Source organism: Dromaius novaehollandiae, chromosome 13 (genome assembly GCF_036370855.1).
Source record: "Dromaius novaehollandiae isolate bDroNov1 chromosome 13, bDroNov1.hap1, whole genome shotgun sequence".
NCBI classification, from domain to species: Eukaryota; Metazoa; Chordata; class Aves; order Casuariiformes; family Dromaiidae; genus Dromaius; species Dromaius novaehollandiae.
In genome coordinates, this window is record NC_088110.1 from 8,474,668 (window position 1) to 8,618,846 (window position 144,179).

Below are 144,179 nucleotides of genomic sequence, written 5' to 3' on the forward strand. Positions count from 1 at the left end.
TATCTTCTCCCTTCCTAAATCTGCTGGCTCTCTCAAACTGCTTGTGCCAATTCAGCAGTTACTTTGCAGTATCAGACTTGGCAGCACATATAAAAACAAAATCTCTAATTTTTTAAATTGCTTTTATTTCTCCAGATCAAGAAGATGCATATAAATGATGAAAAAGGACAAAATGTAACTGCACACTTTCAGATAAGTGGATTTTAAACCCATGAAAGGGCACACCAGAGAGTCAATAGCAAAAATTGTCTTGTTCAAGTTCTTTTCACGGTGACATCTTTCCAAATGTTTCCTATCACTGACTAAAGGGACAGAAGAGCATTTCAGACTCTGATGCCTTACCGAATATGAACATTCACTTTTTTCCCATTTCCAAAGCATCCACAGAAACCCAGAGAAATAGCGTTTAAAAAAGTGGTTAGACAATAACGAGACGTTGCTGCCTCTCTTGAGGAAAAGGAATGGTTACTTGCCTCAGAATCACACTGGCTCTTCAATTTTCTCTGTTGGGGTCACAGATAGAGGGAATATGTCTCTTGCGTGCCTGGAAGCAGAATTTTCTGACCATTTCTTTGTAGACTGTCCTGTATATCACTAGGGAGGTGAGTAAAGGAACAAGCAGGATGCTCATGGTGAGTTTAGCTGTTCAGAGTCGTCTTTGGGGGAGGGCATTAAAAGCAGTATCTATATGAACAAAGACTAAGAAGTAAAATAAGGTTTATTAGCTATTGCTAGAAAGATCAGCAGATACAGACATAGTATCTGGTGAAGACTGCCTACCTAACTTATGATTCAGTTATAAGGAAACTGGGGTCGCAGTGATGATGCTTTTAGCAGAATAAGGAATGCAGGTCTTGCCCCACTCCTGGAAACACTATGACTTACCCCTTTAATTCATCATCACTAACTAAGATGACTACATATTTCAGACTTATAAGCTGTCAAGTTTGTAATCTTTAAATTAATTGATTTTAGCATCCATTTATTGGACCAGGAAAATTCTTCGAAAAATCTCTCCCATCCCAGTGCAAACTATGAGTGCCTCGGGGCTCTGATCCTAGGCTAGTGTAAATTGAAGTACCTCTGTTTACATCTGTTGATCCAGTTAAGCTGCACAAAGTTTCCATTGAAACCCATGGAAGTCACATGTGCAGAGCCATTGAAGGATATGGCCTTAACAGATGGCATACTCAAACAGCAAAAAGTTGTGATTAAAGACATCAAAAGTAAAAAATATTCCCCGAGAAGGCTGTAAAGAGACAGGAGGAATGTGAGGCCCACAGTGCTGCTTTTCCCTTCACTTCATACTTTTGCACTTACTGGAAACTCCGAGTCTCTCTAATTGAGCTTTTCCTCCCCTCCACCCCTTGCAGGGTGAGAGGGTTAATTGCTTCAGACTGAAACATTACAATTCTCATACTCCTGCTTCCTAACGAAATGTCGAGTGCGCAGGAATGCTCTGCGTGTGCACCATACAGGAGTCCATACAGCATTCAGAGCAAGGATGGAGTAAATAGGTCCAGATCCCATGGCCATGGGTATCTATAAAGCACTATATCTGCGACTTTAAAAATCAGCACTGGCCAAGTGAGACCCTAATGCTAATTGCCATGGCATTTCACTGTTTATCTTAGTTGAACTAGCATTACCAGTCCTGGTTGTTAACAACCTCAAGTGGCACTTTATTCGTCTATCAACAGTCTTATCCTGTGAACAAGCAAGTGAAGAACTATAAACACCCACTCCAAAGTCACTTTGTAGGGTTTAAGGTAAAGCCCATGGAAAAAGGCGATTCACAAAACTCCAGTGAGAACAGAGAAGATACAAGCTCCAAAACAGTGTTTTAATCTACAAAGTTTTATTTTTCTTTTTAAACTTGTAAACCATAAAAAGAGCTTATCAAATATCTGAAATTAGTACAAGAAAAAACGACAACTTGTATAGCAAACCGTATTTGAAGGCCCAAATTCAAAGACATGCATGGGGTTCTCCTGGCTCTACAGAATTCCACTTATGAAGCTGAAGACAAATTTGGCCCAGTTTGTTAGGTGTTTCGTTGGCAAATTCACAAAGCCTCACTGTGCTATACTTCATGAACAGGACAGAATGGGAACGATAAGTGCAAGGTAAAGCACTCAGCGCCAGAAGGATCTGAACCCCGTATCTTCATCCACAAAGTACAGGCTCACCAAAACAGTACATCTCTCGGCTGGTAGTAATTACAGGCTGTTTTGTCTATATGGACTAGGCACTCAAAGGAAGACATGAAGCCTACTTCATAAGCATGTTGTAAAAAAACAGAGAGCACAGTGCACATAATTATCAGTATGCCTGGTACTGTTAAATTAGTGTTCTCCCATTGCCAAATTTACAAAGTCCCTTAACATTATGTCTTCAACATTCTTAAAAACTTCTGGAACTTCTTACTCCCAGACCCAGAATACCAGACTGACTAGGCAACCGATCCGGTCCAGTCTGACATTTCTTGTGATATCAAGGTTATATTCAGTGTCAGTAAATTTCCAAGGCATAGTTAGTGCTTAGCTTTTCAAACATCAGAATAGACATCTAAGCTTTGGGCAACACTTGGCCAACTGATGTGTGTTTGTAATCAAACAGAAGAGAAACTCACGCTACCCTTCAAAGCATATTCTACAGACTATTAAAAACATCTGTAGAAACACCTCAGCTTCTGAAAAAAAATTCCCTGAGATTGGACTCAGGAAACCTAGGCATCCTTTTTCATTCCACCACAGCTCTACTGGTGATTTTCTGCACCTTTCTTTCCTTGTGCCTCCACTTCTCCAGCTGCACACTAGGTGTTGACCTCTTTTAGAAAGTCTTTCAAGCTCTCCCAGAGAAAAACATTTTATGAACTATTGTTACAGTTTTATGAGTGATAAATGTGCCATAAAAGATTCAAAAAAGTACTATGAATACAGCTTCTTCTCCATACAGTATGTTCTTGTCTTCTGACTGTCTTTTCCCCCCTCAGGTAAACAGTTCTTTGCTACCCCTCCTCTTCTCAAATCTTTCTATCTCTCCCTTGCCAGTCTTTGTTCATAGCCCTAGCCCTCACAATAACCCATCTGTGTAGTCCTCAACTCCTGCTATTTTAAAGCAAAGAAATTAAAAGACCTTATCATATAATTTCTATTATTTTAGCTCAGTAGGATTGTTTAGAATTATATAGAAATATAAAAGTGAATTATAGTGTCATTGAAACCTCATTATTTAATAACTGTGATCCAAACTGCAAATGAGATGGTAGTTCAATGTCTACTGAATAATTTCTATATAAAGTTATTTACTTTTCTAAGTCTTATCTTTTTAGCCCATTCTGAGCACATTTTAAATGTATACAAGGCAAAAAAATTCAAAGACATTCCTTCACAAGTCAAATCGACCAAACAGCTGTCAAATATCCAGAGAAAATAAATCATTATGCGCTAAATCAAGGCTGGCTTTGCTGCTAGGTGCATTAGAGAAGAAGAGAAATCTTCTCACAGAAGTTATTTAGAAAATATATTAAGTTCAATTTTTATTTCATGGATTTTCAAACATGTTTCTTCTTGGGTGTGTTTTAAAAGAAGAAGTCTGACAACTATCATGATGTGGAATATGACTTCGTTCCCAGTGAAACCGTGGATAAGTCATGTTTGAAAACATATTTTCAGTTTTTGATGAATTACATCAAGGTAATTAAAGGTGAGACTTGACTAGCTGACACACTTCCAAACACGAACATTCTTGTCTACACTTGAGGCAAAAATCATGTTGAATGTTTTGGCAAAGTTGTTTTCTAGCTTGATGAATTTTCTCAAGTGCAATCTAGGCCCCGAGGGAGTCACTCTCCTGCTAACTGGAACACAAATGAAACCTGTCATTCAGTAATTGAGGTACACAATGTCATGTGGAGAACAGCAAGCATTCATCATATCTATACACTTATGCAGCAACTTGTTGAGTTTACACAGCAGTTATCCCTCACAAAAGATCACCTCCATCAGAATCCATCTTGTGGCATTCGATACTTAACTTCTGGCAGAGGACACATTTTAGTACAACCATATGTTCCCTTCAGGGTACTTCTCCAACAACACTGCTGTTCTCTGCTCATGATGACTAGAGTAGGAAGGCAACAAGAGAGGTCAAAGTGGCTTTTTAATTTGGTTTTGCCCTACAGGGTGGCCTGCCAATATGCCAGGAGAACCTCTGCTTCAGCATCCGAGGGCAGAACTGGGTCCTCCTTTTCAGTAATGACTATATGGCGTTTCAAAGACGTGGAAGTGCCTTGAAATCCTCCAAAATGAAGCAAGTATAAAGCCCAGTAATTGCTGTTGATCTTAATTAACTTACCAGCTTGATCTCTTATAAACTTCTACGTAATTTTAGCTACTACAAAACCATCAACATTAAGAGGCAGAAATATAAATACTGAAATCGCTGTCTGCACATTATGTAGACTTCAAACTCACTCTCCTGGAATGAAATTATAGGCACCCTGAAGCCAGTGGGAGTCTGGGAGTCTTGCCAGAGATTTCACTGGGACAAAGATTTTACTCTGCTATCCTTAGCTTTGTTTACTTCATGCTAGGTGGTCAAAAAGCTGTGAGAAAAGTTTAGACGTCCTTGTTTTCAAGACCCTGGCTTTCCAAATATTGTAGCTGTAGAGCTGAGCAAAATTTTTCAGCTGAAATTTTCTTCAGAAAAAAGTGCAAGTTTTGGGATCAACTTAATTTTGCTGAATTGCTTGTACAAGGCCAGGAAAAAAAAGTGAAAAGGCTGGGTTTTTTATTTGAAATGACTTCATGCCATTCCATTTTATTTTTAAATAGTAATAATATGCTCAACTCCAAAAAAAAATTTTTTTTCTGGGAAATGAAATGTTTTGTTTAACCAGAAACTAATCTATTTTATACAGCTACATTTTTGAACAGCCTGAAACAAATTTTATTTTTTTTTAGGTTTTCAGAATTAGCACCAAGCTGAAAAATTGGTAACTCAACATGGCTCTAAGAATAGGGGACAAGAAATATAACTTAGAAACTTGACAGTTTAAATATACAACCAAAGCACACCCAGTCCATACCTTATGGCCTGATCCTGTTCCCCAAAACATTAATGCAAGCTGTTTCATCAGTGGGATCTGTAAGCACTGACAGCAATTGCAATATGCCCCTGATATCCACAACAAGGAGAAGGAAATATACTTTCTGAACTAGTAAAACTTTAATTAACAGGGGGTTCTCTTGGCACAGTTTTTGCTGTTAAATAAATAGAGCATTTAGTCAAAACCATCTATATTTACTATACAAAATACTGAAAAGCAAACATTTTTAAAAGATACAGAAACTTAGGGTTCTGTGAAAAGAAACTGTGCTACATGTTATTCACACTAAATGCACGTAACACAAATGCAACACAGTATTTAAATACTGTATGTTCATACATGGCTGGTGTAAAGTTTTAGTATGGGGATGCCACGATATTAAAATTCATTTGCATTCCACAGAATCTAAGCAAGGTAGACTTTGTCTGTTGAATCTCCAAATACAATAAAACAAAACAAATCAACGCAAAGTTGTAACCAACGCTCAGCTGCGTTGTATTTCAAAGCTCACTTGCACAGCTAGTACTGCACACTTCTCAGGCAGGTGGGATGTTGTTACTGGTGCTGTTATCTTTTCTAGCAAAATATCTTTGGGTCAGAGACGATCTATGCCCCTTTGCTGCCCTTTCTTAGAAAAGTCCACGCTATTGAAAGCATTCTAGTTTTGCAGAACGTTTTCTAGTTTTCAGCAATGATCTGCATTAAAAAATGGACTAAGAAAGAAGCCCCACCTCTCGGCCTTTCTGGCATATGCTCTACTGAAAAGAGAACAGCTTTAATTTCATCTTCAGAACAAATAGCATGGCATCCCGTCGCAGGTGGAATGTACACTCGTGTGTTTGCATGCGGTATAATGTAAGTCACTTGAATACATCAGACTTTGTTAACACTATAATATAAATAAGCTTATTCCTTCTACCAGACATATAAATGCCTTTTTTTTTTTTTTTTGCAGTCCATAATTATATATACATTGAAAAGAATGATACACAAGCAGCAAAAAAAGGCTTAGACTAGAACAACTCAGTGGTAACTAACCAAATTTGTGGCTTTTTCATATTTTCAATACAGAAAATTCTGAATATAAATATTTTTGGACTTTAGGAATTTAAAAAATAAACAGAACAGTATAGTTGTCACACAGATCAAACACATTTTAAAAACATTATGTAAGATTTAACAGAACACACTGCTGACAGCTAAAAAAAAAAATAAAATAAACCAGATTTTTTAAAGAAGACAATAAGTCTAAACAACTGCTGATTTGGAGAGACAAGAGATGGACCTAATTACCAAGAAGCAGTGATTCTATTCCAATTCCACAAGAAGGCAAGGCTTTCAAATTTATTTTCTTTAGAAGTCGATGTCTCCATGTCCTTAGAAAGGACAACATCCTTCTAAAAGTTTCAACTGTTCAGCAGTAGGGTAATATCCCATTTCAAACTGATCAAAACTCTAGTCAGAAAAAAACCCTAGTCATAAATGTCTTATAATAATGTGGGATAGTTACATTTTACAATATATACTATAGACAAAATACCACAACATTTAAAAGAAATTGAAACCAAAAGCAAATATGTTTGATAGCACAATTATGCTTTTATGTGAGGAGTTCTCTACTTTAAAGTTCCAAAAGCAACATGAGTGTTTTTAAGTTACTTTCTACCTGCAAAATGGTGATCTGTACAAAACCCAACTGAATGTATTATAAATCTGGGCCCCACAAAAAGTAAAACTTGAATGTACTGACCCTTCCTTTTCACTTTTCCAGTTTCCTTCAAATTTCTCAGCAGCCACTAAGGGCTGGCAAGTATGGTCTCATTCTCCTTCATGGAATGGAAGCCCTTTAATAGGAAGAAAGTAGAAAAGGCCAGAATGACTGTGAATGATATTTTTCACATGTTGAATTGTCTCTAAAATGGGAAAAGCATAAATTTGTAGGAACTGGGGAAATTTAAACTGGAGGCACCAAAGAAAATGCCATGGCATATGCCTATCATAACATACTTAAAAAGTCACCGTTGTGGAAAAAAATTATAATGTTAATATTCAAACCACAAATTTCTAAAACACAACAAAATGTACCTGAGAGTGTGCATATTTATATATATATATTTATATTTATATTTTTATATATATTTGCCAACATTTAAAGTGAGAAAGTATATTTTCCTCAATTCTTTCGCAAAACAAAGAACTGTGGATTTAAACAAAACAAAACCCCAAAACAAGCCCTCTCCTTCCCAACACCCCCAATGAATTATACTTATGGCCCAAGCACTAAATTCTAATGATGGTTCTGAAAACCCCATTTCACATCCTCCTCTTTTCAAATGGTTTTCCAAAACAGAACGGAGAGTAAGCAGTAAAATAAACAAAAGTAAAAGAAGTGTATTTAAATATTACCCAGTATATAACAGACTGTACTTATGTCAGTAAAGAATCTCAAAGAAAATAAAGTTTAAGTTGTACAAATGTAGCTCTGTTGACAAGTATAGCTAATATTTCCTTGTAATTATTAAGATAGTTTGAAAGGATGTGAACACAAACAGGCTACATGAATGCAGTATATTAAATCCCCCTGTAGCACATTACAATCAATAAAAAGAAAATAAAATCTGAATAATACTAGAGGTAGCAGCTGTTTGTTTTTCTGTTATTCTGAGTATCTCTGGAGTCCAAACCTTCGAACATTGCTCCCCTGATAAAAGGCTTGTGTGCGATCAGCCGACATACAGCAGACTGGTAAGCTAGATGTCTGCAATAGTGTTTGAAGTATCTTTTCTACTACAATGGAAGTAGTACTTGTAAAGAAGTGTGTTGACGACTTGCATTAAATCACAGCTCAAAAAGCTATGGCTGTTTGCTGTTTTACAAGCCACTTAAAAAAAATCAATCCACAAGTTGTTTAAGCAAGCTATGCAGTTCCACAACATATAAATAGGGTAAGTATCAAGAGTTCCGTATAACCTCTAAAATATATGCTAGCTGAATATTAATGGAGTATCAATAATATTAATCATAGTAATGCCTTAATTCTGGTGTCACGAGAAAGTGTTTCCTTCATATGGGATGATTCCTGGAGGATGTTGGTGGGATCTGTTTTATGTCTGGTAGAAGTGATGGTAGTGGTGGTGGTGCTCATGGTGGTGGTGGTGTTCATGTCTCTGTATCATTTGTCCAACTTGGCCTTCATATAAAATGACTGTGGGCAGGTCTCTCACATGCTCCTTTTCCACAACTGTCCCTGGAGACTGGAAAGTTTTGCACATTTGGTGACTCTCTTTTGCCCTCTGCTTGTGCTTCTTGTGAACCTGTTGAGACTGCAAGGGGAGGTAAGGAAGATTCTGGCCCACCCGTGCACTTGGGGAAGCCACTGGCATGGGCGCCCCTTGAAAAGGTTTATTTCTTACTGCCCTTCCAGGATGCACAGAAGCAACATTTTTGCCCTGGGCCTTGGGAGACCTCACAAAGTGCTTGTTTGAGTCCTGGTTCCGGAGCCTCTGTTGGATTTCTGCGATCTTGGCATAGGAACTCTCAGCCAGATTGATGTAGCTTGGATCCACCACTTGAGATTTCCTATGGTGAGCATGGAAGGTTTCAGGTTCATGAGAACGGGATCGAGTCTGATTCACAACTCTGCTTGGTGGATCTTGCTTCTGAGCTGCTGGAGGAGATCCTAGGAAATAACAAGCTGACTTAGTCATCTAGTATTTCAAAGTTTTAATTAGCAGCATGCAGTTGGCAGGGATAGCATCATTGGCAGAGTGAATTTTTCCTAAGGAAGTGAATGCAATTATAGCTGTCTAGTTTAATTACATTTAATAATTCTGATTAGTAAATAACATACACACACACACACACACACATATATAAGTCTTTAGATTATCTTTTCTTGGTTATCATCTATCTGAAATTCACCAAAATAACTGAGTGGAATAGTAAAACTTGGCAGAGGACAGGGAAAGGAAGGAAATCCAGATCCCTTGAATTTTGGGACAGATGTTAAATTTCCAGGTATAAACCCACATTCTCTGATTTCTGGGTCAGCAGTGGCTACTAAACCCAAAGTATGGGCCGGTTCAACTCAGGAATGACCCCTGCCATCCAAAAAATCAGTCCTAGCTTTACAAATAGGCTAAACTTCATGGATTAGATGTAAAGATTGGTCTCCTAGGCTCACCTCCAAGTTTAGCTACACAAACAAGTACTCCAAAGCACACTAACCACTCCATTGTGATTCCACCTTCACCAGTAATTACCTTGTAGTATTTGGTCCTACTGCTTCCAGTAAGTTGCTACAGACAAGTCACACAGATTCAAAATTCATTGCCCCTGATCTGGAACATGCAAGTGAAGAAAAAAAAGGCTAAAAGGTTGAACCATAAATTACCAAATTACCTGGCCCGAACTTTGATGTGTAGTTTTCTATTCCTGCAAGGTCCAAATAGTGGTTTCTCCTTTCAATGTTCTCATCAACACAGTGACGATAGCACCCACTTGGCTCTGCATTGTTCTCACTCTGGTGATATCTGTCAGAAGGAAGCAAAGTTACAATTCAGCAGAACTTCTTTAAAATTGTTATCACCATCTGCAAAACAACAACTAATGTGCCCTTTGAAGTGACAGGAGTTGCTCACAAAGAAACAACAAGCACTTGAAATTCTGGATGACCGGATTTGCTAAGTCGATAGGCCAGAACTGACTGTTCTTTCCCCTCGTATAAATTGACCCCGACATTGCAAAGCAAAGGATGCTTTCAAATTGCATCAATCATGCAAAAACAAATGAAAATGCTCCAAGGGTTTATTACATTCTGTCTTAGGGCCAAACCATTCAGCTGGCTCTCAGTCTAGACATGCCAAAGAAAACCTGCTGTTTGATACAACTGCTCCCACTGCTGTCAGGAAGCACTGGGGCAAGCTCATGTCAGAATAACATCCATATATATCTGCTTCAGAAGGACAAGCAACAGTACAGGTGTATAACTAGAGAGAACCTGAGGAGAAAAAGTGTCGGTAGAATAGCTGGAGGTAACTGCTGCTTTCCAAAATACAATTAAAAAGGTCAGATCAGCCCCTGGCTTCAGCAACTTGACTCCTTTTCCTGCTCAGCTTTGCAATTTTATTTATAGCAGAACTATTTCCTGAGAATGAATATCTGAAATACCATTCATTTGTGAGGCAGAAAAAAAATCAGCCAGAGGTTTACAAAATTGTAGCCAATAATTCTGAACATTTTAATTCAGCAATTTAAATGGATATCTGCAGATATTAGCGTCTTCAATGTAACAAAAGGGCTAAGGAGAAAACTCTTGATTAAATCACTGCCTGTCATTCAGATACTTCAATCTTCAAGACCACAAAGACTTTTGAAAGGCTTTGCTTTTATACGCTCTATGCAAATGCACTGAAAGACCAGAATTTGGCCTTGCATTTTACACCAGTTGCTAAACACAGGTTCCATTCCATAAAATGCCAGATATACTGTTTTTAGTCTATTAACACATTTGCAGATTTCCAGAGGCTGATAATCCCACTGAGTTTTGGCACAGACTGCTTTCCTGGTCTAGGGTCAGAGGGTTTAGGACATTACAGAACTGAGTCCCTAGTGTCTCTGTCAGCCATAGATCTACAGTTTCTTTGATAAAAGTCACAAGACTTAACCTACATGGAAGATCATGTTTGCTCCACTTTGATATGGGTAGATTTCCCTGAATGGAGGAGAGCCTGTCTGGAAAGCAGTGAAGCTTTAAAGACTCTGCAGTCAGCTTTGAACACCAGAAGTGACATGGGGTACTGTCAAAAAAGAGGGACTGTCCAGACATTTTTTATTTTTAAGTAGATAGCCAACTCTTGTACTTTCCTGCTTCAGACACACCTTTATAGGATCGTACACTTTAGCAAGTCAACTTAAAGATCTTAGGGCTGGAACCTAACTAACTGAAGGTTGCCATGCTTGAGTTGCCTACAGAAACCAGCGGGAGTTGCACACTTGTTAAAGACAATGCATAGCTAACCCAGAAAAAGCATCACTGGGTTTGATCTAGCACGATGAAGCAACACTGTATACAGTAGTATCTGTCGAAAACTGAGTTAAGAGGGATCCCGTTTTTCTTTGTTATTGTAATCAATTCCATCTCTCATCAAGACAGTGAAGAAAAACTACACAAGTACTGCCACAGCCCTGCGTGCTAATAACCTTCTTACACGCAAGATGACGTTCAACAATGCAAATATACACCGTGAAGCAATTACACACTGATGAGAGATGTGCTCTACTGTCAGAGAGAACTTAAAGTACTTTTGAGAAATGAGGCTTCCAGCATCCAGCTCCCAAATGCTTTTCTTGCATATACATGGGAATATACATTGTTGCTTGCTGGTTTCTTTCTTGTCTTTTTTCCAATAGAAAAGATACCTGCTTAAGTATTTGTGAAGTGTATGAAAGCCCTTTCTAAAATTCCCACACCATCCACAAAGTTGCCTGCCAGTGCTCTTCCACCATCAATTTTATAATACATATGCTGAGCAAGACAGCTATAAATCTGCTTACTTGATCTTGATACTTGTATTAGCCCTATGGATGAAAACTCTTTCCTGTAGCTTCCAGGGGATGAAAAATCCCACCCACCATCTATCTCCCACCTTAGGGATAAAACCATCTCTATCCATTTTATCTTGAATATTAATCACATCTTGCCTAGAATTCCTAAGTGACTGAATTTGCAAAGCATGTGCACTTCACACACGTCTTCGTGGCTGCTCTCAAGGGGAAGCCCCTGCATTAACACCTGGAGCTACTGCTGAGCCATAGGGAGCCTTGAAGGGGCTTGGCGGTTTGGCCAGAGTGCACAGACATCCAGACACATGCGCAGTGGCCCGGTTCCTTGTCCTGGCCACATTTAATGAGATATAGCAAAAACTGTCAGATGCTGACAGTTGCCTGATATTGATCTGCCCAGCTCAAGATTCAGGTTTGTCCTGCCTAGGAAGCCTAGGAAGGCTAGGAAGGGATGAGCCTAGGAAGGGATAAAGAGGGCAAATGGGGCCGAGCCAAGACTCTGCCTCAATGTTTGATGCATCTATGGCTGCAAATTTAAGTGGAAATGGCTAACATTCACAAAACAACCAGATTTACAAAAACATGGTTTTAAGGTGGATGGCGGAAGGACTTTGAACTGGAAGGGGATTTTTGCTATAAATTATCAAAAAAATCCCAGTCCATTAAATTCACAAAGTGCAAACCTTAGCTAATGGGCACAGGAAATCTGAGCACCACATTCAGGCCAGCAAGGAGAAACATAGAATATTCTTTAAGTAGGAAAACATTTTGCAAAGAGTTGTTAATAAAAGGTTAGAAGGCATTTTATAATCTGAAATTTGATCTTACTGGGATTCACTCACTAGGATAATTCACTGGCATTTTTACTCTGTCCAGGAAAGGGAGGCATAGCTTTTGTTGTCATTTTTAATAAAACTGAATGCTCCTCCTCCTGATAAATTTACTAAAATAAATACATTTGTTTGGACAAATTTTTCTAAATCCACAGAAGGCCTAAACTGGATTTTTTTAATTTGCAGCTGAAGAAACAAATACAACTAATGATTCAATGCCATTACTGTGTCATTTGTGCAAACATCTCCCTTTTCCTTAGCATGAAATCTTAGACTAAACCAAACCTATATACTCATACAGAGATAAACTGTGTAGACCAACTGATGTACATTGGAATGTAACAGAATTTCCAGCTTTTGTTTTGTTTTTCTACCCATTAAACCAACAAATTCAAAAAAGGAATAGCACACCTACACTCAACTGAGAGAGGAGCATTATTGTTAGCTGTAAAAATAAAAAAATACTTGAAAGATACATTGCAAATGACTACCACATATTCAGCAGAGGTAATATCTAAAATATAGATGGAACTCATGATAATAGGGTATTCTCAGGGTATGTGCTCTTGCTAACCTTGCAAATGGCACAATAACACACTTCAGAGCAATAAGGCCTATTCTGGATTGGCATCCAAAATAATGTTGGACATTCTGTTAGGGAAGACCTGAACTCCTTTTTTTTTTTAATCTAATCTCTAGATGGCTGCAAGTGTATCTGCATCTGTGCAAAAAAGTACTGGGCTTGTACTTGATGGGAAATAGATGCGTTCTGAGTCATACAGGCAGAATTCCATTACAGACAACAGATGTATTTTTTTCTAGTGGTGAAATATATTTGGAAACTTAAAAAAAAAAAAAAAGCAAAAACCAGGAATGATCCAAATTTTCCTTCAAGTTTACAATAAAGGTAGAAGTTCTAAACAAGCAGCTAATTTCTAGCTGGGTGTTACCTCATGACTAATCCCCTAAGGGTAAAGTTGTCCTAAAGACGCTGAGACAGTGGGGAAGCGGGCTTTCTGGCGATGGGGGTCAGCTGAGGTAACTGCTCTGCAAAGTCACTGTGAAGTAAGAAAGAGGTGAGTTTACTTCTCATACCAAGGAGACGAGCACACTCTGAAAGTGGACGTGAACTCCCCTACAGCTGCTCTGCACCGCAGCCGCCTCGGTGGGAGGCGAGCACGGCGCAGGCGGTGTGCTGAAGCTCTGCCCTCGCCTGCTCTGCGGGACGGACCCTACGCAGGGCACTTGCTGAGATGCTGATTCTGCCTGCTGCTCTGCCAAGAGCTGCCTTCCTCCTTCCTTTTGCTAGATATTGTAGCCAGCACCTTTAGGAGGAAGGGCAGCAGAAAAGAGGCAGGTCTGGTTAGGACTCAATAAAAAAGATGGAGAGGGTTAATAAAGCTTGGAGCTAATTGAGTTAATCAGTGAAGATGATGGGCTGAGAGGAGCACAGAGATGGGCAGGAACCAGTCTCTATGAAGATAAAAAGATTTTAGGACACTTCTAGCTGAAAGGTACACCATCCTGCATTAAACTCTGTTAATAGGTACAGTATTGCAGATGGCATCTAAAAGGATGGTGCGTGTCCTCCCAAAGAGCCAAAAGAAGAAGAAAAACTGTGAATAGTGGAAACTACAGATTAGATTTTTTTAAATCAAAAACCTAAATGCAATTAAAATGTTATTGTTGCCTTTTTTGTACAGAGCATCCACCCATGGAATCTGCTGCCTGTTGCACAGTGAAAAATCATATAATTCCTCTGTCCTAACATAATAATAAAAAAAGGAAAGTAAAGAAAAAACTCAGTAGGTGAGGTTTCATCAAAGCTAGCCCTGTCTCTCAGGAGACAGAGTTCTCTGCTCTTACCTGACAGAAGCCCTCTGCTTCTTTTCAGAGCTTCTTACTTCTTCATTGGCTTTGCTTTCAGCTCTGTGCCTGGCACTCTGCAAATCTGCCACCAAGAAAAACGACGTTATTCTCCCATGACTGTTGTTGTTAGTCTGTCTAACTAACATGCTACACTGTAAACACACCCTTTCTTGTCTGTAGGTCAGGATGTAATACATTATTAAGTTTAACCTCCTCAAAAGTGCTTTTGTCCACAGAACAGATTTTATGCAGACATAACCTTGGCTGTGGCATGTGAGTCAAGGTTAGGCTGAAAGCCATGTGGTAGGTTAGACTGGGCCACATTCACACTTGGGAGCCCTCGGGAGGGCTTGTTAGTTTGGAGCTCAATACCGTACTAATGCATCATGCAGCTTCCCAACAGTGCAAACTTGCTTGTAGCTGCACTGGACTGAGTGGATGCATATATTAAAACTCGGATACTGATGGTCTCCTTTTGGATAAGGTGCCCACATTTTTTCTACTAAAGTATTACTTTAGGTACTTTCACTATTTTAATTTAGCACTACTTTATCTACTGAAGTGATCATGCTGATACAACTATTATTAGAGTGAACACAAGGTGAATAAGCCATCATAGTATAAGCCACTTTATAACAGTATATATGGCAGACTCTGCAGTACTGAAAAACTGGTGCAATTTTTATGCATAGACCAACCTTGGTAATAGATGCATCATTGCTAACATATCACATTACAGACAGTTGCAGCCTACGACACCATCCAAATTCCTGTGTGTGTCTGGTAACAGTGCTCGGCCCAGTATTTCTACTTAAAATCGATCAGAATGCATTAGCCATGATCATTTCATTACCAGGTATTTGATACCTAACTGAAAGACCTGTCCAGATTCCACACATTGCAAAATTTGAAGTGAAGGGGCAAATGATTTTTCTCCTTCTCCTACTTGATTTCTTAAAAGTTCTAGCAGAGTGCAAGAATTTAAATCAGATGTATAAATTTTATGGTATTTTATCCTTACTGAGGTTCTAGCTTAGAAACAGCTACAGTGATAAACAGTTATTTACATTGAACTATTTACTCTTAGCCAGCAGTAGTGATAGCTATGCACATGCATAAAGCATTTTTATGCAATTATAACTGAAGGCTGTAACTACACCAGTAGACTTAAAGCAGTACAAATAGAAAAAAACTTTATTTGCCTTGCAGCATGCACACGCAATCACACAACACATGGGGTGTCACTGCTGCCAGGAAGAAACAGTCAGTCAGGATGGGGACCTTAATTCATTTAAGAGACACTGAAAGGAGGATAGGCAATTTTGCACCTGAGATCTTAAATAGGTTCATGGGGACTAAAAAGCCCACAGAATTACCTGCCTTGACTAACATATGTATTTATTTGTATTGACAAAATAAGGAGATGGATCTTTAAGGGCTCCTTAAAGATGTTCAAAATCTTTTTTCGAACAGCTGATTGCACATGCTTACCAGAATGATTTAACAAGATACTCTTTTTCTTCTGGCTGCTGTCTGGTGCCACAGTAAGTTTCACTCGCAGAGTTTTGCTGGAACTAGGAGAATGGTTTACTGATGCATCAACTACCTCATAGATGGTATGAAGCAAGCTGGTAATATCCTATAGGTGGATTGAAACACAAAAAGACACAATATTGTGAAAGCGGTATGAAACCTACAGCTTTGCTATGTAGAACTATTTTGGGCCTGGGACTATTAAATGCTGAAGTATCCTCAAAACTCATTGAATTTTAAAGGAGCAAAACTTGCTAGAACCTTAGATGAAAGAATCCGTTTCTCTCTTCAGTTAACCCCCATTCTTCCCAGTTTAGACTGTAATTTAGCCGACATAGTCACAAGGAATGGTTCAGGCAGATGCATATTCTACAGCATCAGATGATGTAAGATTTATGACATGGGGCAAACCAGATCAAAATAATAACAAATGCACAATTTATTCTTGCTCTCCAGACATACACTGTGAATTAGCCAAATTGTATTTCCTTCCTTTGGTTTCAACAGAACTGAGGAATAATTATTCATACTGCACTAAAAATTGAGTTCATATGACCAAGGCAAATACAGCAACTGAAGAAACATGACATCTTCAGGAAATCTTACTACTTCTTTTTATTTTCTTGGGATAGCTAAATGGTATATGCATAGAGGAAAACTACTCAGAGATGTGGCAGGACCATAAACATTAGGTGTGGAATTAGATTAGGTCTGAATGTCACTCTACCACACACGTACTGTGGTCTAGCCTACTTTGCAAAGTTCAGACCAGCTCTGAACTACATTTTGAACAACAGAGATTATCTACTCTGGCCTATTAGAGAATATTCTTTGTACACCTCCTTGAAGGCAATGGAACATGAACAAATGCTTAAGTGTTCAGCTATATCAGAAGGAACCGTAGCCAGTTTTGAAAGTCAGTTGTCTCCATTGGCCAGTAGGAGGAATACTACACTCCTCATGGCTTAGCAGCTGAAGATGCTGGAAGTTCTCTCAGGTTTAACTAGTCCAGCCAGGTTTCAGTAACGTACTACCTTAGCAAGGATGAACAGGAAATCTCTTGGCTCATTCTTTCTCCCCAAAGGGATTTCACCCAAATTTATCTCGGGAACCAGCCTAGGGCCAAAGCATACTGGTCATTGCAGGCTATAAATATGCCATTCAATGTATAACTGAAAAGTTCTCCATGCTGGTCTTCCTGTTCCTTGATCTGTCCTAGGACCTATGTTCTTTCCAGATGCCTGCGAGCACGAAGGAAACACCCAAATCATCCTTCGTTAAATATAACTGGTTCTGAGGAAGATTAGGTCAGTTCAATAAAGACTCAAAAACTCTAGGATTTTCCTTTGCTCAGGGGTCATGCTCTTAACAATGCCAGCCTCAAAATTTAGCAGGCCCTAAAGAGCCCTGGCAGCCGATAAGCCATACACTCCTCATTAGCTAACCAGCTTTAAAGGAGACACCGAAATACTAATCTCTGTTCACACAGAATATTTTGTCCTTAATAGACGTTTAGAGAAATACTGACCTTATGGTCAGCACAAACGATTTTATAGTAGATGATTTTCCAGCTCAAAAGGCAGAAAGACTAAATCCTAGAGAGCCCAGATTTTGTCTTAATAATACCCTCTGTAACTTTCCTAAACTCAGTGGAATTTCTTCAGATTTGTGAATTCAAGATCAAATATTCATAAAACAGAGAACAATTTGTAGTCTCGCCTTTCTTTCCCTACTGAAATATTTTTTCTACCATGACTGCAAGAGTCTCTGTACGTAGGCTGTCACTACCATGTCCGTAGCTGCTTTCCATCCTCCTGACAAGAACTACTGCCTACAGCCTGTATGAGGAGAGGCTGCTCAGTGACAACCTGGTGGTCACCTCACAGCTCTTTAACACGTCTCACTTCTCACGCTTCCACCCTAATTTGAAACCTAGCCAGACCTCTAAATAGACACAGCACTATCTGTCAGCCAGCTTCAAAGGCAGGATTCTCTTTGTAACTAAAAGAAATTCAGCCAAACAAGGGCATAAAAAGACAAGCAAACAAAACATCCATTGATGACACCTTCTCGGAGCCTTGTGCTATAATCCCACACCTTCATAAACCAAACCTTCCCTTTCAGCAGAATACTTACGCACCATGATTATATTTAACGGGACCTCAGGCACTCGGCACTTTGCGGAACAGGCGCTTCCCAGACAGCCCTTAGCAAGCGCTCTCCCCTCGCGCCCTGCTCTCCAAGCTGTGCTGGGCCAACGCTGCAGCTTTCTGCACGAGGCTACTGGCAGCTCCTGCCTCGGCAAGAATCTAACCTCCTCGCTTTCTTTCAGCTGCACCTCATGTTTATACAAGCTGATCATCCACTCTCTTTTTACTTCAACAGGCAAAGAGCAGAAGCCTTTACTCCCACTGTCCTTTCAAATGATTTTGTTTCTGGTGGTGAGGTCTAACTTGCTAACTTTACAGTCTTTCCCTGTATTTTCCTTTTGTTCTGTGTGGGTCTTTCTCAGCAAACCACTTGTCTCGGCAGTTTAACAAGTACTCCCCAATGCTGCCAAGGAAGGCCAGACGCAACACGTGCGTGACACACACTTTGCGAGTCAAAAATAAGTATGGACACCCATCACATCAGGATGATTTACATCTCGCAGCCAAAGAGGCCTGAATTAATGCAAATCAATGTCCAGGCACCAGGAAGCTTAGGAGACTGCACAAGGGGTGCAGAACATCTTATGGTTTTATAACTCTGCTGCTTTCGCATTTTGTTACGTTTTTAATACTCGGCTTCCTCCACAACAATCTGCTCTGCTGCGCGTTTTGGAACTGAACGAACGTGGTCGTCAGACTGGATATATACCAAGATCGAGGTCAGGAAGATACATAAGTAACCACTTAATGCTTATGCTGATCTTTTAAATACCAACAGCAACATTTTTATTATAGGATTCATTTACTTGTGGTCCTACGCTGCGGCTGGAAGTTCTAGCAAACTGACAGCCCTGATTTGGTCAAACAAGTCTTCTCAGGTCACTCACCACTTGCCCATCTATCACGCTTCCGGCCAAGGAGCTACCAGCTACTAGGCAGCTTGAACCTCCTGCTGCTTTCTAGTTATTTCTTCACAGTTATAACACCCAAATTCCTGAGGCACTGATCTGGTAGGAATCAAAACAGACATTCTTCAACAAGTTCTGAACTGTGATTGAAACTGCCTTCTCACAGCCCTTTTCTGGGCAGCTAATATGGTATCAACCTCTTGCCAAATTAGTAGCACTAGACAACTACAGTATATGTTACAAAATGTGTGTTTTATAGCTGTGCCTCTAATTACCCCCAAAGGAATTTTCATCTTCCAGCAGGCCTGCCGCAAGATTGGGGCAATTTATGCTTCCCTTGAAACCTGTCCGTTGAACATTATCTGAATTTAAATTCCTTAAAGAACTACCTACAACTGTTGACACAGCTTTGCTTTCCACCCAACAGCTTGTACACTAGTGGTTTCACCTCCCTCAAGAAATTCAGTGTCAAGAATCAAGAATAAAAACTATTTAACTTTTTCTCTCTCCTGGTACACCAATCAGCATGTCTCTTTTTTACCAAGGAAATCATCTTTTCTGCACGATGCACTACAGTTTTACTAGTCGCATGATTCTGCAGCTATGTTGCATAACTAAGACCGCTCAGCAGTTTCTGCACAAAAACTTTCATCTCACATTTCTCAAACTTCCTCCCTTTTTTCATGAAAAATAAACAAGAACATAATTTTCAGTTTCCCATTTTGCCAAAAAGTTTTTTACTGAAATATTTTAAATCAGTTTCAGTTAAAAATCATGGTGAATTTTAAAGAAAGTATTTTAAAGAGGGAAGAGAAATAATAATACAAAAGATATTCTCCTTTATAGCAAATTAATTATATTTAGTGGGGAAATAGCCTGTGTGAGTCCAAATGACTTCTGAAGGGCTTCTGGTGTGCAGAATTTCTACTGGAATAGCTATTTTAATCCAGTAAGAAAACTGAAACTGTGATATTTTTCTTCAAAGAGAAAAACAAAGGCTTTCTGGGTAGCATCCAAGCAGCCAGCATATGCCATACCAAGATTTGTTTGTGACTTGCTTACCCGAAGACTACAGTTGTTTTTTCTAGGGCTGAAGGATTTAACAGTGTTAATCTTCATGTTTTTCACGTCCTATTTTATCAAAGAGCTAATACAACAAAGTATATTAAAAAGAGCAACTTTAACAGATTGCCAGAAATATTTGCAGTAGAAATACTCAGAAACATGTGGTTAAGGCCACACATGTATGGTGCACACCAGAACACGTTACAGGTCTCCAGTGGGAGACTGGTGGGAATTCAGAACATCCAGAGACACTAATGGGCCCACAAAAAAGAGAAAGAACAGGTGACATTTAAGTATTCATCGCTCCTTACAGAACTCATGTTACTGAGAAAGTCCTCATTCCAGGTATTAATATTTTGCTTCTAAGAAATATTAATGGTAGAGGAACACCCCTTTTTTCCAGCCTGAGCACGGCTTCTCAGCAGAGGACTAGCTGTTAGCAAACCAGGGATTCTCCCGAGGAAACTAAGAGGCTTTTCCAGCTGAATTAATTTAACAGAACAGGACATTCGCACAGAGATAGATAATCAATGAGTTTAACACTGAGAAGAAACATTCAATTTGTTTTTTTGTAACAAAAAAGTTAGTAGGATTTTTTCTTAATATTTCTCTCTGGTGTAAATTCACCAGATCTAATGGCTTCCAATGATGGGCCCTCTGATACGGACAGGCGCCACTCCTCTATCTGTCGGTTCTGTTGCTGATCTTGAATTAACACAATAGTGTTAATTCAACACTAACACAGCAAAAAAACAAGTTTCGAGAGAAGGGCCAGGTTGATAAAGTATAGCCCCAGAAAAGCCAGTGCGCTTCCCCAAGTCAAAGACTTGGTGCTGAGTTTTGAATGCAGAAATAACCTCAAACCTTCTTGGTCATGAAAGGACATGAGCAAAAACAATCAAAAATAAAAAGAAAGAGGAAACGTAGGAGAGAAATTGGATATTTAAAGATACAAGGAACATCTTTAGCGTTAAAAATAGATGAAGAGAAACATCAATATGGGTTCATTATCTTTCTCTCAGAAAAAGAAAAGTACAAATGCCTCATTTAGAAGTTTGTTTGCAGTCTCATTTTTACATACAGCAGAATGCTTTTATTGAACCATCAGCTTGGTTTGATCACTTCCATTTTTGAATCATTCTTCTTTGGAATCTGAAAGCACCATCACTTGCTAACTACTCAACAACTAGTCCAGAAGAAATCCCCTTTCTTTTTACTCCTGACAAACAACTTTCTGGTGTGTCTATTCCTGCACAGCCACTCACCAAAGAAGCTAAATTTATCAAGAAAGAACTGATTGCCAAAAAATGGCTGGTGTTTCTAAAGCATAATTACATTCAGAGAGCTCAACATAAAACCTCATGGATGAAAACACATTAGCTCAATTATCCAAGTTTCAAGTCCGATTACAAATATCTGTGTGAAGATAATTACAGTGCAGCTGTCAGTTCTAAAAAGGCCTTACAGTACATAATGAATTGTACTCTTAACGGGCTATGGAATGAAGGGAAACATTGTTAGCCAACTTTTGCAATACATATATTAGAGCAGGAAAGTTATCTCCTGCTACACCAAAAGGACAATAAAATGGTCTTCTTACATGACAGTGAAAAGAGTATTTTAAAAACAGATGCTAAATGCTAATTTTATAATTTGCCATCCCAATAATTATGCTTTCATAACGGGTGTATCCCTTCAAGAAGCATGACTAGATCTGAATTTCTAATTATAAGCACTAGGGAGTAAGTCATACAGACTCTAGGAGGAAATCAAAGCAGTATTAAGTTCTGAAGATGTTGTTAAGATCCAGAAGAAATTTCACTAAGATGGAATTTGAATGTTCTTGCGGTGATCTGTCATTATGTAAAACCCAAGAGAAATTTTGTCCAGTAACTAAATCCACATCTCATTTACGATTTTCAAACATTTTAATGAAAAAAGCATTTAGTGCATTTGCAAAAATTCGCCCCACCTACATGTCTTTTATAAAGTTAATTTAACGCTGTGTATTCCTTTAGAAACTCTCTGGACATAAAGCCCAAGGTTTTAAACACACAGTGACTCTGAACCAAATGAAATGGATGGGGGCAAGTCCTTTCCTTTTTCAGCGTCTCACTTTTCCAGCACAAACAAGGACGGTAATGCTGACTTCCCCTTGTAAAGCACTTCAAGATCTACAGAGAGAAAACTGGTTTAAGAGCGTGACATCCAATTTTATCTCCAACTACAGTTGGAGATAACTGTAGTTAATCCAACTACAAATCCAGGAGACAGTCCAGTAAAACTTTCAAAGAAGGGGTAAAGTTTCACTCTAAGCTTTTCTCACCAGACTGCTGGACCTTTGCTCAGACCAGCTGGCTGGTTCTGAGTGCATTTTCACCAGCCCACTACTGCTTACAAATCAGCCCGGCTCCTCGGAGTGGGCTCCACAAACGAGCTGTCCCTTCCGCCCCTATCCCGCAATGTGCCTCACATACTTTTAACTCAAAGCACGTGTCCCGTTCATTTTAATTGAAACTGCTCATGTGTTTAACATTTCCCATTGCTGTGTCCTTTGCTGGATCAGAAGCAGCACCGCTTAACAGACTGCAGGATCAAGCCCACTATTTTGACAGTCACCTCTTGGGGGCTGACAAAATGAGAAATTCTACATCATATGATGAGACTGAGGCTCTTTTTTGTGGCCAGTTATCTATGAGCTGCTATCATTAGTCATCCTCGCACAAACAACTCTTAAATTGCATCTGGATTCAACCAAGGACAACCAGCGAGATGGGTTAGGCAAATGGCACTGGAACAGCTCGCAAAAGAAGTGTGTAACATAACTGGAAAACTCTGCAATGGTGCATACTATTTGTTTCTATCTTTGGTCACACGTAAAGAGCTGAAAATTATCAACCTATTTGGTCCCTTGGTTAAAAGAATTTTTTTTGGCATGGGTTCAAGCCTGAATATAGCAAGCTCCAGACCTCAGAGCAGTATAATTTTCAATCCCTGCACAGATTTGGTTTCACTTAAGCTGCAGTCTGCTCTTCTAGCAGGGAGAGGTAGAATTTGGCTGTAATATATTTTCTAAGTACAGTCAAATTAAACTCTTTGGTGTACCACATAATCACAAATAATTATTGTATACATACTTAAAAGCATATTCTTGTTATGTTCAGCACATGGAACTCCCACTGACATTAATAGGAATTCCATGCCTGAATGTAAAGGACACCCATGTGTGTGGGTTTGGGGTTTTTTGGTTTTTTTCCTATTCTTGAGAGTCAAGATAATCTTCTAAGTAAGGCTTAGCCTTGGGTCTCAAAAGATGGGAGTTCGATCTGCCACAAGGTTCTTGTGTGACTTTAGGCAAGTTACTTAATTTTTCTGGGCTCAGTTCCCCATACATTAACAAAGACAATATTTTTTTTTCCTCCTTCCTGAGCTCTCTCTATATTTCTCAATGATGTTCACAATATACATGTCAAAAATCCTGAACAACCATCACATTTGTCATTTTATTCATAAATGCCAAGAGAGACTTGCTTCAGTCTTCTAGGAAAAAAAAAACAAAAACCCTGCTGTCTAATTTGCATAGATCATAAGAGCCAGAGACAGAAACTGTCAATTTTCAGCTGATTATCTGAAGGCATGGGAGCCAGTAAATATGCTTCTCAAAAAATCAATGACAGTACAGTGCAGTAAATCTCAGTAAAAGACTCTTCTAGAAATACCATTCAATCTTGATAGAAATAGTTCTGAAAACGGACTCTATTCTAATCTATATATCTATACTGATATGGGCTTCTTATCTACACAGGAAATATAAGTTGAAGACAGCCCAACAATACAAGATAGACACATGTATTCTTTTGACAGCCATTCACTGTGGTCCTCCAGTAAGCATCCATAATGTTATTTATACTTGGAGAGAGAAGGCAGAGATCATGGCCTAATATCCATGAAAACAACAGGATAGTATAGTTAGTACTACTGGAAAGAATTTCAGAAAGCAAACTTGCTATTTGGTTAGCTTCTCTCTGAAAAGCAGGACAGGAGCCAGAACAATATACATTTGCAGGGGTTTATTTTGACAATGTGTTTAGTGGTTCAGTTGTTTCAGATATTTTTCCCCCTCGAATGCCAGTACTATTTTTTAAAGGCTAATCCCAGATATTAAACAGCAACAGGCTTAAAAAGTGGTACAGTACGTCTGAAAAGAGTAAACTACTGGTGGGATTGTTTCTAGGAGGGAAGGGTCCATGGAAACTGCTGTTTGAGTTGGCAGGATACCTTTATTTCATAGAAGAAAAAATGTTCCTGTTATAAAATGCTTCTCGTGTTAGCAACGCTGCACACAAAGGGGCAGCTGTACTTTGCTTACCTCGCGGGTGACTCTTCCGTTGTTATCAAAGTCATACAGTGTGAAGGTCCACTCTTGCCTGTTATCTTCCTCTACAGACACATCACATTGCAATTCCTAAGAAACATGCAAAGAGCAGCTGATTACCTAAAGCAAAAGGCCTGTTTGCAGAGGAGACGCTGTAGAGGGAGGCAGCTTCCTTCCTCGCTCCCTCGCGGGAGGAAGCCTCAGGATACGTCCCGGGAGGCCTCGGTCCACCACGCTGAAGGAGCCTCGCTGCAAGCACGTGACAGCCCTAATGCCCCCGGGCTAGACTCCCGGCAAGCTGCAAGATGCTTTCTACTTCATTGTAGGAAACACAAAAAGAGACAAGAAAACTACTCCCTGAAGCTGTTGGAATATAAGAAGATTTACCACTAAAAAGTGAGAAAAAAATTCCGCTTAACTCAGGAGGAGCAAGATAACAGAAAGAGACTCACGATATGAGGCAGCATAGCACAGAGCCAGGAGCAGTCATTAGCTCAAAGTGGACATGTGGCACAAGCCCCACCAGCGAGCCCTGTCCTTGACACAGATATTCGACACGCAGGGGTTGGCAGAGCTCACAGGGTCCGGCACCGTGCCGCTGCGGTTCCCGAAACGGAGCCTGGCCGGGAACTGGCAGGTAAGAATGACCTGGGCGTGGTGCCCGACTCCTATTTTAGCCGGGCTTCTGCTAGGGAGAGTGTGATCTGGGGAAAGCCTGGAAGAATCAATTTGTTAAAGGAAAAAAAATTCCAAAAACCAAACCCAAAACTTCAGCCAAGAACAAAGGATGCACTTTGCCTGACTCCAGTCACCTGGGTGCAAATTGTTTGCTTTCGCTCAAGACGGTGCAATCAGACTCACCCAGAGCCACAACAAGGCAACACAGAGAAGTTACAGTGCAATTAAAATGAAAGCCACTGTATGCAAGTAAAATAAACAGCTCCAAATAGCTTCAGCATGATAGAGCTCAAAATACCTGGTTGATCTTCTGACTTGAAACTAATTCCCTACAGCAGTCGCGGGCACCCCCCGTCCCCTGCCGAGTTCAAAGGCAGGCTTCGCCGCCGTAACAAGCCCGCCTGAAAGCTGCCAAGTGCCCCGCACTCCGCTGTGGAAACACAGTCTCGTATTACACAAACATTCCCAGCACCTTTAAGAGCCAAATCACATCCACCTCAGATTTAGACCTCTGGTCTCAACATTTGCATTTCTGATTCTTTTATACTTGGCCATAAAATGAAAATGTTTACCATTCTCTCAGCCCCTAGCTGACACAGTTGGAAAACTTTGATTTGTAGAACAAAGAAAAAATATCAATACTTGGTTTCTTGCCATTTATTAATAGCTCCCTGTCCCACGCTGCCTAAGATAACATCTTTACGTGAGGATGTGCTTTGCTTCGTTAAGAGCCACGGCAATCTTCCCCGCATTAGTCATGGAGCCTGGTACCAAGCGCTAACCTTTATGGCATGCCAAGGACTACTCGGGAACAAACGCGGGCTTTGCTGGGACGGTGCAGCTCCAGCTCCGCTGGCACCGACTGTGTGGACAGGTGCCCTTCAACAGTCAAATATCAGGGCACTTCTAATTGCAATTTATCATGCCTTTCCTGTGTGCAAATGTCTGCTCCTCAAGGCAGAATATAAAACGTGCCTAGAAAAAGAGATACCCCTGTGCAAAAAAGGCAGGAACAAGTCACCTCCCACCTAAGGCACAAAAGCACGTAGCAACACCTGAACTGCATATGGGAGAGCTACAGCCTCTTCATCAGCCTTAAAACAGTAAGGAGTAAATTGTACCAGATCACTAAACCTTCTCGAGAGAAGGAAATGAAGACTGCAGCCACGCTGCAAGGTGGCTGGATGGTCTTTTAAGCAGCACTGGAGGAACGCAAAGCTCGTTAATGTGACAGGCTGACAGCCCTGAAAGGTAGAAGTTTGCCATGTCTGCGAGTGCAGCGAGATGAAATTCTTGCTGTTGCTTGCTAGTACCAGAGTATCCTTCTGTTCACCAAGAGAGACAACCCTCTAGCTGGATGACAGCATGTCTCAATACTCGTATTTATTAAATCGCTCCCTATATAAACAAAACCTGCCAACTATGCACAATGTCTGGCAATTTTATGATGTTTGTAAGTCTACAAGGAAATAGACCATCCGACTCATTACCCCCCGGATCTTTTCCTCCCCCCCATCTGATCAGAGGCATTTCCGGCATGGTAGACCAAGGTTATTTCACTTTGGAGACCCAGGCACAGAAGACTGGTGCTTAAGTAAGCTCTCACTAACATCTTTTACACGAGGAAGAATTAATCAAGTGCAATCGTCCATGAAAGCCAATCTAAGGATTTGATAACTCTGTGGGTGGCATAATAAATTACTTCTGAAAGGATCACAGGTAGAGGATGAACACAAACACCTTTCCTTACTCCACATTTCAGAACCTGCTGAGGGATCATCATCATTTGATCCTATCTGAACTTGGAAATAAAACTCAGTAATCACCCCATGAGGAACGATTCCACTGACAGTAGGTCACAGGCTTGTGCCAGTTCCACTCCCTCAGGTACCCGTTACAATCAACAGGAGCTACACACATGCATCAGAGGGCACTATCGGGGCCACAGGTTATTTTTCTACCTTAATTATGTCAGTACAGTGAAACTTGAAAATACAGAGGACTTACTTCAAATTTTAGTTGCTTCTTGGAACCTGTGCGTGTGTCACTTTCTTTTTCCACTTTCTTTTCATCTCCACTGCAAACTCCATCTGTCTTCTCTGGAGGCAAAGCCACTGCAAAAAATATATTTAAGAAAAAAACACTTATAAGGGAATGTCAAAATAGTCTTCTATTTGCAAATCTGTCTTCCTATTTAGTGCGAAAGTGATTTCAACAAACTTGTATGAGAGGGTCATTAAACTTGGTTTGCCTTTGTGTGCACTGCACATCTGGGATTATTTCAGCAGAAAATCTACCACGAGCTTTTGGTATCCAGCCTCTCCTACTAACCTCGGAAGAGTAAGAGGAGGTTCAAAGACAGTATTATGAGAATATAAATTAGCAGAACTATTACTGTAAATAAGTTGAACAATTCTGCAAAACACTGAAAGTTTTTGACATACTGCAAAAACACACTGCATTCACTAAAAGGTTAAGAAGTTTTTTTTCAAATACACCTGAAAATATACATTTCACCTATGCACTTACATAATTCAATAGCACTCAGAAACAGTATCAACACTAACATATATCCAGCTCTTGTTGAGGAACTTAATAACTCAGCCATATACCTATGCCTTTGGCTCATAAAGAGGCGCTCAGCCCTGCAGGTAATGAAGCACAATAGCTGAGGAAAAGGAATTCTATATTCTATATTCATTAGACCTATGAAAATACACAGAGATTTTCAACCCTGCTCTCAATTTTTTTAGATATGTATTTTTCATGTCCAAGTGCTTCTGCCAATAACGTTATGCCCATATTCCACTAGGCATATCAGTAATCCTGCCTGCCTCCATAAAATAGAAGATAGATTACAAGAATGTAGGCCTGAAAGTCTGCATTCTTCTCTTGCAATGTGGCATTTGCATTTACCCAATATATTTATCCTAATGCTATGTAGGAACTATTTCTTGGGGATGCCTTTGTAAGTAAGATCTCCCATAAGTGCCAATTCAGTAAAGTCAGACTCCTTACAGAAAGGGAAACATGCTCCCTTTCACTCCAGAATAAGTCATTTCAAACAGGGTTTACTCTCTGGCTCTGCTGGTGCTCAGCACTGCTGAGGTGCCTCCCAAGCACTCTGACAGGAAAGTAAGGCACTACCACACCAGACAAGGCAGTTGTATTTCCCATTTTTCAACATTTTCTTGCAGAAATTGGAAAAAGCAGTTTAAAAAATCTCCCCTTACCATAGCTTTATACTCTCAGAAATTCCAAAAGCTAAGGTTTCTGCCATAACACTCAGGCTGCCACATTGCAATGTATCACATTTTCTAGTCTTACTTCTTTGTTTAAATTTAACGCTATTGTATTATTATTATTTTTTTTAATCTGTGGTATACTGCAAAGACCCCGGATATGCAGTAAAGGCAAGGGAGCAATGAGGTAGAAGCCTTAACCTCGGGAATTTCCTGACTTTGATACTCATGGGCAGTTTTGAAGTTATACCAATGCCAGCTGCAACAGACAGACGCACAATGTACTGTACAAATGCAAATAATCATGCAGGTTAAGATATACGTACTCACACACTGATACACTTTGATTTCTACTACGAGCCCTGCTTGGATTCCCTACACCACACACAAGCTAAGGAGGAAGGTCAGCTCAAGCAAGAGACAGTTCACCTCATGACAGTGCCTTTTCTTGTCCATCTAACTGGGTGTTATTGGACAAGCAGGGACTGTTTATTAGGAGGTTTTTGTACAGTGCTCACCGTAATGAATACACATAACACATACTACTTATGATACAGAATTTCGAAGTATATCTGAAGAACAGCCATATACCTTATACTCCCTTTGTCCATAAATACAGTCCCATGTTCTTGGAAATTCAAAGCTAAGACCAAAAAAAGACCCCCATAAAACAAACAAAAAAGACCACATCTGGAAACAGTTGATCTACCTTTATCCAGCCTTGCAACTTCATTCTAAAAGCAACTAGAAATGAAAAGGTAACAAGGGCCTTCATAAGAAGGACAGTTGGATTGTCAGAGGTTCTTTGCAGCTATTAAATACGTCCCTAGATTTTGAGTGGCTCATTTGTATCAGTGAGCAGTTTCTCACAGGAATGGATCTGACCAAGCTAATAGAAATACTTCTTGTGAGGGCCTTTTGCAGCTTCACAATCAATCTCTAGGGACTGTGAGCTCTGTGACTGGTGAAAGCTAGGCTAGCATTACCCTTAGCTCTTTGGAATAATGGATGACCAACTGAAAACAACTTCTACATCTATTATCACACATACTTTTCAACATATAAAGGTACATAATGGCCAAAAGACTTCTACGCTGTTCTTTTGTCCATTAAGGCTGTAGCTCAGCATCCCAGACAACATTAGGCTGAGAGAATTGAGGAGCAGATCCCGTAAAAGGCAAATATTCCCTGCCCCAATGCTCTTTGCTGGGTTTTTCTGTCCAAGGGTCTTATCAAGTGTTCTCTGAATTTCACTTCTGTGCTTTTCCGCTGTAAATTACTTGCTTGTGCAAAGAGCACCCTTAGCTGGGTGGTTCAGCGAGAACAGAGCCACCAGCACCAAGTCACCTTTGGGCTTCAAGAACTGCACTTCCACTGGCACGTTCAATAACCTTTCCGGGCGGAGAGTACGCGTGTTCAGATAGGAAGCTTTCACTTTAATGTATTATTTATGTAACAGAGGAAAAAACGTGCTCTGACAAATTAGCCTTCTCAAAAAACAAGAGTTCAACTATTGGGGAAGGAGGGGATACATCTTGCAGTACACTCCTTCAGAGAGTTTAAATACTGTATGCCAGAAATTATCCTCTTTGAGCTTCGCTGACCTTTGATCTGAAGAACTCACTGGCCTTGCTGCTCCAGGGAATTATCCTTTGAAATCAGTTACTCATTTCTGAGCTCAGATGAAATGGGGAAATATGGTGATCTCATCTTGATGTCAGGTTTCATTCAGCAAAAAAAAAAAAAAAAAAAAAAAAAGAAGTCTAAATGAAGTAACTTTAAACAGGAATATGGATATATTAAAATAATACTTATGGGTGATATGGGTGATCAAAAAATGTGCCTGCGCATATATCCTTGTGTGCCTTATACAAACTCAATGAACATTAAAAAATACATACTGGAATACGACTGTTTTTGTCTGAATAGAGAAGTAAATATGTTTGGTATCTTGTTTCTATACTTAGTTTTGACTATTGACACACTGCTCAACTTCATGAAGGCTACAAACACATGCTGAAGCTACTTATAAATAAAATGAGAATGTCTGCTTGGGACGGTTAGAACTGGCAGCCTGTAAACAGAGATCCACGAGCGAGTTGCATGCCAAGGTTCAGATATATTCACAATGTGAACTTCCTTTCAGCTCTGCCAATGACATTAAACTAGACCAGACAAGATTGCTATCTCAAAGGACTGTTGGAGAATTAATAGACTTGTGTTTCCAAAGTCTAGGCCATCAGAAATAGGTCCGTGTACAATATATCATCTGTACAAAAATACTTAGTTACCTCCCCACTCAGATAACAAGTCCTGACAAAGAGAATGTACTATATAGACAAATACACAGAGAAAGCTACCCTTGTTGTTGTGGGAATCCACAACTGGAAAAAAATGTATATTTATTACTTCTCATGGGAATAACCATATGCTCTCAAAAACAATGTTCCATAGCAAAATGTTTCATGAATTGAAATACTGCATATGTTTTCTTTATGATGTTCTCTTTTCTTGTTCATTATTAATGGTCTTGTATTCACTTCTATAACCTTAAGACACTATAAAAATGCGTCTGGACAATATTTGAAATTGGAAAGACAATAAAGGAAAAATATTAACTTGGAAAAATTGTGAAATACCATTCTTTCATGAAAAACAAACTGACTGGCTTAAGTGTACTAGCAGATGTTTCTCTCTAAAGATTGTTAATTACTACCACCCAATTGCTCATAATTGAGGTGGGGGAGGAAGAGAAGGAGAGAATGGACACCATTTTAAAGGTATTAAGACTCATCCCTGAAGAATTAGGTCTTTTTTCAAAGGTTTATTCATCCTTAAGAAAAGGAGTGGGTAATAATTCTAACTGCTCCTTAGGAATAACCAAAAAATCACGGAAAGGAGGTAAAATTGATTGCTGTGCTGAGCGTACTGAGTCAGTATAGAATATTACGCTTCAGACAGCCAGAGCATTCTTCACTCACCTCTGTCTTACGTCTTGGAATAAGGGGAAAAAATCAAAAAGCCAAAATAGAGCTGCAGTCAAGATGAAAAGTGAGTGTTTCATTTTCACTGTCATTCTGGTGCCTTGTCATTTCAGGTTTCTTAAAGCCCATTCAAGCAAAGCACTATACTTTAGAGCAAATGATCTTCCTTCTCAAAATACGGACACAGTTTCACCTTTTTTCACTTCAGCAGCACCGAACATTTTAGTTGGCGGGATTAAGAGGATCTCGTAGCCAGAAAACAAAAAAGGATGCAATTCTAATGGATGCTCAGGTCTAAGTTACAGCGACCTAGTCAAAATTTGCACTGTAGTTATGAGAATTCAGGCTAAAGATGAACTACTTCAGATCCTGCTTGGTATGGCAGCCATTTAGAAAGGTATCAGATGGATCACAGTGCCCTAGCTCAGAAAGCAGAACTACGGGAGAGGCTATGAAATTAATGTCAGGGTCATTACTATGTAATTTTTGAGAGAAAGAAGAATAAAGGTAAAATTGGAGAACTGACAAAAATGTCATCTATGAAATTCAGCATCTGGCATACATGAAACAAAATCCTTTGAAGTGGAATATTATTAGTTTTCCCCTAAAATTGGATAGACTGGATTCCATAGCAATGCTTTAAAAGCACTAGCAGAAGCAACGGGACAACTGAATTACATCTATGTGGGCAAAAGCAACAAACCACACATTAGAATCTGGGACTCGTGGGGGAGTAGGATAAAAGGAAAAGTAAAAATTGAATAGAAATAACAAGACAGAGAGATGAAGACATGAGCACTTCTGTAAAAGCTCAAACTGAACTTCAGTAGCAACATTCAGCCGGCGGAATTGAGCATCGAAGAGCTGGTCCAGCCGAGCTCAGTAGTAAAATTCCTATTGATGTCAACAGGGTAATGGTTTCACTTCAAATTTACAGACCTAGCAGACACAGCAGAATGTAAAGTCAGAGACTATGATGACAGAAGGGATAGAAAAAGAACTCTGCTTCTTTTCCTGAAGTCTGATGTCTAAATTATCTGGTTCTGTCAACATTTTTTCATTGCAAATCAGGTTTGACAAACATGACTGACATTCTTTGCTGACTGCACAATGACAAACAGAGCAATAATAACTATGCTTGAAAGTCCAAATTGAGAAGAAGTCCTTTAATCAAACAATTGCATTCACATTCAGATTTCACTTTCAAGTTCTCCTGGAGGCCATGAATACAGAAACATCACCCCCATTAGGCACACATTTCATCTTTATTTCAGGGTTGAATGAAATACATCTCTGAGGGACACAGCTTTGCTTCTGTGAAGGTCCTGTTCTCCAGCGCCAACTAAACACATGCAGAGCAGGACCAACAGGCAAGTTACGCTCCCGCTCCGCAGCCACAAGAGGAAGCACATAGAAAACCAGGCTCATCCTGGGTCCGTGCCAAAAGCATGTATTCAGCTTTCTCTGGCTGAAAGCTGAAGCTGATGGATTAGACACACCCTTCAGAAGGACAAGGCTCAAGCTGCCTTCTCTGAAACTTACTGCGGGGAAATTAATTGTTCTTTTTAAGTGCAGTGGGAGAAGGCAAAACCCATTTAGCGAGAGCTGTACCAGTGGTGCTTCACACTAGCCTGGGTTAGATGTTTCAACCTGAAAACATGGAGACAATTCATCTTGTTCTATTTCACTGCTTCCTGATGGTGATAACACAAATTAAAGGTTCAATTATAGACCACAGAATGGAAGGAAAAAAAGGATTCATGGTGTCACAAGACCTATTGCCAGCTCCCTACCAAGGGGAGCTGGTTAAGCACAGAGCACCACGCGGCAGGGCTGTGACTCAGGCCGTGTGACGGCTCACAGCAAATAAAAATAGACAACCAAAATATGTTTGAATCATTCAGGCATCAGATAATGATTCTGACAGACTAGTCATCACTAGGACATTTGGGAATTGCTAAATTGAAGTTCACTCAAATGCAATCAGACAACAAATTCTCCTCTGAATAAATAATACTCAGACTCACAGGTCTGTGCAGCAAAACCACCCTCAAGCTTCGATTCCTATTGCCAGCCCCAATAATTTGACACATACAAACAGAAGTATTTCCCAACTTTGATACAGAAGCACAGCAAATTTCTGCTTAGGCTTGGTTTCTTGTTTTGGTCATTGCTTTGGGGTAGTGGTGGGTTTTTTGGTTTTTGTTTTCCAAGGAAATATTTCTAATATCTCTCTACCGAAAAAAGGACTGTAGTAAGGGTGCGCATACAAAGGACCATACAGTCTGCCTTGGCTAGCTAGCTGATATCTCATACGCATTTAAACACTAAACCTGGACTTCCCACACACTCCTTTTAACAAGGGAGTTGCTGAATTTTGCCAGATTACAATTCTCTTTCCCAATTAGTTCCCCAACTGGCTGTATTTCATCAACAGCAACTGCCAGATTAAGTGCCTTACTTGACCATCTTCACCCAATACACTTTGATGTTCAGTTCTCAAGCTTCAAAATACCTTTTGGATGAAGATCAGACAGCACTAAACAGAATTACTAATTAATTAAGCAAAGTTAAATTTTAAACACTGTTTGTTGTGTTAGCCAAAAGCCTGAACAGAACAGCCTTTTTTTTCCCTTTCTCATCAGAGATCAAAGGAAATCATTTCTCCCTCCCCTCCCCTATCTGAAAGGGGAGGGGGGAATCTCCATAAGTTTTGGTCAGAATAGTTCAGGATGATACCTGTAGTAGCAAGGTTTGTGTTTGATCAGTGGGCATATCAAAAGCTACATTATCAGAATGCAATCTGCTGTAACAATCTATATCATTTAATACAGGAAAATGCTTCTTAAGTCAAAACTGTCACTTTCATATGGACCACTTACCACTTTCTAATAGCATTATGTGTCCCTGGGGCTCTAAATGGGACTGCAAAGTGCTTAATTCTTTCACTGCAAAGTAACAGATGGAGACACCAAGTGATAATTTATAACTTAAAGGAAAAGAAGAAAGACCTTTCTTCTCTAAAGATGGCCATACACTGATTTTGGTTAGTAACAGGTAACAACTCTGTTGTTTAAAATCCCTTCTCAGTATAAATTGCAGATATGCGCATTCATATAGAATTTTTTGTCTTTAATTTTCCTTGTCTCTTTGGATTTTTTTCTCCTGAGATTCACAAGGGAAGGGGGTGTGGGGAACAGAGGCTACATAATCCTTTATTTAAATGAAGATGGAGTAGGTAATGTTATTAATAATGTAGACTTTGATATCAAACTCGCTCCTATCTGACTTAGATATTCAATGGGAAAATCGTGTTTCCACCACCTTTGCTATGATAATGGGGCCTCTGAAGATATCTGAACTGTAAAAGATTCATTTCATCAAAATTGCTTTCCGTGAGAAAGAATGTCCCTGTGACCCTCACAAAGCTGGCCCAATACAGAAAGCAGTGTTGTGGACCTATATTGTAACATTATTTTAAGTGTTACGACTCAGTTGCACATCTGACAACTCTGGTCAACTCAGGGGCTCCACGGGGCTCTCGGGTCCCACAAGGGCGCTGACAGCAGCGACCTTCAAACTCAGCTTTGCTGAGGACATCCTTCCCCACCTGGATGACTCCACCCTCCAAAAAGGCTCATTAAAACACCAGCAACCAGAAAGGGTCTGCAATACCAGAGTTTAGCTTCCTGCCTACAACTCCTTAAGAGGGAATATAACTTGCCCCTAAACCAATCTTCTGCATGCACAGTCCAGGCTGCCCGGACTGGCCTCGCCAGTGTCCCGCCAGCACCGCATGGCCACGCTCCCCGGCTCCTCCGCCGCCCCGCAAAAATTCCTCGGGCAGCAGCTCTTCTGCCTCTGGGTACTTTGTTTTACAACCACTATTCCTTCTCTCTCTTTTTGTTACCTTCGGGGCTTTCAGTCATTTTCAGTACAAAGTTGGGCACTTCATATGACGTCTTGCATTGGTAAAAGGACCTGGATTGCTGGATCAGATTTATAAAGCAAGAAAAATCTGATTACTGGGTTTTTTTTGTTTTTTCTTTTTGGTAGGCTGGGGGTTGGGACTTTCCATCTAATAAGAACAGCTGGACTCCAAGCTCTTTCAAGAGCAGAAATGTTGCTTCAGGTTCATTTCCACAACCCCATAGTGCTGCATTTATTATTTGCTTTTACTCACAAACTAGTTGTGGTTACAAAAAAACCCTCTTCCAAACAAATGACATTTTATCTTTTTCTCCACAGGAGAATAAGGTTGACTGCTACTTGTGCTTTGAGGTTTGGATATGATTGAGATGAAACATCTGTTAAGAAAAAAGGTGTAGGGGGGACTTTTTTCTGCTAAAAATATCATGTCTTTTTTTTTTTTCCACCAAACTTGAAACATGTGATGAAATTCAACTTTTAAAATATAACCCTGGAGCTACTTGAAACTATAAAAGTCTCCTCAGTATCTGAGGCAAGTCAGAATTTCCACTGTTCAAGCTGGGCTTTTATGAAGAGCAGACTTTAGAGAAAGCTGTAATCTGTCTAGGTAACAAAGGGCACTTGTTCTGCCTGGTGAGGTAAAACTTTGGGTTTCTGTAGCTACTGCAGCAGAAGTGGAGTCGAAGCACACAAAAGCACCCTGACTGATACACACTTTGAATTTGCAATTGCAACTGGCAAAAGCAATCTGCTTTTCACTGCAATTGCCTCTGTGTGTCTGGATGTACATGCTTGTGCATTTGTTGGGTTCGGCAAGATGACAGGTTGTTGCGTCTAGAATATGCAGCCCCAAGGTTCAGGCATCCATCGCTCTAGCTTTACAAACTGCATAAAACGATGGCTCCTGAATTCAAGCCTGGCTAGATGGTTTCTGCTTCTGAATGCATGGTAGAAAAGCAAGAAATACTTAATCTTGCCATAAACTGTATCATCACATGAGATACTCAGAGAGGTGAAACTTCTACAGGTAGGAGAGAAAGGACTTACAGGAGCATGCACGGGGGATCTAAATAAAAGGCCACTGCAGAAAGTTGTCACAAACCCAACAATATGGGCACTCCAAAAACTTGGTTGCCTGGCTGTGTCAAGATCAAGTCAAACACAGGAGAACTGGGAACTTTAGGAATATGTGGAAGTCACAGCAGGACATATTGTCTATTAATTGCAGCCACTATTCAAGGTTCCTAAAATGAATTTAATGTTTCATGTAAAGGCAATGAATCTGAAACAAATATATTGTCCTCTGAAATAGCAAGGGCCAAAACTTCTTTCAATTACAAGAGCATAAAACTGGAATGATTCCATGAACACCAGCATGAGAGTATTATCTGGCCCCAAATCTTTGCCTGGAAATATGCTCTAGTTTCACATGGGTAAAAAAAAGAGAGAGTCACAAGAGAGTCAGAGAAGAATGGCATTTTGACTCACTTTTCAAAAACATGTTTAATAAAACCTCCACGAACTGTGGTCAAAGCTACAGGAAAAATAACTGGTAATAATCGTTGCTGGGAAATTAAAAGTAGAAAAGGACCTTTGTTCTTCAAGTAGAATAAATGAAACCACTGGTATTCATCATGCTTCCAGAGAGATTGTTTTCAAACTCCTGACTGACTTGTTCCCATATTTCAGTCTTTGTTCTTGGTGATGGATGTCTTGGGGCAAAGCTCAAGTACTTTTTTATACTGCTGCACATGTATAGTGATGTATCTTTATCTCTATACCTTACACATTATATCAGTGGTCTCTCCCAGATGCTCCTGAGCCCCTCAGTATGCCAAGGCGTAACCAGTGGTAGATCCTGCCTTCAAACTTCGTTGCCGCTGCAGAGGCAGGAGAGCAGGACACGGAGGCAAACACGGCTGGTCACATCCAGCCAGCCTGGATGATGATACAGGTTTGACAGCAAGTCTATCCACAGTGAGCAACCAGTTAGGTATTGCGATTGCTACCCAAGCTAGACTAGATGAACCTCTTGCTTGGATACATCCCCACTTGCTACAGATCCTCCTCTGATGTTGACAGCCCAAGAGAAATGTCAGCAGCCCAGACTGATACAGCGAGTCCTGATTACTCAGTGCCAAATTAGGCACAAGACTCATGTCACTGGCTCCCATTTCTCTCCACTCCAGCCCAGGCCCTGGCTCAGCCCCGCTGCTTCCCGCCGGCTCCACTCGCGGGTGTGCACAGCCAGCCGGGCCCGTGAGCTGCTGAGCAAGCGCGGAGGCACCCGGCGACACCAGGGAGACCCGTGGTACCTCTGGGGTGAGCAAGGCAAACGGATGAGATCTCCCTATGCTGCTTCCTTCTGCCCTTCGTTTCTCCTGCTCCCCACAGGTGCCTGAATGGTCTGGGTCTCCCGTGGGGAGAAGGGAGCAACCAGAGAGATTGCGAGACCTTGGTTTTCAACCGATATCCACCAGAGCCTTTTTGCCCTCCAGCAAAGTGGCTCACACCTGGCTGAGGGTAAATGAATATTCTTAGTATCAATGGATCCTTTTTTAAAGGCAACTCAGACCCTTAGTTTCTCTGTGAAAGCAGGAAAAGTTGCCAGTCTTGGGTAGAAGTAAACAGTATGGAAAAACAAGTTGTTATAAATACCTGAACATGCTTATAATATTATTTTAAAAGCTTTACATGTTTTGAAGTGTTCACTAAGGATCTACTCTTTGCTTTCTGAAGTGCTTGTTCACGTCCCTTTTCAGTTTTCTATTGAAATCTTATTGTATACATTACACAAAACTAGTATTTTTAATATTATTATCTGGCATTCTTCAGCCACCATAAGGAATAGATGGGCTTTTAGGATTGGAAAGGCTAGTTGTGTGCTATACCTTCAAACCCTCTGCTCATCACAGTGCAAGAGACAGAACAGACCCAGATTCAGGAGACTCCAGGCTGCGTTCTCAACTCTGCTGTTCTGTCCTTGAACCAAACATTCAGCTTCCTTGTGTGTGTTCATAACATCTTTCCAGCACTGTAGAATGAGCTGAATATGGAGATTAACATGAAATTGTTACTTAAAGCAGTTAGGATCTTCCCAGCCTAATGCAGAGGATAAATAACGCAGAACAAAACTCTCCAACCATAGACAAAATACACCATTTATCAAAAATTATCATTCAGCACATGTAGGAGATGGTGAGTTGTCAGCTAGAGAGGGTGATATCCTACGTGCAGAGAACAGGCACGGCACAAGCAGTGAACTGCACACCCCATGCGCAGCAGCGGTCAGCACGGACAGGGAGAGCTCACCCTCCGCGGCAACCAGAGAGCTCGCTTTTCACCTCCGCTCCACCATGGTGCCCTGTGCGCTGCTTGCCAGCATGGGTGGGAGCTGTTAGGCACCAGAAAGGTCCATTTGGAAACACCTGGAGACCACTAACTCCTTCCACACGGGCTATGGACAGCCATGGGATGGCAACGGCCTTTCATCACTACGAAGCTGGCCGGACTTGAAACGGCAGCTCTGCAAGCAAAAGCTTCTGATCCAAATACCAACCCCCCTCAACTGGAACAGCTAATGTTAAGAAACACTTGTACTTTTTTCTCTCTCTCTCTTTAAAAAAAAAAAAAAAGTGCCTTATGCTATAAGATTTTCCTCCCACTCATGGCACACAGCCTACCTGCTTATTATAATTTCCTGGATCTGTGTATGACCACAGGAAAACTTCTGCTAATCCTACCAGTCTCATGTTCTTTGGCGACTTTTATTCTAACTGCCAAACTAAGCAGTTTTCTCTTGGCACTTTCCACTGCTCCTTTTCCCCCCCCATGTTCTCTGGTCCCCCTTGCAGTTCGCGGGAACCAGCGATCGGCTCCCCGTGCAGGTAGGGGCCAGCTGCTGGCCAGATAACGGGGGCTGCTGGCGGTGGGTCAGGCCTGAAGCTGAACGTATGTCTCAGAGTTGGCTCCATTTCATTGCGAGTAGTAGGAAAGGGAAGATCAGAAACCTCTTGACAGCCAAAAAAATGCAGCAAATGATCACCAGTTAGAGGTGACCACATACCAGAAATTTGCTTTAGATGAGTATATGCTAAGTGTATAGGATTATCAACAACTCCTTAAAACGCAGAGTTCCCACACGATATCCCAGAAGACCAACCACAAGAGCACTTTTAAGGCAGAATTATTAGCTCTGCCTTTGCAGTATCGGTGATGAACAGGTATTTGGTTTAAGAGCACAGAGAAGGAACCTTCAAGTTCTGCTAGGCACCATGCCTACCACGTCCATAATAACTGTAACAGCGGTGAGACAAAACAACTTGTTTTCAAGACACAATCTCTGTATTTTCTGTAAGTACACTGAAGTTTCATGTAAATAATACTTAGAAAATTACTTAAGCTTTAGAACATAAAAGCAATAACAACCATCACAACTGAAGGCATTAACTAGAAAGGTGCAGGTAGTTTGAAGTAATTGCCTTTGGTAACACATTCGTAATTCAGCCTAGTACAGTACTTGAAGTATTATCGCCAAGAGATGAATATACCAAAGTATGGTAGAAAATGTCTCACAGGCATGTAGTATTTCCATGACACATACTTCAGAAAGTCAGCTAAAGTTTGTTAAAATATCTGCTCAAGTTTTCCTGTGCTGACAAACTTACAATCTATTTGGGCCCAAGGACCATACCTTGCCATCCTTTCTCCAAGTCGATAACCCAACAGATAATCTTCCAATTACCAACCTTGTAAACAACTGTTTTACCATGAACCAAAGTCTTTACTGAGTTTTTACCTGACAAAAAGGGGAGAGGAAATTATCTCGCAATACAAGAGAGCACTCACTGCAGTGCGTTGTGCCCCGGCTCGTCTGGGACAGGGATGGCAGGGGAAGCACGTGCTGCTGTGTGCACGTCTGGGAAGGTGGCAGCACTGGGCATAATTTCAGCAGCCGTAAACCACTAGTGCATTCTATACTATCGGTTTCCTATTTGCTTGCTTATTAAAAGCCAAAAATATCTACGCTGCTCTTGACAGTGAAACTCCGTTAACCATGCCTCTATCCCCACCTGACCACAGAGTCCCTGGATGCTGGACTCTAAGAAAGAAGAGATGAAGGACCAACTGGACATACTGGTAAAACCTTGAAAAACAAATAATAACAAAGAATATAATGAATTACGAGTAAATTAATCCTGTTTCTATGATTGCGCACATGCTGTCAAAAGTGACTCCAAAGCACAGAACAGTCCATTTGAAAGTTGACCAAAACCCTGGTGTATCAGTGAGTGAAATTCTGCTTTGTTGAATACAACATGCCTTACTTGAAGGTTTAGAAATTCCACAATGTCTTGTAAATGTACAAAAAGAGCTTTGAGTAGCACTTTTACAGAGATCCGAGATAGATTCTTTTCAGCAGCAATATGTGCTTTGAGCTCTGTTGGAGGGCTCTCTAATATTTACGGGCAAAGAGATGACCTGAATAATTTTGTCCTTTCTGATACCAGACTAAGGAATGTCTTATATCCAGGGCGTGGAAGGCCGACAGTAATCTGAACGCATGTGGTCTGGGAAGAATATCAGAAAATGGGTTTGTTGAGTCAGGTGAAGCTGTGTCAACCACCTTTGGCAAGACCTCTGGATATCTTGTTTAGATAAGGCACCAGGAAGACTTGGATCTTCTCCAGTCCTCTGCTGAGAGAATAATAACCAAGACATTGCCCTCAGCTGACAAGTGAAACAGGGAACAGATTGTTACCAGCACAAGAGGCAGCTCCGGCAGGTACAGCACTAGACTGATCTCACTTTGAGGTGTAAGATTCCTCGTTAGCAGAAACACTTAAGTCAAATTTTCAGAAGAACAGTGACATGAGATATCACATTATCACAGGTACCAACTGGGGAGTGAACTAAGTGTCTCCTGAGCTTAAGGACTTCACCTTCAATTCCAAACAGTGGCTGAGGCAAGCGGACAGCTCGGTCACCCGGGGCTCCAGAGAGGGGGTAATGCAGCACGTCAGGAATCGCCTCCCTTTCCTTGGGCCAGTCTGTGTCAGTGGGAGACTTTCCTGCCACTGGTTTGGATGTCACAAGTGGAGAGAAAACAGGCTGCACTGAATGGATCTTCTATATATGCAAGCAATAAGAGGGAGATCCCCAGGTCACTTCAGCCCACAGACTTGGAGTGGTCAGCTAAGAAAGCCCTCCTGGCTTGCAGGTTTTACCCATGGGAAGCTCCCAAAAGTAAACTCAGGGGAAAGGTGAAAAAAGTTCTACAAAAACAAGAGCAGGTCTCTTGAATGATTCCTTAGAAAGCTTGCTTATGCCTTGAAGAGCAGAGGGATAACATGGATGTCAGTACTGAACACACTAATTTGATACCACAAACACTTTCTGCCTGCCATTCTGGCTTCCTCGCTGAGACAAAACGAAAAATATCTTCCAATGTCTGTGCTGTTTCAGGCGTATTCCAGGACTGCCTCTAGTCATTCAGTTCTGGTGAGCTACTCTTCCATCCAGGGACAAGGAAGAGGAAATTCAAGCTCGTTCATTCTAGGCGTGAGGAGTGATGAGGCACACGCCTCATCACATGTGCAGGTACTGCTGGACCAGAAAGTTTCTGCGTTCAAGCACAAAAAGAGTGTACACAGCCACGGGGGACTGCCGGTGCGTGGCACAAGTGCTACACAGTAGGCCAGTGGAAGTCTCTGAAACGAACAAGGAAAGCACTGCCAAACTTGGAGGAAAACTTGCAAAAGAATCCACTGTAGAAATTCTACTCAGTATATCCAATTTTTGAATTATTAGTGAAAGAAGAAGGTAAATAGAATAAGAGTGGGTAGTATAATAACAGAGCGAGGTTTCCATTGGTCTCTCTTTTATCTAAGGAGGTCAGTGACCATATAAGAGAAAATCTCAAAATTTCAATTTACAGTGACTCATCCAGCAGGGAAATCAAAGGCAGGTGCTGGATATAATAGACAATGCTGGTCAAACTGTTTCTTTCTGCACAGCACTCGGTAAACAGAGTAGCCACTATTGAGTCCTAACCTCTTGTCATGCAGCAACATTGAGTCAACAATCCGCTCTCATGGCTTAATGCTTTTGATGTTTACTTTGTTCTTTCTATAGTTCAAAAGAAAGCACTAATGCACCAGTCCTCTTACCAAATACAATCTTAATCCCAGAATCCCGAGCCTTTTGCTGTTGGCCAGTTAAGTCTGTTAAGACGAAAGGATTTGATCAAGCTTTACATAACAACACAGAAGTTAAATCCAGCAAAGAGAGTTCTTTTTATCTGTACTGCTCAGACAGCTTGGGGGGGGGGGGGGAAGAGAAAAAAAGAAGGTAATGAACTTGGCTATGTAAAACAAAATAAGGAATTCAATTATTTCTCTTATTGCCACTTTGTCTTTTCAGGGAGAGTCTTCTAAAGAACTCAGATTTATTCTCCAATCAAGTCTCTGAGTGTGAATGCCATAATTCTCCCCTAACCCAGAAGAACTGTGGCACCTGCTGTGCTTTTCTGCAAATCTGAGAAATGTTTCTTTTTCATCAGGCATTTTCCCGATTAAAAAAAGGAAAAACCCAACAACAAAACCCCCAAAAGCCTGAACTAAACTAAGCATTGTAGGTCAAAGGAACATGAGGGGAGAGGAGAACAAGCATGTACTTTGGAAACAGATGGGCAGTTCAGAGGAAAGGTAAGTGAAAAACAACTTCAAATAATTAATACTGTATGACACTTAAATCAAGAACTTTCCTGCCCCCCTCTCCTTTTTTAGGCTCATTTTTCCCATCCTTACTTTGTATTTATAAAGAGAGAAAACAGTCCAATGATTAGATGGTTGCCTGGTGCTTGGTAGTTCTGGGTCTTTGTTTTGCCCCCAATGTCCTTTATGGTCTTAGTCCAATCAACCATGTTTCGGTGTGTCACTACTCTCTATTTGTAAACTCAATTTATCACATCTTCTGGATGACATACGAATGTAGACACTTTGAACATATATGTTACACATGTACATATGGAAAGAGAGAGATACAGAAAAGAGCCATGACATGGTCATCATAGACCTAAGCTACCCACAATTCAAGCTGTGCCTCAACAAGGGTCTCCAGTCATGTTTCAGCTTGACTAGGACGTACCTTTTATGCTAATACTCCTGCAAGTATTACCACAATCACCTAACAATAATATGCCAACAAGGAGGAGAAAGTTATACAAGAAAAGTGAAGGCATCCTGCTCTAGCACAATGCTTCTGGTACCCTGTGTTAATTATAAGCTGATTCTCATCACCCCATTCGAGAGGTGGTTCTGGAAAGCAGCGGAGGCCGCCCCAGCGGGGAGAGCGGAGCGAGGAGGGAAGGGCTGCTCTCCCGCGCCCAGGCCCCGCTGGCGGCGGTCTCCGGGCTCCCAACGGGAAGGACGCCCCGGCACAGCTCTCCCCTGCCAGCAGCACACAAGGCAGGGGCCACCCGCTGCTATCTGCATCTTGGGTTTGCTACTCGGCTTCTTCAGAAAAAGTGAGGCACATCAGAAGTAATAACGTGAAACTGCTCTTACTGGCACTGAAAGACTGAAATTACAGTAGCCTAAAAGGTTTTACACCTCAGTGTTAACAATCCTGCTGCTGACTAGCCTGAAAACATCATGTATTGTACCGTTTGCTGTGCAAGACAACGCTACGCAATAAAGCAAAAAAGTAGAGACAAGTAAAAGGTAGAATGAGACATGGAGAAACAAAATTATTCACCTCACTAGCATGTAATTTCCTTCCTCTGTTAAGTAGTTTCTACTATAATTCTGACAATTAAAAAAAGCTACCCACTATTACAGGTCTGTCCCATTACGAGCTGAAAGGAAACCTGTGGCAAAGTTAAATACTGAAACACGTTGGTCACTGTTAACAAACACTGACCCCATCATACAAGTACTTCTTGCTTTTGTATTAACAGGAGCCTACAGGCACCAGGTGAAACGGAGCTCCTGCACACACACACACACACACACACACTAGCGCGTATTCTTTGGAAACTAAAGACATCACCAAAACACGAGGTCCAAGAAATACAGTATATTAACGCACGTCACAGGTGAGGAGTTGGAATGCAGCCATGGAGAATATTTCAGGATCTATTCCAGCATCCTGACTACAAAAACCTCTAGTTTTCTTATTTCCCCACACTCTAAGCTCACATACGTGTTTCATCTGGCATGAGCAACATATTATAAATACACGTTTCATCTGGCATGAGCAATATACTATAAATACATACAAGCACTAAGCAATGCTAAGTGCTGTAGCAACAACGTTGTTGATGCAGCCACAATTCATTGAAACATTTTTCAGTTCAAAATGAAAAGTTACTTTTACAGTGGCTGATGCTTAAAATCAAGTTTCTTTCCAGTAGTTCTTTAGGCTTGCTTAGCTCAGTCTCAGCAACTCCCAGAGAACAAGACAGCAGCAATTTTGATTCAGCAGTGGTGCAATTTTGCAGCCTTTTTAAAGTCCGGATAACAGATCCACAAATGGAGAGAAATTGCTTAAGACTCCTGTGCTACAAATCAATGAGTAGTCCCTGAGCAGAATTTGATAGCAGCATTCATTCCAATACGGGTAAAGAGGTGCCAAGAAAAGTGCATTTTCAGCTTCTAGAAGAGAGCAAGCAGCAGCCAAACACACAGACTGACCACTCAGAAAAAAGAAAAGGGAGATATTAGATGTTTAGTCAGTACATTAAATAAAAAAAGTAGTAACAGTAATAAAAATAAGGTCAGAATACCATATTATAGGCATGAGAAAAGTATTTTTGGTATCCACAGTTCACTAACATACAAAATTCCCTTAACATACAAGCAGATAGTGAGTGGAAAGTTATTGATGCAAAAAGTTACATCCTTGCCTATACCTTGAGCCTAAATTCACAATTCAATTCTGGCAATTGGATTTTGCCAATATACAAAAGGGATAATAATTTTTATATTATAATATTATTATAATATTTATACTCTCTAAATATATTCAGTACAACAAACTGTTACAGCAAGTAGGCACTGAACAATAGCCTAAGCTGCTGCTAAAGGATATGCAGCTAGTAATTCCACATTAAGTCTTCATGACCTCTGTAAGCACCACCTCTGTCCCTCTTTTTGCAGGGCAAGAGGCTTTTTTTTCTAGGCAAAATTATTTAAATTGAAAACCAGAAAAAAATTGGTTTGAAGTCTGCTAGAATCCTGGTCATCTTCTAGACAGCAGTGTCTACCCCCAGAAACAAAGAACTGGAATATAAAAGGGCAGAACTTCCCAAGTAAAACTTGACATGATTCTTTGCTCTAAATAAACTAGGCAAATTGCTTCCATTCCCCTCTAATATAGATCTAGCACAGTCCACACAACCACTTGGTCAGCCAGAGAAACTCCCAAAGACTTTCTGAAGCCTCATTTCTTTGCTTGTTCACAAGAATGGTGGACAACATCCTCAATTCGATGTCCTCTGTTCATCAACCCCCAGGTGCCCCACTCAAGTTCAACGTGCCTCAGGCAGCATCCATGCTCGAGGTCCCAAAATCTTGTTCCCACCTCAACAGTGATTCCCTTTCCATTGCAACGAGAGTCCTGACCACAGAGGAAGAGATGAGCTTAGCCTCCGGAAGAAATTATCTGAGGCAATAAGGATTCCTGTCATTTTCACCAGAAATGAACTGAGTAACATTCTCTGATCTGTATTAGAAATGAATGCAGGAGTTTAAGCCTGGTACGTGTGCCTCAGAAGGGCCTACCACGAAATCCGGTGCTACCATCTCCAGTGACCACTGCTGTTGGTGACAGTGAGAGTCACCACTGCTACCATTGCCGATGGAAGTATCTGGGGAAAAAAATTGTAAGTCCCTGAATTAATACACTTGATCTCTATGATACAACCGGGCAACTTTTTTTCAATACTCAGAGGACGGTGGTGAGAGATGCAGAAATATCCTACTCCTGCCTGTTCAGCAGACAAAAGCAGCAGACAAGAATCACGCTGCCCAGGGCGCCTGCTCGGGCTGACTTTTTGCTGACTTGTTCCAACATCCCTTAATATTAACCAAGAAGTTTTGTTCTTTAAATACCTTCTAGATGAAAGTGTTCATCACCAATTGTGTCTCGGTAGCCTTCCCCAGACAGATCCTGTAAAAGTAAAAGAATAAGAAAATAAAATTTTAAAGGAAGAAAGAAAAATGGATGCAAATTTACTATATACAAAGTGTTGAGACATTAAGAAGACACATATAATATCACCAGAATTAATTGTAAACATTATTTTTTTTTTTCCAGGAAAGAAGTCAATCACTTTATTACAGGCAGTCAATGGATTTGCTGCTATTTCAGAATGCGTTGGACATACATTAGGACAAAATTTAATGGAGATTAGTAGATTGCACTGGGAGAAAGAAAAAAAAGTGGTGATATTCAAATCCTTTTTCAAGGTAGATTAATATTTAGCATTTCAATGTTCTGTCAATCAAGCAAGATAAAAACTCCAAATGGAAATGATAAAGGAGAAATAAGCCCTTCCTACCCACAGAGGAATGTTATCACTTGGTTCCACCAACAAACAGAAAACTTTCATATGCCAGAGGTCACCCAAGAAAATCAGATACCAGACTCTGAAGAGCTGCCTGATCCTTCAGTCCTGAAATTAATGAAATTTTGTCAGCCCCAGTACGTCTAGAGCAATACAGGAGCAGAGGCCATACATACGCAGATGATCTTATCTCGGACCCAAGAAACATTTCTCTAATGGTGCTGAAGTAGTAATAAAGGGCATCAGGGGGATTTGGAGCTAATCCTACTTATGAAGAGCCTGAAGAGCATTCTCACTCTTATTAGCAGGTCCTTCCAGCTGCCCCCCGCCAAGCAAGACGCAGCCACACCTCTCCTGTGCTCCCCCTCCTCCCGCCCAGCCCAAGTGCCCTGGCACTGCTGCAGGGCCACCGCTCTGACGTGACAGCCGCTCGCCCCAGAGCCCCCACCGACACTCTCTGCCTCTGATAACTATTTACGGTGGTGATAAAGGAGGATGGGGTCCTGAACAGCTCAAATGCTACGCTCATGGCCGTTTCAGCTTCCCTGCAAAAACACAGTACGAACACAGAACCAGTATTCGCAGCATTAACCTGTGAACGGGAAGTAGACAGTAGGGAGCTTTTGGCATGAAGTAAAAATAAAAGACTAGCCTGTGAAAAAGAATGTGTGGTTGTATTCATTAGCTTTACTTTTAAGCAATTTAATCATGATAAATGCATTTCCTCTTTTTCTTGGAGAAGCTGACAGGGGTTCTTTTCTAATTTCCATGTCCCTACATGTTATTCTTTGAGATTAGTTAGCAGAAAGCAACTAAACCACAAAAGCAAGTCTGAGGAATTCTTCGGCATCAGCTTCAGCAATGGCCTTTTCAAAATTAGATTCCACAAACTCTGTTGGTTACCTATCCCAAAGACCCTGAAAATACCATTCTTTTCATTAGCAGATACACTGAAATAAAGTTTTAACTCATGGGCCATCTGTCACTGAGAAACGCTGTCACCCTGGTCCAGAGAGCTATGATTTTACGTAAGACAATATTGCTGTAAGGGCTGTCAGTCTGGATTTAGCTTTTCAAGGAGCAAATCACAAAAACTTTTTTTTTCCCCCTTGAGTTTTTGTTTTAGCAGAAAAGGTCCCTTTTTTGAACAAGTGCTGATTAATATCAATCATTATCTCAAAAATTATGGAAGAAAGGGACATAATAAAAGAAAAGAAGCTATTACACGCTGGCCTAAGTTACCACATTTCTACAAGATGACGGTGTTTTTCCAGGGGCTTGTAAAGTTTAGTATATTTTTGTTTCATCAAATTCCCCCATGTCATCATTTTGTATGAAGCTCTGAGAAAATACCCCCGACTGCTCTCCAAAGACAAGGAGATGCTGGAAGTGACTGTACAGGCATACATGGCACCTCTGCTCTCCACCACGATGCTGGGTACCAGACAACTGCTTTTTACTAAGCTTGATACGCCTGCTCCTTCCTGCTCTTTCAGAAAAAGGCCATAAATATTTACTGTTAACCTGATCAGCAACCACACGATGAGTAAGTATGATTTTACTTGTGCCGTTCCTCTGAGGAGGATACTATCTAGTTGGTAGCCTTCATCTCTTGAAACTTTAGCAAGACAAGCAGTGCATCGGCGTATCAAATTTTGCCCATTAAAATGTTGCTATTAATCTCATCCTCCGTGAAATCCACAAGTCATTAATTTTTATGATTTTTGAAAATGTCACTTAAAAATGAGAATACATTTGTAAATGTAAAATACACCATCAAATAACTCAGTGGAAAGGAGTGGAGGAAAAGTATAAGCCAGCAGGCATTAATATTCTATAAGCCAGGTCCCTTATTTTCTCATTTTTAATCATTACATGGGTCTGTAAATATATTTTATATTCTAGTCTAGTTACGGTCGTTCTCTAGCTCACAGTTATGCTTTAAAACTAACTAAAGTACTAACTTAATACAAACAAATTTCCAATAAGTATTTTCCCTCTTAAACCAAATGATTATAAATTACCAGGTTCTAGAAAGTGCTTTTATAATGTTGAGCTGTAATACCACTGCTAAACAGCACATGGATTGGCAATTCATCCAGAAACGGGTGAGTTTGCCATTTGGACATCTCGGTGACATATGCAGACAGTCAGAATTCATCAGCTTCTATTTAAATGTGTCCTTTTGTGTCAGGAAGATTATGACATGTATTTTTTTTTGATAGACAGATGCGTATTTGGGAAAGGTGTGGGCAACCAGCCTAAGAGTTAGTCTAAAATTTTACAGGAAAGATGGAAAAAAACAAAAGCGTCTCATTGATGTTACTATCGCTAAGGCATCTGTCAAAAAAGCTGCAGGAAAGTTACCTGAGTATTTTTAGCACCGCAGAGACAGATGTCACAACCTGGCTGAACACCAAAATAAGCCGGCTTGAGAAAAGGATTTTGGACAGCTGACGTAAACTCACGCTCAGCAACGAAATCAGAAAACCGGGCAAGTCTCCGGGAAACAATTCGGATTGCAGCTGGTACTGCGTAACCTGTAAAAACTGCCTTTCCGCGAGCAAAACAGTGCGTCCACCCAGCTGTTCAGACCCTGACAATGCAACGGAGCAAGCGAAAGGGCCGAAGGTGTAGAAAATAACTTGCAGCGGAAGCAAGCTGGGAGAAGAGACAACGCCGTGGGCAGGTAGGAGCCTCTGCCCCCGGGGAGGCGCGTTTCGAGCGCGGGGCAAAGGCGGGCTGGAGGGGACGCGAGGCGGCGGCGGGTGCCGGCCGCGGGGGCCCTCGCCGCGGGAGCTGGGCCCGGCAGCAAAGGGAGCTGTATATCACCGTCCTGACACGATGTTTTAAATCACAGCCCTGCCTTTGCAAACTGGAGCACTGAGTCACAAAGCAACCAAAACCAGATGTACCCTGTGAAATACTATATAAGTGAGGTCAGCGAGCACTTGAAAGAATAAAGAAAAGAAACATTTACGTAGAAGGATTATTCCAGCACGCCGTTTCTATAGGTTGCCAAACAGGATGCCAGCGACGGTAAGCGTCTGTACCTCACCGGGAGTTTCCCAGATAAATAAGTCGGCCTCCGTTAACTACAAATCACACAGAATGAGCAGAGTTCAGGTTCAGACATCTGCTGCAGAACGGTGAACAGCTGGCTGCCTGGCCGCAGCAGGAAAGGACCTCGCGTCCCATATATCCTGCGCTGATAGGTGCCACTGTGCGCGACGCAGATCGAAGCGGGTGGGGGCGGAGGGCAGAGGTAATTAGCCCAACTCCCTCCGAACTGCTGCCGAGCACATACGTACACGCAGAGGAAGAACAGCCTCGGAAAGCTCCCACGCCCCAGGGCTTCTTTGCAGCTGCTTGCAAGGCAGGCAGTCATCGCTCGCTCCCCACCTTTACAGCGCAAACAGGCTCCGCCGAACGCTAACTCACTGCCGGTTTTATTTTTTCAACCCCAACCAGTTTGCTTGCACAGTTTGCTTGCTGCTACAAGTCTCGGCAGGCTAAAGGCCAGATGCTCGCTCCAGGGCTCCTGGCTGGACGCTCGCTCCGGGGCTCCCCGCTGCCTCTTCACCAGCTAGCTAGAAAGGCTGCCGTGCAAACCCTCACCCCTCCTTCTGCTAAACCGCTACCTGCCTTCGAGCCCTTCGCTGGCTCCCTTTCCGTTTCCACGCCGAGGTGAAGCTCCTCGTAACCCGCCAGGCTCTGCCCAACCGTACGCGCGTTCACCTCCCCGCAGGACGTGTCTCCTGTGCCCTACCAATGCCTCTAATCTTTGTCACCACGAGGCCACTTGCTACCAGCCCTGGCCCTGACCCTTCTTCATGTTGCTCCTGACAATATCCAGCACCCAGCAAGTAATGGCCAAAGCTACCTAGCAAAAATACGGCATGTATTTTTAGCAAATGCATTTGGACGAACAAGGTGTTAAACACAATTTTGCTTTTAGTAGAAGTAGAAACATAGTCCATAAATGTATTATATGTATCAAAGGATAACCTTTGATCTAGGTAGGTTATCATGCTAACAAGCACATTGTTAAAACAAAGTTTGGATCCACCCACTCCCAGTATTACATCACACCAATATTGTGTTAATTAACATTTTTCCAAAAGGTGTTGTTTCAAGTAGAAACAAGTCACTTTACCTTTCCTCCTTCAAACATCTCATTAAAATCCTTTGATTTAGCTTTGAGATACTCAATTTTCCATGTTTTTGGCATGAAATAAGCTCACATTTTCTGTTTTAGTGAAGTCCTCCTCAAAGTATCATATCCACCACTTTCCCAGGTAAAACACATGTAAAGTGACAAATTGTCAACAAAGCAAGCTTTCCTCCCTATTTCTGCCCTTCTGTAGGGAACATGTTACATATTTTTTCTCTCCTTATTCTCAAATTGATGCAATTAAGGTTCCAGTACTTTTTGAGAGAGCAAAGTTGAAGAAACATATTTCACAACAGGACTGCAAGGGATATGATATGCAGTAACTCTAACATCCTCCTGGAGTAGATTTTATAGGGGTTTTAAAGTAGCTGCCAACAAGAACGCCATGTCCCTTATACACTTCCTTCCACTCTTGACATAGACAAAACATGATCCCAAGAAACAGAGATTTGGGTCCCTTCGCTCTGGGATCCAAACAACTGAGGGCTCTGTCAATGTTTCACTTTGACTTCTGGGAAACAGGGTTTCCAGAAGAGGTCCAATCTTCATACAGCAAGTCCTTAGCCTATTTTGAAAACCAAGTCTCCTGAAGATGTTTCAGGAAATCCATCCAAGCCCCAGAAGCACTCATTTCCTTTTCTTTTTTTATTTTTGTTTTTTTTTCTCTTTTTAATTCTGTCCAAGCTTGAAGAGAAAGAGGTGTAAGACATTTTAGAAGAGCAATGCATGGGAAATGCCTCATTCTCCTTTGGGTATTTGAAATTTCCCATGCATCAGAAACATAACCATGTGTAGCTATGGACAACTCAAGCCTAGTCTTCACTACTAAAAAGCCCATACACACCTCAAAAACTGTATCATTTGTTTTGGGATAACGAAGGTAAAAACAGATGTTCAGGTATGTGATCACCATTCCTTACCAATACAGCTTTATAGTCAGGCTTAAAACTGAGACAAACCCAAAATATTGCTTGTAGTCAAATGTACTTGGAGATGACATTTTTGCTAGGTTAGCAGCTTGATGCATGGAAACCCATCCAGTCAAACACACAAAAATTGAAGACCATGCACACAGTTTTGTGCAATCACTGGAGCTACATCCAAGAGTCAAGAACATTTTGGGAGGCATACATTTGCCTATCTCTGTATTTGGAAGTGCAGCCATTGAATTAATATCTTCTTTCAAGTATGTTTGAAGATCCCCCTCATAAAAGTCTTTTCAAATGCACTATATGCTTCTGCATTACAGTTATAAGCTATTTAGGACAAGAGTTTTCTTTCCTTCTCCGTTCATAAAGTAATGTATGGCTTTATACAGATACAGCATATTCCAAGCCTCACTATAAAAAAAAACTGAAACAAGGCAAATAAAATGAAAAGTTAAAGTATATACCATACTCAGTTGAGAAGACAAAACTGAATAGCAATACATTCATGCCTTGGTATAAGCAGATTTTACTTTCTGCCAGAAAAAATTTTTTTGGAAGTTCGCCATTCTAGATAACTTAATAAAAACAGACTTCGCTGGGATTCAACTTTCTATAAAGAACATGTAAAGCAGCTCACAGTTGGGAAAGAAGTCAAGGTGACTTTAACTAGACCATCATTAAAATATACATAGCAACTGTAATAATGCAGGGTGTTTTTTTTTAAGCAGAAGCAGTAAGCTCAATGTCTGTAATGTTTTCTCCCTCTGAAATAAGAACCTGGTGCTTTGCGATCCATTACAGCTGGGTTAATTCTTCCTCTACCAAACACAGAGGCTTCTCTCAGACAATTTTTTTTCTCAATATAACCATGCCAGTAAAGTCATTAAGAAAACAGATTTCTCCTGAAATTTCTCTCTGACAGATGATCTTGGGCTGATTCAGTTGCTGTAGTTTAAGAGGTTACTGTCCTCTACTGTCACGATGGCCTCCGTCTTCCTAACAGAGATGGCAGAACACAACAGGTGCCCACAGCTACTGAAATTCACCCTTTGGTCTCTTAGCACAAAGTTTGAACTAAGATACTAGCTCAGAATAAGATGGTGGTGAAACACATAAATAATAAATACATTAAGTTCTGCTGCCTCTGCTCTAGCAAAGGAGCAGCAAAGGAGCGTGATAATAATACGGTAACAGCGTTTGAAAGCCCTGCATCTAAATCCACTGACATGTCAGAGCTGCAAGCCCCTACAGTCTCATCTCGCAGATTACTGCACAGCAATTCCAGCCGCTGCCAAAATACTGCGAAGATGAAGAGGGAATGACCAAAAAAAATCACCTACTTCTCCAGTCACAAAGGATCGTGGATTATTAGAGGCTTACAAAGCAAAAAGAGATTCCTAATATCCTTATATCCCTGTTAGAGACCTTCACATGGGTACAAGGAGCACTCGTATGATGTGCTCTTAAAGATACGCCATCCATAGAACAAGGCTGATGAGGAAGTGCAAAGCAGAAGGACACTTACACAAGAGCCTTCATGTCTCCTGGGTAAGTAAGAAAGGAAATGCAGTGCATTTTGTTCCAGGTGGTTTGCAACACAGCTGAATCTCTTCTGCCCCAATCCAACACCTGGGCTAGGCTTTCCAAAAGGATAAAACACATACTTTCCTTATTCTTTTGATGTATTTGTTTCCGAACCTATGAAAAAAAGCAGGTAGTTGCAAGAAACATGCTTTTTGTAGGCAGCTTTTTCATTTCTGCTGCAGTGGGTAAATGAGCATCCTTTTAATGGTAAGTCACTTCAATGTGCATTCAACAAAAGCTACCAACCTGCTCATTTAACTTGAAACATAAGATTCCTATGTGCCATGGCATGGAGTAAATATATAGGATGCAAAAGGAAAAACATAGTAGAAAAAAAAAAGATCAGTAGCTTAAAGTAATGTGGAGCTACTTAATTGTACTTGTAACTTGCAAAAAAGTACCAACAGCTAAAATTATCCAAAATGTATTAAAACTGGTAGTCAAAGGACCCATTTAAGAGAGAGTTTGGTTTAAATCATTCCTGTTTCAAGGTGGAATGTTGCTGTTTCTATGATGTTTTGACCCTGGATTTCAGGGATCTTTAGAAACTCTTGCTAAGTGCTCCAAAGTGACATCTTCCATTAATACTATTATTGGAATTCTATAACTATTGTGGCTTCTACTTTTCAAGGTGATATGCTGAGACACAGTTTTTCAAGGACTTCTGTCAAATAAGAGATAATGTAATTGAAAGCAGCTGTATGAATAGACCTATGGATTCAACAGTTACTTTCCAACTGAAGGGTCTAAGCATTTCCAGCTAGAAAAGATCACCATCTTTGAAATGAAATGGGACTGAAATAAGAAATGACTTCTTTCTGCTATATTTAAATTCACTTTGAAGCTACTTCAGAAGGTAAATGAATTCACTTTATAGATTCAGCTATTTACTTTCCTTTGTTCTTCTAGCTATCCTCTAACCTCTTCTCTGATTGCAAAATCACGTGTCCCATGTCCCCCAACATCTTTTCTTTAACATAGATTATACTGGTTAACAAGTTTAAAAACATGAGTGACATCTAACTTCCAGCCTGGAGAAGCGCAATAACTTGTCCAAATTGCCTATTTTGGGCTTCTTCACCATGGTAGACAGATGGTTATAGCTATGTAATAAATCTGATTTTCTGTTCAGTTTGCTTTCACAATAGATCTGGTTACCAAGAAGCTCTTTAACAGACTTTTTAAGTGCAATCAGGTGATTTTACCCAGACATATGCTGAGAACCAAGCATGCAAAAAAAAAAAAAAAAAAAAAAAAAAAAAAAAAAAGGCTACAGAGCTTAACTACAAAATAACTTGCTCATTTAAGATGTGTTCACTGAAATCAGTGGTACTCTTTCCATTGGCTTCAGTGATCATTACAGATTTAATGTGCTGCATTTTGAACTTATCTTGTGATAATACCCAGTGTCTTCCTATATGGCTCAGATTTTCATACAGCACAAGGGTTTACAGCTCCTCTAGAATGATAATCAATGCTCCTCTATTGTGCTTACGGCTCTAAGTCTTTTCCTGCTAATGGATGACGTATATTTATGCAGCTGGAGGAAACCTGGATTCAATAACTGCTCCACCACAGACTCAATGTGTGGTGCAGGGTAAGTCACTTAAATCTCTCCATGCCCTCATTTTTCAAGTGTAAAATGGAATTCTTGATGCCCACCTTTGCAGAGAGCTCTGGCTCCTCGGGATGAAAACATACGCTGCTAAATAATATTACCTTGTTAGGAAGCACAGGTGTGTGACCCTGGACACGTATGCTAATGTTGGTCCATAAATCTGTCAGCAGGAGGTGCTGGCAAAACAGATGGCTCACATTCCTTTGCAAGCCACCTCTTTGTCCCAAAAGCCCAGGTATGCCAACTCCTCATTCCGTAGCAGCTCCGGGTCTTCCCGGGCCGGGAAGTCACAGCGAGAACAACGCCACCAGGACGAGGGCTACCAACCCGGCCCACGGGAGCAAGAGGGAGACGCAGGGGTCCCTTCGGCCCGTCCCTCCGCTCCCTGGCACGTACGACCGGCACTGCGAGGCTCTGCAGGAGAAGATAAAGGCACGGCAGCCCCGTCCCCACACATTCCTGTAAGCAGCACAGCACCAGCGATCGTGCCTGAACGCTGACTGATGCTATGTACATAGAAACAGACACATGTTTTTTAATTACAGGCAATAAAAAACCACAGACACACACCATTTAAAATCCTGATTTAGATGAACAGTTGCCCGTTGACCCACAGGGTCAGGAAGATTAGAACCGAGTAAATAGTTCCCTTCTAAGCATTTTTCCCTTGAAAGTTACCTCTAAAATTAGGAATTTCAATCCCCCACCTCAATAGCTGCAAGCGGAGCCGTGCATTTTCCTCGGAATCGTTACTGCAGCAACAGGGCCGGAGGCTCGGAGGGGGCCGCGGGGGGTGGCGGAGGCGGCGGGACGCAGCGCCGGGGCCGACCGCCGCGCACATCGCCTCGCGAGGACCACGGGCCCCAGCGCCACATCAAAGCCGCCGGGCTGAGCAGATTTCCCCTCCCCTCCCCCCGAGTCTTTGAGACTTCATACTCCAGAATTTAATATCTTTCTCCTCCCTGCCCCCCTCGGCCCCTTTGTCTGCGTCTCTGTTCTCTAAGAGCTAACAGATGTTGATGCCATATAGTTTCAAAGAAAACTTTTGATGCCCACATAACTCATTACAACTAATATATTCCAAGAATGCTTGTAGCTCAGGAAACACCGGGGTGAAAAAACAGAGGAGAGGGGGCAAACGGCTACGCCGAATAACCCTCGAGAGAAAATAAATAGTTCACTTCAGAGTCATCAGAGAATTCTTTAACAAGCTCTTTCTTCCGCAAAACACAGAACAAATTCAGCGGAGCCTGGAAGTCCCAAAGGAAAAACAAAAAATAAAACCAACCCCGAGTCGACGGCGAAGCAGAGGGGTGCCTCGGCGGGCCGCCTGCTTCGCCCCGCACCCAGCGTGGCGCCTCCCCGACAGCCTGTCCCGGGGGCTCCCCGGCGGCCCACCCCCGCCCTGGGGCACCACGCGGCCCACCCCCCCCGCCCCGGGGCACCACGCGGCCCACCCCCCCCGCCCCGGGGCACCCCGGCAGCCCACCCCCCCCGCCCCGGGGCACCCCGGCAGCCCACCCCCCCCGCCCTGGGGCACCCCCGCAGCCCACCCCCCCCGCCCCGGGGCTGCGGCGAGCCGTGCCGGGCACGGAGCGCTGGCCACCGAGGCTGCAACGACGGACGGGCGAGCCAGCCTTGCTCCCGGGGCGAGGGCAGGTGCTGTGGCTGATCCAGCGCGGGCAGGTCCCTGCTCTCAGCCATCTCGTAGGGTCGCATCTAGGATCTGACCCTTCACAACCGCTCGTAGCGGGTCTCCCCCCGCGCCTGCGGTTTCAGCACGCGGCTGCGTCCCCTCCCGCCCGGCCAGAGCCCCCGCAGCCGCCGGGGCAGCGGAGGGGGAGGGCGAGGGGCCGTTGCAGCCCTCTCCACCGCCGGAGGATCGGATTGCATCACTGCACACAACCTGAGGCCCGCTCTCCCGCTCCCGAGGCGGGCGGATTTCCCACCAAAGCCAGCGGGAGACTCGTCCGCGCGAGGACGGCCGAACCAAGCGCTCTGCGATGGCGGAACTAGAGCGGCAGGGACCCGCGCCTGAGAGCGCCTCGCGGGGGGAGCATATGGATATAGACATAAAGGATACAAAATCAGAACAAAGGCCAATATAGTAATAACATTCAATCCCTTCTCCCCTTCATACACAAACTCCCCAAAACCCAACGCTGCATCTCTTGTATCAAAGCCTATATAAAGTTCCTACCAGAGAAGTGCAGATCGCGCACAAAACATAACAAGAAAGGATTTTTATGGCAGGGAACTATCCCCCTATAGAAGTCCTCATCTAATGACGATTCTAGAAGAATCTCATATCTAATAATTAAAATGGAAAGGGTTTGAGAGATTTAAATGGAGGAGAAAAACTGTGCATGAGAACAGCACAGTCAGTCAGCCCTGCTTCTGCAGCGGCAACCATGCCTGCTCTCTTTTTCAGAATGGTTCAAATAGAAGTCATGGTACCATACCATAATATGCAGAATTATCGGTTTTTCACTGCTGCTTATTTCCAAGCACCATGCTATGCACACACTTTCCTCTGTGGAAAAATGTGCCTTGTAGCAGCTCCAGTTTCCCCACTCCAGTTGCAGCTATTCCTATGCACACCACCTTTCCAGAGTATTGCCCCCCAAACACAGTGGTAAATAGCTTAGGAAACCAGAAGCAAAATGTTACAGCAGATTTGTTCAGGACAAAACATGGTTCTTGGTAAAATGATTCTTTATTATCTCTCCTGCCTACTTCACTGTTCAGGGATTGCTCATTTCCTCTAGGGAATAACAAGGAAGGCGTCCTCAAGCCTTGTGGCTTTGCAAGTAAAATGCCATATTACTGAGATCATCCACCACGTTTCAGGGTGGCAGGAAGCTTCAGCAGGGGAGCAGAGAGCAGAGCTGCTCAGGTAACCCGCAGCCGGTCTGCAGGCTTGGAGACTTCTCCAGGAGCAGACGGGGCCAGGTGGAAAAAGTCAGGAGAAAAGACAGGGGACAATACAGGAGTAGAAACCATTATCTAAATCCTTACTGCTAGATGAATGGAGTCAGAAGATTCAGAGATTTGATTGCATAAATTCACAATTTCCCTAAACTCTCCAAGCAGTGTACTTGTAAGAGCTGGGAGCTAAGCTTACTCAAAACGTCTCAACACCTCGACTCAGAGGGCTATCCAGGGCACCAAGTCTTTCGCACACAAGACCCTGGTCCACTGTGAGTCGCTGGTGGCCGCACTGCGAGAGCCCTCCAGTATCCACCAAACTGGAGATGCTTAGCTACCGCAATGCATCGCTAGGGCCAGACCAAAGCCATGAGAGCGGCCACTGCCTTCAGAGAACATTGCACGTGTTGCTCACTTTTTTTTTTTTTTTTTTTATTACAACTTTCGCCAGCACATTCTCCTTCCCTCTCACATACAACAAAACAGAGAGAGAGAGAGAGATAAGAATTCCAAAAGGCAACATATGAAATAATCCATATGGCCTGGTCTTAACTTTGGTTGGGCCCTATTATGACTGTGTTGTCACAACAAAATCAGCTGTCCTTTTGGATGAAAATCGAGCAATGGCATTAAAAACAACAAAAACTTAATTACTATTATTTACAGTAGCTACTGACAGCAAGGGCTAAAATTTCCCCAGTATAAGACTATATACACAACAACAGCAGAAGCACTACAACTGAAGATTTACATTCAAAAAGAATAGGGTTACAATCTTTCTACTTTCCAGTAGAAAGTACTAGTACTTTGTAGAAAGGCTGATGGATGCTTTGCTTGAATAAAGACTTGTTAATCTGCACCCATACCAATACCCTTGACTTAGAAAGCCAAACCATGGTATTTTGTATGTTCAAACATTAACTAAAAAGGAAATGATACATCCAGCTCTCTAGTAACCTTGCTGGGCTCTCTTAGCTGTTCCTATACATTTACAATTTACACTCAATAGGTCAAGTTACTTCTGCTGGAGTTTGTCAGAGAAAAAACCTACAGACAAGCCAGAGCATAAGAGCTTTCATGTGCATCTCCTTTGTATGTCTCAACACTCAGAGTCCAGTGGTATTGACTGCTCTCTGCAACTTGTAATTCCTTTCCAATCCTAAGCAGACAATTTAAAAGCAATTCAAATTCTTCAGATTTTTCCCCAGCACTTCTTTTAACTGTCAAAGATACCATCAATGTATTTTCAACCATAAATCTTCGGGCCACAATTTATAGATAGCGCTGATACGTGTGTCAGTAGCGCAGACTTAGAATTTAAATAAGAGTATCTGGGTTTTTGAAGGAGCCACCTCCTGGAATCCTGTGATATTTGGAACAGTTGTAGCAGCAAACAAAAGCTTCTAAATACGACCATCAGTGCAACTAAAAAACATATATATTAGTCTTAAAAGCCTATGAGGCTAGATTCATGATCTGCCATGAACCAGCACTACAGCAATGCCCACATATTCCTCAGCAGCATGCTGAGTGCCCCCCTGCACACTGGAGGTCTAGACAGAAATCTTCCAGATGTGCCTGTCTCCCTTCGACAGGACTCCTACTGATACACACAGGAACGAGGCTACAGACGGGAGGAAAAAAAAACAACTTCAGTCCCCTGTGGTGGTGGAGATCCTCATTTTGATGCAACTCTGACATTCGAGGCATGGCAAACTCTAGGCATAAGGCCGGCGGTATGGTCGTCTCCTGAGTTGGACAGAACGATGACGGCAATCCAAAGCCCTTGGAAGGGCTTTTGGGTCCAGTTTTCTCTGCAGTGTGAGCTTGAAGGAATGATTCAGAGAAAATGTTTGCTTTCTTGTTTTGTTTTTGGAGTAGTTGTTTGTTTTCTTACATTGCAAGTAAAAACAAACTTTTTAAGAAAAGAAAGTTGTTTCTGCCAAAACCCAAGTTTCCTGTCAAGAAAGATGAATGGAAAAATTTAATCCAATCTCACAAAACATATATGCAGCTCCATAGTTAGCCTGAAACAAAACAATTTATCTTACAGAAACAAAGCCAACCCTGGGTTTCCAAAGCACTATGGGAGCTAATATTTGTAGGGGCGTATCTCTCTTCTACTTGTATCTCTCTTTAACTACTTGTTTCGCTATTTCCACTAACCAATATCACTGCAATCAGATCCTTACCCGCAGCGCGCCCCGGCAGACACCACCGACTGTTCCTCCCAGCGCTGCGGAGCCCGCGAGCCCTCCCATGGCCCTGGGGTCCAGCTCCACGGGCAGCCGGGTGCCACATTTGCCACCTGCTGCTCCTTGCAGTGGATGGGACCCCCCAAGCACTGCTATCCATGGCAGCTCTCTGTTCCCCTCTAGCGGTGACCGAGCCACAGGGAAGGACGGGTCCACAGGCCTTGGGCAACCACCAGATCTTTTATCCCAGGTCTCACAAGTGCTTAGGTCCCCCAAGATCACAGGGTCAACCCCAGCTGCCAGCGATCCAGCTACAGGCAAGATATTCTGCAGGATTTCAGACACAGTGCACAAATCCTGCAAACGCTGGCCTCAGCGGCGGGCTTCACACAACACGATGGAAGAGGCTGAAACCAACACAGGGAGAGGCCAGTCAAACCCAGGATATTCAATGTTGTCAAAAGCTGTAAGAGCGTCATTTCTGTGCAGCGAGCACATCAGTAGGGTCAGTAAGTCCTTGGTGTGCCCCGCTTGGAAGGACATATCTCCCCTCTAAGCTGATGGCACTGAAAACAAAGACATGCAGCACCTTCACCAAGAACAAAATACAGCACAAGGCCATCATGCCATGGGCAGCAGGGATCCTAAGTTAGCGTCCTGCAGTTACAACCACAACGCTGCAACCAACAGGGGCCTGATCTCCTCAACCATCTCTGCCAAGTTTGCAGCCCCAGCAGTCTCGGAGGCCACCACGTGCTCCAGGCCCAGCACAAAATGGTTGGACAAAAGTGGCACCACTGGGGCTCAACAGCTACTTTCTCCTTCCATAAGGAGTGGGGGAAAAAATGGAAGGAAAAGGGTTGGAGTAGTTCAAATTCATCACAGGACCGTGAAATCCTAATAATTGGGTAGCGACTAGCAGGTGACACAAATGGGAGTTTTAGGACTCTTATCAGGTTACCATCCTGTTCTTTTTTGTTGTTTTTTTTGCCACTCCATCTTTGTGGCAAGGGTTTATACTCATTCGCTATGGTTTATAACATCTTATTTAAACAGAAAGGCCAGTTGAAATCCTTTACGATGTTTATACAATCTTTAATATTTTCCATGAGGATGAGACACGTGGGAGGGATGGAGGGAGGGATGAGAGCCGAATGCAGATTGCATGCAGAGCAGCGCTCCTGACCGAGCCCCATGCAGCCAATAAAGGGGCAGCAACATCTTTAAACTCACATTCGCCTGGAAAAGTTTTACCTACTCTTACATGAGCACCTGAAAGGCATTAAAGAATAAAGGAAACCTCAGCATTTCCAGTCAGTTTACTTTGCTCCCTGGCCTTTACAGAAGAGTGTTGCCTTCCTTTTCTCTTTCAAGCCTGTTGGTTCGTTTAATACGCTGCAGTATGGAAGGTGCACAAAGAGAAGTGGTGCAAAGAAAGTATTAAAATAAAGGAAAATGACAAAGAGGCTTTATTGCCCCAAGGTACCCATTTTTAAATATAAACCTTCCTCGCAGTCATTACTGGCATCTCAGTTTACATAGCTATTTTAATGTTAAATGGTTTTTAATACCGCTAATTTTCAATTGCTTACACTCAAAAAATGAAAGAATTCAGGCAAACGGGGCAGCCCAGATCACGTCCATGAGTTCACAAGCTCACAACACACCAGCGCCGAAGCACAACCACTATTGCCCAAGCTGGCCTGGCAGGACACGCAAGCCTCAACTGATCCCACTTGTACCCAGGCTTCGCCTTTCTGCCACCGCAGCGGAGCAACGTTGGAGTGGCTGAAGGCAGAATTGTGCCTTTGCTTTTTGCTGGAGCATTGGGGAGCAGCTCAGTTTATAGTTAGCTATAGCACCAATACTTTTCATATCAAAGTAGCTATTTTAACTTAAGTTGAAAACTCTTTACATTTCTCCACAAGCAAAATATTAGGAACCCTGCCCTAGAGAAAGATGAAAGGAGCCAATCTCCCCTTTAAATTAGCAAGCAAGGCTGGGCCTTGACTCCCTTTTCAATGGGAAGTCAAAACGTCTGACTTCAATCAGTTTGTATAAACCAGCTTTTGTTTTTCCTTTTACCCAAATGACTCCACTCTTAAGGATTTATTGTAACTGGATTGCTTTTCTACCCAGCAGGGAGCTGTAGCACTAGCAAAGCTGTTCCACACAGTAGGTTTTCCGCTGATTGAATTTCTAGACTTTCAGCTCTTCGGAAATGTTTGCTCTTGTACAAGCTGTCAGAGGGAAATTGTGTGCAGTCGATTTTGTCTCAGCTAAAGCCAAGCGGGGTTCCATATGCAGCCAGCCAATGTGGGATTGAAAAAAGGAGGATCAATCAAATTGCTAAGAAAAAAAGGTCTCAGTCACAAACGAAACAAAAACCAACAAAAAAAAATGGGCCGGGGGAAGAGATGAGAATGAAACCATTTCTGGAAATAGGTGCACTCAAAGGAACCAATAATATCCAACAGACAGGAAAACTCTTATTTAAAATGACTAAAATAAGGGTGGAAGAACCATTTGAGGAAGCTATTCCATCTAAACACGCACAAAGCCAGCACCGTTATGTGCACCAAACCACCCGGCGCGCAAACCCTCATCCATCGGAGCAGCCTGCCCGACTGCTACGGCTGTACCGCCGGTGCCACGGCCAGACCGCTACGTCAGGCCCGCGCAGCCAGCCCGGCACAGCGAGCGCTGCGGCACCCCGGCCTCTCACGCTGCCTCCCTACGCTACCCACACCGGGCAACGTGCTGGGAAGACGCGGGAAGTGTTCCCGAAGCGTCACGGCTGCCATGCTCGTCACGGCTGGCTGAGGGAGACTTAAAACGATGGATTTTTCAGCCATGGTGCTCTTGGTATTTCTTACTGACGTCCTGTAATCACCTCCACTTCCTACGTGCGCCACAGCCATTATCCACCGCATCCATGACTTGATGGTTCAAGCTCCTGTTCATACTTCAAGGTTTTTCTATGCAGTAATGTAATAAATGCTAAGGCCAGAACTGCACAAAGGGGCCAACACAAACAAATCCAAAGAAAGGCAGCCGAGATTAAGACATCTGTATTAGAGACTCCATGAAAGGACTTTCGTATATGCAACACTTGACCATCGCCTGGTCTGGAATAGCTCATATTTCTAACCAAACTGCAAGGCCAAGTTTTGGTTCTGACTGCATTACGTGGGACAGAAATGCTTCTGGGAATAAGCGAACACCTCCCCATGGCACTGTAAGCCCTGAGTGGGACAGCACAGATGAGTATCAGATCGGGAGGCTCTGCCTTACCGCCTCGATCAGGAACGCTTGGGCTGCCTGGATGACCCTATGTCAGAAAACTTGAGCCACCTGGTTTTTCTTTTAAGAAATAATTACAGCTTGCGGGTCACTCTTTTTTCAACTCACAATAAAAACCGCAGATGCCATACAACAGGGCTTTTGTTTCTAGTTACTCAACCTGGTTTTAAAAGACTCTTACATCCTACTACCTCCCATTAGTCAGGACTCATCCTCACAGGCAAGTTCAGTGAGTAGTCAGCTAGAGCTGCAGCATCCCCACTGCTCTCATTAATCTCTGTAAGGACAGTCATTCTCCCTGCTAAATGTGCAATGGAGAAAAACACCTTGCAAAAAAGCCTCCTTAGTGCACCCCCACAAACATCCACAACAGTGATCAGGGCAGTGTCACAGCGAAGCTGTAAAGGGAACTTTTGGTTTCCTGCATACTGTTCTTCCTCAGAAGACACTTACTATGCAGTGACAAAGGTGACATCTATCATGAAATAAATAACAATAATGAGGATTTTTGCCACTATTCTTCCCCAGTCAACTGCCTTCTATTCCCAGGGGTTTTCTCCCCAGTCCCCGCTCTGTTTCACCCATTAAGCACAGCTCGGTGATGTTCCTGCTGGGCCTCTGCTCAGACACGCGCTCCCGGCTCAGCGCACTGACAGCCTGACACTCGCCGTCCTCATCAACAGCGCACCTCACCACAGCCTGGGCGATGAAGGATACATCCCGGCTCCACAGCCTTCTGAAAGGGCCACTTGACTGATGAAGGCATTAGGCCCCACTGTTTGTACCATATCTAATGAACGTCGTCAGCTAAACAGTCATCTGCTCATGCTAGGCACAGAGACCAGTAGAGTTTCCTCATTTGTTCTTTACCTTTTAGAAGGCTATAGTTCCTCCTTGGCCATAAAAAAAATGAAAATGAAAAAAGAAAGCAAGCAGATAGTGAGTTATCCTCGACAAACAAGAAGCACAAGGCTGCAAGTGACCTGAAGCTTTGATGCACTTTTACTCCTGACCTATTCAGATTTTCTCCAGCTGTCCCAGCCATCAGCAGCAGCAGCAGTGCCCTGGCCCACCAACCTGACCCTAGGGCTGTAGCCCTACAGTAATACAATAGCTAAATAAAATATTCTCTTAAGATAGAAATTCATTCACAGTTCCCAACAATGGAAGGTTATTGCTCTCCAATTAAAGATACACTGCATTTTCAATTAAATGCAGATTTGATTTAGAGAGAGACACACAGAATAGAAGATAAAATATTTCAAATGCCTAACCTCCAGTGTTTTATATGGAAAAGCAGAACAAAGACTGGCCCTTTTTTCCCCACACAGACTGAAGCAGCTTAGACCGCCTGAAACACTTCTTGTCTCATTATCTATTTTAACCAAGGATTTGACTGTGCAATTCAACTTGTGGGCACACAGTTATATTAAGTGCAAAGAATTATTCAGGGGGTTTAAGGTGTAAGCGAAGCAAATTAGGCCTGGCTCTATCATGGCTTGACACTAATGCTTATACCTAACGAATTGCTCCCTTTCTTAGATATAATCCACTTTTAGGTCCTAGAAAACCAGAAGACAGCAACCTCAAGACAACACCCTGGAGACAACTGTCTGTCAAAGGGTGTTGCGGGGGTACTGTTCTTTGTCACGACCAGCCTTAGAGTATTGCAGACTTTGCTCTATTTGCCTTCTTTGGATAAATGCCTGCTTTCATCGTCCTCTTTTATAAGGAGAAAGTTATGAGAGGGAGAAAGAGCAATGTCTGAGTGGAGCAAGATGACACTTGGGTGCTTTGGGAAAGGAGGACACTGTTTGGAAGCTCACCGAGTGTATCCAGGCTCTTCCCTTCCAACCTTCTTGCCATTATTAACTCACCTATGCATTGCGCTGGAAAATAAATACCTCCTGCAAGAAGTTAAAATAGAAGTTTGAATGTCTGAGTCACTCTACTCTGACATGTAATTATACAAAATAAACATTGAGGGTTTTCCACTTCTCCCATTTAAGTAAATGAAAGTTTTGCAATTAATTTTAATGGAAGAAGTCCTCATTTGCACTGCACAGCATAGGGCCATTGGCAGATGCACATCCTAGGCCATATGTCATGCCTTGCAGCTCTCACTTTAGACTACAATTATCTTTCATCCCAAACAAATTGCTGTAAATCTGCCTTTATTTATTTTAACAGTTACCTTACAGTTATTACTGGAAATTACCAACTGTCTTCTTTTGAAGGAGCAAAGTGGTTTCACACAGAACCAGGATGGTGACAACAACAGGAGGCGTAAGAAATCTCAGGAAAGTCACATATCTTTTTACAAAAAGACTTTGAGGTTAGGAGACATTAGAGACAAGGCTTAATTGCACAAGAAGACTGGAAAACAAATGCACAGAGGAAGTGAAAAGCATTCAGTCATGACAACCCTTGCACGAACACTAAAGCTTACTCAAATGAACAGTTCTTTTGAAATCGATGCGACTCCTTGAATGAAAAATTTTTATAGTTTGCAGGATCAACCACTAAAATGAATGCTTAGAAACAATGAAAAAAGATACATGGTAACTGTAACTGAATAACGGCACATGGAATATGGTATTACACACTAATGCTAACTATCCCTCATTAAAAACTTCATAGTGGGACAAAAAAACTGAATGTGAAAATAGGCAGGATTTAAAAGTAAAGGAGGGAAATAAGCTAATGTATATATTAATATATGCGGTGAAAAGGGAGCAATCAGAAAGGCTGAAGCAAAAACAAGGCAAAGCAGCAATAACTACAGCATGAAAAAAAGAGGAAGGGACAGGTGTAGATAAAGAACATGCCCACGTCTCTGTCCCTTAACTATTTAGTGCCACATACTGCAAACATTTAAGGCCCAATCAAAAGACTAATATCATGCCCATTGCCATGAACTTCAGTGACTTAGTCCAACTTTTAAAGACGTTCATAGCTTTGGAGTTCCAGGGAATATTCCCCTGAACAAACATTTGCAAATCGTATACACACACGCTTCTGCGGGATTTGGTCATCAGCTCACAGCCCTATTAGGGTTGCATTTGCCTTATGCTGTGGCTCCAATATCCAGAGCCCTATTCAAGCAAGACTGAATTGCTGGGAGTGTGATGGCACAAGGTGGAACAGAGACACTGATATCCAATGTAGACTGGGGTTAAAGAGAAATTATGGACAAATTCTACTGCTTACCTGACAGAAACGAGCTGGGCTGCTGGCGGACACTTCAGAAAATACTAAGAACACTAACTCCAGTGAGGAAACTTTCTTTAACATGTAAACGAAATTCCCTCAGATCCTCCATATATGAAGGTAAAGTTGGGTATCAGCACCTAACATACACACAGAGCTGCTTTGAAAAACTTGAGAATTCAAAAGAAAACTCTGTATGAAGAACATAATTCTGTGGCTGGTGTCTTTCAATGAAGCTCTTCTACAATGTTATGCTTTTGAAAAGACAGATTAATTCCCTGTCCACGTTAGCAGATTTCTGCAAACACCCAACCTGCTAAAGCGCTGGGACTAACTGACAGCAGCGGAGCCTTTACCGACCACCGCCGACAGCAGCGGAGCCTTTACCGACCGCCGACAGCAGCGGAGCCTTTACCGACCGCCGAACCTCCCGGGGCTGCAGCCGCACTGCGGGCACTGTCTGAGCAGCCCCTCTAAAGTAATCCTCCAAGCATCTGTACGAGCTGCTCTCAGTTGGGCGTTTATAGCATAGACATCCCATCCAGAGGTGTCACGGGAGGCAGAAGGGAGTAACTGCCTCTAAGGGCATTGCTCAAGGCAAGAATCCACACAGGGAGGTTAAAAAAAAAAAAAATCTGAGTACTGGGAAAAGAACATAGAGGCAGGCTAGGAAAACATATAATGATGGAAATAAAGGCCCTGATAGTTACACCAAGTTTATGGAAAATGTAAATGCTCAAGAGTTCATTGTAAACCTCATTTGTACAATTTTTCAGGGTCTCAAGAGCCAAAACAGAAATCCCGACAGTCTGAGGCAGAGGACTAGGTGCTGCGGAGCCGCCCTTCGCGGGCTACGAGACATGGAGGAGTCCGCAACACGCGGGGACAACTTCACACAGCTTTCCCGTCCATTTGAACTGATGCATGTTGCAGACTTGTAAACATTGGAAGCAAGTCTAGGAGAGTGCCTGTTAGCACGGGACAAGCCTTGGACTTCAGGAAACAGGGACACTACATGGCTGAGGCTATAAAATGCAGCAGCCGCGATAGGTTCAGCACACAAGTTGCAGCACGGGCAGTCGCTGCCGCGGGATGGACCGAGGGGTTTCCCGTAGGCCTGCAGCATATCACCTGCAGCGTATCGATTTTGCACGGGAGTATAAGGCATCTCCATTTATGTGCACTGAGCTATTTTCAGCCATTTTATTTTGAGTTCCCCAGCTTTTACAGCAAATAAACAACTATGTATACCCAATATTTGCCAGTTGTAACATGGTAGTGGAATCCCTGTTAACAGCTTAATTTTGTGAGTCTCTTGCACAATGGCCACAAAGCAAACTCTGCGGCTACTGCGCTTGTTCTGGGTTGGGTACTACTTTGCATCCTGACTGAATCCTAAATGTGCCCAAGAAAGCTCTGTTTATTTTAGCTGGGGATCTTTTCAGAGGCCTGTTTTGATGGGCAGAGTTCCTTCTCCTCTGCTTTGGTGTCTTTTCCATTTAAGAGTAACAAACTTAAAAGACTTCAAAATAAATAAATAAATGGAACAGAAAACTATCATAGCTTCAAGATCTCACTTGCTGAATAGAATTTAGGACAAGAGGCAATACTAACAAATACAATTTGTACCAGACTTTAAAGCCGACTTGCTCAAGCCAACGATCACACACATACACAAATTCATGCTGTGAAATCTCTTACGAGTTTGCTGGAGATAACATGCAAAAGCTTGTTTAGAGAACTCTGCTTTCCCCCCCCCCCCCCGATGTATTATCATTGCATTTATTTTTGTTATGCTCCTGCACGCACAGCCTGAGCTCTGCACGTAGCAATGTGCGTTTTGCTCCTCTCCCAGCAACCGAAGGGCATCGGGGAGAAAACCAGCCCCCTCCTCGCACGCGGAGCCCGGCATCCCGCCGCAATGGCTGGAAGCGGTCGCGCAGCCCTCCACGGTCAGCCTTCCGATCACAGAGCGGGTCGGGTACGTCACCCTGGACGCGTTAAACTATACCGACAGAAAACAGTGGCTCCTTTGAAGGGGGTCTGCACGCAGACGTAGCGGGGCGGGCTGCATAGCGAGGAAGAGGGAGCTGTGACAAGCCCTCTCGCCTGCCCAAGCCAGCAGGAGCGTGACGCAGCCAGGGAGAGATCCCAGTCCAAAGCCCGAGCCCCAGAGCCAATTCTAAGAGGAAAAGGGAGAATCGGAACAAAGACATCTTAAGCTGGTCTGTCTGTTTTTGAATTTATACAACTGTAAACAAATTCGGAGGTTTATTGCTTTAAAATGCTTTTTGTGGTCATGTAACTCAAATCTGAGCTTTGATTTAAGAAATGGAATTTGGCAAGTTTCAAGGCAGCCTACTCACTTTACCATTAAGAAGATTAAAAAAGAATTCAAAATATTTATGAGTAATAAGTTCTGTACTTGTGTAGCAACTAATCTGGTGCTCATGCACATCTCAATTCGGTACTGCACTTGCTTAACTTTAAGCATCCAAGTAATCTCACTGACTTCCCGCATGCTTCGACACATGCTAAGTGCTTTGTTGAAATGGGGCCATGATCAGATTTAAACAGTGTCCCTTAACAAGGATTTACACATTAGCATAAAAGGCCTCCAAAAAAGCCACTCAGCCTGTAGAAAGCTAGCCATTCACCTTAACCAGCAACTTCTTATTTAACTTAGCCTTTAAATAAACCTATCCTACATACAAGGAAGGAATTCAAAGAGTTATTTTAAACAGAACATTTTGAGTTTAGCTAAATGTGGGAAAAAATCAGGGCCTGGACTCTCAACCGTATCCCAGCTCACCGTGCGTACATGTAGAAGGCAGCAGCGCACACTCCCTGGGTATGCCACGGCCACTTGTGCGTTCAGCCTCAACCCTGAATGTGCTGTCTCGCTTTTGAAATCAAACCGGCAATATCACTATTTTCTGCCAAATTCTTCTCGGCTGTGACCACTTCCAGATTTAAATAATGTTACCCAAAGTGCACATAGTGCAAAAGGAGTCAGATTTGAACCTGCATGCTACAATAGGCTTTAACTGCATGCACCATATACTTTTAAACCCTAATCATTCTCAGGAGCAGTAACTGAGAAATAACTTCATTTTGCTTTCAAAATACATGATACATTATGGAATAAAGGAAAAAGCTACTGAAGAAACGCCACAAAGTTTCCCGTTTCCAGCTCACAGAGAATGCCAGTATTTTACACTATAAAAATATCGATGGTTTGCTTTAAAGCAGGCTTAGGTCTTTGTCACAATTATGATTATTCTGCTAGCACTATAACACTCTCTCTTCCCTTGTGCAGATGCTATTGCAGGGAAAAAAAAAGTCTTGATTTCACAACAAATAACTCAGAAGAACTTATTTTATCCCACATCTGCCCATAGTAATGCCCAATCATTTAACTGTTGAGAGACATGTGAGGAAAGCCACAAAAGCCGCAGCTTGTGCGGTAAGTACGGATCCAAACTTCCCAAGAGCGAGGGAGTTCCTCCCGAGCTGGTAGGGGCGCCGGGGCCGTGGAGCAGCCGCCCGGCCCAGGCTCGCCTGCAAAGGAAAGCCGTGCTGCACTGAAACTGGGGCTTCAAACTGAGATACAGTGCAAAACGCTGTGTGGACATTTATCTCGTGTGGTTTATTATAACTTAGCTTAATCAATTCAGAATCATTTTAAGCCAAGGAGAGAAGACAGCCAGGATCCTTCATGCCTGCAATGGAGTCCTCACCGTTCAATTCAATTTAAACTAGGGGTTTATGTAGACCAACTTTGTGCCAGGTGTGTGTGTGGACGAGGGGCGCGGGCTCCCCGCGAGGCAGGGCTGCCGCGTCTATTCCTGCACCAAAGCGGCACCCCCTCGCCGTCCCTCCAGTGCCTCGTCCAAAGTGACCTGTGTGAAATCTGAGAACGGATATAAATCAAAGGGAGAAAAAGTAATAAAAAGCTCCCGGCAGACTTGATGACATGTTGATAATGTTCTCGTCCTGGAGTCAGGGTGACACCAGCCCAAAGATGATATATAGAACTAAGCCCACATACCGACGATTTACTGGCCTAACGACAGTTTTCATTGATCAGAGGCCAACAATTACTGGATCGCATCCCACTGCCTATTTCAGTATCAGGCTCTGGCGCGCAATCAAAACACTAGCCCTGCTTCTCCACAGTTCATGTGCCAGCTCTGCAGTGGATGCTCCAGCCAAGCAGGAATGATATGCAAATCTGGCAGGTGTTTGGGGCATACCAGCACTGCTCAAAAGCCCAAACAGAAAAAAGGAGAGCGCCGACCGGCTCGGGGAGTCCCGGCCGGCTGCACGACGGCTGCGGGCTCCGTACAGCGCGCGGGAGCCAGGCCCAGAAACGGGAGACGTGGCTTTCAGGCGGCAACAGCAAAGCCCAATTATTTTTGCTCGGTATAAACAAAGCACAGTCTTTATATCCCCTCCAGATTGTCTGCATGAAGGTCTCTCTTGCCATTGAAGCTTATTTCAAAAAGAACAAGAACTTACAAATAAACAGAGCAACTGGTACTGGTACCAATCACATAACGTTCCTTTGTTTTTTCTGTTGCTTTGTATTTTAATGTAGGGAACCAGTAGAAAGAGATTCCTTTCCCAAGCGTATGGAAAATGGATGTGTCAAACTGAATTACTATCTGCAATGGCACATTCAAATGGCCATGATTAAGCTGCTGGAACGAGATGAATCAATGTGGGAAAGGTGCTGGCAAAGAACTCTTTTTTCCAGTTTATTACTGTCTCTTGCAGACAGGCAAGTGCATGTAATTTGTCTTGGTCTATCAGGATTTACCTATCTGTACCACAGTCAGCACAGGGGAATGCTGAGGATTTCTAAAGGCTTCTGTCAACCATCTTTGAGACCTAAGAAAATGTTGGGAAAAGACCCCAGGAAATAAACGATTCCTGTTACACAAAGTAATTAATAGATTCCTGACTGTACGCTCAGGAAGGATATATATTTAGAAATTACACAGGACCACAGCCTACAGGAAGACCGATGCAGCATGATCTTGGTACAGCGCTCTTAAAACTATTGACACAGTCAAATACTTTACTTCTCTCTTTCACCTCCGATCCCTTTATTTTGTTAATCCTTCCCTAAAAACTCATTTGGCTAAGTTTTTCAGCAGAAACAAAGCATCTCAAGAGTTCAAAAAGGGAAACACTGTTTTTAAGAGCTCAGGCAATAGAAAAGATCTCCTCAAGACTAGATGCCATTTGAATAATGGCTTATCTGCTATTTCATGAGGCTTCAGAGCTGGGTGACTACTTTTAAGAAAAGTACAGGCAGAGGACAGCGCGGTTTTGAAGGAGCTCATGGGTTCTTTTGTTGTTCTTTTCTTAATAATACACGTAAAAATGGAGCCATTACTAGCAATGCTACCAATGTTTTGGGACAACAGCAATGACTACCCAGGCCCGCTGAAAAATGCGTACACTCATTACTTCCAACCATATGTTCTTTCTTTTCTTAAAAAACAAACAAATACATACCACGCACACACCATATTTAACCTTCTTCCACGCAGGGAAGGGATGGCCGTGCACAGGCAAGGCGAGGGGAGCGAGTACCACAGGCTGCTGCCGGCGTACGCGCCGACGAGACAGGGCATTTCTGCCCCCGAGTTTCCCGCAGCACCACCTCAGCGGAGGGGCCCAGGCACTTCAGCGCCCAGCTGACTTTCACGGGGGCAGTCCCGGCTTCCACTGGTACCGCGCCGCGCTGCAAGGCGGGCGCCGAGGGGCACGGCCTCCGCGCGCTCCCGAGGCTTATTAACCTGAGCTCGGGAATTAAAGCAGGGAAACGCTGGTGAGCGCCCGCACCTGAAGCGCGGGATGCGCCCGCCGGCGTCGCACACATACTGCCCGTGCCCGCGGCGTGTTTCCAGCACGTACAGGGAGGCCGGAGAGCGCTTCCCAGAGCGTGCTCCCCCCGGCCTTTCGGGCCGCCGCGCTCGCCCAGCCCGGGGCTCCCCCGCGTGCCCCCGCTCAGGCAGCGGCTTCCACTGCTCTGCGGGCGGGAAAAAAAGGCTCTTCTGTTCAGAGAGGCCAGATTACTGCCTGAAGAGGGTCCCCAGATTGCAACTGCTGCAGGCATTAAGTAGGCGTGTTTCTAGAGACCAGATTTTTGCAGGAAAGAAGAAATAATCTACACATACAAAGCTGAGAGATTTATCCATACCATGTACCCCAAGTGCTCAGTCTACCAATCAAGGTAAAACGATTCCTTTTCAGATGCAACTCTTTCTCAAGGCATTTGCTTTCTAATTTAAAGGCATGCACAGCACCTGTATGCTGCTCACTGTACACTGCCTGTAATCATACAGTATTGCCAAATGACACTGCATCAACGTATTGCTTCTTTTCACTAAGATTAACAGGAAGAAAAATCGCAATCCTATTATTCACAAATCCACTGGTATTTGTTGAATAGTATATCAGGCAAAGTAAACTAATACCTGCTACAGAGCCGGTCCAAAACCACATAAAAGTATTTTCAGATGACTGACTAAAGAAACAGCAATTTGTTGGTAGTGTCAGCTAGAAACTATCCAAACAGCCCTATTTCCCAAACCCTCTTGCTTTGTATGCCTCTCTGTGCCTGACTTCGTGCTGCCGTTACAGGTCATGATGCACCTTCGTCTGAATCATCTTCAGCCTCCGAGCCCCGGTGCTTCCCTCCTCTCATACTATTCTTCTCTTTCAATAATCTTTTCCAGCCATTCATCTCTTACTCCCTCCTTTTACTCCAAACAGTTTCCCACATGTCATCTTTGGAAATGGCGTGGACTACAGATTAAATTTTAGACACAGAAAACGCCATTGTACAGAGATAACGTGATGGCAAATAACCAGTCCTCTTTTTCGGTTGCGGGAGGTGCCGCATTCCCAGAGCTGCGCCCTCTCCGGCCCTTTATTCAAGGCGCCCTGTCTCTTATTTATGGCGTTTGACAGATTTTGGACAAATTTGAAGCATGACAGTGGACTATTGTACCACATTGTGTGTCAAAAGCTGGCCTACGCTACATTCACTCCACACCTTCAGTGACATATGAAGGATTTCTAAATTCCTCTTAAGCAGCAGAGGATTGTTTGATGCTGTTCCAGACTGTACCGGACACTTACTGTTCTCACTGCCAAAATATAAAAGCACTGGGGCAGCAGCAGAGGCTCTGAGGCTGCCTGCAGACTGAGGCAAATATTAAAACATTATGCTCAGTTGTACTCTGTTCAAATCTGGAAGGTTAGATTAACTTTGCAGTCAGGCAAAGGAAGTTCATATTGATCAAATGGATCAAAAATTCCACAATGCTTTTTTTTTCTCCCCCCTTCAGTTAAAGCTTTTTCTCTTGGCTGATGCAAGGGAAATTTTCCAGGCATTATTTTGGGAGATGGATTACATAGCAAGCATATGAAAGCACTCCAAAGGCGAGCTGGCAGCCTTCATGATTTGTTCCTGTATCTTTAATTTTTGCTAGACTCTCCCCTTCCCCCTCTTATCCTGTGTTTCCACTTCTCATTTCAGATTTTAGCCTCTTTACTGGATTAGCATCTCTTCTTTTTGTATGGTTGGTGGCTTATGTTTATATACAACAAGTCAACATATATCAAAACCTTCCAATCTGCCAAATGTCATAGACCTAAGACATGTACCTAAACTGAGGAAGACAAGAAATGTGCCTGTGGATTGAAACTTAACACACCAGTCCAGCTCCTTTAACTTCAACTTCACGGTCCCCTTTAGCTGATTCTCATAATTTAGAACAACATGTGCGAGACAAACAACAGGTCTGCGTGGGATGGAAGTCAACATAAAAATAAAGTGAAGGACAGCTGAAACACGGCATCAAGGTGCACTGTGCAATTAGGATCACTCCAGTTTCTTATTATTGCAGTAAGTGAAGGTTGCATGCAGGGCTGATCTCTGCAAGTGACTGCAAAGTAAAAAGCAATTTCAAGTATTTCTGCTCTGTCCAAGTAACAACTGAATAAAAGGCATTTAAAATCCTTCTTTGCTTTCACAACTTGACAGCATCTGACAGAGCAAGTTTCTCTATACCACTGTGTTAAAAAATAAAAATCAAAGCAATTTTCCTCTTATTAAGAGCCCATGCCACCAGCCAGTACAGTTGGGACATCTTCTGGCTCCACTGCTCTGTACCTGCCCAAATGGCATCTCTTCCCTTTATGAATCTCTCCAGCAAATGGTGGGGCTGCAGCTATATATAGCCAGCTCCTGCAGGACTGGCTCCCGCTGTCTTCAAAAGGCATATCAGGTGCTCAGGCCTATTTTTAAAGTGGAGGTCTGAGCTTCCCGAGTGTGGTGACCCGTGAGTTTGGACATTCTGCTTTTAATCAACTGAGTTAATTAACTACAGGTCCCTAAAGGGGAAAAAAGCATCAAAGAGGAAGACCAGGCTACAAAAAGGCAGACGAAGATCTGAGTGATAGGAGCTCCTCCTACTTCAAACACAAATTTTCAGGGAGGGATTTTTTCCCTTATCTATGCCACTAACACGCAGACACATCGTCTTCCTTCCTGCAACAGGCTGACATCATCTTTTGTTCAAGAAAGTCTCATGTGCTGGTGTGACTAACTCTCAAGGGAAAGGTCACTCAGCGTACAAAATCTTGCCCTTAATTTCATGCCACTGAAAGAATATTAAAAATATACTGAGATCCATGATTGAAAATAAGTACAAACTGCCTTACAGACCTTAACAGAACCTTGTAAAACAAGCAGGACAAGTAGCTGTGATAGTGGGCAGTGGTGGCAGGTCATTATTTTGAACCACTGAAAAAAAATGTGCAGTTTAAAGTGGTTCAAGTTATTCCTGCTTCTGTGCGCGCACTTCTTCATACTGGCACACACCTCACCTCTAGCATAACGGGGCTGTTACTTTGACCTACACCACAGAGGAGAAAGCAAGGATCTTCTCAGTCTGCTCAATGTAAAAAGCAGATACTGATAGACATGGTTAAGTCATAGTCTTAGCACAAGCTGAGAAGTACTACGACGGCTTCTCCACGTCGCTGACACATCGGCAAACGCTGAAGACATACAGAACAAGATGATCAATGGACAGAAATCCTCTACCTACAGTGAGGACGGACCCACTGTTGATGGTGGATGTCATGTCCTGGTTCTGCAAAGATAAGTCCTTGGGCCTCTGTTTTCTCTCGCCGACACACGTACGCACAAACAGACTGCCCCTTAAACACACACTCAAAGCGCAACGGAGGCCAAGCTTTGCAGTCAAAGGTTCCTAAATCCGCCCCTTTTTGGTTACCTGATTAGCGCTGGCGTGTCCTTTCTGACATTCCCATTAACTTAACAGCCTCCCTTAAAGCAGCAGCAAACAAAGAACAGTGGGCAGTTTTGCTTTCTCCATTTTTTGTCATCTACACTTTTACTGCAGTATTTCTTTTAATAAGTTTCTTCTTTCTCAGCCACTGACCATGCCTTTCGTTCTCCCGGAGAGAGGGTGACAGTTCTGGACACAGCACATACAATGGACAAGAGTCTCTCCATGGAAACTTGATATTTCTCCTCTGGTTAAAATAGCACAACTAACTGTAAAATTTCAAAGCAGCTAGAAACTGAACAGCTAATCCTACCTTACTTACCTCCTGCTATATATTCAAAAACAGTAACATTCCCAATGTTGTAAGGAAATTCTCACTCATGGTCTCTACATAGCCATCCCAGCCAGCGGAGCCAGGCAGAGGTGAGGTGTCGTTCCACTTTGGGCAACACAAACGGCGAGACGGACGCTCCTGCTCACGTGGCGAACCAGCAACAGTCACAAGTCTTAAAACTGATCTCACTTAAGTTTCTGTTTCTTTCCACTGACAAAGGGAGACTAGATGACTAGCTCAGATGTCAGCATCTACTTTGCAGACATTTAAAGTCAGCTGAGACGAACCGAGCTCAAGATGTCCCAAGTGGTACAGACTACCCGCACACTGTGCGGGGCACTAGGGAGACAAAGGACAACCATAAACTAAATGCAGATTCTATACGTGAGCATATAGAGCATAAAATCTGGAAGCTTTCCTATGCCCATTTTATCTAAGGAAGATGACAAAAAGCTATTAGTAAATTAGTAATGACTTCCTATTTGTAGAAGCTGGAAGCCTTAGGAAAGATGCCTATGGTAATTTATCTGAGCAGGCACTGTAGGTTTTGACCACAATGTTACTGAGTTGCAAGTAGAGCACTGGAAACTTTTCCAGCTCAGTTACAAACTACAAAATTCTTGATAGTTTAAGTTACTAATCATTTTAGAATCATTTTCTGTAACATATCATATGCAGCACATTCATCTTTATTATTTTTTGTTATAGTCAACATTCTTGCCTGCAGTACCCTCTTTTTTGGCCCTCTGCTGTTTTTCCCACTTACTTTCATTTCTGACCTCCAACGGTAATTTTGCAGGCTTACCAATCACATCATTATTTTCACTATTGAACATGTAGGCATGCTGTGTCAAGGCAAAAAAAACACTCACACCATCCCCAGGAAGACTTTTCACTGAAGTATGATTCTCCCAGACAGCTTTTATTGATACTATTGTATGCTTAGCTTTGGTTAATAACCTAGTCAAAAGGTACAACCTGGTTAAAGTCAACAACTAATTTCTGTCAGTCTCATTTCTGAGCAATTAAGTCAGCTGTTTCAACAATATGCTTTCACTTTAACTTGCTACTCCTCATCTTCAAGGTAAAGTACTTCATTGGGAGGCAGAGTACAGATAGCAGCATCTGCTGTGATTCAATTAAAGGCAGGAGTCAAATTCTCTCTTGCTGCTTTACAAACATTGAACAGTTTTTTAGAACTAACAAGATGCCTGGAAAATTGTTACACAATTTAGGAAGAAAAAATCTTTCTAATTAAAACAAACAAACAGGAAAACAGCTCTCACCCCTATCTGGTTAGATGCATGCTAAGGCACTGCCTTATCTTGCCCACCCTGGACTTGCCTTAAGATAACAGGGTCCAGAACCCAGTCCACTTCCTACCACACTGTATAAATTCACAAACAAAACAAAAAACCCTCGCATTCCCCACCACCACCAAGAAACCTCACAACCCCAAACCCTCACATCCCTCAAACTGCTTTGGCCACTCCTTTGTACCAGTCATGGAGAACGTGTTATCAGACCTAGAACCTTTAACACAACAAATGTCTGATAACCCATAGGACTTAGTTTTACAACCCAATTTTTTCCTGGCCAACAATATGATTTTCATTCATGGATCTGATTTAAAGGAGAACAGTTGCCTCTAGTAAAATTAGTCATAGCAAAAGGCTGCTAGAGACATATCTATGCCCCACTCAGTGACATGTCTTCCCAAATAAAAATTACATTAAAAAAAGGCAACTGTTTATTTTATAATCCACTTCTTTATCAACCTGTGTGCTTTTACGCTTTGAGTTTTCTTTGCACTGTATCAATCATGTGACCAATCAGATGTCCACATTAAAATTAGTGAGCAGAGCAACATATATGGTAATGGCAAATTCTGGAAAATACACAGGAAAAATCTTTTTAAAAACGTATTTATATAAAATCAGGCACATTCAAAGACAACTATTGAATTTAAGGCAAACCAAAGTTGCAAAGGAATTGTTCCAAGCGGGTGTAATCCTGACATCACAGCTCGGGTGTCACATAGGATATGGAGAATTCCTGGTAGACGTTGCACTTACCTTAAATCTCTGGCCTTTTTCACTGGTTGTTATGATTCTCCCATGTGATAGCAAACAGTATGCAAGCAGATTTGGACAGACAGCCCTAGTTAAACCTTAGGAAAGTGAGAACAGGTTTTTAAGTAAGGGCCAGATTGTATTTGGTTAGCAGGTTTCTAAAAGCACGTATGTAAAGGGATACTGCTGCAAAGGAAGCAGCCCTGCTTCAACTCCCATTAACCCTTGACAGGTATGACTTAAAGCTGAAATCTCACACCTTCCCTGGTTTACCGCTCAGTGCTCTAAGTGCTCAGATATGTACATAGATAGTTCTCAAATTCCCAGGGTTTACAATTCCCAGCTCCACCTAATGAAGAAACTTCCTCCCAGTGTTTATTTTTCAAACACACCAGCGAGCCTTCCCTCCTCGTAAGCCTCCGAATGCTCATTTCAGCAGGCCACCAGCTCATGTCACACTGTAATGAGCGTGAAATCTAACTATAAACCACACTTGGCCAAATTCGTATCAGAGACAGAGGAAGCAAGACAGGCATAAGGGAAACGCAGTTCACAGCTGTGGAGGTCATAACTGAAGTGCTACATACAAGAACAAGACTACATTTCCTATCAAATTCCATAGGGATTAAATAAAATCATTCTGGTAAGGAGGACAGCTAATTCCATTAAACAAGTTTGATACATACAAAAAGGAATCTATTTATTCTAAAGCGAGCAGAATGTGTGAGAGATTCAGGAAGTATCTTTTATGGCTAAGACAACAGCGAAAGCTATGCTCATAGAAATGCAGCTGATAACACAATTAAGCAAGTTTTGAAAATATTTCTTGCATTTTGGAAGTGCCCAAAAACCTAAATAATATTCAGAGTCTAAATATAAAGTAGAAGATATATCCTCTCCTACAAAGTCTAACAGACAAGAGCCATAAGTAAACAGCAGTGGAAAAAAAGATCCAAAAGAAGTGAAACTACTTGTTCACCATCACTTAGTTGTTCAACCAAAGACCCAACATAGTGCAGAAGTCCCTCCATCCCACCTTCTGGGCAGCGACCCGAGGTGGTACACAACTACAGAAGTATGGTAAAATGTTTCATATAACATTCACTGTCACTCATTTTGAATGCACATAGTGCCAGACAGTTTTAGCTGTTATTCAAGGAAAAGTTAAACTTTCATTCTTTCCCACATCTCTAGACTGGATATTTCATATCTACAAGCAGGAGGGAGAAAAGCCAGACTCAGGTCCAGCTTTTGTGCTGCTGCAGAAAGCAGAGAAATCTCCTGGTATACGCATTACTCTGAAAGCGGATGAAACTCGGCTGTTTTTCAGAGAGCAGAGATGTGGGGACAGATGAGCATGGAGGGAAAGAGACCAGGCATGGAAGGGGAGGTGAAAGAGGAATTTCCTAGAGAGGCTGAGGTTAGAAGCTGAATTGGAAAAAGGAAGAATTAGAAGAAGTGGGGAGATAAAGGGAAATACCAGTTCAAAGACTAATCCGGCTAAACGACGTATTAGTCCATGGCTTTAGGGGAACTTCTCTTTTTGAAACTGGGTTCTTAAGCCAGCTTCAGCAAGGTGTTTCCATTTCCATGGCTCATTTTGCAGTGATATGGAGATAACCTGAGGTTGTGGTAAGAAATAGCTCTGCACTGAGCATATTCAGCCATGCGCAGCCTCTTGGTAGCTGAGCCGGTAGACAGGCCTGCTGCCACACTACTACGTATAATGTTTTACTATGGTGGGAGAGAGGGAGAAGAGGAAGTGGAAAGTCGAGGTAAGCAGGCCCAGTTCTCCTTCATCCTCTCCCCATGGACAGTGTTGACTTACCTTAAAAATGTCAGGATGGCATATGAGCATATGTTGGCCCATTCTGACCACAGTTACAGCCACTCAGAAAATATATTCTTTGCCAAGCGCAGTCACCTTCTAATTATGTACACTCCTTGCCGTTTCAGGCAATCATGCCAACTACTATTTACGTGCAGTTAATATTACTAGTAGTAATCTTGCCAACAAATTAATGCAAGCTGCTGCTCCAAAATGGACATCACGCTCCTTCGCAACAATGATTAGTGTTGTGAAGAACACAACAACCAGATTTTACATAAAACATAGATCTGCCAAAGGATTCACCACCTTCCATCAGCCACGTGGTGCTAAAGGCTTTGACAGGAAATGAGGGCTGACGTGCTATTGCCTCCAAACGCTATGGTCTCATCCCAAGGCAATATCTAACAAATACTAATCAATCCATTAGGTAAAGATCTCCTAGTTTTTCCTTTCAGACATGACCACATTGTCCTGCTGTTTGGTTTCTTATTCATTAAGTTTTGATGGTTATTAAAACTTCCCAAAAAAGGAAGCAAAGACTTGATTTGACAGCAAAGGCATAAGTAAGGAGAAGACATATTTCAAGACAAACAAGAAAAATAACCCACAATCCTCTTTTCGATGCTTTACTTGGGGCATCTGAAAAGAAGGATTAACACAGGGTGAAACAGATAAACCTTGCCTGCAAAATTGTTTCTCAATACCATCAATTTAAAGGAAATGACTAGCACGCAAAACCAGCCCACTAGTCTGGCACGAAAAAAATGCAGGTTGAGCTCTGCTGTGAGCGGCTCAGAAGCAGCACGCATCCTGCCTCCAGCCTGACGGAGCACAGAAGAGTTAAAAACGTGAAGCAGAAACAGGAGCCTCGCAGAGCTTCGGCCCGCTAACCCCGGTGGTAGTCTGCCAAGCCAGCTGAGGGAACGGTGTGGTTTCTCCTTGGTAAAACGAAAACCAGAATTTGAGTAAAACAAGCCACAGCCTCGACAAGCGCTTGCTGCCAGAGGAGCAGCATTAAGGAAGAGCTGGCCTCCGAGGCGACGGTGGTGTTCAGGCGGGCTCCTCACTCCAGAGAGAGCCGGGAGGACCGTGACTGACATGGAGGAACGTTAAGAGGACAGGCACGCTCGTCAAGAGCAGCTACAAACACAGCCCTTAAACAGGACGGCAAGGCTGCGCAAGGGTTGAGGACTTGGAGACCCCGCTGTGTAGATAAACCAAGGCTGTGGCTAGGGCTCGCTGAGGGAGCATCCCCCGAAGCTCACTTGGGGTTTCGGACTGGCCCAGTCCATGAACCCCAAGCCAAACTCATCGCACAAGCAAACCGCTGTTCAGCGCACGCCCAGAAAGGCGGCGCGACGCCCTGGTAGAGCTCTGCCCGGGAAGGGCGGTGGTCTGTCACCATCCCTCCGGGACAGGATCCCCACGCAGAGGTGTCGGGCACTGCGTGCTCCGAAGTGCTCGCGTGCGGCGAACCGAACCGCCTCCTCCTCGGCTCCCCTCCCCGCTCGGCCGCTGCGAGCGGTGAGCTGCCGCCGCCGGCCACTGCGGTCCTGGCACCGCGGGGCAACCTGCTGCTCTCGCCCCCGCGGCTGCTCGCTCCGCAACCAGAGACAACGACAGAAGGGAAGAGAGAAGCAGAGAAGAAGAGAAAGGTCTGGGGAAAGGCAGGAACAGAGAAAAGGCAGATAGAGAAGGTACTACGCAACCACGCCAAAAGAAAACAAGCAGTTTGAGGTGGGGGGAAGGAGTTAAAGAGCACAGAACAGCTGAAGATGAGGATAAATGGTAACATCACATGTCTTGGAGGTTAGATTGAACTTCACTGTTTGAGTAAGACTTCGTCAAAAGCTCAGAAGGCAAATAAACCTTCTGCTACTTTGCTATAAACTAGAAACAGCTAATGAACTCAACTGCTACTGAGCTAAATTAACAGACAAATGCCCACATGAGGAGCCCCTGCCCAGGCGGTCCCTAAATACTCGCTAGCATCACTTTGACTTTTTAAAATTTGACTTACTGCTGTGTCTCACCACTTTCCCAGGTTGGTGCCTCAAATACATTAAACGGCTCCAGCTCACAGGTCCTCATAAGCAACCGATTTCACCGTGTACCTTTCTCAAACAGCAACAAAACATGCATTACAATGCATTAAATAAAACCTCGACTACTCTCCAGGCTGAAGTGGCATGAAATTGCCTCAAGAGTTTGGAGACTTTTAAAAAAGTGTCTGCCTATTCCTAAATAAAACTAAATTCAAATGAAACAATCGGTTCCCATCTAATTATTACAGGACAATACGGCCACAAACAGAAACCACTGGCAAAATAGGTTTTAGATGTCCCTATGTACATACAGATACAACGCCCTTATTCACCAAGATCAATAAGAAGATGGCAACACTGGCACGCAGCCTGAAAAGAGAAATAAAATAAAGCTGACAAATCAACAAAACTTTAAAAATGAAAAACTAGGACAGTCCTTCCATGTCAAGCAAAATATTAACTGCACAATGTCTGCAATTACTGCACAAAGAGCAGCCCAAATAGAGTACAACAGATCCAAACAACTTTCAACTCTAAGGACTTCCTACATAGGAGACAAATCTTTAGGACGACAAAAAAAAAAAAAACTATCTATGAGGGACCAAAGGTCTACAAGAGAAGCTTTGCCCTGGCCAGGGTGTTTCTTCATTTTCTCATTTATTCACATTCTACAGGATTTTTCATAAACATTCAGTGTTAGCTCAGAAGAGACTTTTTTTGTGGAGAATTTCATTGCAATGGAAATTGAAGACCAGTTTGCTCCATTTTAGAAGGGATTTTTTTTCTAAACCTCTGAATTTCTATAAAGCATATGTTGTGCTCCAGTTCAGGTGAGCTACTGCTCTGCAGAGAAGATGGCCAACAGTTTCTGTACCAGCACATGACAAACAGCCCGCAGAATACATAATACCTAGCAAAATACATAATTAACTGCTTTAAAAAATAAGGGTCACATTAAACAAAAACGCCAGAGGAGGTATCAAGGAAAGCCCTTCTCCAAAACAACAGGCAGGTCTAGAACAGCTTGAGGGGAGATTTGCCTCCTCTGGGGGCAGAGGTTGCTGCCCTCCAAAGAGACACCGCAGTCCCGGGGCCACGGCCGGTGCCTCCCCGCCGGACGGCCGCCCGTCCCTACAGCCTGCCCCGCGAGGCACAGTCCCGCCCGGGAGCCGGCTGCCGCCGCCAGCCACAAAACAGCGCAGTAGATGCCAAGGGGAATGTTTGGGGTTTGGCCCTTTCGAAAGGGCACTTTCACCTGGTAGCACAGCAGGAGCTGTCACAGGCTATTACACAGATCCCGGATACAACAAAACAGCGCATTCATTTCTGGCCTAAAGAAATTGCCATGTTCATCTGGACATGCCTATTAAGTCTTAAGAAAAACTAAATTTGAGCAACTGCCAATTTTGAAGCCTCACATTTGATAATAATTATTTTTTTTTCCTTAAATAACATAAAGGGCCTAATTCATATTACAGGCAACTATTCTGTAAAATTTAATTAAAAACCCAAAGCTGGTAAACAAAGTGACAGTATGGCACCAGAAATATAAGAGTTAGCTAGCGACGTGCCAGGCTTCAAGGTAACCCACGTCACAGGTTGCTCACAGTATGTGACCCGTTACCTGCTTGCCGTAACCACCCGCTGCATCCTTGCTGTGCGCGTCACGCAGTGGGGGCTCAGCCCCCCAAATGACACCTGGAGTGGGAAATGAAACCATTCTCTTGATGTACTCTAGCCTTTCACTAAACAAGAAAGTATTTCTATCTCCATTTCCATCCTTGGGGATTTCATATGCCCTGAAGTTTGATGCTTGAGAGTACCGCACTAAGTACTAAGCCAGCTCGTAAAAAAGGTTCACACTTTTCTCAAGGGAAACGTTATGGCGTGAGCTCACTATTTTCCCAGATAGATTTCACTGCATTGTTTCTTTTGCAGCAGTTTTAGACCCATGTGAACGCCGTAGCCAATACCAGATGTGCCGCCGTGCACTTGCAAGAGAGCTCTGAACAAAGAAAAGCCAGGAGAGCTGGAGTGCTGTTTAATGAGAACAGCCCTGGGACAAAGCTTTAATAGTTTAACTAAAATTACATTCAAAACTTAATTAGCAGAAGCTCTGAACTCACAAGCCGTGGCCCATGAGCTCTAATACTCTAATTAGCTAAGACATCTTTTAAAGCCAAGTATAGCTGAAACCTTGAAGAGATGTCACGTGAACCTTCAGATCTGAGGCAACATTCGTGTCGCATGTAGAAGCTGAGCATTATTTCCCTACAAAGCACATGGATGTACTATTATTGCCAGTCCCAATTATTTTGGGAAAAAAAAAACAAAAAAACCCCACACACTATGAAATGTTCATAGCATATAGCTCTATATACAAGGCAAGGTAAAAGAAGACTTTAAAGACAGACTTCCATACATTAACGTCCGCCAAAAATGGCTGGGAGTGCTGGATAAGAAATAATCTTCAAAAACTTCAGAAATTTCACATAACGTAAGGAAGGTTTAAAAAAAATGATAATGTACTTATATAAAAAATATTCTTAGGTCAATCAAAACACCCAAAAATTATTTTAGATCACTTTTAAACAGTTTTGTTTTAGTTTCAACCTCCTCTGCTTGTTTACTTGCTATAAATGAAATTCCTAAACAAAAAGTTGCTTCAGCCTGAGAAATAGAGGTTCATTTCAGAAATGTAAAAAAAAAACACGTTCCGGCAATTTTCATGCATTAGAAAAACAAATCAAGCTTTATCACACAATGTTTCTATTTTCACAAATCTTCTGTCTTGGAAATAAAATTCTCAGAAGGATTCTAGATCAGCTCTATGTTGTCCCACTATCTTTATTGCCACTATTTAAACAAGATCAGTGGCTTTGGTAGAAGTTTTATTTAAATCTATTCCAGGATATGAACCAATACTGCAGTCAACTCACAAGTGATACCTACTGATTTTTACTGTAAATCTTTTCTTTCCACATAAATCCTGGGAAAATTTCAAAATACCTTTTCATTATGTGAACATACATGCATTTCAGCTTTTTAATTATTTGGCATTTGAATTCCCACAGCATACCAGCATCATATCAGGAAAGATTCCAGGACGTGCGTGTCTCTGATAGACAGCATTTAACTGAGTTGATGAAATCAGTTTAGTACATTATACAGTGGAGAACAGGAAAGAAAGATTTAAGTCAGGGACATCAGGACAAGCCATATTTAATAAGGAGAACATCCTGAGGTCTTAAAGAAGCAGCACAAAAGGAAATGTTACCCTCACATGACAGATCTCCAGACAGTGACATCCATGGTACTTAATTTATCTACCTTTGAAGGACAAACACAGGCACTGCCAGGATTTGGATCTGTCGTGCCAAGGCATTTCAGTGATTGAAACCTGATGCTTCCATGCACCAGCCATATTTTCCCTACTCTGACACTTTGTTTTTGCTGCTAAAGAGGTGTATTTCTGTATTTCAGAATAACTAAGTAATTTAGGCTGAAATTAGAAGTAGATGCCTACCCAAAGTAGGCTATGCAACATCCTTTCTACAGGAACTCTGACAAACAAACAAATCCTGGAGATTTGTTTATGTTTATTTATATTAATGGATCTTCGTCATTTTAAATATGTGCTTACGTGGCATGACTGTCTGCAGCCGTAGGGGACAACCTTGATGACCCAGAGTATCTTTCCAGCCTTTTGTCTCAGTTTTTCTAATGCACATGAAATATCCTAATTAAAATACAGGGTTTTTATTTTTAACACATGGCAAACTAGACAGAGTCAGCCCCTGGCCGTTGCTGGCCTTGCATAGGCAACCCTCTGGTAAAGCTTAAGTGCCTTGTCTTCACTGTGCTCTTAATTCAAGATAACTCATGCAAGTACCCTGAACTTTAAAAATAAGCTTTCGCAGGAGTGAAGCCCACTGTATCCCACCTGTCAACACACAGATTTACACACAGATAATACAAAGAATAGCAGCAGCCTATACAATGAGCTGTAGTAACTACAAACCACATACACAGAGTCTGAAAACTGGAGTCCTGATACTGTAGCTGAGCAGAGACCCATTGTATCTCATCTGTCACATGAAGTATCAGCCCAGCGCACATCCTTTGAAAGAGTACTGGGCATCCATTCGCTGTTCAGCAAACAAGGCAAAGAGTACCCTGCAAACATTAAACATTACACGTTGCAATAACCTTGCCACATCGAGGCAGCTGCTTTACACATGGAGCTGTGTAAAACTCACACTGACACAGATGCATAGCTCACAGCTATTAGGATGGTTATCAGCTACAGGAAAAGTCCTTCATTCCAGTTTTATAATGTACATGAGATCCACACAACATCAAGGGAAATCATAACCAGGATTGCAGAAAACTTACTTCCAACAGGTTGAAAGTAATAAAAAAAAATAATTGGAGTACATCAAAGTACAGTATTTAGTTCTGCTTGTATGTGAAAAGCACTAAGTTTTCCCTTGAGGATACAGAGTTGTGATGTTTGCTCCAGCACTGTGCTGCTCCCATTAAACCCATAGAAAGAGTTTAGGCCTCATGATAACTTTCCGACTGCTGATCCAGTAAGCTGCTTAAAAGGCTCTTGATCTCTCAAAGCAAATTTTTTGCTTCCAGTTTTGAGCTACATTCCCTATTTCAAGGGACTGAAAATAGGAAGAATCAAGGGAAAAGAAAAATCAAAAATGAAGAAAAATTAAAATGAGGCATGCAGGCTCTACACAGAAATCACCCAGCAAGAATTCAACCAGGCACACTATACTGATTTTGGTCCATCCTGTTCAAGGTAATATATGGGCAGCAAAATGAGGTTAATCTTCCCCCCTTCCTGTTTAAGCACATGAAGAAAGGAGCCTAGCAGCATCTGCAACACAAAAATGAGTTTTAGTTGCCTCCACAGTACTGGCTGCTGCTCTGCAGTCCTTAAGGAAATGCTTCGGACCACACAGGCAGGAAGAGACCAAAGAAAACCCATAAGGATCATTGCCGTGGCCTCTGTCCAGATCTCATTCAGCCCAAAAGAAGAGATAATGCAATCTAAAGTTGGTTTAGATTTTCCATCAAGTCTCGAAGAGGCCTGTCACAAGCAGGAGGACACTACTACACAGGAGCTGGGAAGCTGTCCTAGCATCTCTGTGGCTCTCTGTAGGGCTACAAACAGGGCTTTGTTTTGTTTCAGAAAATAACTCACATAAACCATGAAGTTTACCAAAAAGGTATCTAAGATTTTTTTCTCATTTTTGTGTTCCATGGACTTCCCACAGAGGAGATCCGATCCTCTGTTGCGAGTCTCCAGTTTGCCTGTAGAAGAACTGTTTGTACTGTACACTCTCTCATGAACAACACTCTCTCCAAGGCAAATACAGAGCCATCTATTAGTGGTTTTTATTTCTCGTAAGGGCCTGGTAAAAAAGATTAAGGTATTATTAGAGCATCATTAAGAAAGCAGAAACGCATATCTGATCAAGGAGAACAGCCCTCAGTGAGAAAACCATGGAGAACCACACCAGGACCTCTTCCATGCACTTGCACTACGGCCAGTGTCAGTCCAGAATAAGTGTAGCTGTTGTTCTCCCTACAATTGCTATGTCACACAAGTGAGATCTTACTCAAAAAAAATCATAAAGAGTTAAATTCTGTGAAATCTTGAGAATTGGTTAGAATATTGCTCTTTAAAAATGAAATAGAGCGTGTGGAGGGTTTAGGGGCAGTTTTGAGTCCTCCTGCTTGCCTCCTTTACCCACATAATTAATAATGATGACAACTCTCACAGACATAGAACCAATCTTGGTCTTCCTAGTGGGAGCTCTTATTAAAGCCCTCAGCTGTGGTCAAGGCTCTGGAGAGTGCATCTTTGGAAACCGACAACCTGGTGATTTCACAAACTGTTGTCTGCAACCTCCTGAGGGTCCACAACTACTTGTAGAGGATCTGTGCCAATATATCAGCCTTAAATTCATGGTATCTAGCCCCTACTCCCATTGGAAAAAAAATTATTGATCGTAAGTCCAAAAGGGTAGAAAGCTATGGGTGTGAGGCAAAACATGGCAGTGAGCCTTCCTGAATAAATTAAGAGAAATTACAACTCATCTCATAAAGAGGCTACCAAGTACCTACAGATTAGTAGGGATCCTAGCTGAAGTGGTGATTTTCAGGTAAAAGGCTCATTTAGCAATGTCTTGAGACACCATAAACATTAGTATCAAATCCTTGAGGATGATCTTGCTCCTAAAGAGAGGTTCACTCCAACCACTTCCCAACTGCACTGAAAAATTAGATGGGCAATTTGCTTCCCTCTCCTCCCTAATTCCATTCCCACTTAATCACTCTAAATCTGAGAAGGGAAAGCCTGCATAAATGACATACGAATTACAAAAATGCAATAATAAATCAGGATGGCAAATAGCATATTACAAGCAGGCAGTGAAAGGAGGGCCTCTTGGCTTGCAGAGTGCTTTACTTTGCAGACCTCCAGGTCTGCAGCCAGGAGGTTGCAGGCCTCTAGAGGGTTGGTCTGTCTCTCTTCTACCCCTCCCAGGATCATATTATCCCTTCCTCCTTCATGCATTTGCACGGCTTGCAAGATCAGCCAAACCCTGTAGTTATGCTACTTTGGTGACAGTTGGCTATGTTGTATATCCATCCACCTGTGAGGCAGGAGAGCTCAAAGTATAGAGCACGTGTCCCCTCCAAACTGAGTTCTTTCTATCCTGGATGAACTATTAACGAACTCTCCTATAACAATGATGCCCTCAAAGTCCCTCTAGTAATTTTGTTTAGGTACCTTATATTTCATTTCAGTAATTTTCAAATAAGAAAGAGCAGAATCATTATCAGGTGTTACTGTCAACCCTCTCTTTCCTGTGGATTATGCATCCAACAGCACTGCCTCCGAACATTCAAATCTGCTTTGTCATTAACGGAGTTAAGACTTTGCAAAAATTGAACAAGTTGTAAGAACAGAGGCGAGACGTAAAAGCTGCAGGCATGCTGAACATGCAAGCATGATAGACTTGTTACAATCCCAAAGTAAGGGGCTACGTTGGCATAAATGAGAACAGAATTTAGCTCGTCTCCACTTTATTTGGGGGTAGGAAATTAGGAGGCAGCAGCGTTTGGATGCTACCCTCCTGCTCTCAGATGCTGAAACGATGAGCGTCAGAGAACAATAATAAAAAAAGCCTATAAATAAAATACACAGAGGATTAAAGTCAATGGGAACAGCACACATGCATCCAAGGACTGTTTTTGGCCCATAAAATGGAAAACCAGCATCAGCTATAACCACAATACAAATGGATACAATTTGTTAAGTCCCAATGCAAGAAAGCGAATGGAAATGACAGACAGAACACTCCAGCCTCAAAGAGGATCTGCGATAGACATCAAAACATTTACAGAAATTACAGAAAAACATCTTTGAAGATAAATAATTGAGTATAAGTCTGCTAATATAATTAACTCCTCCAGCACAGGAAAGCTAAAATACAGGACAAAAGTGGAGATGTGAAAAAGAAATTTATCACATGTATAATGTTTCTGCTTACAGAATCAAACCATAGCCTAAGTATTGGTAACTTCCCTGTGCCACCCCCTTCCTCCCCTTCGAGGCCATGCCCACCAGAGGGACAGATTTCCTCCTTCTCCAGGCACTATGCCAATCATATTTATGCTGTGCTCAAACCCAGCAGGTTATCTTGCCAGCTAGATTAACTAGTGATGTCACCTTGATGGTACCAGCCTAATGCCACATGTTTTTACGCAGAATAAGATCTACAAAGCGTGCAGCATGTGACATGAATCAATAATTGAGCAAATCTGCTCCCTTATGAAGGGTCTTCAAATTTACGCATGAGGTAAAGCACAGGCAGAGTCCTTGGGCAGGCAGAAGAGTACCCTGCTGAACTTTATGCAGCCAGAGTAATCACACTGTAACGCTGAGCTCCATCTTCCTCCTTCAGCTCAAGGCTTTAAAGCAAGACTTGCTCTTGCATTACACTTTTGAAAACTTGTAGCTGTCTTGCAGTCACCACCTGATGAGCCCCTGTTGGGGATAAGGATGCCCCTGCAAAGAACAGGCAGAACTAGTCCTGTTACTGAGTCTCTTCTGGGAAATGGAGGCACAGCAAGTGACTGCTTCTAGAGCTCATGTTACCCAGTGCCTTTCCAACAACAAACACTCAAGATAAATACTATTTTACTTTTGTAGTGTCTAGTAGGTGCCCTCCTTCCTTCAGGTCTTGAAATATCTTTGAGTACAGGATGACTGCATTTGTCCACCAAGAATTCTGTCAGTCTGTCAAACATCTAAGACTTTCTACTAAATGCCACTCAGCTCCAACACACATAATAGTGTGGCTTCAAGCCCTCTCTTCAGAAGGCAATCTTACAGGTACCAGGGCTCTCCTCTTTCTCGTGAAAAGGACTCAGACCTGGAAAGAAAGGAATCTGCTGGGATTTCTATTTCTTCACTGTTTTTCTGAAGCTTTCAGTATATTATCTTTATCTTTCATGTCCGATCACTTGAATATCACTGTTCTGACAGATGCATCATTTTGCTTCTTATGAGGGATTCTCTGAATCCTTCTGCTTAGAACTGATCATCTTTCTTATTTAAATGCAACATTTCAACTAACAAGCTGTCTAAAAAGACAATCAAGCCTCCTTTTCCTACATTTTCTCATCAATTGGTAGCCCTGTAATACTCATGGGTTTCTCTTTCAAAATCTCTGAGTTACAATTCCTCATTTATTTCTAGAGGGCTCAAAGTTGGACTAAACTCCTTATATGACTTCCTGTTACAATCTTCAACAGACTTTGTGTTGTATTATTTATTTTTTTCATTCTTTTTACTCTTATTTATTGTTTGTGTTTCAGTAGCACCTGGACATCCCAAAGAAACTGTAGATGATGGTTTGCACATTACAGCCACAGGACAAGAGGCACTCTGCCCCAGGAGTTTAAAATTAAGACAAACAAACGAAGGATAATTATCTCGGTGGGAAGGATGAACAACAGGTCAGATATGGAAGGAAATGAGACTTGTCCAAGCTTACAAGGAAGCCTTTGGAAGATCTGGAAAAATGAAGCCAGATCTCCTAAATCTGAAACGTTACCTTTGTCCTCTTCCTGATGCGCTGTTTTCTAGGGCATTTGTGCCTATCTGATCAACTTCATTATGCCAGGACAACTTACTAATGGCTGTCATTTGCCTTTGCAATTTCCAGAACCTGTTTTTCCAAATGCCAAAGATGGCATTGCAGTAGGCCAAAAGCATTCCAGTTACAAAAATGAGTAAACGGAGTTAACTGGAATGTATGTTCCCTCGTTCCTTAGAGCAGCACCCCAAGGTAGCCAATGGGCTAAAATGACAGTCCGAGAAATTTGATATCAAATATCAAACTTAACAAAACACATGCTATAAAGCAAAGAAAACATTGCTTCTGAGCAAGGATGAAATATTATTTTCCACAAAAATACATTTACTCCTGCACATCTTATATTTACAAAGATCTCCACAAACCCCAGCCTGCAGCATATAATGGTTTATGCAACAAATACTTGTGAAATGCCTACTTAAAAACTTAAACCCCCTGGAGGGCTTGTGAATCTTTTAGTTGTAATGTACCCCTGGAGGATTTTATTTTGTATCCGCCTAGCCTGAAGTTAAAGAGTACTTTTTGAACATGTTTGCTTTACTTGAAGCTAAAATCTGGGTTACTTGGGGGAGGGCAATGGAGAGTCTAATAAATCTTACAATATACTTCTTGGCAAGAAAAGTACTTACTGGTGTCATGAAGAAACAACTTTACTGCTCTCTAAAGAAATATTGGTTTCAGAAGTTACTATTGTATTCAGGACACATGGAAGCTGCATTAAATCAAGTTGTGAAAAGTACTGGGGTTATACATGTAAAAAAAAAGTTAAATCCTGAAACAGATCCTGACATATAAAGAAAAAGGAAAGCGTTTCTGAGGCCTCCATAAATTCTGAGAGGAGGAAGTTTAAAACTTGGGTGTTCCGTTGCTTGTCACATTCCACAAGGAAACAGATTGATTTTACATATATACTTTTTCTATTCAAGCTTCAGTACTTTTTCTTAAATTTAAAATTATATATATATATATTATATACACACACACACACACACACTCAGAGCAAGCAAACACACAACAATGAATGCAAAAAGTCTCTAGTTTCTCTAAGGAGAATATCTGCTAGCATATGTTTTCTTATTCACATTTGGGCAACAATTGGTGGCCCACAACACTCCTTTACTTTCATCCCCAAACATTGTGTCCACAAATGCATCAGCTAATTAATCTAGGTCACAATTAATTAAGGCCACCAGCAGGAACAAATTGCCTTGCCAGCAGCCTATGCGTCTGGGTCCCCTCCCACAAGCTGCCCAGAGGGAAAAACTGGGAGGCCCGACCTCTACAGAAAGTCAAATGCAAAGGGAACAAAGAGATTTTATTTTAGACCTTGTGGAATAAGGTCTATTTATTCTCAGAACAGACTCAGCTCAGATGAAAACAAAGTTACATTCGTCCATGCTGCCACATTCAGTCCTGCGCTTGAGTAACCGTCCGAACAAAGGAACCATCCCCGGGTTCCTACGCTTTCCGTTTGAAGATGCCTGCAAGAGTGTGAAGCGAGAGCAAGCGCCACAACTGTCCTTCTGTGCCATATTTGACAGACCACTAACAAAAAAAATGTTTCCTTGGAAATGCCATTTGTAGCTATACAGTTAAGAAACAGGGACTCCTAAGTTCTCCTTTCTCACATGATTAAATCTGGCCTAAAGAAATTAACTCAGTAAAATAAAGCCAATAATTTCAAAAAGAAGGGGAAAAAAGAGTCTGAGTGAGAGCTAGACTTCCATACTTGCTGTCCAGATCTACTTACTTCCAACGTACTCCTCTTCACCCAGCCTTGGGAAGATAGAGCCTGAGTCACGCTGTCACAAATTTTGTCTTGTTACTCCTCTGTGAATTCAGAGTATATTACTGATTTATGGGTAACTAGGCCAAGTTTGTACTTTTCCAGAATCTGGCTCTAATGATACCAGTTCCTTCGGTGTTAAACTGCATCCACTTCTAGAGCAGAACTAGAAGGGATAGCTGTTGAGAGATGCAGAACAATATTGCAGAGGAGGATCCTCTTCCCGAGTGGGAAGGAGACAGGATTCAGAATTATGTAAAGGATATTTTTAATGCATTCACCTCACCCAGAAAAGTCATGCAGATCCTTTAAAATGGGAAGAACATTTCCCGCGTTGGCCTGTTTTGCTGCACTTCCTCTCTCACCACTCCCACAGCGCTGTGTCTCGTGAAAAGGGAGGGGAAAAAAGAAAAAAAAAGAAAAAGAAAGAAAAGCCTGCCTTTCAGTCTGTCACATTGCTTCACGTAAAATGAAGGGCGTTGAAGATTTTCCTCAAGCCTTCCAAAATGTCTTAGTTTTGAGGCATCTAGACTGCAAACTGCCTTACTGGTTACTATAGCATGAAATTAAGAAAGTGGCATATTTTTAAAGCTTCAAAATCCAAAGCAAAGTTTACCGTGAGCATGAATATGTTGTATGAATATGTGTCTTAACACCGCAAATTAGAATGAACATTTAACGTTACAGTGTTAGCACCACAAAAGGCCTATTTCTTTTGATAAAGACACTGATTTATCTCAAAGCGTCCTGGGAGGGTGAGGCTGAAATACTGTAAGAGAAGCTGGCTTGGATCTAGGTTTCAAAAAGGACAAAAAAAGAGTGACCAAGCCTTGGTTCCTAGCTGTCTTGCATTCATCTTCAAAGTTAAGAGGGGGATTAAAAACACCACCAAGTAAAACAAGAAAATACCAGACATACTGAATTTCAAACACAGTCCAATTTTGTCTCCTAATTATTTAAAACGCAAGCTGCCAAATGTACCAACCATTATGACAAGAGAAATCGGATCCAACTTTGCAACAACAACAACAAAAAAGTTTATCAGCGAGGTCTAAACCACAGAGTCCTTTTGTAAACTTGGAAGCAGCTCCCGGGCCAGCGCCGTGGAGCCCAGAGGAGCGGGAGAAACCCTCGCTCACAGTTTTGTGTCACCAAACGGCAAATACAAACGGATCAACAGTCTCCATGCAGAAAAACTTAAAAGCCTGCACAGCGGAAGCCACCAGACCGCGATGACGACGAGCTCTTCCCAGGGACGTTCCCGCCAGCGAGGCGCAGGGAGCACCGCTGGCAGAAGCGCCCGGAGCCTCGCGGGTGGCGGCAGGAGCGGGGAGGGCAGCGGGCTCTCCGGGGCGGCCGCACCAAAAGCGCCTGCCTGCTCCGCGCGGAGCCTCCCAGGACAAAGGTTTCATCCCCTTCCGAGTCACCTCTGGCTGCCAAGGACTTTGACGTGGAAAATTGAAGCCAAATGGCATCTATGAAGTAAAGACTGAAGCTTCTTGGCTTAAACAGTGCGTGTGTGAACGAGGCACAGACCAACACGCTTAAAGAGACAGGCAAATTGCGTCCCCTCACCCTCCGCACGCGTTTATTCAAATGGCCCCGCTTAAAATAAAGACGAAGGGAGGAATCTACATACCTGACTTGTTCCTGATTAATTCCAGCTACAGAATATATATCTGGTGTGTTCAAACTATTTAAAGCACTGCTACATCCCATTACACTTGATACGTAACTCTCCAGCCTTGTTCCCAGCTGTAAGTGTCCCCTAGGCGAGGGGCGGCAGGCGCTTGCCGCGTGACGCAGCTCTGCTGTCAGGGCTCGCGCAGCGGGTGACCACGCGCTCGGAGCCTTCCCCGAGGAAAAGGGGTGCGGACGGGGCTCCCACGGAGCGGCCGCTCGGCAGCGTGCGCACAGCCTCCCTTACCCCGAAGCTGTTTGTCCAAAACTGCAACCAAACTCGCGTCAGCCTTCAAGGTGCTTGAAATCCTAAGAGATCTCCATTTCTGGCAGGCACGGATTTACTAGCCGGGTCGGGCGGGATGAGGTGGGCTTTCACCCACTACTCGGGCGTTCCAGCCTTTACCTGCTTGCCAACACGTCCTCAGCACAGACAGCTTATTTCAGGCCTCACTTGGGCTGTGACCCTCCTCATATGCTTAAGGAGAAAGGCAACCACCCACCCAAGAGAAAACCCCCAGGAGAAGCCAAATAATTAGGAACACATTTTGGTACAGAAAGATGTAGGGAACACTGCTTCCCTTTCCAGTGCAGAAAAAGGAAACATCTTGGCAAAGCTGGGAACTAGACACTATTTTTAAATCAGTATTTAATCTAATTCAGCTCCCATGTAAGTTACGGTTTGCATAGAAAGAAGTAAGCTGTATAAAGTTTTTTAGATTTTTTTTTATATCCCATCCAGTGTCTTTTGAGGGTATTCAAAAAAGCTGAAAAAGAGCACTACGTCCTCTGGTCACTCTATAAAAACACATGTTTGCTGAAGAAGTGAGATTCTCACAGAAGTGAGAATCAGACTGTACTATTTCCAAAGCTGGGTTTCCATCTGCTTATTATTGGTGGCCCAGTGACAAGCATTGTCACAGCTCTTGTTTGAGAGATGCTGCACTTCCTCTCTCCCTTCTGAAACCAGGCCCATGGCGTTCTAGAGAATTCAGCCTTACAGGAAAAGCAAGCTGTCAGATAATTTAATAAACTGTTAAGCCTATCTATCTTGTGTATGTGTGTGTGTGTATATATATATATATAAATATATATATAAATATATAAAATGTATATTCAGGAAAGAGAAAGTAAATTTAGAACAAGTATTTCAATAATAAGTGAGTGTTACAAAATAATATTTTTCCTCCTAAATGCCTGGATAAAGAAACTTTTGCTAGTCTCTGAATTTGGCTTTCACAGCTACATCATCAAGCAACGTCCTACCCAATAAAAATATTTCTGCAGAATTTAATAACTACATCTATGGCACCTTGTCTGAGGTTCAAAAGCCTTGGAAATTAAAATATGGCAAGGGTAGAATTTACAACAACTCTGTGAAGTAATGTCTATGTATACATTCCCTCTTAATATCATGATTAATTTACTGCTAAGTCTATACTGTAACAAAAATAAGTTATTGGTTCTCCCACTAAAACAATGCCCACCCACTGAAGGCCAGCTCCTGGCCACTGTGGCTGCTGGACTGTTCTCTGCCGACCGAGTGATGCTAACCAGAACGAAGGTCAGTGCTCAGATGTGTTAACAGCTTCAGGCTCTTTGCAGCACTCCCTATAAGCCATAGGCAAATATGATATTGCAAAATGGCTTGTCGTCACCCTCTCCCTGCCCTTCCCAACATGTATATTCCTCCTGGAGTGATCTTTTCTCTCCAATAGCACCTTTGAGATACTGAAACCTGACTGCTCTAGTATTTTACTTCTACTCTGTTATAGGAAATAGCAGGGGAAAGTGTCCACTGCTGCACAAGCAATTCTATTTACAAACTGAAAATGACTTCTAGGCTTGGCTTTTCCTATATATTTCTTATTTCAAGGATAATTGATCTTTATAAAGTATAGATCTCCAAGTTACAACTACCTGTTCTCAGCACAATCTGCTAAATCTACACCTAAAGTGACAGAACTTCTACGCTGAATGGTATCATACACAAAATGTATCACTCAGAAGGAGAAAAATCTCATAAATCTCCATTTCACTAACTTGGATGCACACAATTAATCTACCTTTTCAGTAGAAGAATGTCAGTTAAATGGACTCGACTTTGAAGACCCTTTCCCATTACCTATCTGAGAAAGGTAGAGATGTCAAGTGCGTAGTTTTAACAGAGAGAACAGAGAGAGAAAATAAAACCTGTACCATTTTCCAAAATTATTCCACAATTGAAAAGATCTTCATTAGTACATTTTAACATCGATTCCTTCTTAATTTCCTCCTGTTACTATTCCTAATAATACTCCTTTGCAGTTCTAAATAACCTTTTTCAAACCTCAAGCAATATAGACTACATTCTCATTCAGTCATTGCTTCAGTAGTATTTACTGGCATGTTCACATATGGCAACTGACTTGAATAGGTATTCCAGAATAGCTGCCGTGGGAGCACTGTATCAGAATAAAAGCTTGTATAAGTAACTACATTCATTACTTAGAAATAAAAGGACTTTTATTTTATGTGTATAAGAACAACTATTTAGGAACAGCTTTTATCAGTTTGCCTATGTATACAAGAAACAAATAATTTGCTCTTTCAATCTTCTTAGTTCAACAACCCTTAGCTCTTCTATGAATTTCTTCTGGTTTGCCCAGCATCTTTTTTAGGCTTCCCTGGGAATGAAAGAATATTCTAAGAGTGATAGAGAACCATAATTGCACATTGCTTTTGTGAAAAGATCTCTATATGCACTCAAAACTTCGTCGGACTAGGACTGGCTTCAGCATCTGCTCTCCAGCATGAAACACACTTATTCACTATGCATGCTTTTACTCGCAGATCTAACAGGTCTAACAGAGGTACCTGCAAATTCAACAAGGAATGGGAAACAGGGAAGAGTAAGAATACTATAGGTCTAAGCCAGTTTCTGAAGAACTGGTGTCCCCTGTAATGCTCCAAAGGAACAGCAAGTGACATCTCAGCTAGGGTTGCTGCGTAAACTCATTGAAATTTCCCACCGATTTTTCAATCAGATCCTAATGAGGGGTTCAGAAAGTCAGCAAAAGGAAAGAGGATTTCTCTAAAGGTCACATTCAAATGCTTCTAAACAAATGATTATTTTCAGTGTTGACCTCTTTGGTATCAACTGGAACTTTGCCTGAGAAAATGGTTTCAGGACTCTGCCACTGGTTTGTTTGTACAGTGGTACAGGAAATATGTAAATAGATTAAATTTATGACTAAGTGCCAAGCCTTTGAGAACGCCTGTATAGCACTTTTTATAATATTCTCTGCTACACAATTATGACTGCCAGAACCTAACTCTAGAGAAGTCAGCACTAAAATCCCTTTTGAAAACAGACACCATCCAGCATCTGATGGGCTTGCCATCATCTCCAAACCATAGCACATGTTCACACATTATCAGCCTTTGCTTAGGATGAAGCTAGTCTGAAATTACAGTAACAATTAATGGTAGGCCATTTACTTACTTCTCCGTAGAGGGCATACAAACTTGAGGTTTCACTTTGAATTTAATACAGAAAAAACTTTATATAAACAATTTACACTTTACATTTGCGTCTGTACTAGGCCCAGGCAAACTGTCCTTCCTTGCCAGAGTAGTCAGAGTTTGCCCAGCAAAAGAAAGTATCTGATCCCAGCAGGAAGAAGTATTTTCTAAAATACTTTCTGAAAAAGCAAGGCTTATACTACTAACACAGCACAATCATGAATTCTACAGCCATATGGGTAAATTTTAAAATTTATATCCCTGCTAACTAGAGACAGGCTCAAACCAAAACCACAAATGTGGAGAAAGTCTGAATTCAGATCAGAACTTTGGAGCTCACACCCCAACTCTGCTCTTAACAATGGCTTTTCAAAACTCCTCTAGTATTTGCTCCATACATAGGAAATGAGTTTAATACAGCTTTTGGGATTAGTTTTGTTAAGCTGTTCAAACCTTTGATTCAAAGTCTGTAGACAGCATTTTAGTTGTTACAAAGAAATAGAGAGACATTTTCTGATGGGATGCCTCCCTTGCTCAGATGGTCATTCCCTGTAATCCTTTTTAACTGTATAGGTTACTATACTGCACATACCATTGACTGTAAAAGTCCTTTATACACGTTTTTTGGCCTTCCCCTGTTCACAGCATCAAAATGGTGAAGATAAGTACACTGCCAAAGCATGGGAATTGGCAAGTTGGATAAAAAGCATTCCATTCTTACAGAGGAATTCTTCATTTCTAGATAATATGAAGCAGCTCCTGAAGATGAATTTACTGCTTTTCTGCTAGGTATATTGGGTGATATTACAACCCTAAACACCACTCTAAGCAAGGCAGCAACTGAGAGCTGCCCAACCCCTGGAGCTGCCTGTGAGATGGCCAAATCATTGAGTCATACTCTTCCTTTCCAGCTTTCCCAGCGCCTCCAGGAAGACGGCAAGCAGAGCCACCACGCTGTCCTCTCCCCGAAATGGTTATGCTCTTGCAGGAGGAACTGCTCCACCAGCTTCCCAGTCACAAACAGAAGTGAGGAAGTAGCAGATCTGAGGAGAAATTGCTTAAGCTCCCAAAATATATATGCTATGTGCATGTGGTTAGCCATCAGTATGGCACGTCTAGTACAGTTAGTCAGTACATACTGCGCATAATTACCTTAAAGGTCATAGCATGGCACGCTCTGCATGGTGTGCTGGTGGGGGCAAGACAGCAGAGGATGCCCAACACCCCACACCCAAGCACCCCGCCTTGCTACTCAGGCACCCAAACGGCTTTGTTTCTCTACTAATGCTGCGTTTCTGAACAACATAGCATTTAAGGCCCATTAGGGCAAAGGAAACAGCCCTTAAAATGAAAGTATCTAATAGCTTAAGTGCCCAGACCTGAAATAACCAGAACTGGGAGGGAAAGAAAGAAGCATGGGACAACCGCTGAGAAAGTGCAATGCATTGGCATTAGGCGGACACAAAACTCTCTAGACAACAAGTGCCCAAATCTAACACACAAACTAATGTACAATGATTCCAGCCAGACTGATCAAACACTTCAAAAACCACAGAGCCATTAGATTAAATCCATCCTTTTAATTCAATATTCAGAGCAGTTATCTTTAAATACATAACAACAGGTTTAAAGATGCCATTAACTCCTCTTTAGCCAGGCAGAATTTGTCTGTTATCTCTTCATATATTGGGGGGGCGGAAGGCAGGGGCTGGGACGCGCCTGGCTCCCAAAGCACCTGGATCAGCTGTACAGGTGTGCTCACCGCCACTACACTGCAACAGGACAATAACGTTGTCCTCAGCACCACACAGTGAACTGTGCTCGCTATCGTTTAAAAGAACAAGTCCCATTTTCAGCAGAGAACTGAGTGACAACAACTAGAAGCTTGGCGTATCCATCACTGGCCATCACCCCCCATTTCTAAACATGAAAAGGTGGCTGATACATCACTGCCACACAGCAGAAGGGGGAGGGATGAGGTGTCAGTTAACCTGTAAACCTGCTCCACTTTGTGCTCCAAACAGTACAAAGGCCCAGCGGAACAGGAGGCAGAGTTCAGCCTCGTTACAAGGCTCTCCATTACAGAGCCAGTAAAAACAAAAGGCTACTGCTTTGACTCACCACTCCACTCCACTTCATTGTAAACATTTTGACATGCATTTCACTCATGTGCAAACTCCACTGCTCCAAAGAATAACCTTCAAGAGAGGGTAATTTCATTACCCAAGTGAACAGCAGAAAAGGTCATCTGCCTGCAAAGCCTCAAGTCTAGCTGGTGCATCTGCAATGATGATCTTCAGTCAATGATGAATTTTTAACAAACGTTTTTCTTCCCCTTCAGTTGGGCCTGTGTAGTCCATCTCAAATAGTAACAGTGGAAGAGTGCCTTTCCCCTCATCCTACGCTATCTATCTGTTATCATTTATACACATGCTAGCCATACACTCTATCCCTAAATTTTTACTACTCTTGCATTGAATTCATAAGCCTTACCAAAAGTGAGCTAGAGTAGGTAGGAAGCCTACAAGCATCATCACTTGAATGCATGTGTCCTAGGACAGGGGCCTCCAACAAGGAGCTGAAATTCAGCTCATGTATTATAGGTCTGCCACTTCCACCACCTCCTAACCTCGTCCAAATTCTCCTTCAGATGAGCAGGAAGTAAAAGATCTCTTTCTAAAAAGTTTGTATTAGTCAAATAGTTTTAACATATGGAGAAAGGGATGTCTTGGACCACTGGATTGTGAAGTTAGGAAAAGAAAGACACATTACAGAAGAAAAAAATTACTGTAGAGCAGAAGAGCCATCAATTTAAGAGGTTCTTTTTTGCAAGGGGGGTATATATACACTCTAAGAGGAATTCAAGTTTTTTTTTCTTCCTTCAGTTTCTTATGTCCTTACTTTCCTCAGGAGAGTATATAATGAATACTTTGCTTATTCATAACAGCTTAGCAATGAATCAAGTGTACAGTTGGCACTGCAGCTCTTCATGAATTTTAAATAATTCTTTGACTACCCCAACAGCGTAGGTAGGTAACAGGATAAAAACTATTCCCACTTCACAGACGGGGGAGTGGGAAAAAGTGGATAAAACGAGTAGCTTCAAAGAGAAAACAAATGACTTTCAATGAGTGGTAGGTGCTTAGCTATCTTGGGTCCCCGTGAAGATTCAAGTCTGAGTGATTTGAGGAAGCATATACAATTCATGTCAGGTCTCGACCAGAATACAAGTCTCCTGTAAAAATCTTAACCACTAAGTAGGGACCCAAGTGGCTACACTGGTCAGCCCCAATGACCAAAAACATATCCTGTTATCAGAGACAAAGGGATTTGCACAGTGAACCTGTGTCTGAACCTCTGAAAACTTTAATTTAGTGAGAATCTTTCTGCCATATATAATTGTATATACAATATGGTCCAACACCACTTGTTAATGGATAAATGTACAAAATGCAGCACTAGAACACACAGTTTCCTACAGACAACAGAACTGCTGTTAACTATCACCACAAGAGGAAAAAATACAAACAAAAAGTGATTTTATGACTAAACCAGAAAGCATTAAGGACACTCTCCATTACGAATGCCCAGACATCCCTCCCTGCACTGCCTGTGCTTCTGATGTGCCCAGATTCTCACCCCTTCCTGCAACGACAACGGGTCAAAGGTTTTGTTACATCTTGTGCATACGAATCCTAGACTCATTTGTTCCCGTTACCAAAGGAACCCTAACTCTGCCCTTTGCCTCCTTCAAGGAGCAGAAGGTTGTGCCTGTCTAAACGAACCGACCCGAGCTGCAGGCTCGCTCGCAGCCAGCTTCCCCTGCCCGGGCACCCAGCCTCTGCCGCAGCCAGCTCTCCCCCCTCCTCGTCCTTCAGAGAGCATCTCGTGCAGTCTCAGAGGAATGCTCTCCGCTCGTTCCTGTTTGATATTTTTATTGTGAGACAGAATCTTATGAGACTGAAGGCCCAGAAAACCCCATGCTGTGTGCCTTGCATAAAAAGTACATCCTCTTACACTAGAAAAAGGCTTACATGACATTTTTTATAAATATATATCTATGAAATTTTGAAAGTAGGAAAAAACATTATGATATCATAAGGTGGCAAGGAATACAAAGAAAAAAAAATCAGTGAATAGCATACTTAGGAAAAATGCATAACAAACTCCTTCATGAATTCTCTTTATACTTTCAACAACAAATGTGCACCATTCTGCTGATACAATTGCTGACACTATTGAAAGAGTCATCCAAGGAGGCTGACTTTAAAATAAAATTTTATAAGGAGAGGAAACTGGGATTTGTAATGGAACATTTCCTTCTACTTAATCACAGCATCCTTAGTGAGATGGTATAAAGTCCACTTGGTCTTTTTAAGTGATTTAGTGATAAAGAGAACATTTTGGGGCTGACTGCCACAAAGACACCCAGTTAAAAGGTAAAAATCTTAAGATGGTAGTTACTAAAAAAAAAAAAAAAAAAACACAGAAATGATTTAATGCCAACCAACATAAGAGACTGCTGTAGTAACTCTGTATTTCTAATAAATATTGCTATTAATTTTTAATACTACCGTCAGATTCCATTGACTCAAATCACTGAGGAATTCTTAAGTATTTGCAGTCATCAGTCAAACAAGGAACCGTTTCAGCTCTTTGCCCGTAGAATCATGAGGTATAAACTTTCAACTTCCATACAGAAGATATTTTTAAAATGAAGAGCGCATTTCCCAGAATAATGATGCTCTAATACCAAACAGCAGCTCAGTTATTTTGTGTTAAGAAACCAAAGCCCTTCTTACACAGTTCCAAAGCGGCAGCTGTGACTTTGAAACCAGGAATTCATCCTGGCCACCTGCTTTAAAACTAGCCAAAATAAACGTGGCAGGATGGCTCCTGTCGATAATCACGCAACGGCAGGAGAGCCCAGGTTGTTTGCTGTTACGGCTTCAGAGCCCAGAGATCACCAGCTTCCCCAGGATCTTGGCTGGTCTCTGGGACTTTGGGATCAAGCTGCATCTGAAAGCTGGGTTAATAATTAAGCGCGAGGCTGCGGTGCCCTCGTGCCCGGGGAGCGGAGCTGCGTCGCTCGCGGAGCACCACTCGCAGCCCGACGGCTTACGGCGAGGGCAGGGCAGATGCTCCTTCAGTCCCTTGGCGCACGGAAAGGATCGTGGTCTGGTTTGTAAGGTGTTGTTTTCTTTGATGAAAGGTATTTTTCTTATAAAGTCCAGAACACCCATAGCAGTAATAACAGTAAACTAAAAATCAATGACTTTAAAACCCGAGACTATTCATTGTCACTAGTCCGCTTGGTCTAGTTTTAACGAACGCACCAACATTGCAAAAACCAGCGTCCAGCAGCACAACTTACGGAGCGGCACATCAGACCTTCCCAGAGTCACAGCCACTGCCAGCGCCGCACCGGCCACCTCCGGAGACGCTGCAGAGCCCAGTGCTGCTCTCACGGAGCCAACGGACTCCAACAGGAAAAGGATCTGGCTCCGAGTTCATAGAGACTGAGTCACTTCTAATCCTCAGCTCTAAAAAGCAAGCAAGTTTTTACATTAACTTGGAAGCAATGCCCCTCAGAAACCATGCTACAAAGCACTACAGAAGAAAAATCCTTAATATTTAAAAACAAACAAACAGGTTCCTAAAAGTCTATCTTAATATAGCATTGCTAAAGAAGAAAAAAAAAAAAATCAGGTCAGTGTTAAATGTTCCTGGTTCTCTGCGTTTTCTCCTCCTTTGGGCTTTGCTTTCCCTTCGCACTCCCCGCGCGGGGGCAAATTCCAGACAAAGCGACCTCCTGTAACACCGGCGCTGCCGAGCCGGACACGCGCGCTGCTCCTCCGCGCTCGCAGAGGACCCACGCCGTCACCTCCAGCTTCAGGGAGAAGCCTCTGCGTGGTGCAACTAAAAGGCTGCTGCAAGTTTATTTCTTTTTTTTTTCCTAATTTTTTTCCCTTCCCTATAAGTTACTCGTCCTTTTAATGTGTATTCTTGCTTCAAAAAAAAAAAAAAAAGAAAAGAAAAAAAAACCCACACATCAGGTTAAGATGAAAACTGCCCACACGCCAAGTTTGTGTTTACAAGCGTAAGAGCAAGTTTCATTTGAACACAGGTCAATGCCGCTTTAAGAAAACATCGCATACCAGGAAAAAAAAAAAAAAAAAAGAAGAAGAAGAAATCACACATGGCAGAACACATCACGAGCGGAGAGGGATTGTGGACTCAGTCTGCGAGGCACCGAGCCAGCCTGAGAAGCCCTTTGAAGTTAGAAAAACATCCTCTGGTCAGAGCACATTTGTGAAGCCGTGGGACAGGCGCTTTAAACAACATTCGCTCCGCGATCACCTGCGGCGTGCCCAGCACCGGCGCCGGGTAACCCCGGCGGCACGACCCTTTCTGCTCCGCCGGGGCCGCCGCCGCTCCCGCCTCTCGCCCGCCACGGCGCACGGGCAAGCCAACCGCGCGGCCGAGCCGGCACCGCTTCGCTCTGGGCAAGGCCCGCCTCGGCCGCTCCGGGAGGCAGGCGACGCCTGGGGAAGCCCTGCCGGCAACGGGACTTGGTTAAGGGAACAGGGGAACCACCGCGCTCCACCCGGGCCAAGGATGCCGAGGGGGAGCGCTGCCCTGCGGGAGGGCCGCCGCCGACCAGCCCGGCCTTAAACCCGCGGGAGAGGGGCACCCGGAGACCGCGGAGAACACAGCTGCTGCGTCCTCATGGCCTCGAGGAGACAGATTTCGAGCTGGGCATGACTAAGCCCCGGTAACGCCCTTTCTTCTCTGCTTGCAGACAGATGAGGCCAAGCGTCAGCAGGTGGCAGGTCTGGTGAGCTGGGTCCCTGCGGGCACTGCTGCTGCCAGCGAGGAGCACGCGGCCCCCGGCATTGGCATCCAAAGCCAAACTCTAACCCTGCGCTCAGCCGGTTTTTAGGAGATAACCACTACCATTAGCCTTGTGGCCTAAACCCTGCTTTTAAACATGCACTGGCACGTCTCTCTTAAAAGAGACATAACCAAAGGTAGAGTTCGTTATCCACTCCTGATAATCCTTGACATTGAAATCGATACACCCTAACACCACACGTGGAAGGACCAGAGGGAGGAAGCCTCCCCCACGGCTGGGGATTAGGAGACCCTCAGACTGTACCGGAGGGCAGGACGGGGGTCTCTGTCCTCGCTTAGCCCTACGGGGATGAGATTGCATTTTTCTTGTCCAGCCTCTCCGTTCTGCTCTATTTGACAAGCACTGCCTTCCTATTTCCCCAGCGCTGGTGAAATTCTCCTCGCCTTTCGTGGTTTATTCCCTTACTTGCTGACCGCGGCTGCTGGTGCTGCCATCGGAGCCACGCGAGGCGGCTCAGATCACCGCGCAGAGCTGCAACGCCACCTCCCCGGAGACATTCATTACCTATAGTCCGCTCTCCATTTACTGGCAAATCTAGGGGGCTTATCGCTGCGCTGCCTTCATGCCTGTCATTCCCCGACGGTGAAAATCGGAGGTGGCCACAAATTAGGGATACGTTTAAACAGCACATCATGTGTTCACTGACGAAGCAGTGACACCATCTGCACACTGAAGCCTAGCTGTTCCCTCCCGGTTAACAGCAAATGTTCAAGGAACCTGGGCAACTTAAACTTGCCTTACTTGTGACTTTTGTCACACAGATCTCACAAGCAGCAATTCCATTCAGGTTTTTAAAGTTACATCTAAACAATACAAAATCAAACTAATAGCTAAAATAGCACATCTGGAAGAGAGTGTCCTGTTAAGGCTGATGACCAAATTTCAATGAAATCTCCTATGTAGCATCAATGAATACAATACGGTCCCCTCAGCTGGTGTCTTCTTTCTTTTCTGCCATCTGCCACCATGTTTTAACCCAGGAGTGACTGCTCTTCAATGAAAAGCCCACTGCAATAGCTTAGACAGTGACAGATCTCATTTACTTCTGCATGAGAAAAAAAAAAAAAAGAAAAGAGAGAGAAAAGAGAAAAGGAAAGAAAAAACTCTTCAAACAATGAAAGCCACATGGTACCTTAACAAGCACATTGCAGTGCTGTGGGAATAGCCTTCCTCAAAACATGCTTTCTTAACCTACCTGCAAAATTACATTGCTAACTACAGATGAGAATTTAGGTGGCAATAAAATTGTGAAAACTTTTATGAGCCTGTCATAAAAAAAGTGATCAGACAAATTGCCTCTGCAGAGGAAGATACATTACCACTATACTATCAATGTAGCTTCCAGATAAAGAGACTATTAGTCTCACCACTTGAGCCCTCCCTCCTCTTCCTCTGATGCGGCAAATAACCTGATACAAAACCACTGAAAGCAATGAGAGGTTTCCCTTCTATTGCAGCAGGGCTTTCGAATCATAACCTAAATGTCCAGAAAAATATTGCAGAAATTTTCAAGATGATATAAACTTAAATGCCCAACTGCACTGAGTTAGTTAAAAATATACTTCTTAAAGTAGTTTGTTTATGTAGTAGTTTATTCTGAAAAACTTCTTTTACACGTGCATGCACATCAGGAACAAGACCTTGCACATTAGCTTTACCTAAACACAAATGCTTTAACTGAGATAACCTGTGAGGTTTACCCTCAAAATAAAATTAAATATTCAGCATGGCTAAACGAGGCACAGTTTTTCCATGGGAAAATATCAAAGCATTATTTATTTTTCTGTAAGTACTTGTTTTGAAAAGCCCTTCCTCCCCACCTGGGCTTCGGCTAAAAGCCACAATCTACATTTAAACAGTGTGTACACTTTAGAAAGCTATCAACCATCTTTTTTTAAAGCAGAAGCATATGAAATTATTTGATCCACTTTTCATATAGAAAGTCTAAGGCTGACCATAAAGAAACAGGCAGGCTCCCAGTATAAACTTACCAGGATCACATCAAAGGCTTTCCTCTAGGATCAGACGATTGATTTCTTCAATGCCTTTTAGAATTTCTTCCAGGACATTTTGGGTTATTGCCTTAGACCTCGCTCAGCTGGAATGACAGATATTCTGTTTGCTAGACTGTGATGTTCTCTCTTTATAGGGGAACGAGTGTCTGCAGTTTATACACACGTACGCTATGTGAACAGAGAGAGACTTGGAAAGTTCACAAGCAAAATTATTATTTATTGTTTCAAAAAAAGAGTGGTTTATTACAGAAACACTGATACAGGCTCAACCACAGCATCTTATGCAATACAGAGACTGCTTGTTATTCTGCGAGCTCAGGACTGGGGCAGTCTGTGCTCAGAGAAAATTCCTGCTCCCCCAAGCAGGCGTTTGTTCTTTATATGGCACTTCAAGCGTAGGACTTAGTTTTACAGCTACTACTTTCTTTACCTAACTCGTTCAAAATTAACCTTTAAGGTTAATCGAAGGTTTTTAAGACAGGACACCAGGAAGTGCCTTAGTCCTTATCTACCACTAGGAAATCTTTGGGGAATCAGACAGCAGACTCTCTCCGAGGGCAGCGCAACACACTATCTGCCGTCCTCCTTCCTCCCCCAGTACAAACCTGTCACCTCCATACCACTCATCATTCGCATCAGAGTAGGGATCAAAAGATCCAAGGCTGCTCCCAAATCCCATTTCTCCTGCAAGACAGTACTTTGTTCTGTCACTTCCCTACTGAGTCCATCCCCTTATTTTATGCCTCACAGCATGTGAGGCTGCACCCCAAGATCAAACACCCATGCTTGATTTTCTTTCACAGATCTTGAATCACAGCGTTACACTTTAATAGGAACCTCAATATACTTAATCCCTTTAAAGCTGCCACAGTAATGCCCCCAAATGCATTAAATTCCACCCTAATCACAAAACACAAAGTATTTCTCCGGATGGACAGTGCACAGACTGTTCTGACCACATACCGATCCATCTACGAGCTAAAGTTACATAGGCTGCATACAGTTGTTAGTTTGGAGCCCAAGGTTACAGGGCTGAAAAATCCAGGCACTTCAGAAGTTCTCTGCTGTAAATTTTGTTCAGAACATAACTGATCTCCTCCCACATTTCAAAGAAGGGTCTCTCGTTCTCAAGGGATTCTCACTGCAAGTGATATAGAGGCCCGTGCTACTGAGCCTGCATTTCAGTCCAAATTCCATTACAACCAAAAATGAGGTTGGTAGTCTAGCAGATAACAGAAGTGCAGTGCCAGGGCAGAGGAGCGGCACACAAGCACACGCTGTCACATTTGCAGTGATCTGGAAATGACGGCTCTCCTCATTCCAACCCCTTGCTTCCAACATATCTGCAATATTTTTGATATCTTTCTATTAATGAAGACCATCAAGTCTCATGCTTCAAGGCTTTAGCCAGTCATGTGCATGAATCAGGAAGGGACAACCTTTCCCCAAATGAAACAAATGGCACTTTTGGAGACATCCGTTCACACCCGCTGTATGAATTTTGGAGTTCCACTGCATATTCAGACTGACTACAACTGGAGAAGGGATCTTGGAGAAAATGATCAAGCCATCAGGGCTTTGAGAAAGGGCAGAAAAACTGTTTGCCTGATGAGTCTTGTTCACAACAATTTCAGATTTAAGAAGCAACTTTTTCTCATGTATGTTTGGCAGGGCCCTTGGCTCGAGTCAGCGAGGAGGGGGTGTTCCCTTACCCCTGCCAAGTGGGTAGTCTGGTAGTATCTTCTAGGCATATTTCTACTAATCTCTTTTTAGCCATTGAGATCTAAGGCACTGATAAGATTTCAGAAGGCCAGACTGTGGCCAGGAGAGACTGAGGAGCAAAAGGATTTAATCTACCAAAAGTCTTATAGCTTAAAATAACAGGATTATTTATTGCCCTATAATATACAATAGACCACAGCACATGAAGAAAGTCAGTGGTACTCAACTTTACAGCTGTTGCAGGACCTCCCAACAAGACACTACATCAATTCCTTTCTTAAAGGATTAGATTCTGCAGGACTAAAACATGAGGACCTCTCGCAAATGATGGGCACATGTCAGGTCACGTGAGAAGCACACACACAGGTAGTAGGGAATCCGGCTGGACACTTTCTGGCAGACATAAGCCTGCCTGAATGCCAGTCACACAACAAGCCAACACACCTGGCCTTATTAACCAGTGGACACGACCGGCATTAACCAATGGATATGACAGCAGTGTGTTTGCGAGAAACAATATAGTATTTTCCAACTTGAAAAATGACATCTCATACCTTCAAAAGTGTCATTGCTATTCTGCCAATGCCAGGATAAAATGTGCAGTACCTCTGTGATACAAATAAAACCAGCAGTTTACAAAGAGCAGATACACTGTACAGCTGCATCCCTTGCAAAGGGACCAGGACAGCAATAGCTGAACCTTCCCAAGTTGTTTCCCCCTCCCCCCCCCCCCCCCCCCGCTTCGATTACGCAGCAGTAGAAGTATCTGCTCCAGCACAGCCCTTTCACCACAGCTAACACCACTGGCGTCCCACCACTGCAAGACAAATGTCATGAGATATTCCAATACAAACACCCTGTGCTGGCTCAGAAATCAGACACAATGAAGATTTTGCATTTGGAACTTGGTTAATAATTCTTGAATGGAATACAGTCCAACTCAATCTCCCATAGCTGTACTTACTCTGCAGGAGTAAATACAAGCTCAGTTTTGCTGCCAATGTTGGCAGATATAACTAAACAAATAGACAGGGAAAGTCTATTTGACCATTTCTTCACATCAAATTTTGAAACAAAAACTACACCTTATTTTGCAGTAAAAGGTATTTATAGATATCATATAGTCTGAAGACTCCTGAGTTTTCAGGAGTCATAATTATATAGCTAATATAACCTAGAAAAGCAATTAATTACCAAAAATTACTCCACATATTTTGTACATTTCAACATCTACCATTTACTTCTCAACCAGGTTTTGGTGCTAACACTCAGGAAGCATAACTCATCCATAATATTTTCTATAAAGGCCAACAGCTGCAGCAGGGCGAGCAAAGTTTCTTTTTGATTTAAAAATCATCACTGAACAATTATTTCCCCAGCTTTGGAAAAACTAACTCTTACAAAGTTTCAGTACTCAAGAGACTTTTCTTTCCTCTGTTCCTAACCCAATTCAAAAGAAACCATAAAAGTCAACTAAGATCATCTTCTGAAGGGTGCCTACAAATATCCACTTACTGAGCTCCTCCTGGGTCTTATTATAGATCTCACAAAAACCTATAGAAGAACCTTCTGTTAATGAATTCTACTCTGAAGAACATTCCCATATGTCAAAAATCATGTGCAACAAATTTCCCATTCTTGTTACAAGCAAAGTTTAGTGTAAAGCCTGGAGTAAATTATTTACATTTAGAGTCATTAAAGAATATAACACGCTGTTAGTACTTTTCATCCTAATTTACAGAAGAAGAAAATGTACTCTGTAAGCAAGGCCTTCCCATTCAGAAGAATTAAGGTTAAGCTAAGCCAGGCGGAACTGTTCAGTAGCCCAAGAGACAGCTTTCTCACGTCACTTGGAGGAGGACTTCACCCAGCTACTAGCGAGAATACGCTTCCTTCTTACAAACATCAACCTAAGTAATCCATTCTAGAGCAGGTGGGAGAAAGAGGGTGGTCAGACATTTAAAAAAGTTGCTTTAACAAGATTGTTTGCAGAAACTTCACGGGCCATTCAGCTTTCTAATCAACTTCCCAAATTAAGTATGCGCCACATTAAACCTAAAATACCTTTAAAACAAGCCCAGATGAAATGCAGATTGTCTTCCACCCACCTCCTCCATATGGCTCAAGCAAAGTCAACTTTTAATTTCATAACACAAAATATTTAATTTATGCTTTTCTTCATATGTCAATTTAACCTCCGGCACATAGCTTTGAAACCATGTAAGGATGTCTAACACTTTCCATATGGCAACTGAATTGTGGCTTTTAATTGCACCAACTGGTATCATTCAAGGATAATTCCCTTGGAATCCAGCTTTCTGCTACAGTATTGGCCAATTCACTAATCTCATCACCGTGGCACTAATACTTGCAGAGACTCTTTGAGTGTTAATATTCATATTGTAATTTTCCCAAACCATAGCTGTCAAGATGTACTATGTACACTGCTAATTAAATTATCTTGGTTTGTTGGCACCAGATTTCAACACTACATAAGACTCTGCTTCTCTCTCAATACAAAGTTTCACAATTTTATTTTAAATATCATATACATCATATTCTATATATCAAAATATTTTTTCAGTCGTACCAATATCTAGCATTGCTGAGTCTGTTGTTTTTTTAATCCTCAGAGTCAATACAATTAATTAGCTATACAATACCTGCATTAATGTACTTGAAAACATTTGAGTTTAAAAGATCCCTTAAAGTAGTCACACAAGACAGCACCCAAGGAAATTGCTAATTGATCTTGTCACCACATCAATAAGAAAACAGTCTGTCAAATGTCATTCAACCCATGAAATGACCCTGAAGTACTGTTACAATTAAATCTTCCACTTAACAGCCTTCAAGACATAGTGGATACAGACCACTAAAGTCTCTTTTCTGCATTTTATTATTTGCATTTTGGATACAAAACCTATGCAACTGTATCCATCTAGGGCTACAGGTTTTCACATGCACACGTGTATGCACACACACATGCTATTGAACAGTGGAGGGCTGGGAAAGGTTTTGGAGGGGGGGGATTGGTTTGTGGTTTTTTTTTTTTTTTTTTTTTTTTTTTTTTTTTAATTTATCAAGAAAGACGCTGCTGGAGGAGCAGTGCAGTTGACACCGGGGCGCTCTGCTCTCAGCCACGCAAGGAATGCCCATTAATGTCACTGGCAGTTACAGGCACAGAACAAATGGAGAACAAGCCCCACCTCAGAGGCAAGGATGTGCCTCAGCACTTCACACTGGATTATTCCCAGACCAGACAGGGAACTCTTAATTAATATCAGTTGGGGTTGAAGATGAGGATCAACAGCACCAAATGGCCCTTAGAATAAAACTGGAAAGCTAAAGTCTTTCCTCTTTTTCCTAAAATGATAACTTCCAACTGCGTTCAGTGCGAACTGGTCAAAAATTAATTAAAAACAACAGATTTTTTCAATCCCAAACTCTGATCTCAAGGAGACATGCAAGCAAGAAACTAGTAAAATTTCTTACGGCTTTGAAGATAAAAGTAAATTGAACTAAGCAAATGTCATATTTAAAAATTTTCCCCTCTAGCACAGAACCACTTCTCAGTTAAATAAATAAATAAATACAGACATATATATTCACAAACAACGTCAATCTGCAGAAATAGTTTGCAAAAGTAAACACACTGAATAAATTAAAAGTTATTCAAGATAATCCACATAGTGTCACGAAACCTGTCCTCTTCTCCAGCTGCAAGTTCATCCATCCATAAAGTAGCGAAAGAAATGTATTGCTCTTGCTTTAATGGATTTACAACCTCAGTGGCTTCAATTTGCTTTGAAAATAAAAGATAACTGAGGACCTCATACCTTTCACGGATGCCTCAAGATCCCCTTTTTCTCCAGCGCGGCACGGTGGAAGGGGCAGGCTGCGGCTCAGCCCTCCACCTCTGCTGCCATCAGAACGCCTGGGGCGGAGCAGCCCTTGCTGGGTGGGTGGCACTGGCTTAACGGGGTCCCAGCTGGCAGCCCAGGACAGAAAGGCTGTTTACACACCAGAAGCACGTTCAGATAAACTCCCCTTAGCCTTGTTCTTGCCTTCACCCAACAATTTACAGCTGCGAGATCCTTCCCAGGTGACTGATGCGTTTGGCAGTAACTAGCTGCCTCCCCAGGACCGCTGGGGGCCATCAGCTGGGGCAAGTCTGCTCCCACCAAGACACTCTCACAACCGCACTCGAGGAAGAGAAGAGCTGTCGCACGCCTTACCTGTGTCAAACACCCCTCCAGTGTTTGACACACAGACCTCCCTCTGCTCCACACTTGCTTTATGAGAGTTGTCCATGTAAATTCAGTCATATTCTAGAGAGCACAAACTAAACGTTATTATTTTCCTATGTTAGTCATTCATTCCTATTTCTTGAAAGTAGCTACACGAATCCTTCTGTACTTCAGCATCATCTTCCCTGGATGACAAAGTTAAGTCAAACATTTCAGTGTCTCTGTTCTTGAGGAAAATAGCCTTCCAGCTCCAACCAACACAGAATTTTTGGCTTTTATAGAGCAATATAACTCAAATTTAACTATCACTTGCAAGTTCTAATCAAAATGATCCAAATCTTTAAAGTTTCAGACTTGGAAGCAACTGAGTGCTCTCCTCTCCCATCAAAAGGTCATTGGAAGTACACTGGATTTCACAGAAAAAGGCCCTAAATGCTAACGAAACCACCATCAACAAAACCCTGGTTAAGGATTCCTAAGAGGAAAGTTATTTCTAGCATCATTGTTTTTTTAAACTCACTGGATGTTTCTCTGAATCCAAATATCATTTTCATCAGTGTTTGATCTAACTACTTCTGCCATAAATCACAGAGGCAGCAATTAAGATCTATTTCAGGAAAAAATGTTTTAATGAGAAACCAAACTTTCAATCATGACACAATAAAACTGCACTGCTCCATAGAGCCCTGTAAGCTAATTGAATAGTTTAACTGGAATTTTAAAACAGTAAGGGGAATAGCAGTTCGAGTGCAACAACACTTCACTGTTTGGGAACACACAACTGTCCCACACAACTGCAAGTGATGGATCACTGGAAGCGACTAGTATTTCTACACGTTGAGGTGAATTCAGAACCAAAATCTTAGGCTACAATTCACGGTGTATCTTGGTACAATTATAGAAGAGATCAAAGAGAAATCTTGAAAAGGAAACAGTCTTGCAACCTCAGTTATGGAGTCAATAGTTGTGACTCCAAGATCCTTGTCATATGTGTACATATGACACATCTGTTTCCAATGGAGGGTTAGAGATGTATCCTTCCACATTACCAAAAGTTCATGTTTTAAAGGAACTGTAATGTAGCTGTCACAGCTTTCCTGTGATAGGATGACAAATAAACTAAGGTCACTTAGCAGGCCTTACGTGCATGCAGATACAAACAGATAGATTAGGCAATTCGCTGTCAGTATTTTCAAACATTCTGAAACATCTGTATCAGGATGACAGTAAAAAGCCTCACAGGAACAGCGCATTCAAGCATACTTAAACCTATCTACAGTTTCATAATGCACTAAAAAGTATGGGCGAATTTTTAGCTAATAGCTCACTAACTGCTGAGCTTTCCTGAGGAGGACACCTTGAGTAAGAAAAGAAATACTTAATTCTCCTGTCATTCTAGCCGAGCAGAGCACATGGAATTGAGGAGTTTTGTGAACAGCAAAGTATCTTTGATTTTTTTTTTTTTTCAGATAGCAAACTATCTCTGTAGAAGAAAATGTTTCACGAAGTCAAGTCAGAGTTTGTGACCTTTAACTGCTGTATTTTAAACCCATGTTTTTTCCCCTTTTTAGTTTGGTCAGCTTAGCTTTCTTTCCTAGAGAAGTATGTATGTGAAAGGTAGAACACATATCTGAAAAGCCTGGCTCACAAAAATGGGGATGATGAAAACGAACTAAAAGCAGGCTTTTTACTCTCCACGTCTGTGACATACAGGTATGTGCCATTTTTAATGATAGTTTCTCTTTTGACACATTTTCTCTGAGTTAAACAATAAAAATCACGTAAACCAACAATATTCACAAGTCGAACATGAAGCAAAGTGAATATACTCATCAGTTACACTTACACCATTTCCCTCTTTCCCCTTACTCCCAGTGACTCCCACACACTTCTCCTCCTCTAAACATGAGACTGGGGGAACCTAAAGAGTCATCATTAGCTTTTCCCCTCCTACAAAGCTTTTGTGCACTTCAAGACCACCCCTAAAAAGAAGTATGTCTGCAAACAAACCTCTTCTCCACGCTCAAGTTCATCTTTCCTCCTGGTCTGGGGACACGAGCAGTCCAGGATGCCGACTGTACAGTGACCACCGAGCTGCGGAGCGGCAGGCGGTGGTGGCACTGCTCTGCCCGTGCTCTCAGACCCACATGGCTGCTGGGGAGGCAGATTCCCCTCTCCCCAGCTCTCAGGTTACTTTTCCACTGATCCAGCTTTAAGGGCTTGAGGCAGAGCTCACTCAAGTCAATGGGAGACTTTCAGCAAACATCTGTAAGCCCTGGATCATACCCCAGACACTGCGAGGACCATATCTGAGACCTGTTCAGTTTGTTTACCTCCCATCATGCCTTTTTGTTTAAAGAGACAACATTACCAAAAGGAAAACAAGAAGGCAGCTCGCCCGTTTGCTCCCGCCGGCCTTGCACGGGAGAGCCGGGGGCGGGCGCGGGCGCGGAACCACCACTGCGCGGCAGCAGCCAGGACGAGCGACACGTGCAGCCGCCCCTGCGGCGCGCAGCAGCCGGGCACGGGCACCCAGGAGCAAGCGGCCGACGCGGCGCGCCCCGGGCACTTCTCCCTCCCGCACTGCTCCGCCGACGTGTCTCAGACTTGGGCGCCCAGCGGGTCTCGCCAGCCGAGCGCACGGCCGGGCGCGGGATGCCGGGCGCCCCAGCGCCGCCCCGCTCGCTGCCGCCCGCCGAGGGTCGGGGCCGGCGGCACCGCGGGGCGCTCCGCTCCCCCTCTCCGTGCCGGACCCGAGGCCGCTCTGCGGCTCGCAGCGGCGGCCCGGGCGCGGGCGGGCAGCGCGGGGCAGCCCCGGCGGGGGAGGGCGGGAGGGGCGCTGGGGTCCCCGGCGCGGAGAGCGGGGCGCGGAGAGCGGGGCGCGGAGAGCGGGGCGCGCACCTACCCTGGCGCCGGAGAGCCGGCCAGCGGCGCGCTGCGGGCAGCCGTGCGGGAGCCCCGAGCTGCTGCCGCCGCTGCTGCCGCCGCCGCCGGCGGGTTTCTGCTTCACCATCCAGTCCTCGAGGCCTCTGCGCGCCAGGGAGGCGCTCACGGCGAAGCTGTCACCTAGGGGCACAGAGACAAGGCACAGCTGAGCCGGGCCGAGCCGAGCCGAGCCGAGCCCGCTGCCCGCGCAGCGCCCGCGGGGCGGCGGCCGCGCGGGGCCGGGGCCGGGGCCGGGGCCGGGTCGGCGGCGGGGAAGGCGCGGGGGGAGCCGGCCCTACCTTCTGGGCTTTCTCGGGGCTTACAGACGGCAGCTAGGCAGGTCCGCAGGAAAGTGTGTGCGGGGGGAAATAATAAAGGGAGAGCGTTAGACACCCGCACGAATCCCGGCAACAAACCAAGCACGGTCCGAGGGAGGGGAAGGGCTGAGGAAGTAGCAAGTGAAAGGAACTAACCATGTTTCGAGTGAAGTTTCCCCATCTCTCTGCACTGGTCTGCAGTTACGATGCATTGGACTGTTTTCCGTAGGGTCGGGTGCTGTTGTTGTTATTCTCGTAGGTGGATAAAATCCCAGCGTGTTTAGAAATCCATGTGCTCCGCTCCTCCCTGCCGGAGCGCAAGCGAGACGAGCTCGGAGTTGCCTGCTCCCGCCGCCGCCGCACAGCCCCGCTCCCCTGCGCGCCGCGCCGCGCCAGCCCGCCGCCGCTCGCCTCTCTCGCGAAGACAGAGGCGGTTACAAAAGACCTTACTTCACCCACCGGGGAACATGATTGACACCTCATTGAGATTAGACCACTTGCAGGCAGCCTCCGCCTCCCCATTGGGCCGCGGCGGCACATGAAAGGGGCGAGCGAGCCTTTTGGAGGCTCCAAAAAAAAAAAAAAAAAAAAAAAAAGGAAAGAAAGAAAAAAAGCAAAAAGGAGCAGCCGGGGCGCGTCGCACTTCCAGCCCGGCGCGGCGGCGGGGCCCCGCGCCCGCCCGCCCCGTCCCGTCCCGCCCCGCTCCGCTCCGCTCCGCTCCGCTCCGCTCCGCTCCTCCGCGCGCAGCCCCGCGCAGCCCCGGCCGGGCCGCCGAGCTCGGGGCGGCGCGGCCTCTCCGCGGGCCGGGGGACGCGGCTCGCCGCCCCCGCGGGGCCGGGCGGTGTCTGCAGACGGGCCCCCGGCGCGGGGCTGAGGAGCCGCGGAGCCGGCCGCCCCCGCGGGCAGATCCCCCCCCCCCCCCGCGAGGCGAAGCGGCGGGTCCGGCAAAGCAGCGGTGCTGCTGCCTGACGGCTCGGTCCTGCTTTTGGCGGGCGGCTCTTCTCACCCCGGCGATGCCCCCGGGCACCAGCAACGCAGAAACGCGTCTCACGGGGTCGGATCCGGCACCCTTTCTCAGCGCTTCAGGGTGCTTGCAGCGGGAGGACAGTGTCTCTACCAGCTTTTTTTGTAAATGAACAAATTAGACTTAAAAAGAATCTTCCCTTCTTTCCCAGTTTATGAATGGTATGGGGTTTTTTTACATTTAGAATAAATGAAAAGGAAACTTGTCTTTTTATAAAGAGGATTCTCACAGTCATTAAAAATCTGTTTCCTTCTTTTGCTGGTCATTATTTTCCAGTTTATGAAAATCGCATCTCCCCTGAGACCCTTGTACTTCAACTAGGAGGGATAAAAGGGACCGAGGGGAGGGGAGCGCGCAGCAGATCTGAGCCAGGCGAAAGGCAGGCGTCCGAGCGTCCTAGTCAAGAGGCCGCTAGTCAGACTGTGCGGGATTGACCCAGATGGGTCCGCTCCAAAGCCTGCAAGGCCGCATCTGCGCTCTCACACCCGCGAGCTTCGAGCACGGGGAGGCAGGAGTCAGACCTGGGAGCTCATCTGAAATAAAGATTCGAAGCATATGTAGTAACGCCGCTGTCGGGAACTGGGCTGGGGAGAGGACGGCCGGGCTTGGAGCGCGTTTCCAGGAGGAATTCCAAAGCACATAGATGTGGTGAAGGGCTGGTATGAAATGACTGCACAGCACAGCCAGTGTAAAGCCATTAAATGAACCGTTTCATGCCAAATTGTTCTTTGGATGACTGCAAAGTCATTTCACACATTATTTCAACTTTTTATCTGTCTAGCAAAGAAAACTCATGGGCTGTGAAATGCAGCCATTGCAACAGCATCAATAGCTTGTCAAATAGCTAATAACATGTATCTTTTTTGGATCTCTTTCTTTTTATGTATTTTAATAATTTATTTGGCCCATTTTTTATGTTATGTATTTAAAGTGACATATTTGTTCCTTTGAAGATTGCCTCTTATTTTGGGGAGGAGAAAGAGGGGAAAAAAGAGATATAGATCAAGCAGACTCCTTGGGGCATAAGCCTCACCTAGACTGTGAAAACCTGTAAAACTCTCTGATGGATATTAAGCAATTTGAAATTGTAATATCAATTTTATTTTCTTCACAGCTTGCACTATACTCTTGAGTACCCTTTTTTAACTACATCAGCAAATGTTTTATTTCGGACATTACCTATCTCCCCCATTTACAAGAAATAGAGGACACCTTTGTGGAAGTGCCCCCAAATGGTATGGATTTGATTTTTTGGTGAAACGGTGTCCGCATCATTCAACCCCGGGGAATAAAGATAGGAATTAGAAGTGTCGTGAGTTCAAAAGGGTCTGAACCAGTGACCAGGAGAAGCCGCCATGGCTTCCCCAAAAGTGCATGGAGGTCCACTTGTGCCATGCGCATGGAGGCTAAGGGACCTGCATTTGTAACAGTCGCTGTTGTGCATTATTGCTTTTCTATGCACAAGGTCTGTTAGAGTTTGGGATGAGTTACAAGGCAAGCACTTTTTAATTACAGTCAATAACGTATACTGCAAAAACGAGATTGTCACAGAAGAGCAGATCTGACAAAAGAACCCCAAATTTCAATAACTGACTTGGCACACAATATGGTTCATAGGAACGATGCTTGGGCATGGGACTAATACAAGTAAGTACATCAGCTGGTTACATTGCACTGAGTAGAAATCACAACTCCTGCTATTTCTTCCTCCCCATGGGAAAAAGAAAGTTTTAACTATTCTTAAAAGGTCAAATATCGATGTTCTTAGGGAGTTTTTGCTCAGACAAGTTCCAGTTGATTTCAGTAGGATTTAGCATGATATACCAACTAAAATGGGACCTCAAGATTTCACTCAGTAGAATCACAATGATCCTCAAAACTACAGGGACTTTTATGCACACAAAGCTTTTTGTTTTTCCTTCCATGGAGTCAGAAGTGTGTTAAGTAGTGACATCTAGTAAACTATCAGAGCAAAGTACACCATTCATAAAACGGTACTGATGATTAAAGGGTCTCGAATTCAACCCAGTGGCCCCAGTGGAATTTTTAAAGTTTGAAAGCCATGACGTAGAGTATTATCCACTGCCCTTTCATTAGTGCTGACTGTGCTCTACGCTTTCAGAGGGATGGAAAATGTTTTTGAACCTTGATATAATGCAAACAAGTTGATGATAGGAAATAAACATATCTTACCAAGCAACAAGTGAATATGATCACTGTGGGAATTCATTTTCAATATTCAATGGCATAGCAAAATTAATGACAACACTTGCAATATTGACAGCTATATCATCTGCTAAACTGAGAAGCACCTTGTCTGGGCCATTGAAGGTTGTTTTAATGTCCTCACAAAGAGTGGAGTATCTCTATGCAAAGATATCAGACAAAATAACGTGTCTCATTTGAGTCTATATTTGCGTATTAGCTGTGCAATGCAGGGCACAAATAAATGCTGGCCTGGTGCAGAGCAGTTCAAGTAAGCCAGCATTAAAATGGTTCAGGTGTAATATGCACCTATAGATGACTAAATCTGGTATAAGTCTGCATGAAAGCAAGTGTCTTAAAAATAATTGTACAGAGGCTGGGGCAGAAATACTACAACACACACAAATGGTGCACCCAGCCTCAGGCCGGTAAATTCAGTCAGAGGTCACCATGAGACACTCATCCACAAAGCTGTCAAGGACAATCTGAACTGGAGATGGAAATCATCTCCCCTCATCAGCCGCAGACACACTCGGAAAATCTCCGTGGCCAGTGGAGAGAGGTGGAGACCGGCACAGCGCGCCGGCTGCGTGCCAGAGACCCCGAGACCACCGCCGCCGACCCCACGCGGGGCCCTGCTCCGTGCCAGCCCCTCGCCTGGACGGCTTCCTGCGGGCAGGGAGGAGAGCAGAGACACGCGGCAGATGAAAGAGCCACGCTGTTCTGCCTGTCTGGGCAGCGGGTAAGCAGCAGGACACCTCAGCTGCATCGCCTCCCCTGCTCCCCTCTCCTGCCATGTCCCCACCCAGCCGAAGCGGGAAGAAGTCTGGCGTTGGCACCACCGGGTCGCAGGTGGGTGCTGTCCTCTCCCACCCCGCCAGTGGCACACGGGTCGTGCTGGACCACCTTCAGCAGAAGCGAGAGTCGAACTGAGGTTTTTTGGAGTGATAAAAAACATGAAATTCTCCAAAAATTGTGCACACAGAGGCAGTTAGGTGTGAACTCTGCTGCCCCTCCATCTCCATTAAATCTTTGTCTATATTTTACAGATGCATTTTAAGAAAAGGCAGCTCAGTTTCAAAGGAAAAATGTCTATAATCTTGCACTTCTAAAGATGCCACCAGCATTCACAGCTCCGTGTCTGGAAGGGACAGTTGGAGCACACCTAAGCTCTGAAGCTTCGGGGGTCACTAAGATCCAGCCTGACACCAAATTCTGAACCCCGTCACTCTCAACATCACCGAGCAGCACACGACCACGCTCAACCACCATTTCAACCACCTTCCAGTTGGTTTCCTTTCTTTGGACACCAACAAAGAAAAGCCTGCAGCAAGAAAATCTCTTCAACAATTGCATATATTTCTATCCTGAGGGTCACAATCCTGGACTTTAAGGTAGGATTGATCCTTTTAACACTATCTAAATTTTGTTTTGGTGGCCAAATGAGTGCTTTGATTGCTCTTTGCCAAAACACACAAATGGGATGCCTGTTTCCAAAGATGTCACAAGACACCCTGTTTCAGCTTTTGGGTCTCTGTCTTTGGTACCTATTGTCTTGGCAGTTTTTTCAGCACTTTTGCCTCAGGCATTTTTGCAATCTGGCATGTCAGCACCTACTAGCTTTAGCAACTCTGGAGCCTTGGCTTGTTGCCTCAAAGCTTTGGCATGAGTCTGCACTGTGGCATCCTTTCAACTCCAAACCTACTTGCTTTGCAGGTTTTCTTTGTGGGTTTGTTTTTTGTTTTGGGGGGGGATTTTTGAGGATGTCAGCAACTGCCCTGGCCCTAGGTAGCAAGGAAGACTGATCAGCAAGTTCAAACAACGTCTGTTCAGCAGAAAGATGTCTATCACAGATGAGCACATTCGCTGCATCACCTGCCCAGGGAGGAGGCTTTCTGTGTCGGAGTGCCAGATATCATCACACACGCTCAGGTACCACAAGAAATTTTTCCAGGCCTTCTTCAAGATTATCCTTATGCTTCTGGGAGCCTTGCCAATCTGATGGTAGGCTGGAAAAGTCCCTGGCAAATTTCATAGTCCCAGACTGTTAAACATTATGCTTCCATACTCCAGTGGATGTAGTTTCCATCAGCAAAGTATCTTCTCTTTCACCTCTCTTCAGAGCTGAGAAAATCCACCCTGTTTAACATGTGATGGTGCTGGGTGACAAGTGCTGATTCAGCAGATGAGGCGATTCCCAACGCGATCACCAGGAGACAGCGGAGTGTCCTTTGATCTGCCTCCGTTAAAGTATTTATTCCCTTTCAGGTAGTAGCACATCCTCATTGCGCTGTGTTCAGGGAAATGCGTCTAGGAAGTCTTCAAATGGAAGAATTCGCAGGGATGAGGACAGAGGATCACGCCCGGCTGATCTTTGTTCTTGCCGTCTGGTACCCAGGAAGCCCACGTCAGGAACTGCCTTCGATGGGGGCCTGAGTTTTGGTAAAGCTGGAGGACTTTTCTGTTGTTGCAAACTGCTAATAGCCGCCTGTTTTATCCTGCAATTTTTCTCTCAAAGGACTTTGCATAGCCATTTCAATAATCCGGACTTCAGCTCATCAGAAAAGGGAAAAAGGTGAAAAAGACAACAACGGATGATACCCAAGAACAAGCGATACCACACATCTCCCTACATCAGAGGAAGAATAGTTTAGCTGGACCAGGGCTTTTCCAGCAACTGCGAAGAAACTGGCTCTTTCAGTAGACTGTAATGGGGGCTGGATCGAGACTCCCCTCCGGCCTGGAATCAGGCTGCAGCTCCACCAGGAAGAATTCAAAGACTGTGTAGAATCACCAGGAATTTTTCTGTCAAAGTGCCCCCACGGAAACCACCGCTCCTTCCCAAATAAAACACACTTGCAGTTTATTTACAGCTCTGAAACACTGTGGGTGTCCTTCACAAAACAGGCAATCCTTGGGCTGTTTTAGAGATGGTTCTTCCGAGGTTTCTTTCCGGTGGATATTTTGCTGAAGCGAAGTTTACTAACAACTATAATAATATGCAGAGAATGTAGAAAAATAACTTTAGCCGACATCATGTACAGTGTGCTACACATAAAAGGAAAAGAAGCCAAGTAAAACGTGGTGCCAGGACTTCAATAATCAGAAGCTTTCCTTTAGCATCTAGGAAATGACAAGTGAGAAAGTTTTAATATAGGAGAGGATTTTTATTTGCATTTCTTAACAATAAGGGTGGTTTATACTCCACCTGGTGTCTTTTCTCACATCATCTTTTATGGGCTTCTCTCAGTGACAAGCACCTTTGTACAAAGGTTCCCCCCGCTTCCCCCCCTTGCCTGGTGCTGCCTCGCTCGCAGGCTCCAGCATCCAAGCACAATGGGCGCATTGAGAGGGAGACAGTGGGACACCGCCTTTGATCTGCTCCTCTAATAACTTGTGCATGTTTGCGTCCAAAAACAGTGTTCCAAGGCTTTTCTCGTGAGGGCCGCCGCCGCCGCCGGGCGACAAGAATGCTCCTCATGGGGTGGTGTAACAGTTAAACCGCATTCGGGAGAGGAAAGTGCTGGCGAGCAGTGTGAACAGCAGACTGCAAACGCCGCTGACCGCTTTGATGACTGAGGAGAGCCCGCTCCCGGCAGCGGAGAGCACAGAGCACGGAGGCCTGCTCAGAGCGTGGCGCTCGGCGTCGCCGCTGCCTCCTGCGATTCCCTATTACTCCTCATACCCGTTCTGGAGGACGCTCACCGCACACGGACAAAAGAAATGCGTCTTGCGTTAGAGCAAATGGCTTCTGTCAGATGAGCCAGCTGAGCTCCTCCGCTGCCGCCCGCTCAGCACTACGCTACACGAACCTGGCTTTTTGCTTTCATTTTTCGTTTTGTAACTTGCTGCTGTTGTTCTTTCTAAGAAGCGGGTCTGGAAAAAGCTGGCATGAGAACAAAACAGGACCAGCTGGACCTTGCACCCGGGCAGAGCACACTGCTTGTGTAAAGTCACTTTTGAAGAAGTGACAACACAGAGCGACGGTGACAGAGGGGTGGAGGAAGGAAAAAAAAGAAGTTGCTAGATCAAAGTGCTATTATTTACAGCCATGGCCTAGTAAAGTCGTATACACTTATTTATATTGACACATATTGACACAGCTGTGAACTTAGGAAAGAGAATGTAAGAATTAGGAGCTGTATCTGTATTTTGTATTTTGGTTCCATCTTTGGAACAAGCAGAGTCAAAACCACAGACGAAGACACCCAGGCCTGTTTTCAGTACGAGAGCCTTCGGGAAATTCTTTCATGAAAATGAAAAGCTTTCGGTTTAACGTGCATTGGTTGGGCACAGGGCTTCTGTGTTGCTTTTGCTTGTTTTTTTTAATAAGCATAAAGTTTGCTGAAGTTCTATTGCAGGATTGGTACTGTGCTGACAAACAGACTAGTGTAATATGTATTTAGGGTAGTAAATATCTGAAAAGGATAAAAAAATGGCAAAACTTGAAGCTCTGTCTGAATAACAGTTGCAAAGTGTTACGGTAAATGCACTCAGAACCATATCTTACTGTGAAAGAAAGTTTTACTCTGAAAAACATGCCTGGGTGACCACATCACTGAACAAAGCTGGTAACAGTAACACTTGCTGCAATATTTTGTCATTTTAAAACGAGCTTGGCCATAAAATAATGCCCTCTTCTGAACATTAAAATATGGCAAAATAAACGTTCAGGTCTACTTTTAAGTTGCTTATACATTGAATCTTTGGTTACTATTGATTTTCCCCACTGATACTCTGTTTGGACTGAGAAATGGTGTTGATGCAAAGCTTGTACTGCAGCAAGCCCGCGGGGACGGATAGAGGCGAGGAGGGCTTGCAGAGACGAGAGCCACCCCCCTTTTCGGAAGGTGTGTTCCTGTAGCCTACAGGTACCCAGGGCTCCAAAAGGAAAGATCTAATTGTTAACCACAAGCTGGCTATAACGTCACGCAAGGGACAGGGACAGCACGGTCCTGGCTCGCTGGTGAGCGCTGGTGCAGCCTCCTGGAGCTGCCGAACCAGCAGCAGGTGTGTGCCAGACGCGGCCCTACCGAGGGGCAGGCGTACGGCAGAGCTCAGAGCCCACTACCCCCGCCAGCACCGCACGCACGCACGCACACGCACACGCACACGCACACGCACACCCCAGGCCCTGGGGACACTGAATCCCTCGCAAAGAAAGCAGAAATCTCTATGGCAGTGCAACTACGTTGGTACAACTGGCACAGCACAGAAACTTGATCTTAAATTGCCCCTGTCTTTTACCCATATTCTCCAAACTTTGCTGTGTTAACCAGTTTGGTTTTCAAAATGCTTCTTTTTCTTACAAAATGCATCCAGTGGAACCACAAGACTGCTCATCCAGATAAGAATACAACAGTATCCTAAATGAGCTTAAAACCAAAGTCCCCTTCACTGTTAAAGGGAAACCACTAAAGTCCTGGCAGGCGGAGAGATACAAGATGACTGAGGAAACCCTTTGATCATTTAATTTATATATCTCTGATTTTTCTCTCCCCATCAGCTGTCAGTGCTACCTTGTATCTATACAGCACACCGCACGTTGATCTAGTTGGTGTGTTTTATATGTGGCCTCTTAGCTGCACCTCCATGCCATTTCCTTACGGCATTAATGACATAATTCCTGCATGCAGATAGACTGCAGTAGTTTGAATGAAGTGAGGATAACCCATGGAGATCCACTCAGCTGCTCTGCTCCACACCCCGTGTCCTTTTACATTGTGTATTTTGAAATACATGACAGAAACTACAGGAATTCTAGGATTTACATCAAACTAACAAGCCCCCAGTTCTTCTCCTGGCATCCAGCAATTTTACCATGGTGGTTCTGAACGAGTGCCAGACCACGTCTAACTGAGCCATTTCTGCCAGCATTCTGCAAAGGCAGGAGGCATCAGAGCAGGGCTTTCACTTCTGTCTCTCCTCTTTCAGCAGAAGGTCACGCAGGTGAAAGACCTGTGGCTCATGAACCACACATCCCGTGCTTCCTCCCCACATCACCCAGCGCCCTGTCTTGTGGGAGCTCCCTGCAACATGCTAAGGGACTCTTTCTCCAGAGGTCTTTTCAGGCAATTATAGGACTATGGGCTGCAACAGTGAGGCTAATGCTGCTTTTATGCAGTGACAGCCTGGACTCTTATTTATGCTGCCAAATTTAGATTTAAAAAATCCAAATAAATGCCTGAAAATATATGAGGTAGAATTCATCTCCCTCTACAGTCAATGGATAGAAATAGGTGTTTCATGTGACCTATTTCATATGTCTATAGTAAATTGAGATGAATCATTTTCTTAAAGTGCCTATTAGGACATGATTTGTCTCATCTTAATATAGATATTTTAAATAGGTCAGCTGAAATGGCTATTCCCTCTCCTGGCTACAAAGGGAGCCTGGGTGAGTAGATCAGATGTAGACACTATTGACAGCTGAGTTAGACGAGATGAGGTCTGGTGCCTGTTACCCGGTGTAAGGCTTGACGCTGCACTCCCCCCGATCTTGCGTGCAAAGAGATCTTTGTTTACTCAAAAATAGTATTCCTGCTTGCTACATGCTGCTGAACATCTAGAAGATCAGAGGGAGCAAATTGCTTCTAAGTTGAACACTGTTCAAGTAAGCATATATAAGCCTGAAAGATGTCACCATATAGAAGACAGTCAATGTGTGTTATATACATGTTAAGCCAATTCCTGTACGTGCACTTACGGCTGGTGTGGAAGGTTTTAAGTTGTATTTTCTGTTTCTGCAAGAAGCACGAATGTCATCTTAGAAAATTTCAATAGCATAAAAAACCACCACATCCATGAAAGATTTTCTAACTGCTCTGATGTTAGGTCTGATCTTGCTCTAAGCAACCCTCTTGTGCAGACTGAGATGGCTTGTCCAGCTACCAGACCAGTTAGATCTTCACCACTCCCATTGACCTCCAGCAGACAAAATGCAAGAAATAATAGCTGTGGTATCTCTATTTCCCCAGTACTCCAAATCAGCTAAGGAATGGCCTTAGCTTACATAAGCTCAAGGGGAAACTGGGCAAACAGATGTAAGAGAAATCTATTGAAATTTCTAAATGCAGAGAAACCACCTCAGACTTTAGAACTCCCTGAATGTTGTTAGAGACTGAGAGATTATCGAGTGGAAGTATCATGACATGTTAACCCTGTTCTTATATCCTTCCCCAGGCATCTGCTTTCAGTCACTGTTAAAGACCAGTGTAGCCCTTCTTAAATTAACCATCACAATGAGTAAATGCATCATATCATGAGCTCCCAGGACTAACTGAAGAAGTTCAATTACTGTTGTCCTTATGGAGGTGAGGAAGGAAATTCCTGCATTGAGTTCAGCTAAGTCACTGAGCTGGTCTGGAGACTCCATACTGACTTCAAGAGAACCAGGAAGCATAATGCATTCCCTTTATGACTGAGTAGCTGTACAATAATACCACATTATTAAAGGAAAATCTTGTTTCATGTGATGATTTCCTCATATAGTCTGAGAATTTCCTATTGAGAGTGGGAATACATTAGTAAAAAATTTTACATTTACATGGATTTAAAATTTTACAAGTCAGCATAAATCTCTGTGGACAAAGAACATACTTCAGATCTTCCCCACTGTTGGATTATTGTTGGATACCCTACGGTTCTCCACAAATTCTTTTTTGTAGTACAAACCAATGAGATGGATAATATAGTTTTTGTTTAGAAATTCTGTGTTTTCTTCATTATAAACTCATATATTTTATATCTCATCTTTCAGACAGTTGAAATGTATACTCAGAATTATGGCACCCTGGCAAATTGATAGAAAGTTTAATTATTTCAGTCTTAAACCCTAGGCCAAACAGGATTAACAACCTAAAGCATAACATACAGTGCCAGTTTGTCATAGGCAAAACAAGAGGCCTAAAAGATATCACACCGATGCGACCACCACTGAAACTGCTAGACGGACCTAAAAGAATAGTATTTTTTCTTGAAAGGGAGTTAAAAGTAGGATGTCACACTAAGTAACACGTTTTAAAGAACAGAGTAAGCAGATAACACAGAAAATTTTCATTTAGTAAAAATGATCAGCAACAGTTGTTGGACAGTTGGTACCTGACTTCAACCCTATTTTTAAAGCAAGCATTTCCTGCCTCTGTTCCATAGTTCCTTGGCTGTATTGTCAATCACATGGTGTATTCCATCCTTCCTTTATCGCGTCTTGCACTTCAGCACGTAATACTACATTTTCTGCTATGCCATCTTACCCTTTCTTGCATGGATTATTTCTCAATATTTGGTTTTCAGCTGGACCCAAAACTGTAATGGTTAGCAGGTGGCCCTCTTTTCCCTGGAAAATAGTACGAATATCTGGAATTCTATTTTCTTTGCCATAACAAACTCCTGTCTCTTTCACACTGCTTTTTTTCACAGCTTCTCTGGTAAGCTTTGGCTAGCTGACTGCAAGCCATCATTTCTAACATTTCATTTCAAAGTCTAACAACCATTGTCTGTTTTGGACTTCTTGCAGTCCATGTTTTGGTCCGATAGCACTGACATCACGTACATATTGAGAAACCTGATGTGTCAATGTTGACTCTATTGCATGCCCAATACTTACTTGAAATCACCTGAGGCCACTTCAACAGCTGGGTCCTCTAAAGCTTCCAAAAGCACTAACTGACCCACTTGGTGAGGCTTCCCTGCTAGATGAAGCTATCTATGTTGTCTGTTTTCTAAGTGATTTTCCTCCTATGTCCAGCAACAAGATTGTCTTCTCCAAAGTTATATTAAGCCCCTGGCTTTTACTAATCCTTTACAGACTTTTATTCTTCCTTATTCATGATGCAAATCTCAAATCTCAGAAACTTGGTTTCCTTGCTTTGCACCTTCACCTTGACATCCCTGGCCATCATAATTCTATCCCTAGTCTCTCACAATAAATCATGTTGTGAGAGATCAGACCACCCAGTTATACTTATCTGATTTACCATTGACACGATTTATTGATCTTCCCACTTTAAAATATTTATTGGCAAGACTAACAGTTTATTTGGCTATAGCATATGACTTCCTCCACACTTGTGGGATCTTTCCTTCTCTCAGATGTTGCTATGTAGCAGATCTCCTTCTATTATATTAAGTTTGGGGGGAATGCTATCCACACCACCCTGCTCCTTGATGATTCTCAGGCTGGTATTTCTCCCTGGAATTCTTACTAGCCTGAATGTCATTTATTTTGAACTTTTGCAAGACCTTCTGACTGCAGTGGTTCTGGTTTCATCCTCTCTGTCAAGTAGACAAAGATATTTCTGAAGAGCTTGGGTTATACCTGTACATGTCTACCAAACAATGTCTTCCTGTCTCTGGTTTCTAATCTTCAGTAGTTAGATGGATGGGGTCTTACAGTATCCAGAACTTCCTACCTGCTTCCTCTGTCCACAATATCTCTAACTTCAAAGCTTTCTTAATTTCTTCTAGCCATTTCCCAGGCTCAGTTACAAATTTACTCCCATGAGTACCACCTTTTGATTAGTTTTAGCACCTTGCCCATAAGAGCAGGGTTGTGTCTACAAACTCTTACAATATCAGTAAGTACTATAATTAAGTAGTATGATGTTAATAATGCATGTAAAATTGTGGACAAATAATCCCACAATTACCAAAGGGATCAGTCAGATCCATTTAGTAGGTTCCTCAATTAGCAAGCAAAGTGTGAGCTGCACATGCTTTTCTTTTTACTCTCAAGCATGTGATTAAGAGCTGATTCATGTTCATATTGATTATGTGCTCATCCTAACTTCTACGTACAGGCAGGCAGGAGTATATTACACTTTATGTTTCACAGGTGCTGAAATCTCAGAGGATTTGCAGATGAATTAATCCTAGTTCACTACAGGCAAGTCTGTGCCTTTGAATTTTTCTGTCTAGGAGTCATATGAGAGGGAGAATATGCATATGCATCAGAGATGGAGCATGCATCTCTCTAGGACATATGGCCTTTGAGGAAGAAATCCTAGAAGTAACCTACAGTTAGGATTCAGTGACATATATTGCAAGTATAAATCAGAATAGTGCTGGCCAGAAATGTTTTCATTTCATATCCTACTACATGCCACAGAACCACAGAATAGTTGAGGTGAGAAGGGACTTCTGGAGATGGTCTAGACCAATTTCTCTGCTCAAGGCAGGGTCAACTAGAGCAGGTTGCTCAGAGCCACGTCCAGTCAGGTTTTGAATATCTCCAAGGTGGAGACTCCACAGTCCCTCTGTGCAACCTGTTCCAGTGTCTGACCACCCTCACAGTCAAAAAAAGTTTTTTGTGTGTTTATATGCAACTTCCTGTATTTCAATTTATGCCCATTGCCTCTTGTCCTTTCACTGGGAACCACTAAAAAGAGTCTGGCTCCATCTTCTTTACACCTGCCCATCAGGTTTTTATACACATTGATAAGATACTCCCTGAGCCTTCTCTTCTCCAGGCTAAACAATCTCAGCCTCTCCTTGTACGTCAGGTGCTCCAAGCCCTTAACCATCCCTGGACTTGCCCCAGTATATCCACATCTTTCTTGTACTGCAGAGCCCAGCTCTGGACACAGCACTCCAGATGTGGCCTCATCAGTGACGAGCGCAGTGGAAGAACTCCCTCCCTGGACCCGCTGGCAAAGCTCTTCCTAATGCAGCCCAAATGCTGTTAGCCTTTCCTGCAAGTGCACTGCTGGCTCATGTTCAACTTGTTCATCAGGAACCCCAGGTCCGCAAAGCTGCTTTCTAGCTGGTCAGCCCCCAGCCTGCACTGGTGCATGGTGTTATTCCTCCCCAGGTTTCATTTCCCTTCACTGAACTTCATGAGATTCCTGTCGGCCTATTCCTCTTGCCTGTTGAGGTCCCTCCCTTCGAATGGCAGCACAACAATCTGGGCTATCAGTCACTCCCCCGTTCTCTAACATCTGCAGACTTGCTGAGGGTGCACTCTATCCCATCATCCAGGTCCTTAAGCAGATGTTAAACAGTACTGGCCCCAGTAACAACCTCTGAGGAACACTACTAGTGACTGGCCTCCAGCTGGACTTCATGCTGCTGATTACAACACTTTGAGCCTAGCAGTTCTGCCAGCTTTCAGTCCACCTCACTGTTCACTTATCTAGCCCATACTTCATCAGTGTGTCAATGACAATGTTATAGGATACAATGTCAAAAGTCCTGCTAAAGTCAAGATAAACAACATCCACTGCTCTCCCCCCATCCATCGAGCTAGTCATTTCAGTGAAGTAGGCTATCAGGTTGGTCAGGAGTGGTTTTCCTTTCATAAACCCATGCAGACTATTTCTAGTCACCTTCTTGTCCTTAATATCTTTGGAAATGGTCTCCAGGATTCCATCCTGGGGCCCATGGCCCCATTCAGGAGTTGGCTCACACTTTCCCTAGTCATTCTTTCGCTGCTGATATACTTGTAGAAGCCCTTCTTGTTGCCGTTCACATCCCTCACCAGATTCAAGTCCAGGCAGGCTTTGGCTTTCCTAACCCCATCCCTGCACTGATGTGGGTTGCCAGAGTTTACACTGCAGAACAGGGCTAAAGTTTGTATCTACTGTCATTACAAAAGTAATGCACCAACGTCAGAGGTAAACATGAAATACAGCTGATCTTTGGTGGCAAGAGAGAATGATCTTGCAAGGGCTTAAAAATATTTTTTCATCTCAGCCATCCTGATCTTCATTTAGCAATTAGAAGAAGCTACATGTGATTCCCTGATTTAATTTTAAGTAAATATTACAGGTAGGTAGAGGACTTTAAAACTAAAATGGTCCACGCTTTTGTCAAGCAAATAGCTGGGAACAGAGCTGTGCAGAAACCAGATTTTCTGCTTTGTAGGAAATTCCACAATTTATATTTTTTAAATTATTCTGAAAGAGAAACGAAAAACCTTCAAAATTTCAAAAACTTTTTAATATCCATTTTGGATTGAAATCATTCTGATATTTGTGCCTTTTCTATTTCAAAGTACAGTTTATCTTCTTAGTTCTTTTAATAATGGGATAAAAAGCTACTTCACTAGTCAAAATGTTCCATTCCAAAAATATAAAGAAGTTCTATTTCAAACAGAACTCATGTATGTATGTTCAAATATACTGCTCCAACATTTTCAGTGCATAAGACTTGGTCAAAAGTGAAACATTTATATTATTTATATTTTTATTTATATTTTATTTATATTGGCATTTTGCAATGAAAAGCTGTTCCACCATAAATTTTATGACCAGTTCCTATCTGAAACATGAGAGAAGACAAGGATTACATTTACAAGTGGGTTTTGTATCTTCACTGACATTACTCATCCCTTTCATCTCATAAAGGTGAAGATGACTCAGAAAAATGTAACTGAAAGTCTAGGCCCTAGATATAACAAATATAATAATCTTATATCTTTAAAATATGATAAAATAATATATCATCTGAAAAAAATGATTTCCTACGCTGATTCGTCGGGCTCTTTATTTACCTTTTTATTTATTTACCTTTTTATTTTTATTTACCTTTATTTACTTAAATTCATCTTCCCAGTGATTTCAGTGAGGAAAATATGCTTTTATTTCAGGAGCATTTCGGTCTCTCTATTCCAGCCCTACTATGAAGGAAGAACATCTAATTTTTTGCCAATTTCCTTTCAATGTGGTAGAATACTCCAGGGTGCCTCTGCTTATGCTGAACATTATAGCTACTTAAAGACAGTTAGCTGTATTTTATGTATTTTGGGGCTGAAGATGTTTACAGCTGTTTTTATTTATTTATTTATTTTAGAATGCTAAGACTTTTTTCTCATAGGATATGCAAAAATTAATAACACTTTGTTTGCTAATACAGACTTAACAGTCACAATGTACAGCATCCAAACTAACCCTGAACAAAAATTAATGTTCCCATCAGATACTATAAATAATAGAGACACAGTCCTACAAATAATATAAAATAATATAAAAGAAAAGAAGACAAAAGCAATGTTAAGTATGTGTATTCCTCTTTTGGCCTTACAACTGTACAGTCCCTTTGAAGCCATCATATTTCATTACAGTGGAGCTTACTGGTCCCAAACTCCTCTACAGAAAAGGAGCTTGCATATCCTTGAGTTTTTTCCCCTGTATTCGGCATAGATTTCAAGTCTAGGATGAGCACCTGACCTTCAAAAAATCTTAAATTCAGAATATATAAAACAGGCTGCTTAGCCATTCTTCTTATTTCTAAAGGAGATTAAATGCAGTTGAAGAAACTCCGCTGCATTCAGAAACGGGACCCTTTGCAAGAAAGGGTGACATTTTCTCAAAAAGAAAAAGTCCACAGACTAGGACTTTTCAACTGTTTCAGTATAAAAGAGCCAAATATAAAGAGCAGGAAACCATTCTGTACTTTCAGAATAATGTGAAAAAGACAACCCAAGAGAGCTTTAATACCTGAAATGCTCTTAAATCCTAAAGAAAGACTTTTTGTAATACTATATCAAAAGGGGAAAGGGAAATAGCCCAACACAGTGCTTTCCTTTTTTCAGCACGATATGGATGTGGAAAGTATGTTAATTCCTGTATTCTCAAGGGAAAACAAGTAGCATAAACAGACAGACAGGAGAGGAAGAGAGCAGTATGTTTAAAATAATAGAGAAACCCACCACTCATTTAAGCTGTGAGCTGTGGGAAGGCGTGGGCTGTGTGTCCAATCCCAGGACCTACAGTTTCTGCCAAGGCTCGTTTCAGACGCATTCGGCACCAACTCCACCGAACGCAAACACAATTAGAGCATTCAGCATCAGACAGTAGGAGATCCCCTTTGATGTCGGGATAAAATGAGGATATGCCTGGTTTTGTCCAAAATGACAACCATCCCAGGTTTACTAATGGGTATCTAATAGAAAAAGAGAACTTTATGATGCTCATTAATTACCAAACTGTCATGTGCTTCTGGCAGAAAGAAAGTAATCCTCTTCTCCAGATTAGACAGCCACCACAAAGGACTTCAAAGAACTCTGAGTCCCCTCCCCTGAGAGCTGCCTTGCATAAACCTCACAGCACTAACCGTGCAAATTAAAAGAAGGGAGCAGTTGACAAACCCTTCCTGACACATGCGCAGTGCATTTCTGTTGGCAGTTCAGACACGAGCCCTTATTCTGCTGGCAGATGTGCACGTTTTCTATACATACAAACACACTCTAAAATTCACACAAAACTTTACAAATTATTGGTAAACAACATTTTCCATTCTCACTTTCAAGCCTGGAGATATTTGCGCTGAAGATCTTTGGTGGCAATAAAAATTCCTTTTTAAGAACGTGAAAATGTAGAAGAAATACAGCTGAAAGTCTAGTTCTCAGAAATTTTCCTCAGATGTTTTTCTTAATGAGGAGCAGCTAAAGTAAACCTTTTTCTGGCAATTGGCCACAATGGGTACAAAGGGCTACAGAGATCATCTAATATGAGAATGGACATGTTAGGGACTATGCAGCACTTACTTACAGTGATTCCCCTAGTTTTAAACAGTCAGACCTTTACAGAGTTGGGGATTTCTCTTTCAGCACAAATTCCTTCCCTAACTCCTAAATTTCTATAAACTCTTTATATGTTACTTTGTTTTTTTTTCCCAGGGACTGAACTCTACAGACTTCAAAGTATGCAATACATTTCACATATTTATGATTGTCACCCAAATGCATGTATTTACGGCTGTTTTCACAAAGGTCTGAAATAGTGATAAAGTCTGGATTGTCTCGCAGGAAGAGAGAGGGGGACCGGTATTTCTGATGTTTGGATGTTAAAAGAATTCTAGATGACAGGATTGGGTTCTTGAACATATTTACATGGTGGTTTTGTATCCACGCATGCAGATTCAAATCACTTTACTGACAAGGTGAAAACCAATGAGCCCCAATCTGATCCAGAATCTGAATATTCTCATTCAGAGCACTTCCTAAGCAGCATCTGGTTAAAGCTGTGTGTCCTGGTCTCACTGGACAGACCAAGTTTTCAGTAGGTATCCCACAAATATTAAATTCAAAGAAGTGCTTTTTCCAACCACTTTGACATTTTTTTAGTAGAAAACTATTGCAAGAAGCATACTGCTATCCAAAACTGTGTTTACTGGCTTGAACTGGCTTTACATTTACCAAGAAAATCTAGTCCCATTGAAGTAGTGTTGAGTGACAAATGGTACTAAGAGTTCAGGGAAAAAATAAACAATCATAGACATCATCAAAACTGTTCCTTTGCTCACAACACTTTTCAGATAGCACCTCTTTTGTATGTCATGATAAACTTACTCAAAACCTCGAACTGTTAGAAAGATTCCCTCCTTCCCAAGTACTATGTGTGCTCCTTCTCAGTTGGATTTTTCAGTGGTAACAACACACATTGGCAAAAAGGATGTAATCTTCCTTTTGTGCAAGTAATTTAACATCCTTGAAAACTCTAGAGTTGCAACAGAAGTGTCATGTATTTTCATCCCAAACACCTAACCATCCTAGTTTGGGGGCACATAGATACTAACACTAAATGGCTGGCTGAAATTTGTTGTTCAACATTTTTTGATGAAAAATTCTTCTTTTGGGGAGTAAAAAAAGTGCAAATGTTCCTATGGAAAATGTTTGTTTACAATATAAAAAATTAAGAACTTAGAATTCTCAGGCAAAATTCTAACCTTTTCAGTTTTTTGGTGACATTATTTTCTTTCTCTTTTCAGTTTCCACTGATTTTGAGAAACCAAAATATATTTCCTGATTGTCTCTGCTATTAAGCCCTTAATTGTCTTTTTTGCTCAGTGAACACATTCCTTTCTAGAGTATTTTTAAAAAATTTAATAAGTACTAAGAGCCTCAGCACTTCCAAATTGCCATGAATAGGGCTCCGACCTCCCCGTCAGTTCTCCAGTAAGAGCATTTAAAATGGAGCTAGGGACAACTGCTGAAGTAAAAAACTCAGCATTTGAAAGTGGGACAGTCGATGTTTGATTGGTCACAAGAGTGTTACCTGGCTGTTTCCAGCCCCAGCTCTGGACCATGGAATAAGCAAACGCCCTACCGTGAGGAAAAGATGGGAAGAGCACTGCTCATTCAGAAGTCAAATGAAATTTGATCATGACCGTTAAAGTATTGGAGTTGTGTTGTGCTGCAGAGATTTTCCTGATTATATCTCTGCATATTCTTTCCTCCCCAGCAGAGCCTTTCAAATACACCTCGTAATATACTGTCATAAGCTCTTGCTGCTGCTACTTCCATGTATTCTACTGTTTTGTCTGGGATGAAACTACACACGTGATTTCAAAGAACTGGTATGGATCGAATACCTTAGTTAGTGTGCAAGCTTGCTAGAGATGACCAGGATCTGTAAGCTAAATATTCACAGAACTCTTCCTTTTCCATTCCTTTTTAAAAGATATCTACTACAGCTGGAAATCAAATGCCCACCAGCACTTTGTGCTTGTAATTCAGCTGATGCAAAAAGCAGGACACAACCTCTGCCACATCATCTTCTGTTGAGAACATCCTCATCCACCTTCTCCTCCACCCATAAGACATTCAAGGAATATACATTCTAGAAACATTTTTCAGGGGGTAAGTCACTCCCAGCTCACTTTCATAGGCCTCAGTTTCTGAGGTAAGTCCTTTTCTTGGATAGACGAACAGAAGTGAGGCACCAGTGATCGCTCAGCAACAACTTGCTTGGCAATTTATTTTTATTCTACTTCAACCTCCATAAATTTATCCATAACTTTCACTACAATAAGACTGAAATCTCAGTTGATTTCTAGATGAGTAAGTTTACGCAGATACTCACCAGCGTTTGGGAGATGTCCACAGAAATAAGACTTGTTAGCCATTTGCTGTGGTGAGTGTCAATGGAGAACTCCCATCCCAAAATACTGTAGCTGGCACCAGACAACCAACTTATTTTACCAAATGTGAGCTAATCTCCATTACTTTTCCTTTTGTTTAGTGACAGCTGAAAGAAAAGAAGACTGGGAAAAGCTTGGGAATGGGCTGATCCTTGCAGGCAGAAGTAGTACTGGGATTTAATAAAAAACACAAGGCCAGTGGCGTTTGGTATTGAATTTTCCTACTGCATCTTTGAGTGCATGAAGGAAGCAGTGAAAGATCAAATGAAGGCAGCAAAAAGAAATCCAACCAAACAGAGAGGTGTTTGGGCCATGACCTGAGAACAGTTAAGAGAAAGAGTTTTAGAGTAGAGGGCTGGCTCGAAGGAGGCCTGCAACTCTGAGCAAAGGAGTGGAGTCCTGTAGTTAATCCCAGCTGTGCTCAGGCAAACAGACCCCTGTGCATGTTCTTTGTAACTAAACAGATTTGTCCCAGAGAAATACTTCACTCTATAGTCAAGTTCTCCTCCCAACAGAAACAAGCTAAAATTGGCCAGCCCCTTAGGTCAAAAAGGGATTAGTGGTGTTAGCAATGAGATCTTAAGTATAAGCGCAGAAATTTGAAGTTGCTATTCCTGCTAAACCAAAGTGCAAGCTCTGGCATTTGTTCAGCTTAATGTCAAACTCAAATGAATGGCTCAGAAGATGATCAGAAAGGGCAGGAGGTTTTTTGGCAGCTGGTTGGTCTGATCTAGTACCAATGGTTTTGCAAAATTTTTTGCCCCTCCAAAAAACTGCATCATTCTGATCCAGGACCAGCCTTGATACGCTGAACCATCCGGCACAGGGCATAGCTGGCCACAGCAGAGCTGAGAAATAGAAGTCAGGAGGGAAGGAAGAGACCCCACTTGAACTGGCAAAGGACTTGAGGAAATTTGTATTTTTGGCATATTCAAATACTTGCAAGGTCTTCCAGGATAAACAGGCAATGAACCAGTTTATACACACTCAGATGCATCTGGACTTGTAGATCAAGATGGGGGGGGGGGGGGGGGGGAGCAGCAGCAGCAGATGTCATTCCAAGAGTCTGTGGATTTGGCCACAGAACTTGAATCTTTCCCCTACCCTTTCAGCAACACACCAAACTGGAACTGCAAAAGATGCCGGCTGATTGCTCTGAGCTGGAGCCCAATCAGTATTTTGGGGAAGAGGAAGTCTGATGTGTTATGAGATACTTTGTGAAATTAATTGTGAAATTGGTAAAAGCAATCAATTCAATTAATACAAAAAGGGAAAATGGGAACAATGGAAATATTAAATGAAGTCATTAAATCTTGTAGCATGAAAGAAAGGACACTGGCCCTAAAAAGGAGAATTGGCCAAGTCTCCAGATAATCATAGATACATAGAGCTTTGAAGGGTATAGGAGACTTATCCATGAGTTTATCAGTATGTAAAAATTTCAACATAGGTTGGATAAGAAAGAGAAATCCTTTCAGTGCTCAGCAAATTGTGATTTGGTGATTTTAGAGTTTATCCCTCCACCCCTTTAACATACACATACGCATATACACACACAAAAAGACTTTGCTCCTGTTTTAGCCTACCCATGTTCAAAGTTTTTACAGATTGAACACCAATTCTACTGGTGGAGGGCAAGCATGCAACTGGATTGAGAGTGGGATTTCAGTAGAGGGCAAGCATGCAACTGGATTGAGAGTGGGATTTCAGTAGCGTTAACATCTATGTTCCATAGCACTGTACCTCCTCACAAAGGATTTTAGATCAGTAGGGCATTTCTGCTGCTATTTTCAGGAGAAAAAAATCTATGATTTGGACAAATCATGCATTGCTGCCACAGTTTTTTAGATTCAGGAATACAAAGGTGTAACTTCTATGCTGCTGGAAAAGCTGCTTAAACCACAGACAGGCTCATGAACATGGATAGTAATAATGCTTTATGCATTATCACTAGGTTAAGAAATTAATAGCAAAAGCTATCCCAGTCAGAGCAATTATCAGGTAAATTCATCCAAGGAAAACTCCATAAGACAAAAAACAGATGGCTCCTTGTGCCTCAGTTAACTCCTGCTAATGCCTACAGTAAATACACCTGAAAGAACTGGCTCGTCAAAAAGCATCAGTGCACCCAGAATTCACACAACTGCAGATGTTCCTACTTCATGCACTAGAACAACAGATTTGTTCTTTCAAGAATAGACTATAGTGCTAAAATACTTTCCTAAAAGGGTCCCATATCAATAGTGTGCTGCAGAAAAATCATCTGGTAAATGAAGGACTTCACTCCAATATGCAGTTCATCTTCAGAAAATCATGGTTAATGCTTTTTCCATCACAGAAAGAAATCCTCATATTTCAAAAGGAAATAAGGCACAGGATATGGAACTACATGTGAGTAACTACTGGTCCTTTTAAGAGACTGAAACATTCTGGTTTAAAGCTGTAGCTGTTAGAGCCAGCTGATGCTGGCAACCTGACAAACACCTACTCTCTCATCTGTGCGATAGTTTTGACAGTGTGTTATTAAAGACTCTGCCCAGGAATTTTCCTAAATAACCAACAATGAATATTCCATAATATTTAAAATAGAGGTAGAATGAGTAGAAAAGATGGAGAGTGGAAAAAAAAAATCACAAAGCAGCCCAAACTGTCCAGGTATGCTACAGATAACTGAAGAGGTTCAAGCAAGATTTTGCTTCATGATGAACATGAATGACATTACAAAGAAAAAAACCCAGTATTTTCCCAAGTATTTTTGATCAGAGGCACTAAAATTAATAGTGTAAGGCAGGTGAGAAAGAGCAACCCAATTACTAGACCAGCTTAAAGAAGTGAAAGAACATTGCAGTCTTAAAAAGAAAAAAAAAAACTTTTGAAAGAGAGAATGTTTTGTCTGAGAAATTAAAATAACATTTGCAACTTGCTTTTCAGTGGATGTGAGGTGTCAGAATTAAGCATGTTATTTTGGTGGGTGTTCAGAATCCTTAATCTGAGACCAGGTTTTGATGGCAAAAAGACTGCTAAACTGAAGAAAAGACTAGTTGGCAGTCCTGATTTAAACTTGTGGAAAGCAATGAGAATTTGCCAAAATGCAAAGCAGAACCAGACCAGCTGACCAGTTTTGGAAAGAAAATAAGACAATGCTACGCCAGCCACAGACCCATCAGAACATGCTGGGGCAGGACAAAAGCCACAATTCCAAGCAAGAGTCTTCAAAATACAATCAAAATGAGTTTGCAGGAGGCAGCACACACAAGATTACACAAGAATGGAACAAAACTCCAATCTAAGCAGAGTACAGCCTATGAGAACAGCTAACATGAATCTTGAAGCTACAGCAGAAACATGAATATAAAAATCTATGGTGAATGAATTCACATTATATATTTGTGAAATGATTCTTACTCTGTGTGACAAAAAGAAAATAATAATTGTAATTCTTTCAGAGAGAGTGTCCCTCACTATGGTAGGGTTGCAATCTCTCCAGAGACTCTCTCAATGAAAGAGGCTAAACTGCATAAGGAGTCTATGAAGAAATAAAACTCAGAATTAGGGAAGAAAAGATAAGAAGCAGAGGCACAGAAATAGGGGAAAAAACACACCCCACAGCTGAAAAACTAAGAAGGAAAAAGAAAACAAAAAAATTAAAAGCAATATTGTACTGTCACTAAGAAAAGGGAGAATAAGAATCAAAATCATAAGTCCTACAAATGAACATAATCTACATCTACATGTACATATTATAGATCTAAAGTTTTCATAAATTTTTTTGCATATGCTGTAAAAATATGGTAATCTGCCACAATTTGATTTTTATGAGTGTGTTTTGCAAGAGCATGATTCTGTATTGACTCCAGAATATCCTAACTGGTCTGTGGAAAATGCTTTTAAAATTGTTATAAAGATATTTTTAAAAGCTGGAGTCAAAGTTAAATCTCTATTTGGCATTTTTAAATTACAAAGCTGCATCTTTGAAATGGGACTACGACCTGCTGAAAAGTTGTTCAATAAGAAGCTTACAATAGACCACTTAAACCTCTAATATTAGAGATGAGGATAGTGTAAATTCCTATGAAATATCAGGAAAAATGAGCTAGAAAAAGTACCATGAAAAAGACTCACATTAGCAAAAGTTTCTGTACCTTCCAAATGGTACAGATATATCTAATGGTAAAACGCAGACATAAAAAGGGGGAATCTCTTTAGAAGCTGTTTGTTCATCCTATAATATGATCGCTAAACAAAGACAGACCTGCAGCAAAAACAAGGTACCATCTCCTCTTCTTTCAGAAAGGAGAACAAAAAAAAGATTTCAGTTCTGAATTTCTAAATGCAGCACAGCTTGGAGTCGATGCGCCCTGAGCTGCTAGCCCTATATCTAGAACAAGCACTTCTAGGACAGTGTCAATTGGACACCTGAGCACTTTTTTTTGTCTTTGAGACATGCATTCACACAGCCCAGACCTCAAAAAGTTGCTCCTGCCTACAAAGTAGGGCCTTTGTGCGCAAAGTAACTAAAGTATCTTCCAAGTTGGTCTTTCCACTGAACCGAGACCAAAATATTCAAAGAAGTGGATTTGAAGAAGGGCATATTGGGATAAGCGGTTTCAGAGGTCTGAGTGTCAGCAAGAACTGCTGAAAAATTTTTATTTCACAGACCAACATTACATGACTCTGAAAAATTTATTTTATCTCTTCAGCCTAAGATTTCTTGGTATTTTACATCAATGCCTAGTGACCATTTCTGTAATTCTCCCTTTATCAAGGGACTTATGGGCCAACTCCTTTCAATAACTGTTCTCCAGTCAAGTCACCTCCATTTCTTTCTTATTTTTGAGGCTTTCCCAAATATTTTAGCTATATCAAATGACAGTTATGATTCACAGAGATCTTATTCTGTAAGGCCTGTTTTCACTACAGAAAAAAACATGCTAAGCATAATTAGGGCCTGACATAGCCTTTTACAGCCCACAGTAGCCATAAAAATTGCATTTTCCTTCCACAATGACATCTTGCCCTGCCTACATTTACTGTAGTCCTCAAATGCATTAACGTCTTTGAATTCTAACAAAGTCTAGACATTATTCCACATAGCATCAGCTAGCAAGATATGGAGCAGGAGATCATCTTGCCACAAAGACTTGAGTGACGGGGGGAAAAAAAAAAAAAAAGAAAAAGAAAGCCAACTGGAATTGTATGGTAAGGAACAGTTGCTTTTACTGATACGCTTTTTTATGAGATGCTCTGAATTGACTGTGCTACAGCCTTATTCAGGAAGAATGTCTAAACGAATGCTAAAGTCAGTGGAAGGGATTTTTAAAGTGCCTAAGCCAGTTAAGAGCCTAGAATGCATTCAGGTGAAGACAGTACACTCATTCAGACACAGCATGCAAGGGATGAGACACATTAGCAGCATCGCAGTAGTGAGACTGATGGGAATCCAGGTATTTACCAACAGTGTCACATGTAAAAGTAGGCTACTGAACGAGTGGAAAATATGAGCTAGTGATCAGATAGCAGGTACTTCTCATAAACTGTAGAACTATTTCTGTTATAAGAAGTGGATTGTTTCCTCAAGGAGGTCACTAAATGGATGCTTGGAAATATGTAAGACAGGCTTAACTTAAGTATTAACTGTATAGATGTTTTCACAAAACCACAAACCATCCAGTCTTTGCCAAACACCTGCTAAGCTTGCAAGCAATCCAGCAAGTATGCAAAATCTTGATATCTACAATGCATTACAACTCCAGATGACTCTCCAGTGTACGATAGTCCTATGACTATGGGAGGATAGTAACAGATGTTGAGAGGATGGTCAGAGCAGAGATGCTCATTGCCAGATTATATTCATTGATATAAAGTTAAAAAAGGAAAAATAGCTCTATTCAGTTTTTCATACTGGCTGATTTTATTAAAAAGCATAAGTCCTTTAAGTAATGGACAATTATAATTTTCCTTTCAGGTTTCTGTTGTCCCTGAAGGTTCTTCTGAGTTTGGAGGGTGTTTGTAGATTGAAAAGAGTCCCAATGTTAAGATACGATTGAGACTGGATTTTCTATTAAAAAAAATGGTATAATAGTTGTTAAGAAGATCTATCTAATGATCCTCTTGCAGGTCAGAACAATTTATCTTTTCTTAGAACAGTAAAGATAATATTAAGCATGCAAAGAAGCAGCAATGGGTCTAGACAAAGCCCACAGTTAAACTACCCACAAATAGCTTTAGCTCCTGGTCCATATACACTGATAGCTACTTATATGAATTTTAGCACTGGCAACATAACCTTAAGATGTTTTTTTAGAGCAGCATTAGTTCATTCAGGTGTTGCCAAGTTTCTCTGGCAATCTACTCTAGGTTTCCTAGTTTTACATTTCAAAGGGGCAAAGAAGGTAGAAATGCTAGTGCACTTTGACAATGAGATCAGAAAAGTAAAAGTTGGAGGCTACACCTCATGTTGTCGAACAGCTCAGAACATCAGTGGTAGAGGAAAGGCCCATCGCACAGTGAGCAAGTACAGCAAATACAAAAACATCTATAAAATGCCTCTAGAATTTAACTTCCTCTTGAAACCTCACGATGAATATCACAAAGAAATAATTAGATACAGAGAACATCGAATCAAAAGCTCTTCTTGTGCCTCTAATGCAGGAATATCAGACTTGGGCTCTCTGAATATGAACCGATCAACCTTGTTAAAGAAGAGTATAAGCAACAGCTGAGCAGCTGCTCAACTCCATATCATTTGCTGACCAGCTTCTCTTTTCCTACTGTAGAGTAAACATTGTTGACAAGGCCAAATATGTAGGATATTGACACACACACACACAAAAAAAAATCAAAACAAGAATACTGGCTCTATACCCACAGGGGAGCCCTACAGTCTATTCTCTTACAGCCAAGCTTGGTTATGAAACAAATTCCTGTGAAGACAAATTGCTGCGACAGAAAAGTGCTGCATACAGCAGACATGCAGTTCTTCCACACTGGGCTGTAAGGAGGATGAAAGTTATTGGGGTCAGTTCTTTCCACTTGGGAAATGAAAGACTAGATGAAGGCATCAGTTCCCCATCTGGAAAGTCATTAAACCAACCAGAAATCAGCAAAATGAGGACTTAGCAGATGTAAAAAGTTAAGACTGATAATATTCCTCTTGTGATGTTAAGAAGTACAGACTGCAAGACCAACTGACTTTCAAAATAAAACCTTTATGAACCTAAGTATTACAAAAAAACTCTATATTTAGTGAACTACAATAAGGTGACATGCCAGGTAAAATAAAACAGTCGCTAACCTTTACATTGTACTTAGATTAGGTGTTCCTTTCAACTGAACACCTGTATAATACACCTGCATTGCACACACTGGAATAATGAGTTTTTGTTGTTTTTCTTTTTTTAACTGCAATACTTCACAGGT

The 144,179-nt window shown here is 42.5% G+C and overlaps 1 protein-coding gene across 3 annotated transcripts; it reads right to left on the reverse strand.

Moving 5' to 3' along the window:
- Nucleotides 1–1,836: 1,836 nt before the first annotated feature.
- NKD1 (NKD inhibitor of WNT signaling pathway 1) lies at nt 1,837–117,169 on the reverse strand. Of its 3 annotated transcripts, XM_064519561.1 has the most exons (10): nt 116,831–117,168; nt 116,657–116,689; nt 116,338–116,498; nt 46,359–46,416; nt 27,096–27,202; nt 24,405–24,500; nt 15,871–16,018; nt 14,377–14,461; nt 9,515–9,645; nt 1,837–8,792 (listed from the first exon to the last, which is right to left on the reverse strand). In XM_064519561.1, exons 1-10 carry the CDS (start codon nt 116,853–116,855, stop codon nt 8,218–8,220), a joined length of 1,419 nt encoding a protein of 472 aa, XP_064375631.1. In that variant the 5' UTR covers nt 116,856–117,168; the 3' UTR covers nt 1,837–8,217. The 3 variants fall into 3 exon arrangements, with proteins under 3 accessions (XP_064375631.1, XP_064375632.1, XP_025957976.1); XM_064519562.1 differs by lacking the exon at nt 24,405–24,500 and having other exon boundaries at nt 116,831–117,169; XM_026102191.2 differs by lacking the exons at nt 116,338–116,498; nt 116,657–116,689; nt 116,831–117,168 and adding an exon at nt 103,904–104,012.
- Between the last annotated feature and the right edge of the window lie 27,010 nt (nt 117,170–144,179).

Excerpts from the sequence above, each read along its gene's own strand:
- NKD1 (XM_064519561.1), bottom strand. The coding sequence starts at position 116,855 with ATGGGGAAACTTCACTCGAAACATG. Across the intron at positions 116,690-116,830 it reads GAAACTTCACTCGAAACATG|CTGCCGTCTGTAAGCCCCGA; the intron begins GTTAGTTCCTTT and ends GGACCTGCCTAG. Across the intron at positions 27,203-46,358 it reads TGAACACTTTCATCTAGAAG|TGGCTTTGCCTCCAGAGAAG; the intron begins GTATTTAAAGAA and ends TATTTTTTGCAG.